The sequence below is a fragment of the Hemiscyllium ocellatum genome, chromosome 11, assembly GCF_020745735.1.
Source record: "Hemiscyllium ocellatum isolate sHemOce1 chromosome 11, sHemOce1.pat.X.cur, whole genome shotgun sequence".
Lineage (NCBI taxonomy): Eukaryota > Metazoa > Chordata > Chondrichthyes > Orectolobiformes > Hemiscylliidae > Hemiscyllium > Hemiscyllium ocellatum.
In genome coordinates this window covers 42725656-42869834 of record NC_083411.1, presented here as the reverse complement: position 1 = coordinate 42869834, position 144179 = coordinate 42725656, and the positions used below count along the sequence as shown (strand labels likewise).

General features: G+C 42.9%; 1 protein-coding gene across 1 annotated transcript; it reads left to right on the top strand.

Moving 5' to 3' along the window:
- The first annotated feature begins 52734 nt into the window (after positions 1-52734).
- On the top strand, positions 52735-108684 carry glra4a (glycine receptor, alpha 4a). Its single transcript, XM_060832339.1, has 12 exons — positions 52735-52847; positions 62861-62960; positions 63181-63328; positions 70005-70023; positions 73020-73147; positions 84231-84298; positions 91937-92160; positions 99302-99384; positions 99793-99930; positions 101896-102110; positions 103781-103930; positions 108400-108684. The coding sequence occupies exons 1-12, from the start codon at positions 52735-52737 to the stop codon at positions 108682-108684; spliced, it is 1671 nt and encodes a 556-aa protein (XP_060688322.1).
- The last annotated feature ends 35495 nt before the right edge of the window (positions 108685-144179 follow it).

The window sequence follows — 144179 nt, the reverse complement described above, 5'->3', positions numbered from 1 at the left end:
CATTTATATAAATTATTTGGATGTGAACATGGGAATTATAGTTAGTAAGTTTGCAGATGACATTAAAATTGGAGGTGTAGTGAACACCAAAGAAGGTTACCTCAGAGTGCAACAAGATCTTGATCAGATGGGTCAATGGGCTGAGGAGTGGCAGATGGAGTTTAATTTAGATAAATGTGAAATGCTGCATTTTAGAAAGGCAAATCAGAGTAGGAATTACACACTTAATGTTCAGGTCCTGGGGAGTGTTGCTGAGCAAAGAGACCTTGGAGTGTAGGTTCATAGCTCCTTGAAAGTGGAGTTGCAGGTAGATAGGATAGTGAAGTAGGCATTTGGTATGCTTTCCTTTATTGGTCAGATAATTGAGTACAGGAGTTGGGAGGTCATGTTGCAGCTGTATAGGACATTGGTTAGGCCACGTTTGGAATATTGCGTGCAATTCTGGTCTCCCTGCTATAGGAAAAATGTTATGAAACATGAAAGCTTTCAGAAAAGAATTACCAGGATGTTGCCAGTGTTGGAGGATTTGAGCTACAGGAAGAGGTTGAATATGGGCTGTTTCCCCTGTAGCATCAGAGGCTGAGGCTACAGTGGTTGATAAAATCATGAGAGGCATGTATAGGGTAAATAGACAAAATTTTTTCCCTGGGTTGGGAAGTGCAGAACTAGGGGACATAGATTTAGGGTGAGAGGGGAAAGATATAAAAGGGACCTAAGGGGCACCTTTATTACACAGAAGGGGTACGTGAATGGAATGAGCTGCCAGAGGAAGTAGTTGAGCCTGGTACAATTACAATATTTAAAAAGCATCTGAATGGTTATGTGAATAGGAAGGGCTTAGAAGGATATGGGCCAGGTGCTGGAAAAGCATGGTCGGCATGAATGAAGGGTCTGTTCCCAGGTTGTATATCTCTATGACTCTAATCTCCTACATGAAAGTCATCTGCAATCTTCTCTGAACCAGTTCAAGTGCAAGTCCATCCTTCCTTAAGTTAAGAGACCAACGCTTTGTACAGTTGGAGTAAGTCTTCCTTACTTTGCTACTCTCTTCCTCCAACAATAAAGGCTAACATTCGATTTGTCTTTCAAGAAAGTTGCTGAACATGTAATGTGCAACACAACCTTTCATGAGTTGTGTGTAAGAACATTCCACTCCCTCTCTGTTGCTGCATTCTGCAGTCTCTCTCCACTTAAAGCTCCAGCAGCAAGTCGTGGTGATGAGGGAGGGTACTTGACCAGGTTTTCTGGGGACCTGAATAACAGTGAGGGAAGGCAACTGGATCATTGAATTAGAGTCATAGAGTCTTAGAGATGTACAGCATGGAAACAGACCCTTCAGTCCAACCCGTCCATGCCGACCAAATATCCCAACCCAATGTAGTCCCACCTGCCAGCACCCGGCCCATATCCCTCCAACCCCTTCCTATCCACATACCCATCCAAATGCCTCTTAAATGTTGCAATTGTCCAGGCTCCACCACATCCTCTGGCAGCTCATTCCATACATGAACCACCCTCTGCATGAAAAACGTTGCTCCTTAGGTCTCTTTTATATCTTTCCCTTCTTACCTTAAACCTATGCCCTCTTGTTCTGGACTCCCCGACCCCAGGGAAAAGACTTTGTCTATTTATCTTATCCATGCCCCTCAATTTTGCAAACCTCTATAAGGTCACCCCTCAGCCTCCAATGCTCCAGGGAAAACAGCCCCAGCCTGTTCAGACTCTCCCTATAGCTCAAATCCTCCAATCCTGGCAACATCCTTGGAAATCTTTTCTGAACCCTTTCAAGTTTCACAACATCTTTCCGATAGGAAGGAGACCAGAATTGCATGCAATATTTCAACAGTGGCATAACCAATGTCCTGTACAGCCGCAACATGACTTCCCAACTCCTGTACTCAATACTTTGACCAATAAAGGAAAGCATACCAAATGCCTTGTTCACTATCCTATCTATCTGCGACTCCACTTTCAAGGAGCTATGAACCTGCACTCCAAGGTGTCTTTGTTCAGCTACACTCCCTAGGATCTTACCATTAAGTGTATAAGTCCTGCTAAGATTTGCTTTCCCAAAATGCAGCACTTCACATTTATCTAAATTAAACTCCATCTGCCACTTCTCAGTCCATTGGATCTGGTCCAGATCCTGTTATAATCTGAGGTAACCCTCTTCGCTGTCCACTACACCTCCAATTTTGATGTCATCTGCAAACTTACTAACTGTACCTCTTATGCTTGCATCCAAATCATTTATGTAAATACAAAAATGTAGAGGGCCCAGCTCCGATCCTTGTGGCACTCCACTGGTCACAGGCCTCCAGTCTGAAAAACAACCCTCCACCACCACCCTCGTCTTCTACCTTTGAGCCAGTTCTGTATCCAAATGGCTAGTTCTCCCTGTATTTCATGAGATCTAATCTTACTAATCAGTCTCCCATGGGGAACCTTGTCAAACGCCTTACTGAAGTCCATATAGTTCACATCTATTGCTCTGCCCTCATCAATCTTCTTTGTTACATCTTCAAAAAACTCAATCACGTTTGTGAGACATGATTTCCCATGCACAAAGCTATGTTGACTATCCCGAATCAGTCCTTGCCTTTCCAAATGCATGTACATCCTGTCCCTCAGGATTCCCTCCAACAACTTGCCCACCACTGACGTCAGACTCACTGGTCTATAGTTCCCTGGCTTGTCCATACCACCCTTCTTAAGCAGTGGCACAACTTTTGCCAACCTCCAGTCTTCCAGCACCTCACCTGTGACTATCGATGATAGAAATATCTCAGCAAGGGACCCAGTAATCACTTCTCTAGCTTCCCACAGAGTTCTAGGGTACACCTGATCAGGTCCTGGGGATTTATCCACCTTTAACCATTTCAAGACATCCAGCACTTCCTCCTCTGTAATCTGGACATTTTGCAAGATGTCACCATCTATTCCCCTACAGTCTATATTTTCCATGTCCTTTTCCACAGTAAATACTGATGCAAAATATTCATTTAATATCTCCCCCATTTTCTGTGGCTCCACCCAAAGGCAGCCTTGCTGATCTTTGAGGGGCCCTATTCTCTCCCTCGTTACCCTTTTGTCCTTAATATATTTGTAACAACTCTTTGGATTCTCCTTAATTCTATTTGCCAAAGCTATCACATGTCCTCTTTTTGCCCTCCTGATTTCCCTCTTAAGCATACTCCTACTTTCTTTATATTCTTCTAAGGATTCACTCGATCTATCCTGTTAGTACCTGACATATGCTTCTTTCTTTTTCTTTACCAAACCCTCAATTACTTTAGTCATCCAGCATTCCCTATACCTACCAGCCTTCCCTTTCACGCTGACAGGAATATAATTTCTCTGGATTCTTGTTATCTTATTTCTGAAGGCTTCCCATTTTCCAGCCATCCCTTTACCTGTGAACATCTGCCTTCAATCAGCTTTCGAAAGTTCTTGCCTAATACCGTCAAAATTGGCCTTTCTCCAATTTAGAACTTCAACTTTTAGATCTGGTCTATCCTTTTCCATCACTATTTTAAAACAAATAGAATTATGGTCGCTGGCCCCAAAGCGCCCCCCCACTGACCCCTCAGTCACCTGCCCTGCTTTATTTCCCAAGAGTAGGTCAAGTTTTGCACCTTCTCTAGTAGGTACTCCACATACTGAATCAGAAAATTGTCTTGTACACACTTAAGAAATTCCTCTCCATCTAAACCTTTAACACTATGGCAGTCCCAGTCGATGTTTGGAAATTTAAAATCCCTTATTATACTACCCTAATATTCTTACAGATAGCTGAGAGGTCCTTACAAGTTTGTTTCTCAATTTCCCTCTGACTATTGGGGGGTCTATAATACAATCCCAATATGGTGATCATCCCTTTCTTATTTCTCAGTTCCACACAAATAACTTGCCTGGATGTATTTCTGGGAATATCCTCCCTCAGCACAGCTGTAATGCTATCCATTATCAAAAATGCCACTCCCCCTCCTCTCTTGCCTCCCTTTCTATCCTTCCTGTAGCATTTGTATCCTGGAACATTAAGCTGCCAGTCCTGCCCATCCCTGAGCCATGTTTCCATAATTGCTATGATATCCCAGTCCCATGTACCTAACCAGGCCCTGAGTTCATCTGCCTTCCCTGTTAGGCCCCTTGCATTGAAATAAATGCAGTTTAATTTATTAGTCCGATCTTGTCCCTGTCTGCCCTGACTGTTTGACTCACTTCTGTTCTCAGCTGTACCCGTCTCAGATCGATCTCTTTCCTCACTATCTCCCTGGGTCCCCCCACCACTCCTCCCCCACCCCCCCCTCCCACCTTACTAGTTTAAATCCTCCTAAGCAGCTCTAGCAAATTTCCCTGCCAGTATATTAGTCCCCTTCCAATTTAGGTGCAATCCGTCCTCCTTGTACAGGTCACTTCTACCCCAAAAGAGATTCCAATGATCCAAAAATGTGAATCCTTCTCCCATACACCATCTCCTCAGCCATGCACTCATCTGCTCTATCCTCCTATTCCTGCCCTCACTAGCTCGTAGCACTGGGAGTAATCCAGATTTTACTACCCTTGAGGACCTCCTTTTTAAATTTCTGCCTAACTCTCTGTAATCTCCCTCCAGAGTCTCAACCTTTTCCCTTCCAATGTTGTTGGTTCCAATGTGGACAAAATCTTCCTGCTGGCCCCTCTCCTCCGTGAGAACATTCTGCACCCTCTCTGAGACATCCTTGATCTTGGCACCAAGGAAACAACATACCATTCTGCTTTCTCTCTGCTGGCTACAGAAACGTCTGTCTGTACCTCTGACTACAGAATTCCCTAACACAATTGATCTCTTGGAAGCCAACGTACCCCTCATTGCATTAGAGCCAGTCTCAACAGCAGAAACTTGGCTGTTCGTGCTATGTTCCCCTGAGAATCTATCACCTCCAACATTTTCCAAAACAGAATACCTGTTTGAAATGGGTATATCCGCAAAAGAATCCTGCCTAGGTGCCTACCTCTCTTACCCTTCCTGGAGTTAACTGTATCTGAGACTTTCCCCCCTTCCTATAACTGCCATTCATCACATACTGTTGCTGTTGCAAATTCCTCATCGCTTCTATCTGTCTCTCCAACCGATCCACTCGATCTGTTAAGATTCGCATCCAACAGCATTTATGGCAGAAATAATCCTCAGTAACTCTTAAACTCTCTTTACACTCTCACATCTGACAAGAAGTACGTATCATTGCAAATGCCATTTTTGCTCCTTCACAATCTATAGACCCAGAAAATAACACCATCTTATTCCTCTATAAACACTGCCACAGGTTAAATTAATAGCTTTGGCTTATATTTTAAGTTTAATTAAGCAAGACTTATCTCCAAAAACATATAATCAAGAAAGAATCCACTATACTCACTACTGCAGCCTCTCTCTTGGACAGACTTAAAACAACAATTAACTTATCTGATTTTGTGCTGTGAACTTCGCCCAACAGTTCCTCCAGCATTAGTTGTGAATTTCACTGTTTGTTTATTTTCCCAGATGCACTCTGATGTCCAGTGATACACGAATTCAAACAGCAAAAGCGGTAACTGTGCAGGTTCTCTCTCTCTCTCTCTCTCCTGCACTGATCTCACCATGAGCTTCCTTTGTCTGCTCTTCTCCCTTTTAAACTGCTGTTGATTTGACTTCTTTTTTTCAAAGTTCCAAAACAATGCAACTGCATATAAAACAATAATTGCTGCTCCTGGAATTCGAGGAAATCACCTCCAGCACCTAAAATACCTCAAAAAAAGGAGCAGCTCTTACAGTCAGACATTTTTCCCGTCCTCCATCTTGGATTACCCAGAATCTTGACCATCTCTGGGGAAAAAAAGGATCTCCTTGGGTGAAGGAGACCTCCTGGGAACAAGCAATAGAGAAAATGGTTCCTCAACACAATCTAAACCACAGGCTTCATTCTTTAATGTTTTTTAACCTTAATTTTGAATCCTGTCTGTGATCACCTGATGCCAATGGAATAAAGAATCCTTGCTTCATGACCTTTGGACTGGCTCTGTGTTTAAGTTTGTTACATCTCTCTGTGCCATCAGCAAATATTGCTGCAGTGCAGTCAGTGCCTTCAAATGACTTTGGTGTAGGAAAGAGGACTTTAATTTCATTTATGGCATTAGATATTGGGACAAGAGAAACTATAATGCTGAAGCGAGGTCCACCCAAATTGATTTGGAAGAAGTGTTCCCTTGGAAACGATAACTAGGGAAGTCACAAGGTTTTTAACAATGGTACTGAGAAGAGGGATTAAGGTAAAATAGATAACATTAATAGCCATTAAAAAATAAAGAGAAGCAAGTAGCATATATAGAGCACTTTAAGCACTATAACTAAAGGGAAAACCAAAAGATAGCTGGTGATTAAACCAGAAGAGAATTTAAGAAGCATGTGAGTAAAACATTAGAGCTGAATGGATGGTTATATGTTGTGCATTCATTGTAAACATACAGAATGTGAAGATCAAAGTGATGTTATAAATTCAACTCGGAGAGCCAGGTATGGTTGCCATTTCAGAGACTTGACTGCAAGACGGTCAGGAGACAATATAAAATATTTAAAATTACAATTTGATCTACCCTTTCACAGCTTTTGCTCCAGCATTATTCCAATAAATTTTGGAAAACAGCCCTGGATCAGTAACTTTAGTGATTAAGAATGAAATCACTTCAAAGATATGCGAGGATATAAGAAAAGTTACACAGGCAGTGGAGGCTTTATGGTTAGAAATAAGAAACTGGAAATGATTTAACATTGTAATGTGAGTTGAGTAATAAGCTGCTTGTAGCACCGTGATATTGAAGACTACATTTTGCAGAGATTATATAACAATATAACAAGGATAGGGTGGATTTAAAGTGGATTTTAATGTGCGTGCAGATTGGGAGAAGGAGCATATCAGAAAGGTAATGAATTTCTTGAGTCTGCTGGGGTTGGTTTTCTGCAACAATATATTCCAGAAGCAGCTAGGGATGCACCACATTATATATCGTAATGAGCAATTATCCAAATATAGTTTACAACCTAATGGTTTGTGAGCATTTATGTAATAACGATCCTAGTATGATTGAGTTCAGCATGATGTTTGAAACAGAGAAACACAATATGTGATATTCATAGAATCACTACAGTTCAGGAAAAATCCATTTGGTCATTGAGTCTGCACTGACCCTTCCAAGAGCATCGCACCCTGCATCCCCACGTGGGGATTCCATGGCTATTCCACACATCGCCGGGCAAATTTTAACATGGTCAATCAAGAAACTGCACAGCTTTGGAAAGAATTCAGAGCAAACTCACACAGACACAGGGAGAACATGAAAATTCCACACAAACAGTTACCGAAGGCTGGAATCAAACCCAGGATCCCAGCACTGTGAAACAGCAGCACGAACCATTGAGAGTCAAGATTTAGGTAAGGCTGACTTAAATGGAAGGTAATAGCGATCGTATTCAGGAAACTAGGGGAAATTTCGAGGGTGCCAGAATGCCATTGGGGAATGTTCAAACAAGAACGTAATGTGACCCAGAACCATAGAATCCCTATAGTGTGGAAACAGGCCATTACGACCAACAAGTCCACACCAATCCTTCGAAGACCAACCCACCCAGACCCATTCCCCTACCCTATTACTTAACATCACCCTGACTAATGTACCTAACTTACAGATTCCTGAAGACCATTTACAATTTAGCATGGACAATCCACGTAACCTACACATCTTCGGACTGTGGTTGGAAACCAGAGTAAACCCAACCAGACATGAGAGTGTGCAAACTCCACACAGACACGGGGAGAGTGTGCAAACTCCACACAGATACGGGGAGAGTGTGCAAACCCTACACAGACACGGGGAGAGTGTGCAAACTCCACACAGACAGTTGCCCGAGGCTAGAATCGAACCCGGTCCCCTGGCGCTGTGAGAACCACTGAGCCACAGTGCCACCCATTTTATACTTCTCAGGGGCAAGAACACTGTTTGGCAGAAGAAGTTTAAGGTGGCTAATGATGAGATAAGAGAAAACACAAAACTAAAACGAAACATTTGCTAAAATGTTTTAAAAAACACAGAAATATGACAAATGGGAAAAATAAAAATGACAAAGCAGATTGTAAAGCTTAGAAACAGATATCAAATTTTCATTTGAAAAAAAAATGAGTGTTTAAGAAGGGCAGTGAGCATCTCTTGAGAACTGATGACAGCAGAAATGGCCAGTGCATGAACAATGGATATATTTGATGTGGAGGAGCCAGTGTTGGATGGGGTGAAAAGTTAAAAATCACACAACACTAGGTTGTAGTCCAACAGGTTTATTTGAAAGTACTTCCAAATAAACCTGTTGGACTATAACCTGCTGCTGTGTGAATTTTAACAGTGGGCATATTGCTCTCCACATTACCATGTTGCTGCACTAACAGGAGAGACTCACTACAGTGGTGGAACAAATGCTCTGGGATTACTGCATATGGGCCTGGACTGGGTCAGATACAGTGGCCCCCGTCCTCCCTACACTTCCCTCAACATCAATCACAAGCCCATGTAATCTCAATGGCTGCCTCGCTGCAGTTATGTCTGAAAGGGGGCAGGGTTGGTATTGGAGGGCGTGTTAGTTGTTTAAGGGGAGACTCATGCCCCGATCTATGGACAAAGCCCAACGTTAGAGATTTGCCCGAAAATAAGGTGGACAGGAGCTCCTATAGTTCCAGCAGACAGGATTAGTCACTGCTGCTGAGACTACAGGCAATCACCGATGGAGGTTGCCTCTGGAGTTACATGGTGAGGGAGGTTGGAGAGATCTTCATGATGACAGAATGACCAGCCATGATCAAGTGGTTGAGGGAGTTTGAGAGGTGTTGAGAGGCTGGGGACAGGTCTGTAAAGGGGGTCAGAGTGGGCGGGTTGACCTTGGAAGAAGTAACTTCAATGGGCACTGGAACTCAAAAAGAAACTACCACCACCGCCACTTGCTCCCCTCCCCCCACCACCACCCCAACTCCCTACCCACCCACCCCTTACCCAGCAGCAAACGTTGCTAGGCTTTCTGACTGATGTGGCATTTTCCTGCTGTAGATAAAAGCTTATTCCTGATGAAGGGCTTATGCTCGAAACGTCGAATTCTCTATTCCTGAGATGCTGCCTAACCTGCTGTGCTTTGACCAGCAACACATTTGCAGCTGTAGATAAAATACGGACAGATTCTAAAATTACCATTGATGAGCTACTTAAAAGCCTTATAGGCCCAAGCACAGAATAGCTGTTCATATAACGTCAGGTAAGTCAGAGCAGGTAGGTACATGTTAGAAGACCATTCACTGGTATTACAATGCTACTTCCTACCAATAAAACCTGCCAAGGGATTGAGTAAGATCTGGTCCATCAACTCCAAAAACTTAAGAAGTCACATAAGAATGGTAAGTGGGGGCATGGAATGCGCTGCCTGTGGGAGTGGCAGAGTCAGAATCATTGGTGACCTTTAAGTGGCAATTGGATAGATATATGGATAGGTGCTTCATCTAGGACAAATGTTTGGCACAACATCGTGGGCCGTAGGGCCTGTTCTGTGTTGTATTGTTCTATGTTCTATGTTCTACGAAATATAGCCAAATCTACTGCTTCCTAACAGCATCCTCATTGGCTAATGAATCAGTGCTCCTCCATGTCAAAAAACTTGAGGAGTAAGCAGTGGGGGTGGCAAGAACACATAATGTATTTCAATGTCCATCACCAAAGATGGCTTGACAGCAGCATTATTGATCAAGCCAGTGGATTCCTCAAGGACACAGCTACTAGTCTAGGTCTGAGAAACATGGTGAGAGAACCAACAAGAAGGAAACACCTACCTGTTTATCCTCGCCAACCTCTTACTAATGGATCTGTCCATAACAGTATTGATTAGAGTGACCACTGCACAGTCCTTGTGGAGACAAAATACAATTCTTGCACTGAAGGTATCCTCTTGTGGAACAACCAACATAGCAAAAAAGTGTGGATATAGCTAGACAGGATATTTTTTTAAAAATTACAGTGCACAATGAAAGATTCATAGTAGGATGAGCATACAGAGATGTGGGCCATTGGCAACTGTAGAGTTATTAGATTAGACTTACAGTGTGGAAACAGGCCCTTCGGCCCAACAAGTCCACACCGACCCGCCGAAGCGAAACCCACCCATACCCCTACATTACCCCTTACCTAACACTATGGGCAAATTTAGCATGGCCAATTCACCTGACCCGCACATCTTTGGACTGTGGGAGGAAACCGGAGCACCCGGAGGAAACCCACGCAGACACGGGGAGAACGTGCAAACTCCACACAGTCAGTCGCCTGAGTCGGGAATTGAACCCGGGTCTTCAGGCGCTGTGAGGCAGCAGTGCTAACCACTGTGCCACCGTGCCGCCATCTGTAAACTTGCACTGCCCATACAAGTTCCCCTTCATACCATTTACTTTCCTGAGTAGGAAACATGTCAATTTTCCTTCAGTGTCATTGAGTCAAAACCTTGGAAAGTCATTTCAAAAGCATTGTGTGTGTGCCTATAATGATGGCAGCAGTTCAAGAAGCTGACTCACCACCACTGTCTCAAGGACAACTCGGGGGACACAGCTCCATGCACATCCACTGAATGAATTTGACAAAGTCCTCACTGATGCAACCATCTGGGGACATCAATCAAAAACATAACATTCAGTTCCACATCTATGTTTACAGCGGTCTTGGCACATCTCTCAAACCCTCCATCACATCTCATGGATTACTCTGTAACTCCAATACTGGATAACTAAACACAGGGCAGACAATGTGTCTTCAGCAATCCACCACCAACACCATTCATCTCCCTGACAATGATCCGGTGTGGAATTCCGAACCTTGATGTCAAAGCCTCTCCTGAGCTTCTCAAACATACCCACTTCAATTACAGAATTGTTTCAGCACAGACAAAGGCCATTTAGCCTATTATGGCTAGCAATCTAAGGAGCAAAAATTAATTATCTTGGCTGACTAAATACACCACTCATTCCAGTCCTGCCTCAGTTTATCTGCTGCTGAAGCCCTCCCCCATGTCCTTGTAACATCTAGACTTGGCAACTGCATTGTTCATCTGGTCAGACTCCTAGTTTCCACCTGACATGAGCTTGAGCTTGTACAAATTCTGCTCCCTTTTTTCTAACTCACACCAACACCCAATCTCTCACCTCCTCTGTATTCACTGGTCTACGATGCTACCAGGTTTGACAGAGTCTCAATGTACACTCTTGTTTTCAAATATTTGCATGGCCTTACTGTCTCTGTTATCGTCTCCAGATCTACAAATCTCCAAGGTATCTTTACTCACTAAGTAATGGTATCTGGAACATTCATAATTTGATTTAGAGTCATAGAGTTTGAAGTTAAACAGCACATATATAGACCCTTCTGTTCAGCTCGTCCATGCCGAACATATATTAGATTAGATTACTTACAGTGTGGAAACAGGCCCTTCGGCCCAACAAGTCCACACCGACCCGCCGAAGCGCAACCCACCTATACCCCTAACCCTACATATACCCCTTACCTAATACTATGGGCAATTTAGCATGGCCAATTCACCTGACCCGCACATCTTTGGACTGTGGGAGGAAACCGGAGCACCCGGAGGAAACCCACGCAGACACGGGGAGAACGTGCAAACTCCACACAGTCAGTCGCCTGAGGTGGGAATTGAACCCAGGGCCCTGGCGCTGTGAGGCAGCAGTGCTAACCACTGTGCCACCGTGCCGCCCTATCCTAAATTAATCTAGTCCCATTTGCCAGCATTTGGCCATTATCCCTCTAATGGTATACCCATACACCCATCCAGATGCCTTTTAAATATGGCAATTTTACCTGCTTCCACCATGCTGCACTGTGCCTTCAGCCAGTTAGCCACAATCCTTTGAAGACAATCCCCAAGCAACATACCTGCCCCCAAGCTTCTTCACCCTTCAAGACCATTAGAAACCCTACTGTGCAGAAAGAAGCCATTTAGTCCATGAAGTCTGCACTGACCCTCCACCCTCACCCCACATCATCCCTGTAACCCTGCATTTCCCATGGCTAGCCCCAGGTCAATCCACCTAACCTGCACATCTTTGGTTAGTGGGAGGAAACAGAAGTACCTGGCGGAAACCCATGCAGACATGGGGAGAATATGTAAACTCCACACAGACAGTAACCCAAGGCTGGAATCAAACCTGTTATGGACCCCTCAGAACATTTTAAAGCAGGTAGCCCAGACAGTAACTTTGCTATTTGTTTCGCGAGGTGTATAGTGAATATTCCTGATGTAAATTAGATGGGACGACTGCCATGTTTTAAACAAGCAAAATTTATTTACAAAATTATGGAATGAAACAGAACAGAAAACAGAATACTGGATAGTTTATCCTATCCAAACCCAGCGTAATTATGCTGTTCCGAAAATACTTGCAACAGTCACAATACATACATCCCTAAGCACAAACAGTAAACAACGGCACAGGCAGCTGACAGTTCAAAATCAGAAGGGGAGAAGGACAGAGAGAAGGATTCCAGTTTCCCTCATGACTCTTACTCTGCTCCGACCCGAACTGAACTGCACTGAACAGCTAGAGAGCTGGCCATGTCCCCATACTCTCCTCCCTCCTGAACTAAACTGCATAGAACAGCTAGAGAGTTGGCCATGCCCTCCTGACTATAAAAGCTTTTCCAGACACTCTTCAAGCTTTTGGTCTGGAGCACTATCTGTGAGGGGAAACAACAAGGCCCCAGTGAACCATTCAAACTTCAGACATGATGGAGCCTGGCCAATTACCCCTTCTCTGAAAGAAACTCAAGAGCAAAAGGAACCTTGCCCCAGACCAACACTGTGACCAACCCAAGGCTCTGGCTAACCACTGTGCCACCATACCACCCACTCTCAAACAACCAGTTTGACCAATCTTTTGGGCATCTTTCCATCTTTCCTGATTCTTCAGTCACATGCTGTCAAACTATGCTGAATCATGTTTTATGAAGCACTTTGGAATGATTCTGCACATTTAAGATGTATGAAAGATTTTGTTGTTGTTGTTGTTGTCTGAAATGATCCATGTCTTTTTCCATAGAATCCCTACAGTGTAGAAACAGGCCTCACCCCATTAAGTCCATATTGACCTTCTGAAGAGCATCCCACCCAAAACTATCCCCTTATCCGACCCTATCCCTATAACCCTGCATTTCCCATGGCTAACACATACCTGAACACTCTGGGCAATTTAGCATAGCCAATTCACTTGTACATCCTCTGTAGAGACATCAGAAACAGAGTCCCTTGTGTATTAACTCCCCTGTGATGACATCATGGTTATTCTACAAACAAACCCAACATTGGAATTTTGTCTCAGATGGAGTCATAGAGTTCTATAGGTGTGCAGCGCAAAAAAAATGCCTTTCTGCACCAGTCAGACCCAACGAGTGCTCCAAAATCTAGTGCTTCCAAATAAACCTCTTGGACTATTACCTAGTGTTGTGTGATTTTTAACTTTGCACACCCCAGTTGAACACTAGCATCTCCAAATCTTAGCTTGGCTTCAAATGTTACATCCAAATACTTTTTTTTTTAATATCTCTTAATGGCTTTAGTTAACAAAAATCTATTAATCCCTGTTCTAAGTTCATCAATTGATTTATCTTCAATTGTCATTTGCAAAGAGCGTTTCGAACATTTGCCGCCCTTTCCAACAGATACAATTTCTAATTTCATTTCTGAAAGGTCAACCCCTAATTTTTAGACTATGAACATCCTATGTTCCTCTATCAGAAAAATACCTTCTCTTTATCTATATTCTTTGGTTCCCTTTACATTGAAAACTTCAATCATGTCATGATTCTAAATTTCAGGGTTGACAACTCTGATTTGTTGAATCTCTCCTCATATCTTAAACTTATAATCCAAGTATCACTCTGGTGAATCAACACTGCACCCCTTTTAAGGACAGTATCTCCTTCCTGAGATAAGGTGCCAGAATTGTTGACAGTGATTTCAGGTATGGATTAAGCAGGGGTTTTGAATAATCAAAGCATGAGTTCTATCCACTAATTCCTTTTGTTTTGTAGATATTTATTGAAGGTTTTACAATCTGGTATTACACTTGTTAGTTTACACAGATTTTGCACTTTCCCCCTTTTTTTATCAATTTATTGGTCATCCTCATAATCTTCATTTCAATCATTTTAATCTTCATAATCCTCAAAATTCCATATTTTTTCACAACTCTACAAGTCTCTTCAAATATAATATTCCCTTTGACTTAATTAATTGACCATAATTTGACCACTTTTTACATGGCATTTTCATTCCCAAGGAATTTGTGTTATTGGAACCGTAAATTATTTATCTGAAGACGTGCCAACACTTAACCAGTCTCACATGCTTTAATCTCATTTACCAATCCACCTAATCCAACTCTGACCTCCTGCTGCTGTAATTGGTCTTGTTTACATCAAAACTCCTAGTTTCATACTTAACAGCAATGTACTGAAATCAATATTTAATCCCATATTATGATTAGTTTTCCAAGAGAATCCTTTGCAATAAGGCACTGTACAATAGGTAATGAATAATGCAGTAAGTAATGTGGCTTTGTTATAAAACACTATAATAGCTTGTTCCTATTTGTTCTTTCAACAAATTTCTCTCAAAAATGGTCCAGAGGGATTCCACAACCGTGTTCTTTAAACTATATCATCCATTTGAATTTCAGACTGGGTGAGGGGGAGGTCAGACTGGGTTAGAGGAAGTCACTCTGGGTGAAGGGAGGTCAGGATGGGTGAGGGAGAGGTCGGACTTTGTGAGGGAGTGGTCAGACTGGATGAGGGGAAGTTGATGAGGAGGTGATGGCCCCGTGGCATTATCACTACACTATTAATCCAGAGACCCAGGTAATGTTCCAGGATCCAGGTTTGAATCCTGCTATGGCAGATGGTGGAATTTGAATTCAATAAAAATCAGGAATTTAGAGTCTAATGTTGATCATGAATCCTTTGTTGATTGTCGAGAAAAACCCATTTGGTTCACTAATTTCATTAGGGAAAAAAATTTCCATCCCTACTTCATCTGGTCGCCATATGACTCATGATCTACAGTAAGATGGTTGGCTCTGAACTGCTCTTTGGACAATTAGGGATGGGCAATAAGTGCTGGCCTAACCACATTCTGACTAAAATTTTGAAAAATCCGACTGGAGGAGGGGGAGGTTGGACTCGAGGTAGAAGATATTTTTGATAGAAATTTCCATAGAATGCCCAAAAAGTGGGAACAGGCCATTCAGCCGAACAAGTCCACACTGACCCTCTGAACAACATCTCACACAGACCCATCCCCTACCCTATAGTTCCCATGACTAATACATCAAACCTATCCATCGCTGGGCATTGCAGAGCAATTTAGCATGACCAATACACCTAACCATCTCTGGACTGTGGGAGGAAACCTGAGCACCTGGAGTAAACACATGTAGACACGAGGAGAAGGTGCAAACTCCACACAGACAGTCACCCGAAGGGTGTACTGAGTGAGGAGGAAGGTGGACTGCAGAAGGGGAATGTTGGAGAGGAGGAGGAGGAGGAGGAGATTGACTTAGTGAAGGGGAGGTTGGGCTGGCGAAGCAGGATAGTGCTGGGTGAAGGGCTGGTCAGACTGGAGGAGGGTGGAATGGGTGAGAGGGAATTCACATTGGAAGAGGGGGGTCATTCTGGCTGAGGGAGAGTTTGGACTGGGCGTTTCACAGGATCTGAGATAAAAACTGCACAGTGCTAACCGTCGTTCCCTGCATTTAGTTTTGTTTTGTCTCCTGATTGTTTGACTCATCCTGAAAGTATAGAAGTGATTTGAAATGCTGGAGAATGCAGAGACACATTTAATGTGATCATCATCTGTTGGTGCTGGGTCAAATGCAATGGAGCCTGACAGCCTGTACAGTTTGTTATAGAACTGAGCAATTGGATAACAGTGAGAAAGGGTGAAGAAATCTATGCCTGTTTTTGGAAGGACTTCTTTTTCTAAAGGTGCATTGGTAGGGTAGATATCTCAACATACTTCACAGTAACTGGACTTTTGTAAATTCCAGGAGTGGGCAGCAGCTTACATTTACAGCACAACAAGATGTGAAGTCCCTCGACATGACTGACTCTGAGACCAGCATTTATAATGAAAGAACACAGAAGCCTCAAAGTAAAATAAATTAAAAGTGCGAATCACAAAAGGACCACAGAGTTTCAACTATAAATTATTAAATTCAGAAAGGAAAGTGCCAAGAATTGTAGATCATTATTCTGGAGAAGAAACCATTTATTGAATTCAGCATCAATTATTTCCAAACTTAGTCTCGGGCATAGGTGTTGCTGGAAAGGCCAACATTTATTGCCCATTCCAAGCTGATTTGAGTAGGTGGTAAGCAGTTTATCCATCAACAACTATAGACAATGGTCTGTTACAACCACCCATGGACTGTGAGACCATTCCAGAGGCAACAAAAGATATCCTCATTGGTCTGGGACTGTTGTTATTCATAAGCATCAAGGAAGCCAAGGTTGCCTTCCTCAAACAATTGCAACTTTACACCATTAGAATAAAATCAAAGTCACCTTTGCTGATTCCACATTGTTAAAAAAAGTACAATTCATAATTGCCTGTAGTAAGAATGGACCTCATGTAATGCTGGATTATAAATTCAGACATCTGGTTTATACATCCAAACACATAACCTCTGCCGTTTGCTCCACTGAAAAAGTATAACCGTGCTGTAATACAAACACGGCAGTAAATACTGTGTGTCTGGCTAAACATTCTCCATGTAGCTTGAACACTTCTACATCATCCCATTCCTGTAGCTTCTACCTGAGATATTTGCTAACTTGGAAATTTTCTTTATAAATAGGATAATTTGCAGTGAAATAGCTCATTTTAGTTCAGTAAAGACAAGATGGTGATAAGGAGGAAATGAAAAATGCCATATTGGGAGAACTATTCAATGGCTTGGTTGAGGGTGATTTGTGATCCTGGGTGCTTTCATGTATAGTTGCAATGTTAAGAGTTAATTGGAACAATCCAGTCTCCCAAGTGTACAATACAGGACAAGAACATGGTCTGTTTCTCAACAGGCTGAACCCTCAACAGTACTGATGTACAAAGTGATCTTGGGGGTCAAGTCCAAATCTCCATTGAAGATGGCCATGCAAGTAGAAAGGGTGGTAAAGAATGTGTATGGCACACTTGCCTTTATTGGTCAGGGAATTGAGTTCAAGAGTCAGGATGTCATATTGCAGCTTTATAAGACATTGGTTATGCCACGCTTTGAGTATTGTGTTCAATTCTGCTCACCAAATTACAGGAAGGATGTGGAGACTTTGGGGGAGATGGTGTACAAAAAGTTACAAGGATGCTGCCAGACTCAGAGGCTCTGCCTCCACTTGGCTGGAAAAATTCAGGTGTTTTCTCTGGAGTAGCAGAAATTGAGGGGAGACTTGATAAAAGTCTATAAAATCTTGGGATGCATAGACAGGGCTGACAGTCAGAATCTTCATCCCAGAGTTGAAATGTCTAATACTAGGGGGCATGCATTTAAGGAGAGAGGGGGGAAGTTCAAAGGAGATGTGAAAGGCAAGTTTATTTACACAGAGAGTGGTAGGGGTCTGGAAGGTGCAGCTAGGGGTGGTGGTACAGGCAGATATGTTAGGGGCATTTAAGGGATAAGCACATAAATATGCAAGGAATGGAAGAAAATGGACCAAGATCAGGCAGAAGCAGTGAGTTTAATTTGGCGTCATGTGCGGCACAACATCATGGGCCGAGGGGTCTGTTCTTGTGCTGTACTGTCCTAGGTTCTATGTTCTAATTCTTTAACTCAAGATTAGCTTCAATCCACTTCCAGAACTTTCTTACTTGTCAAGTGTTTCTCGTGTCATTGTTATATCATCAATATATGTTTCTGATGCACACCGTGAGGCTCCGGAACTGAAATCAAACAAAGTAGACAAAACTATAATCAAGAGTGTGGTGCTGGAAAAGCACAGCAGGTCAGGCAGCATCCGAGGAGCAGGAGAGTTGATGTTTTGGGCGTAAGTCCTTCATCAGGAATCAGATTCCTGATGAAGGGCTTATGCCCGAAATGTCAATTCTCCTGCTCCTCGGATGCTGCCTGACCTGCTGTGCTTTTCCAGCACCACATTTTCAATTCTGATCTACAGCATCTGCAGTCCTCACTTTCTCCTAGACAAGACTATACCCAATGCTTTCCCTGTCCTGGAGTGTTTAGTGGGGACAATGTGGAGGATGATTTACACTGTATCACACTATGTGCTGTACCTGTCCTTAGAGTGTTTGATGGGACAGTGTAGAGAGAATTATATTCAGTGTCTCACTGCATGCTGGATCTGTCCTGGAGTGTTTGATGGTGACAATGTCGAGAGAGTTTTACTTTTAGTTTATAGAATAGGGAAAGCTTTATCTGCATAAAATCCTGGGTGTGTTTGATGGGACAGTGTAGAGAGAGCTTTACTCTGTTTCGAACTCCCCATTGTTCCTATCCTGGGAGTGTTTGAGGGAGACAGTTTGATGAGGGATTTCTTCTATAACCAGTCCAGGGTGGTACTGTCCTGGGAGTGTGGTTGTTCTTCTTTTAACAGACATTATTATCCACACCACTTGGAATGAGAAATGTAAAGTCAACATACCTGACCTCAGCTTTCTGCCCAGTTCCACAGAGACTGGAGACAACGCATATCAATGCTCCATCTCAGTTGCTCAGCATGTTATGTAAAGGTGAATCAATGATTGCTGCAGGATTGAGACAGCAATGCAACAGTGGGGATTCCTTCAAATGATTGTGGGGGTGGAGACTGTGTGGAGGGGGTGGTTGAGTGAGCCAGTTTCCACTTATACCTTGCAGCTGTGTGTTGTTCCTAGCAACCAACCAACCTACTATCATTACCATAACAACCAGTTTCCATTTGCTCCTGAGCTCTCTGTTTCTAAATTGCAGGACTATGAGGAGAGTGTGAATGAGATTATGGAGGGCCATAGAAGGAAACAGTGGCATTCGGTTATATACTCATCATGGAGTAGGGACAGTCCTTTAACTCATCCATATTGGTTGTCTGTAAAGCAATCTTATCAATTCCACCCCTCCACCCCCACCGCTACTCTATCCCTGTAACTCTACAAGTTTATTTTCCTCTTCTAATTTCCTTTTGAAATCATTGTTTGCACAAAACAGTCTCACAGACAATGATTTTAATCATTACCATTCATCATATTCACTTTTTTCTGTTCCTTATACATCCTTGTCACTTCTATCGAATGTCCCTTCAAACTCCATTGCTTCAAGGAGAACAACTCCAGCCTCTCTAAGCTAAACTTGTAACTAAATACACCCTATCCTTGCAATCATTCTGATAAATCTCTGCTGAATGCTCTCAAGAAGCCTCACACTCCCCCTAAAGTATGAAGGCCAGAATTGGATGTAATATTTTAGCTGTGGCCTAACCAGCATTTTATAAAATTTCAGCATAAGACTCTTACTTTTACATGCAATGCCTCTTACACGATGCCTAAGATCATAAAATTTATTTATTATTCCCTCAAAATGTCCTGCTGCTTTCAAAAGTCTATGAATATGGGTGACACGGTGGTGCACTTGTTAACACTAGGACCTCAAGGTTTTAGGAACACATGTTTGATTCCACCCTCGGATGACTGTCTGTTTGGAGTTTGAACATTCTCCCCGTGTCTGCGTGAGTTTCCTTTGGGGGCTCCAGTTTCCTCCCACTGTTTAAAGATGTGCAGGTTAGGTGGATTGGCTATGCTAACTTGTCCAGAGATATGCAGGCAAGGTGGATTAGTGAAGGGAAATACTGGGTAATGAGGATAGTACAGGGCTGGGATAGTATGGGCTCTTCAGAAGATTAATGTGGATTCAGTGGATTCAATGATTATGAACCGTGGGTCTCTCTGTTCCTCCACAACTTTAGAATTGGATCCTTTTTGTCCACCCCTTTCCCTGTATCTTCTGCCAAAATGTATCACAATTCATTATATTAAACATCATCTACCACATGTATGTCCATTGTGCCTATCTCACCAATTGACTGGTGTCATGTTAGTGTTATTATATTTTATTGCAAGAGAGAATTGAATGCAAGAGTAGAGAGGTAATGCTTCAATTGTGCAGGGCATTAGTAAGACCACATTTGGAGTATTGTGTACAGGATTGGTCACTGTACTTACAGAAGTGGGTTAACCTGCTGGAAGCAGTTCAGAGAAGCTTTACTAGACTACTCCCTGGAATGAACGGATTGGATTATGAGGAAAGGCTGGATCTGTTTCTTCTGGACTTTAGAAGAATCAGCGGTGATTTAATTGAAACATATAAGAGGATTGCCAGGTGGATGTGAAAAGGATGATTCCTCTTGTGGGAGAATCTAGAACTAGCAGTCCAATTTAAAAATGATGGGGTCACCCATTTAAAACAGAAATGAGGAAATATTTTTCTTCTCTGAGAGGCTGGAATTCTTTTCTTCAGAGTCTTGAAATTTAAAGCAGAGATACGTTTTTGATTACCGAGGGGACGAACGATTATCGGGATATGCAGGAATGGAGAGTTGAGGTTAAAATGAGATCAGCCATCATCTTATTGAAAGGCAGGGCGGGCCTGAGGGTTTGAGGGGGCTACTCTAGTTCCTCAGTTGTGTGATCATCCTCACTGCATGTCGTGTCTCAATTTTAATCACAATTGCATTTTAAAAATGTTTTACTTTGTATTCCCATGTCAGAAATATCATTTGTAAGGAAGTATCCTGGCACTGATGTTTGGCAGTGTTGCCTGCAATCCTCCAGTCAAAAGAACACTACTTACTCAATGTTCACTGCATCTTGTACATTGTTATTATCCAAAACATCATTTTTATATCACTGGAGACAGTCTTTTATCCATTCAGGGAATGTGGTCTCACTGGATAAGTTACCATTTATTGTCTGTCTTTAGTTGCTCTAGAGTAGATTGTAGTGAGCTGCCTTCTTGAACTCCTGAAGTACATATGCTGTAGATAGAGTTGAATAGTGTGGTGCTGGAAAAGCATAGCAGGTCAGGCAGCATCCAAGGAACAGGAGAATCGATGTTTTTGGCATAAGCTTAGCCTGAAACATTAACTCTCCTGCACCTCGAATGTTGCCTGACCTGCTGTGCCTTTCCAGCACCACATGTTTTGACTCTGATCTCCGGCATCTGCTGCCCTCACTTTCTCCGATGTCGTGTGGGTAGACCCAAAGTGCTGTTAGCGAGGGAATTCCAGGATTTTGACCCAGTGACAGTGCAAGAATAACAAGATGTTTCCAACTCAGGATGGTCAGTGGCTTAGAGGGAATTTTGCAGGGGTGATGTTTCCATGTATCTCCTGCCCTTGTTCTTCTAGACGAAAGTGATCATGGGTTTGGAAGGTGCTGCCTAAGGATATTTGGTGAATTTCTCCAGTGCATCTTGTAGATGGTACGCACTGCTGTTACTGAGTGTTAGTGGTGGAAGGAGTAGATGTTGTAGATGTAGTGTCAATCGAGTGGGCTGCTTTGTCTTGGATGGTGTCGAGCTTCTCCAGGCAAACACGGAGTATTCCATCACACTCTGGCTTGTGTCTTGCAGATAGTGGACAGACTTTGGGAAGTCAGGCAATGAGTTACTTGCTGCAGTATTCCTAGCCTCCAACCTGCTCTTGTAGCCACAATATGTTTATGACTAGTCCAGCCACTTTCAGGTCAAGGGTATGCCACAGGGTGCTGTACTGAGGGTTTCAACTAAGGAAATGCCATTAAATGTCAAGGGGCAATGGTTAGATTCTGTCTGGCACTTGTGTGTTCAATATCTAAGGATGCTGAACATTATGCAATTATCAGCGACAATCCCCACTTCTGACCTTATGATGGAGGGAAGGTCATTGATGAAGCAGCTAAAGATGGTTGGGCACAGAACACTATCCTGAGAACTCGTTCAGAGATGTCCTGGAGTTGAGATGACTGACCTTCAACAAATACAATCATTTTCCGATATGCCAGCTATAACAACAACCAGCGGAGAGTTCTCCCCATTATTCACATTGACTCCAGTTATGCGAGGGCTCCTTGATACCACGCTCAGTCAAGTGTAACCTTGATATCAAGAACATAGGAGCAAAAACATTAAGAGCAGGAGTACATTATTCAGTCCTTTGAGCCCGCTCCGACATTCATCTCAATGGCATGTTCCTGCTTTCTCACTCTATGCTTTGACCCATTTAACATCGAAAGGTTTATCTATCTCGGGACCATAGAACATAGAACATTACAGTGCAGTACAGGCCCTTTGGCCCTTTATGTTGCACTGGCAAGTGAAACCAATCTGAAGTTCATCTAACCTACACTATTCCATTTTCTTCCACATGACTATCCAATGATCATTTAAATGCCCTTAGTGTTGGTGAATCTACCACTGTTGCAGGCGGTGTATTCCACGTTCCTGCTACTCTCTGAGTAAAGAAACTACCTCTGACATCTGTCCAAGATAAGCACATGGATGATTTTGGGGTAGTGCAGGGGGACGATCTGAGAATAGTTCACAGGTCGGTGCAACATTAAGGACTGAAGGGCCTGTTGTGCGCTGTATTGTTCTATGTTCTATGCTCTATGTCTATTATCCTCAGTTTAAAGCTATGTCGCCTTGTGCTAGCCATCACCATCCGAGGAAAATGGCTCTCACTATCCACCCTATCTAACCCTCTGATTATCTTACATGTCTCAATTAAGTCACCTGTCAACCTTTTTCTCTGTAATGAAAAAAGCCTCAAGTCTGTCACCCTTTCCTCGTAAGACCATTCCTCCATACCAGGCAACATCCAAGTAAATGTCCTCTGCACCCCTTCCAAAGCTTTCACATCCTTCCTATAATGTGGCGACCAGAACTGCCGCACCAGAATTTTGTACAGCTGAAACATGGCAGATGGAGCTTAATCTGGACAGATGTGAGGTAATGCATTTTGGAAAGTCAAGTACAGATGAAAATTATGCAATGAATGGCAGAGCCATTTAGAGTATTGATATGCAAAGGGATCTGGATGTGCAGGGTCAAAGATCACTGAAGGTGGAAGCGCAGTTAGATAACATAGTAAAAATGGCCTAAGGCATGCTTGCATTCATTGAAAGGGGCATTGAGTACAAGGATAGGCAAGTGATGCTGCAGCTTTATAGAACTATGGTTAGGCCACACTTGGAATATTGCCTACAGTTTGGTCACCACACTACCCAGGATATGAATGCTTTGGAGAGGATAGAGAAAGGGTTCAGCAAAATGTTGTCTGGTATGAGAAATTTTAGCTATGAAGAAAGGTTGGATAGACTGGGCTTGTTTTTATTGAAATGCAAGAGGTGAGGGGCGACCGCATCCAGGTTTATAAGATTGTGAACAGCCATGGATAGAGTGGAAAGTATAAGGCTGCTTCCTACGGTGGAGGGGTCAATTACTAGGGGGTACAGGTTCATCATGCCAGGGGCATGTTTAAAAAAGAGGTACAAGGCACATTTTCACACAAAGGGGGTGAGTGCCTGGAACGTACTGCCAGAGAAGGTGGTGGAAGCAGACAGAACAGCAGCATTCAAGAAGCACCTGGATGAATACATAAATAGGAAGGGAATAGAGGGATACAGATCCTGAAAGTGAAGGAAGCTTTAATATGGAAGGGAAAAAGTGTTAGTGGAGGCTTGGAGAGCCGAAGGGCCTGCACATGTGCTGTATGGTTCTTTGTTCTTTGTTCTATCCCTCTCTTGAATATATTCAGTGACTTGGCCTCCACAGCCTTCTGTGGCAGAGAATTCCACAGGCTCACTACCTGAGTGAATAAATATTTCCATATCTCAGTCTTAAATGGTCTACCTTTCATTGTAAAAGACTATGTTCTCAGGTCTTCAAGTAGTTTGCCCAGTCCTGTTGGAATTTTCTATCTTTCAATCAGACCTCTTCTCATTCTACCAAACATTAGTGAATACAGCCCCAATCAAACCAAACTCTCCTCATAGCACCATCCCACCATCCTTGGTAACAGCCTTGTGAACCTCCACTCAGTATGTCTCACCAAGACTCTGTTTAACTGAATAAAATATCCCTACTTCTGATCTCAACTCGTCTTGTAATAAAGGCCAACACACTGTTTTTTTCTGAATTGTTTGCTGAAGCTGCCTGTCTGTTTTCATTGATTGACACAAAAAGACACCAAGATCTATTTGTACAGCCACACTTCCTAATGTATCATCATTAACTTTTCCTTTCTGTTTTCACACTGAAGTATATATCTTCACATTTATATCAGTTGTACTGCATCAACCATGTATTCAGTCATTCCCTCAACGTGTGTAAATCACCTTGATAATTCCTTGCACCTTCCTCACAACTTAGAATCCCACCTAGCTTTTATGTCATCAGCAAATGTTGAAATGGGCATTTGATTCCTTCATGTCATTCATATTTATTGCAAATAAATGGGCCCAAGCACAAATCCTTGTGGTACCCCTCTAGTTACTTTGTGTCATCTGAAACAAGACCCATTTATTCCCATTCTCCTTTTCCTGTCTCAACTCGATCCATGCCAATATAATTTCCCCACCCCATTTTCATTAAGATTGCCCACTGACCTCTTAAAGTGGACCTCATCTAAAGCCTTCTGCAAATCTAAATACACCACCTCTACGAGTTCTTCTTTATCTATTCTAACTTTTACATGCTCAGAAAACTCTGGTACAATCAAGGACTCAAGTAATTTATCTTGCATAAATCCATGCTGACTTTTTTCAATCTCATTAATGCTTTCCAAATGTTCTGATGGCACAGGTTAGTGAATTGGCATGCTAAATTGCCCATTGTGTTCAGGGATGTTTAGGTTAGATGCATTAGTTAGGGGAAATGTAGAGGAGTACGGTAGGGAAATGGGTCGAGGTGTGATATTCTTTGGAGGGTTGGTGTGGACTTGATGAACCAAATGGCCTGTTTCCACACCGTGGGGATTGTATGAAGTTTTTATGAAATTTCTATATCTTTTATAATAGACTTCCCCATGACTAATGGTAGGCTAACTAGTCAAAAACCCTGTGTTTTTGTTTCCTCCTTTTTTAAGTAGTCAAGTTACATTCCAAGACAGTCATACTCACTCGTTAATCATTCCTTTCCATGTTTTGTTTTGTAAAATTCCTAAAATCCATCTGGACAATTATTTTCTTTTCATCAACAATTTCTGTTCCTTCAGGAAAAATTCACATAGATAAGTCAAACATAATTTACAGTTTTAAAGTGCATCTTGGTTCTCATGAATTGACTCAGATCTCTCCCAGTGCCATTTTACTTTTCCAGAATTATTATCTCTCAAGCATTCACCACCTTGAACTCAACAGCATGTCCTACTGGGACTGTTCTTAATTTTTTTTTGTTAGGGAGCTACATTTTCCACTTTCCATTTTTATGGCAATTCCCCTCCATCTTCTTTTGGCTATCTCCAATCTCACTTCTTTTCTTGACCTATGAAGAACATTTTCCATTTTCCAACATCCATTCTAAGATAAAACAGAGAACTGCAGATGTTGGAGATCTGATACATGCAACAACAGATATTGCTGTAGAAACTCAGCAGGTCTGGTAGCATCTGTGCAGAGAAAGTAAATTTATAGTCCAGTTTGAGTCCAGAAACATTAGTGCTGTTTTTTTTTCTCCAGATATACTGTCAAACCTGCTGAGCTTCTCCAGCAATTTCTGGTTTTTTGTGAGTAGCTTCTCTTCATATACAGTTGTCAGGTTACTAGGGCATCCTTTTTATCAACATTTACACCATCCATGACCTCTGCTATGCTTGCTTCCATCAATATTTTGTAAGCATTCCCTTCATTAGTAAATATAAACACAAAATACTGATTATATATTGCAGTCTTGCCCTGCACCTCTAATTTTCCCAAGTGATTCCCATAAATCACTGGACACTATCCAAAGGAAATGCTGAGTTGTTGTCCTGGGGTGTCAATAATTGGTCGCCAATTCCTTTGTACCAGGTATGACAGCAACCAGTCAAGAGTTTGCCCTCGGCCCTCATTGACTCTCGCGTTTACACAGACTCTTTCATGTCATAAATATTCCCCACTGTCAAAGATAATCAACTGGAGATCTACAGTAAGAATGGAGAATTTGTTAACACCAATCATTTTCTGTGACAGCAGCTCTGTGTTACAGTTGTTTGAGGGAAGTACAGAAATAGTAGTAATGACAGGGAGAGAGAAAGCTCCTGAGACAGTTTTGTGTAGGAGTAGAGAATAAAGAGTTTATTATGTGAGAGAATGCAAGGATAAGTGTTCCTTCACAATGAATCAATCAAAAACCCTGAAACAAAGAACAAGTTTTTTCCAGCATCTGGGGAAGGTTCAGATAGTGTGTGCTGTGTGTTACCATAGTCTTACTGGACTATTGAGCTGCTCTCTTATTAAAGAGAAGCAACTGGTGGCGATTTAACTTGAGGGCCACCAGACCTCAGCCAGGGAATAGATTGAGAAGGGAAGTCCTTCATGGTAACCTCAAACCAGTGATGGAATGGAAACCACTGTTGGCATCAGACTGCTCTGCTAAACCAATTTCCAGTTCAGACAGTGGGGATTACACAGTCTAGATTCATAGACTCCTGGAGTTATGGAGTATGGAAACAAATGCTTCAGCCCATAGTGTCCATGCTGGACAAATATCCTAAATTAATCTAGTCCCATTTGTCAGCATTTGGTCCATATCCCTCTATACCCTTCCTATTCATATACCCATCCAGATGCCTTTTAAACATTGTAATTGTAACAGTCTCCACCACTTCCTGTGGCAACTCATTCCATCCATTCACTATCTTCTGTGTGAAAAATATTGCCCCTTAGGACCCTTTTAAATCTTTTCACTCTCACCTGAAAAATGTGCCGTCTAGTTTTGGACTCCCTTATCCTGGAAAAAAGATCTTGGCTTTTCACCCGATCCATGGCTCTCATGATTTTATAAACCTCAGACTCTGACGCTCCAAGGAAAATAGCCCCAATCTGTTCAGCGTCTCCCTATAATTCAAACATCCTTGGAAATCTTTTCTGAACTCTTTCTGAACTCATTCTTACTGTGGATCTACAGTTGGGAATATTTGACAGTGGGGAATATTTATGACATGAAGGAGTCTGAGTAAACGTGAGAGTCAATGAGGATCGAGGGCAAACTCTTGACTGGTTGCTGTCATACCTGGTACAAAGGAATTGGCAACCAATCATTGACATCCCAGGACAACAACTCAGCATTTCCTTTGGTTACTGTCCAGTGATTTATGGGAATCACTTGGGAAAATTCTTTCCTACAGCAGGGAGAACAGAATTGAATGCAGTATTCCAAAAATGGCCTAACCAATGTCCTTTACAGCTGCAACATGACATCCTAATTCCTATGCTCAATGCACTGACCAATAAAGGCCCTCTTTACTTTCCTGGCTATCTGTGACTCCACTTTCAGCGAAATATGAACCTGCTTGTTCAGCCCCATTAAAAGCATATAAGTCTTGCCCTGATTTGCCTTCTCAAAATACCTCACATTTATCTGTGTTAAACTCCACCTGCCACTCCTCGGTCTATCGACCTACCTGATGAAGATCCTATTGTACTTGGAGATAATCTTGTTCCCTCTCCACTACATCACCAAGTTTGGTGTCATATGCAATCCTACTAACCATTCCTCTGATATTCAAGTCCAAATCATTTATCTAAATGACTAAAAGCAGTGGACCCAGCACCAATTCTTGTGGCACACAGCTGGTCATAGACTCCAGTCGACAAAACAACCCTCCACCACCCTTTATTTCCTACCTTCAAGCCAATTTTTTAACTAAAAAACTCACTCTGTCTGGATTCCATGTGATCTAATCTTGCTAACCATGTGGAAGTTTATTGAATGCCTTATTGATGTTATAATTGTATTCCTTGGAATTCAGAAGGTTAAACAATAGTTTGATCAAATTTCGAAAGATATGAGGAACAGTTAAGGGAGGGATAGAAAGAAGCTCTACCCCCCCCCCCACCCCCACCTCTTCCCACCTCAGTCAGAGAATCTAAGAATCAAAATTAGAAACAGACTTCTTAAGATTGAAATGAGGCGGCATGTTTGTAGATCAAAGTTTCAAACTTGCTTTCACAAATGGCAGCAGGCGCTGAGTGAATTGTTAATTCTAAATCTAAGACCGATAGTTTGTTGTCCAAATATATGAAGGTATTTGGAGTCTGTTCATAGATCTCATACGCTAACATTCATGAGTTGAATTAGGCAGAGAAGACTTTCAGCAATTATTAAGGGTTCTATTATAAATCAATAGTTAAGTACAAATGTCAGTTTTTATCTTTCCTGTCTGGATTCTTTCCCTGTCTAGAAACCATCCACACATTGAGGAACAATTCAGTTCCTTTTCCTTTTCTTTAAAATAAAGCCAAGCACTAATTCACCCAGTTAACAACTGAATAAACATCACACACCATGGGCAATGTGGCAAAACACAGAATTCAAAACAAAACACAAAACACAAGATGAGAAACACAGGATGGGATTAAATCAAAGTGATGCTGGAGTGGAAGATAGTGCAGTCCAGTGCCCGGGGCACTGAACTATCCCTAAAAGATTCAAGGATTCCTGTGGGCACCTCTCCAAGGTGATGACTAGCTTAAGCAGTCCCATGAGGACACCCCCTGACTTGCCACCCCTCTCCTCCAACTGGACATCAGGAACATGGGCTGAAGTACAACCAAATGAGAAACAGAACTCAGCTTTTGATTAATTTGCAAAGAAACCCACTGCCAAATTAACAAGTAGCCCAATTAATGAATCAAAAGCACTGACCACCAGGGGCAGAGTGGCACTAATATTTTTTTAAGAAGTCAACAGGGCAGGAGCTCAATCCAAATGATCTTGATGGTGAAATTAATGCAGGCCAACCCCTGCAGTGCCCACCTGTCTCTCATGGCTTTGTGGATACGAGGGGGCATCACAAGTGGGTTTCCTCCGGGTGCTCCGGTTTCCTCCCACAGTCCAAAGATGTGCGTGTCAGGTGAATTGGCCATGCTAAATTGCCCGTAGTGTTAGGTAAGGGGTAAATGTAGGGGTATGGGTGGGTTGCGCTTCGGCGGGTCAGTGTGGACTTGTTGGGCCGAAGGGCCTGTTTCCACACTGTAAGTAATCTAATCCAAAAAGTCTCTCTCCAAAGACCCTCTCTAAAGACCCTCCAGCACAATCATAGCCATGGAGGAGGGGAATTCATGGGGATGTTCTCCAATTAGCCCACTTCTTCCGCATGAGATGCCCAATGGTTAGGACCATGGGCTGGACAACAAGCAAAGGAACAGCAACAAGTTTTAAAAGTAGGGTGCAATCTCCCACAGCCAAAATATCCATGATGCATGGATTGCACAGAACTGCAGGATGAAGGCTGGCAGTCCATAAAGCACCTTAACACATGTTTGAACAAGACGGCTGTGTGACATCCTCTACCCCTGGCCCTTAACGGAAAGCAGGAGGACTCCGGAATAAAGAGTCCTCTGCCATTCGATGGTACAAAACCATGCCAAGATATAGCCAGACAGTGCATAAAAGATTACAGCAGCCCGACCAGTAAACTCTTCCACACCAGACAGGAGGACACATAAGCCTTTCCCATGAGGCAACTTATTTTGTGGGGCACGGGATTCTGAAGGAGGTGCAGGAACTCAGGGCCAACATGAAATTCTATCTGAGCAGGGGATACACACTGACAGGTTCCAACACACACCCGAGGATCCTCTAATTGCTACAGTTCCAAACACTGCATTTTCAGGCAACAAATGCACCCAACACCTAGCTCAGGGTCTGCCACCCAGCATCTAACCCAAGCTCTGTCATCCAGCACCCAGCCCAGGTGCTACACCCAGTACTCAACGCAGACTCTGCCACCCATGTCCCAGCACAGGCCTCCCCCACCCAGCATCCAACGCAGGGACTACCATTCAGCACCCAGCACAGGCCTCCCCCACCCAGTACCCACCACCGATCTCCACCACTAAATGCAGGGTTTACTATCCAGTGCCCAGCATAGGCCTCCCCCACCAAGCACCCAGCACAGGCCTCCATCACCCAAATCCCAGCCCAGGCCTCTGCCACACAGTACCCAGCACTGGCCCCAAGCACCCAGCACCCAATGCATGGTCTACCATTCCCCACCCAGTACAGGCCTCCACCGCCCTATTCCCAGCCCAGGCCTCTGCCAAACAACACCCAGCACTGGCTCCAACCACCCAGAACCAAATGCTTGGTCTACCATTCAGTGCCCAGCCCAGGTCTCCCCCACCCAGCACCTAGCACAGGCCTCCAAAATCCAGTACCCAGCACTGGCCCCAACCATCTACCACCCAGCAGGGAGAAAGTGAGGACTGCAGATGCTGGAGGTCAGAGTTGGGAGTGTGGTGCTGGAAAAGCACAGCAGGTCAGGTAGCATCCGAGGAGCAGGAGAATCAATGTTTTGAGTATAAGTACTTCATAGGAATGGTTCATCATGCCCGAAATGTTGATTCTCTTGCTCCTCAGATGCTGCCTGACCTGCTGTGCTTTTCTAGCACTACACTCTTGACTCTACCACCCAGCACCCAGCATAGGCCTCCGCCATCCAATAATCAGTACAGGACTCTGCCATCCAGCAGCCAGCCCCTGCTTCCATTACTTAGCACCCACCTAATACCCAGGACCCAATCTATGTTGACCTTTCCTGGTTACATTGAATATTTCTCAATGCATAGCTACAATCACTTTAAATGATTAATCCCCCTGGACTAACAGCAAGCTGAGTGGTCTTTAGTTTCCTGTTTTCTGCCTTCCTCACTTGCTGAATTGAGGGTTCTTTTTGTGACTTTCCAGTCTGATGGAACCTCTGCTGATAATGGCAAAGTTTGGAAAATTAACATTATTTTTCTTTAGTTAACATGGAGGTTAATTATTCTATATATTAACAACACACTGCCAAAATATATTTCTCAAACAACCAAAGTAATTTATTGCTCAAATATTTCCCCACAGCTCTGTTTTTCATACTTTGTTCACAATGACATCTGAGCAGCTCAGTAATTCTCCTCAGCCCTAACTGCTTGGGGACTGCTAATAACAACACCTCTGCTGTTGTACCCCTTCACTGTACATAGACTTTATTCTGTCTCTACCCCAATTTCCCTTTCATGGTTGTAAAAACTCAAGTCAGTAAATAGCAATTAATTAATATGTTTTTAATGAATGAGCAATTGTCTCCCAGGTGTCTTCAGCTGAAATCTTGCAAATGTTGTTTTGAAATCAACTTTTAAACTGACTTTCTAATCTTTTGGGAAAAAAATATGTGCGACCTTCACTGAATCCAAAACTAACATTCACTTTAGAAACAAATTCTCAAATAACAACTTTATTATGAGTCTTCATCACACCAGCTTCCTCTTGGCCTGTTCAGGCTGCACAGGACATTGGTGAGGCCACTTTTGGAATACTGCAATCAATTCTGGTCCCCCCTGCTACAGAAAGGATGTTAACAAGAACAAAAAAGATTACAGCACAGGAACAGGCCCTTCGGCCCTCCAAGCCTGCGCTGATCCAGATCCTCTATCTAAACCTGTTGTCTATTTTCTAAGAATCTGTATCCCTCTGCTCCCTGCCCATTCATGTGTCTGAGAGATACATCTTAACTGATGCTAGCATGCCCACCTCTACCACCCCAACTGGCAACGCGTTCCAGGCACCCACCACCCTCTGCATAAAGAACTTTCCACTCAAATCTCCTTTAACTTTTCCCCTCTCACTTTGAACTCATGACCCCTAGTAATTGAGCCCCCCACTCTGGGAAAAAGCTTCCTGCTAACCACCCCGTCAATACCTCTCATGATTTTGTAGACTTCAATCAGGTCCCCCCTCAACTTCCATTTTCCTAATGAAAATAATCCTAATCTACTCAACCTCTCTTCAGAGATAGCACCCTCCACACCAGGCAACATCCTGATGAACCTCCGCTGCACCCTCTCCAAAGCATTCACACCGTTTTGATAATGTGGCAACCAGAACATAGAACATAGAACATAGAACATAGAACAATACAGCACAGAACAGACCCTTCGGCCCATGATGTTGTGCCGAACATTTGTCCTAGCTTAAGCACCTATCCATGTACCTATCCAATTGCCGCTTAAAGGTCATCAATGATTCTGACTCTGCCACTCCCACAAGCAGCGCATTCCATGCCCCCACCACTCTCTGGGTAAAGAACCTACCCCTGACATCTCCCCTATACCTTCCACCCTTTACCTTAAATTTATGCCCCCTTGTAACACTCTGTTGTACCCGGGGAAAAAGTCTCTGACTGTCTACTCTATCTATTCCCCTGATCATCTTATAAACCGCCATCAAGTCATCCCTCATCCTTCGCCGTTCCAATGAGAAAAGGCCTAGCACTCTCAACCTATCCTCGTATGACCTATTCTCCATTCCAGGCAACAGCCTGGTAAATCTCCTCTGCACCCTCTCCAAAGCTTCCACATCTTTCCTAAAGTGAGGCGACCAGGACTACACAGTACTCCAAATGTGGCCTTACCAAGGTCCTGTAAAGCTGCAACATCACCTCATGACTTGAATTCAATCCCTCTGCTAATGAAGGCTAATACACCAAAGGCCTTCTTACAAGCTCTATCCAACTGAGTGGCAACTTTCAAAGAGCTATGAACATAGACCCCAAGATCCCTCTGCTCCTCCACCTTACTAAGAACCCTACCATTAACCCTGTATTCCGCATTCTTATTTGTCCTTCCAAAATGGACAACCTCCCAGTGGACAGGGTTGAATTCCATCTGCCACTCCTCAGCCCAGCTCTGCATCATATCTAAGTCCCTTTGCAGCTGACAACAGCCTTCCTCACTATCCACAACTCCACCTATCTTCGTATCATCTGCAACTTTACTGACCCACCCTTCGACTCCCTCGTCCAAGTCATTAATAAAAATTACGAACAGCAGAGGACCCAGAACTGATCACTGCGGAACTCCACTTGTAACTGGGCTCCAGGCTGAATATTTACCATCTACCACCACTCTCTGACTTTGACCGGTTAGCCAGTTCTCTATCCAACTGGCCAAATTTCCCACTATCCCATGCCTCCTGACTTTCTGCATAACTCTACCATGGGGAACCTTATCAAATGCCTTACTAAAATCCATGTACACTACATCCACTGCTCTACCCTCATCCACATGCTTGGTCACCTCCTCAAAGAATTCAGTAAGACTTGTAAGGCAAGACCTACCCCTCACAAATCCGTGCTGGCTGTCCCTAATCAAGCAGTGTCTTTCCAGATACTCATAAATCCTATCCCTCAGTACCCTTTCCATTACTTTGCTTACCACCGAAGTAAGACTAACTGGCCTGTAATTCCCGGGTTATCTCTATTCCCTGTTTTGAACAGGGGCACAACATTCGCCACTCTCTGTCCCCTGGTACCACCCCCGTTGACAGTGAAGACGAAAAGGCGATTGCCAACGGCTCTGCAATTTCCTCTCTTGGTTCCCACATAATCCTAGGATATATCCTGTCAGGCCCGGGGGACTTGTCTATCCTCAAGTTTTTCAAAATGCCCAACATATCTTCCTTCCTAACTAGTATCTCCTCTAGCTTATCAGTCCGTTTCATACTCTCCTCTTCAACAATACGGTCCCTCTCATTTGTGAATACTGAAGAAAAGTACTCATTCAAGACCTCTTCTATCTCTTCCAACTCCCACTACACAGTCTCCCACTATTGTCCTTGATCGGACCTACCCTCGTAGGTGTGGCCAATGTGGCCAAACCAAAGCCCTATACAACTGTAACGTGACCTGCCGATGAAAATCTGGAACCCTGGCAGGGTCTCTTGGTTCCACGATTGGTCAATAAACACTCACAATCGGTCTGGCTTTTAAGACTTCGCTCTTTATTTTTCATTTGGCCGGGCACAGAAACATGGAGGTTATTATACACTTCAGTGTTCCTTGGAGGAGCTGAGCACATGGCTTAAAATAAAGACATTTTTATACTTTTCTTAAAGAAGGGTACGGGCCAAGATCACATAGTACATTCAGACAATTACTAATCAATACACAACACTGCTTTATTTGACAGTTATTTGGACAGTTACCTTTCTGGGAACTGACTTTGTTTGCCACACTCAGGCCACCCTTATCTCACTAACCAAGCTTTGCACCTGCATCTGAAGGTCAGTTAGGATGGTCAGTAATGTCTTATCTAGTCTAGTTATTTCTATGCTTTAAGGGGAATATTGTCTGCTAATTTCTATTGAAGCAGACTGTGGTTAGTCAATTATGTAGTTGTAGCAGAATTAGCAGCTAGTAACTTAAAAGCCACTTTATGCAGCATAGCAGAATTGTCAATTTGTAGCCTAAAAGCCATTTTGTTATGTCATTTGCATCGGGAAGCCATTTTTTTGCCACCTAAGTTATTAAGAGCATCTGTATTCAGGTTTCAGATCCTCATCTTGCCGCTTTGGTCATTCCATGACCATATCATAGGATAGGAGGGCATAGATTAGATCAGCCCAATCGAATGGACGCTAGAGAATGCCATACATTCTCCGCCAAGGAGGAGGAAGCAGAGGTAGACAACCGCTCCTCCTCATCTTCATTCGGACGGAGAAGAAGCATTTTCTGAGGAAAATCGATATTGTCAACAGAAGTTATTAGCTTGGTGATAATACATTTAACAATAGCAATGCCAACAAAGAGACAAATTAAAATAATGCCAATATACATGGCCAGATTTATCAACCAGTTGTACCATGAGCCAAAACCCCAATCTCCCCATCTTGCCCTTCTGTCATTTGACTGACGAAGGTGCGGATGCTATCTACATACTTAGTAATGCTTTAGATGAAGTCAGTACCCCCATCATACACTTGCCCTTTGCTATGGTGCAAACTCCACCCTCTTTGGTAAGTAGGTAATCGAGGGCGGACTGGTTTTGCTGGAAAAATAGACGTAATTCTGAGAGCATGTCCTTAACTCCTGCTAAGGCCAAGGCCGTCGCATTGCCCAAGTGGGTGAGACGACAAATAAAATAGTTTTGGTTTTGATGGCTAATAATTCCTGCAGATCCTCGTAAGGAAAAGGCACTAAGAAATGGGTACCGCTCCCCCCCCCCCAAGCAACTCAGCTTTAGTGCGGCCCAAAGCCTTAGCACCCCTCTGATGCACGCAGAATTCAGGTGAAACTGAAACTGAACATTTGCTAGGGAAAGCCCAATCCCAGTCCCAAGTAGCAGGACAGGAAATAGTAGTCGGGAAACGTGTCCCTACAGGTACAGCATTGGGAGTGCCTATTTCCTCAAGAACAAGGATGTTGATTGTTTTGCATTGTCTGAAAAAATAGTAACTGGGTTTAATTTAGCATGGCCAATTCACCTGACCTGCACATCTTTGGATAGTTGGAGGAAACCAGAGCACCCGGAAGAAACCCATGCGGACATGGGGTGAATGTGCAAACTCCACATAAACAGTCCCACCTCAGGTGACTGTGTGGAGTTAGCACATTCTCCCCGTGTTTGCATGGGTTTCCTCCGGGTACTCTGGTTTCCTCCCACAATCCAAAGATGTGTAGGTCAGGTGAATTGGTCATGCTACATTGCCCATACTGATAGGTGCATTAGTCAGGGGTAAATATACAGCAGTGAAATGAGTCTGGGTGGGTTACTCTTCGGTGGGACTTGTTGGGCTTAAGGTCCTGTTTCCATACTGTAGGGAATCTAATCTAATCTAGTATAGATAATGGAGGCAGCTTCCCAATAAGAAGCAGGCCTGTCTTTGTGCCTACCCCAAATGTACAGGTAGTCCATGGCTACAAGGTAAGGTTGTCCAGAGCACTTGGGGTGAAAGCTGTTCAATAAAAAGAGGTGGGTCTTTAGGTAACAGATGCGGTTAGTGTCCCAGACCGGTTCCTTCCATCCCATAATTGGAAAGATGGAGGTGCTGTTAGGGGTCTCATAGTGAAGGTGGGTGTTGCCATTACCCATATCAAAAGAGCCTGAACATCAGTAATAAGAGGGACACACTCCCATAGGCATACGCACGAAATGCGAGCCTCACAGCTGAGCTGCAGTGGTTGGTACATTTGATCAAGGCGCATGGAATAGTCTTAGTCACATTCACTTAAGTACACCCCCATCCCGCACTAGTTGCAACAATTGTGAGAGACTTCCCCTGACTTATTAGAGCAAGTCCACGAGCAACTAACAGGTGGGGATAAGTCATAAACAAAAGAAACATTATGTCCAGTAAATGCCTTAGAAATATTCCATACTCCGTCATTGGGATCCGGGAGGGGGAAAGGGATCGAAGAGTCTTTTGCTGATGTGAGGGCATAACAGACCACTTCATCCTGGCTGAATATTTTTTACTTGGAAGAAACAGATTCTTCGTGAAAGATGACATTTCCCCCTTTTCTCTTGTGCTGTGTGCAGATTTAGACCTCTTTGAATAGGGACAAGTATTACCAGGGCCACCCATTACACAACTGAAATCAAACTGGCACATAACACCCTGACAGGGTAAAGACCATTAAGAGTTGTTCTGTAAACGAACTGTCCAATCTTCTTGATGCAGTTGGCCATTGCGGCAACCTTCCTTGCGGCAATATTCCATGCATCGAAGGAATCAGTCTCTCGGCGCACAAGGACATCTTTTCGGCATAAATGGTACACAATCTCTAGTTGCTCAGGATCACACGGGTAACCAGCTGCTTCTTGAGCACCAATGCCCAAGATGAGTCCATATAGCAGGGTAAGTTCGATCTTCATCATAATGGTCGTTTCTGGGTCAAGGATTAGGATACCCAAAACAGAAGAAGAATTACTATTCATAACATACCTTCGTCATATCTTCGTCATCTCGTTTGATTCCAGTTACTCTCTCAGTTCCCCATCGTCTCCACCTCCATTATCTACCCCCTTGAAAGGGGCTCGTGTGCTGACCTTGCAATGATGTAGGTGAGCCCAGGTGGAGCACCCGGCAATCTTATTGGCAATTGGAGTGGTGAGAAGGACCTGGAAGAATCCTTCCCATTGAGGTTGGAGGCCGCGGCATGTCCAATTCTTGATGAGAACGAAGGAGCCTGGTTCAACTGTTGGAACACTGTCGATTGAGGGGAGCAGCTCATGAGCAGCACAGACTTGGGAGTGAAGTCCTCACAAAGTTTTAGTCAAGGAGAGGACAAAGGAGGACCTGTCCTCAGTCATTTGGTGGAAGTGAATAGAGGAGAAGGCATCATTCCTAGGTGTGCGGAAAGCTCGAGCATAGACAATTTCGGCTGGGGACAAGCGAGTTTTACCCACAAGAGTGCAGGTTAGGTGGAACAATACCAGAGGCAATAACCTAACCCAGGAAAGACCCTTCTCAGAAGTCAATTTGGCGAGTTTAGTTTTCAGAGTCTAGTTACAACGCCCCATGAGCCTTGCAGCCTGTGGGTGTTAAGCACAATGAAATTGGCAGCGGATGCCAAAACGAGAGCATAATTCCTCATTAACATTACCAATAAATGGGAGCCATTGTTAGAAGATAGGCAAAAGGAATACCAAAGTGGGGAATAATCCCCTTGAATAAAATATTTACAACGGTTTTGGCAGTAGTGATGGAAGTGGGATAAGCTTCAACCCTTCTTGAAAAAGCATCAGCAATGACCAAAATGTATTTATAGTGCTGACACCTTCGCAACTCAATGAAGTCAAGCTGAAGGGTTTGAAAGTGCCCTTCAGGGAGGGGTGCTATCCCCGCAGGATAAGGCACACTCCTGTCCCTTGCATTCTTAGCAGGTGAGGCATCAAGCACTGACACTCTGGGCCATCTGCTGGAGGCAAGGGTGCCATCAGGTGGTCAAGAGGAGGTCAGATGTCGAGGGTGTAACACAATGAATAATATTGTACAGATAGTCAATGATCCATAAGGCAACAGCATCAGACATACAAATTTAACCAGCTGGAGTGGTCCAGAGTTTAGTAACAGGATTACAATAACAGCCAGCCTTGGACCACAACAGCTTTTCAGAGTCAGAGGCATCCCCCTGTAAGGGCAAAGTTCAAAGATACGAGTAAGGTCAATAGGTTTTGCCAGTATGACAGACACAGCGGCAAGGATATCATCCTGTCACTGCTGATCCTGAGCCATGGCGATCGTGAGGGCAGCAAAATCATTATAACCAATGCATTCAGTGAAACGGGCATATTCAGTGCGGGTAAGGATCTGTTGAATAAGGGCCCAAAGGGCTTGGGCAGTGTCATCATACACTTTAATCGTGGCATTTATGAAATCAACAAACTGTTGGGAAGCCTTGTAGTGGTCCAGAGCATTACTGTGGTTAGTCAATTATGCAGCTCTAGTAAAATTAGCAGTTAGAAAAGTAAAAGCTATTTTATGCAGCTTTAGCTGAATTGTCAATTTGCAGCCTAGAAGCCATTTTGTCATGTTATTTGCATTGGGAAGCCATTTTCTTGCCACCTAAGTTATTAAGAGTATCTGTATTCAAGTTTCAGATCCTCATCAACTTTTGTACTCAATACCCCGTCCGATGAAGGAAAGCATGCCTTTTTGATCACTCTATTGACCTGCATCGTTACCCTCAGGACACAATGGACCTGAACACCCAGATCTCTCTGTACATCAATTTTCCCCAGGATTTTTCCATTTACTGTATAGTTTACTTTTGAATTGAATCTTCCAAAATGCATCATCTTGCATTTGCCCAGATTGAACTCCATCTGCCCATCTCTCCAATCTATCTATATTCTGCTCCATTCCCTGACAGTCCCCTTCATTATCTGCTACTCCACCTATTGTCATCTGCAAACTTGCTAATCAGACCACCTTCATCCAGATCATTTATGTATATCACAAACAACAGTGGTCCCAACACAGATCCCTGTGGAACACTACTGGTCACAGTTCTCTATTTTGAGAAACTCACTTCCACTACTACTCTCTGTCTCCTGTTGCCCAGCCAGTTCTCTATCCATCTAGTTAGTACACCCTGGGCCCCATACAACTTCACTTTCTCCATCAGCCTACCATGGGGAAACTTATCAAGCACCTTACTAAAGCCCATGTATATGACATCTACAGCCTTTCCCGCATCAATCAACTTTGTCACTTCCTCAAAAAATTTTATTAAGTTGGTAAGACATGACCTTCTGTGCACAAAACCATGCTGCATATCACTGATAAGCCTATTTTCTTCAAATGAGAATAGATCCTATCCCTCAGTATCTTCTCTAGCAACTTCCCACCACTGACGTCAGGCTCACCGGTAAATAATTACCTGGATTATCCCTGCTACCCTTCTTAAACACAGGACATCATTAGCAATCCTCTAGTCCTCCAGGAACTCACCCATGTTCAAGGATGCTGCAAAGGTATCTGTTAAGGCCCCGGCTATTTCCTCTCTCGCTTCACTCACTAACCTGGGGTAGATCCCATCAGACCTGGAGACTTGTCAACTTTAATGCCTTTTAGAATACCCAACGCTTCTTTCCTCCTTATGCCGACTTGACCTAGAGTAATCGAAGACCTATCTCTAACCTCAACATCCATGATACGTCTCCTCGGCGAACACCAATGTAAAGTACTCCTTAAGAATCTCACCCATTTTCTCCGACTCCATGCATAACTATCCTCCTTTGTCCTTGAGTGGGCCAACCCTTTCCTTCGTTACCTTCTTGCTCCTCATGTATGAATAAAAGGCTTTGGGATTTTCCTTAACCCTGATTGCTAAAGATATTGCATGACCCCCATTAGCTCTCTTAATTCCTCGTTTCAGGTTTGTCCTACATTCCCAAAATTCTTCCAAAGCTTTGTCTGTTTTCAGTCATCTAGACCTTATGTATGCTTCCTTTTTCCTCTTTGCTAGTCTCACAATTTCACCTGTCACCCATGGTCCCCTAACCTTGCCAATTCTATCCCTCATTTTCACAGGGACATATCTCTAATTAATCTCTCTTTAAAAGCCTCCCATTTATCAAAAATGGATTTACCCTCAAACAGCTGCTCCCAATCTACATTCCCCAGATCCTGCCGAATTTTGCTACAGTTGGCCTTCCCCCAACTTTGCACTCTGCCTTTACGATCACTCATTGAGTATTCTAAAACTTACAGAATTGTGATCACTATTCCCAAAGTAATCACCTACTGAAGCTTCAACTGCTGTGATATCCTCTCTGACCATTAATGCAACTCCTCCATCCCTTTTACTTCCCTCTCTATCCTGCCTGGAGTATCTATATCCTGGGATATTTACTTGCCAATCATGCCCTTCCTTCAACCAAGTCTCAGTAATAGCAATAACATCATAATCCCAGGTACTAATCCAAGTCCTAAATTCAGAAAACCTGTCCCTTTGTGTTCATCATTTGCTCCCCACCTACTCATCCCCTTAGTCACGCTGACTTCATTATCGCGCTCCTTAAAGGCTTTAGTTATTACCTCCTTACTGTTCGCTAACATCCTCACTTGGTTCCCATCCCCCTGCCACATTAGTTGAAACCCTCCCCAACAGCATTAGCAAAAGCACCCCCAAGGACATGGGTTCCAGTCCTGTCCAAGTGTAGACTGTCCAATTGTAGGAGTCTCACCACCCCCAGAACCTATCCCAATTTCCCAAAAATCTGAACCCCCTCCCTCTTGCATCATCTCTCAAGCCATGCATTCATCCTGCCTATTCTTTCATTTCTACTCTGACTAGCATGTGCCACTGGTAGCAATCCTGAGATTACTACCTTTGAGGTCCTACTTTTTAAATTGGCTCCTAATTCCCTAAATTCTGCTTGCAGGACCTCATCCCATTCTTTTTAACCTACATCACAAGTGCCTTTATGGACCACGAAAACTGGCTGTGCACCCTCCCCCTTCAGAATGTTTTGCAGCTGATCTGAAACATCCTTGATCCATGCACCTGGGAAGCAACATACCATTTGGGAGTCTCGTTTTTGACCACAGGACCACCTATCTACTCCTCTTATAATTGAATCCCCTGTGACTATAGTCCCTCCACTCTTTTTCCTGTCCTCTGTACAGCAGAGCCAGCCACAGAGCCATGAACCTGGCTACTGCTGTACAGAGGGTCTACCTGTTTTGGAGGGAAATGATCACAGGGGACACCTGCACTGCCTTCCTGCTCTTTCTCTGCCTTTTGGTCACACATTCCATTTCTCCCACAGCAATCCTAATCTGCGATGTCACCAAATCTGCCCCTGCCCAAATATATCGGTTCACCCGCCTTCCCAGAATGCAATTCGACTGCTCCCACTCAGCTCCTTGCTCTCACCATTCCTGCTGCTGCTGCAGATGAAGAGTTAATGTTGTTAAACTTGGAAGACTTGAGAAAATATCTCAAGGGATGTTGTCAGGATTGAAGGGCTTGATCTAAAGCAAGAGGCTGAATAGTCTGGGATTTTCTTTCCGGAACTGCTGAGGCTGAGGGACCATTATAGAGGTTTATAAAATCATGAGGGGCATAGCGATGTGGACCGAATGCTGACAAATGGGACTAGGCCAGATTGGGTTGTCTAGACAGGACAGATGAGTTGGACTAAATGGTTCGCTTCCGTGCTGTACAACTCAATGACTCTCTACTCTTATTTCCCTCCCGATTAATCTTTGAGTCAGCCTCTGCCATTCATTATGAAGAGCGGTTGTGAATAGGATTGTGATGTCTAAGTCTTTTGTTTTAAATGAGAAAGGAGGTAAATGGAAAATGCCATGAGTTTTGAGGTGCATGTGTTTCAGTGCTCAGAACATGGTTAGCAAAGTGGTTAAATTGCAGGCACAGTCGCCATATGGGACTGTTGTGGTAATGCTGGAAACCTGGCTCAAAGAACAGGAGCATTAAAATCGTAATATTTCTGCTTACTGGGTATTCAGGAAATATTGAGAAGGACAAACAGCAGTATTGACGAGAGAAGCTATTATAGCCCTGGGAAAGGGGAATTGAATTGAAGGGTGAATGAAAAGCTCTTCATTGCACAGAATTAAGGAAAAATTGAGGCCCTATTACACTGTTAGATGTAAATTCAAGATCCCCAGCAGTGGAAAGGAGATAGAGAAGCAAATCTATGGGGAAAATGCAGAAAGAGGCAAGAACTACAAAGTACTAATAATGGGAGCCTTGACTTTGCTGAATGTAGGTTAGATAGCTAACAGTACAAAGGTCAAAAAGGGGTAAGAATTCCTGAAATGTGTACAGAACTATCTTAATTTGTGCTTTCCAAGATACATGAGATGAAGTAGTGCTGGACGCAGTTCTGGGAATGAAGTCTTTTAATAAAGATATTGAATGCAAAATAATAGTCAAAGAGCAAGGCTAATGAGAGTAAAGTAATCTTCTTATTGAGGCAGAGGGGACAGTTAAAGAGAGTAAATGAAGCCCAAATGGTCTGTTTCCATACTGTAGGGATCCTATGATTCTGTTCTATGAATATCTTGCATTTGTCTTCACTGGGAAAGAGAATGTTGCTGATATCATATTACAATATTTTAAGACAGTGAGTTACAGTAATGTTAGATAAATTAAAAATAACAGGAGGGCAATTTAAAACTTGGCTGTCAAAGAAGCAAAATCACTCAGTCCAGTTGGAACGTGACCTGAGTTCCTGAGGGAAGAAAGATAGACATTGCAGAGGCACTGACCATAACATCAATGGTCAGTAAACATCTGTGGACAATAATCCAGGACAAAATCATTGTTAGAAAACTCTGGATTTTCTTTTAAATAAACATAATTGTAGACTTGTTAAAGTTAATTATGTTTGATTAATCTGAGTGAGATCTTTGGTAAGGTAATAGAAAGGGTGATTGAGGAGAGTGCAGTTGATATTGTATATGAATTTTCAAAGGGTATTTTATAAATCACTACAAAATAGATTTATTAACAAAATTAAAGCCTGTGGGATTAAAAGGTCAATAGCAGCACAGATGAGTAATTAATTCAGGGACAGAAAGCAGAGTGTAATGATTAAGGGATAAAAGTGCACAATGGTTTGCCTCAGGTACTCAATATTCGAATCACTGCCTGTTTCGTCATGCATTCATTATTTGGACTGAGGGATATGAGGCATAATTTCAAAGTTTTCGTATAATTTGCTGACAATGAGGAGCATGTCAACAGCCCTCTGACTGGTAAAAATGAACAGACAAACATAAAATACAAACAAAATCAGAAAATGCTGGAAAACCTGAGCTCATCTGGTAGCATCTGGGGAGAGAAATCAGAATTAACGTTTCAGATCCAGTGACCCTTCCTCAGAACTGATGGGAGCTAGGAAAATTTTATATTTTATAAGATGCTGGGGTAGTGAGAGGGAATAAGGAGTAAATGATAGGTAGAGGTCGAACCCAAACAGAGAGAGGAACAGTTGGACAGATAAAAGAGTGGACAATGATCAGCCTGGGATATTGAATAGCCACTAATGGAGACAAATAGTGGTTAACGATGGGTTGTGTCTAATAGCAGACTGTGCTAACAAGGTCTGGTGTATAGGGGTTGGGGTAAGGACATGGGAGAAAGTACCTCAAGCCCTAAAATTGTTGAACTCAATATTGAATCCAGAAGGCTGTGGAGATCCCCAGTGGAAAATGAAGTGCTGATCTTCCAGCTTGTGAGAAGGTGTACAGAGTATGAGCAGGCAGGGAAAGAGTTAAGTTCGGAGTTTTGTGAAACAAGAGGTTCAGCTGAGCATGCCACAGATCAGGTAAGAACCTACAGTTAACAGTGGGGTGCTGCAGGCAAGGGTAATGGGTTAACAAGGTGGAAAAACAGTCTTCATGTAGAGTCATTTACCAACCTTGGAAGCATTCAGTTATGCAAGGTCAGCTAACAAGGGGAAAAATATCCATTGTTTGAATCCACTTAACAAGGTTAAGAACATTCATTGTATAACAGCAAAGGGTTTGGTCTCTGCGATTGATACTTGTTGATTGTAATGGTCACCCAATTAATATGCATGTTGCTTTACCTGGATGCTCCTTCCCGTAAAATGACTATATATTTAATTGAGAAACTGCTCTTTCAGAGAAGACTGTGAACTCATGTCTCTGTGCACATGGGCAATCATTCTCTCCCCCTCTAGGGTCCAGAATAAAGATGAAGGAGGTAAAACTACAATGTGTCTCTGAGCGTTTTGCTTCGACTGAGGGGAAAACGGGATGACAATATTGGCATAGTCGGCAGGATCCAAACGAATAGTTACGATTGGATGGTATCTGAGGCCACCTGGAATGTTGGTGTCTTGAGGTAGATGGGCCCACAAATTAAGACTTTAAAGCTTGGTCCCTCTCCTGTGCGTCGGAGACAGTCCCCTCACTCAATTGCTCCCTATTCTATGGATTCCTCAAATGATTATTAGGTCAGTCAAGAGACACAGTTTCACAAGCGCACTGACAGGCAGTGGTTCAAGTCCTCAGTGCTGCATTGGGGAGAGGGGGATATGATTGAGGTTTGAGTCTTCTGCGCTGTACTGGGGTTCGAGTTCCCTGGGGTGGGTGTGATTGAGGTTTGACTCTTCTGTGCAGTACTGAGGTTCGCATCCCCTAGGGTGGCTGTGATTGAGGTTCGAGTCCTCTGCACTGTACTGGGGTTCGAGTCCCCTGGGGTGGGTTTGAGTTGAGGTTTGAATCCTCTATGCGGTAGTGGGGTTCGAGTCCCTTGGGATGCGTGTGATTGAGACTCGAGTCCTCTGCATTGTACTGGGGTTCAAGTCCCCTGGGATGGGTGTGATTGAGGCTCAAGTCCTTTGCATTGTACTGGAGTACAAGTCCCCTGGGATGGTTGTGATTGAGGCTCGAGTCCTCTGCATTGTACTGGGGTTAGAGTCCCCTGGGATGCATGTGATTGAGGCTCGAGTCCTCTGCATTGTACTGGGGTTAGAGTCCCCTGGGATGCATGTGATTGAGGCTCGAGTCCTCTGCATTGTACTGGGGTTAGAGTCCCCTGGGATGCATGTGATTGAGGCTCGAGTCCTCTGCATTGTACTGGGGTTAGAGTCCCCTGGGATGCCTGTGATTGAGACTCGAGTCCTCTGCATTGTACTGGGGTTCAAGTCCCCTGGGATGGTTGTGATTGAGGCTCGAGTCCTCTGCATTGTACTGGGGTTAGAGTCCCCTGGGATGGGTGTGATTGAAGTTCAAGTCTTCTGTGCGGTACTGGGGCTTGAGTTTACTGGGTGGGTTGATTTGAGGTTCAAGTGCACTGTGCTGAGGTCTGAGCTTTCTGTGTTTAAGTGACCTTCAAACTCTCTGTGTTGAGGTTCGAGCTTTCTGTATTTAAATGAGTTTTGAGCTCTCTATGTTTAATTGAGATTTGAGTTTTCTGTGTTTAATTGGGATTCGAGCTTTCTGTGTTTAAGTGGTGTTCGGCCTCTCTGTTTTTTAAAAATATTTTTATTGAAAAAATGTTTCTTTACAAAATTATAAAATTGCAAAAATATGAAAATATAACATTATTACAACAAAAACAACAACAATAAACAATAAACCAACTACTCTACTAAAGAACTCACAACTACACTCATTACACATCAATAAATAAATAAGTAAATAAATAATGCCGTTCAGTGTAACAAGACCTCGGCACTCAACCTTCAACAGCATCAATTATTAAACTCACGTTTGCTCAAAACTCTTCCTCTCAGGACATTAGGCTTATTAACCAAACCACCATGGCTCAACAAAATCCCTAATTAAAATGGCCGATAGATCTACTTCCAAATATTTCAAAAAGGGCTGCCATGTCTTACAAAAATTGTCCATTTTCTGGTGCACCATATTTGGAAGAATGTCCAAAGGAATGTGTTCCATAATTAACTTATGTCACCCCGACAGACCCGAGGGATTCCACACACCCAGCACATCAGAATGTTCTTCCTCACACAAAATGAGAGGTTGCTTAAAAAAACTTTCTCCCATGTACATCCAAGGGTGACAAATTTAGCAAATCCAGGAAAAGAGAAACCGGGTCCACCATTACTTCAGTCTCCAAGGCCTTCTCTATTACTCCTGCCACAGCACCCCAGTATGGATGGAGCCTGTGGCAGGACCACAGACAATGAGTGAGGGTACCTGTGTTTATTTTACACTTGGGGCAAAATGAAGACACTCCCTGCTTAAATTTTGCAAGACGATCTGGGGTCAAATGAGCCCTATGAAGAATCTTTAACTGCAAAGCATGGGTCCTATTACATTTTGAAATCCTCTTCGCATTCTCACAAATGTCCCCCCAAGTTTCCAGAGCGATCGTCACCCCTAAATCTCTCTCCCAGACCTCCTGTAATCGCTTGATGTCACCCGAGAAACCTCACCCCAATAAATGATAGAGAGTACTCGCTGAAAGAGTGCTCATAGCCTATAGCACCCTCTTTTCCATATCAGACCTGTAACACTCAGTCAGAATGTAGTCTCGTCTCAGATTAAATCTCTGGTCTGAAAAACACAGAAGAGGTCCCTGCTCGATAATCCATACTTATGAGTTATTTGATCAAATGACATTAACATTTCATCTTCAAACAGGTCACCCAAATAAGAGACTCCCCATCCGCCCAGGGGCGGACTTAAACCCAGGATCCATTGTCCCTGGCTGGAAACCTGGCATAGCAACTATGAGAGTCTGGAAAGATATTTTAGACATATTACCCTCCATCTGTCTCATTGCCCTCCACGCTTTGACAGTGTTAATAATTGCAGTTGATTGCAGCAATATTCCGCAACTATCCTCATTTTGTCCAGAAAAAACAGGTTAATAACAGGACACTTTGCCTGGGAGGCCTCAACGTCCAATCATATCGACGCCAAGTCCTCACAGTCCCAATCACACACAAAGGATAAAAGGGAGCTCAATTGATATCTTCTGACATCTAGGAGAGCCACTCCTCACAACCCTTGGGGCATTTGCAATTTTGTAACCTTGATAAAATGCTGCTTATGGTGCCAAATAAAAGAATTAAACCAACTATTTAATTTCCGAAACGATTGTCCAGGAAAAACAAAGGGAAGCATCCACAGAGGGTATAATAAGCAAGGAAGAACATTCATTTTAATAACAGCAACTTGACGTAGCCATGATATTGGAAGGGTCTCCCCATCTTTGAAGGTCTTGTTTAATCTTGTCAAACAAATGAACAAAATTAGCCTTGAATAACTGATCAAAACTAGGGGTAACTGAGAGGCCCAAAAAAGGAAAGCCTCTCTGTGCCCACTTAAAGGGGAACCCACCTTCAAGGTCCAGTATTCTCCTAAGACCCCCCATAAGCGTAGCTTCCGATTTTGAAAAAAATGATCGTGTAACCTGAGAAAAAGCCAAATGAATTAAGCCAACGGTTCAATCACCAATGTGAAGAGCAAAGATGAGGGGGACAGCCTTGCCGACTGCCCTTACCAAAGTTCGAATTGTCAGACCGTATACCATTGATGAGGACCACTACCAGAGAATCACTGGAAAGGACCCTTACTTATCTAGTAACCACTTCACCAATGCCAAACCGCTCCAGGGTATAAAAAAGATATGGCCATTCCACCCGGTCAAATGCCTTCTCCATGTCCATGGAAACCACCAACCCTTGAACCGTGTTAAGTAGTCTCTTAACATTATTAGAAGATCTGTAACCCTTTATAAAACCCGTCTGATCCTCCTTAACAATAGAGAGCAACACCCTTTCCAACCTCAATGCCAGAGTCTTTGATAAAATTTTAAAATGAGTGCTTAAAAGCAAGATGGGTCGGTAAGAAGCACAATCCTCTGGGGCCTTCTGTTTCATGAGGATAAGACAGATATTAGCCTCTCTCAAGGATGGTAGGAGGCAATCTCGACTGTATGAATAGTTATACGTGTGTAGCATCAGCCCTGACAGTATGTTTACAAATCCTTTATAAAACCCGCTGGACAAGCAAGCTATCAGGGCCGGGCGCCTTTCCACTTTGAAGTTGCCTCACTGCCTCCTGTGTCTCTTGGACTGTTAAAGGAGCACTAAGGAGAGATGCCTGTTCAGCAGACACACCAAGAAGATCCAAATTCCTAAAAAACAAAGACTCCATCTTATCCCATTTGTCCTCATAGCATTCAAATTGGTAAAGTTCAGAATAAAACCTCCAAAACGCCTCATTGATCTTTTTAGCATCGTAAGTCAGAGTCCCATTCCCTTCCCTAACAGGAGCAATTGACTGGGAGGCATTCTTCTTCCTGACCAAATCTGCCAAGTATTTACCCGGCCTACACCATGCTCAAACAGCCTCTACTTCGCAAAGGAAAGTTCCTTCCTTGCTGTGTGTGTTAGCATGGAGTTTAAGGTGGATCAGAGAGCTGTGACCCATTGCAGCTTAGTCACTGACTGGCTACTATAATATGTCATCTCAGCTGCCCTCAGTTGTGCCTTAAGCAGACATTGCTGCTCTCCCTTCTGTCGCTGCTGGCTGGCAGAGTATGAGATAATTATCCCTCTAGCATAGGCCTTAGTAGTTTCCCAACGAATGGACGGATTTCCAGCTGTACCTGAGTTGGTGGCCAAAAGAGCTTCAAATTCCCTAGAGACGTATTCTACAAACCTGCTGTCCTTGACAATGAAGGGATCCATTTGACAGTACCGTGAGCCCATTGCATCACCCTTAATCTTGACCGCTGCATGGTCAGAGATGGCCATGTTCCCAATCGAACATGATACCAAATCTAAAAAAGCCACGGGAGTTAGGAAATAATCTATCCTTGTGTGGCATTTAGGAGGATTGGAAAAAAATGCAAAATCTCTGCCTGTACGGTATAAACGTCTCCAAATGTATACCAACCCCAGTTCCACACATAGATCACCCAACTGCTTAGATTGTGAAGAAAGTTTTGGGGGGCCTTTGGGCATTCTATTCAGCACAGGATCCATAAGGCAATTAAAGGTCCCCCCCACTATAATAATATGCTGCAACATCATTGGTGGGTGGCACGGTGGCACAGTGGTTAGCACTGCTGCCTCACAGCACCTGAGACCCGGGTTCAATTCCCGACTCAGGCGACTGACTGTGTGGAGTTTGCACGTTCTCCCCGTGTCTGCGTGGGTTTCCTCCGGGTGCTCCGGTTTCCTCCCACAGTCACAAAGATGTGCGGGTCAGGTGAATTGGCCATGCTAAATTGCCTGTAGTGTTAGGTAAGGGGTAAATGTAGGGGTATGGGTGGGTTGCGCTTCGGCGGGTCAGTGTGGACTTGTTGGGCCGAAGGGCCTGTTTCCACACTGTAAGTAATCTAATCTAAAGTAATCTAATCTAATCAAGGCCATCAGCTTAGATAGTACATCAGTCAGAAATGTAAGAGGGTGGGCCAGAGTACAGTAGACATTCAAAATACTATATTCCTCACCATGTATAAGAGCTTTAAGAATAAACTGACCATACTCCTCCTTAACACAATCTATTAAATTAAATGGGAGACCCTTCCAGACGAGTATTGCCACTCCTCTGCTCCTAGTACGAAAAGATGAGAAAAACACCCGAGCAAATCCACCCTGCTGTAAGTGTTCCTTGTCATTAAGATGAGTCTTCTGCAACAGGGCAACATCCACCCTCTCCTTTCTAAGGCTTGACAATTCCTTTTCTCTTTTAACTGGCGAATGAATCCCTCTGATTTTCCAGGTGCATTTTAAGAATGCTGCTAACCATGATCCTTTACAATGACCTGCCAAGAGGAAGAATTCATCTTACAATATGCTGAGCATACCGAAAGGAAACTCATAGAGTCTATTTACAAAAGAAAACCCCAAATAAACTTCAAAACACAAAAGGCACTTACTGGGACTCTACCCCCTGTCCAAAGAGTGCGCTTACATTTCCCACGCACATCTCCAATCCCCCTTCCAGTTCGAGCCACACCCCAAACCCAAGCGATGGAAGAAACCAATCAAAGGACATGGCAAACACAAAGGTATAACAAAAACAGTGAGCACTCTGCCCACTCCCCACAAAATATTAATACTACTCCAGCTGGGAGAGAAAGAAAACCCACCAACAACAGCTGCTTTGGAAATGAGTGGAAGGACAAGAAATAAAAGAAAGCCAAAAAATAACACTAGATGCTATTGTTCATGTCCATAAATACATCTGCATTATTTTAAAGTGTCCAAGAAGTTTTTGACTTGCTCCAAGGAGTGAAATGACTGCACAGTCTCCTTGTAAGTAATACGAAGCACTGCTGGGTATCTGATTGAATATTGAATACCAAGATCCTTTAACCTTCTCTTAACCTCATCAAACACTTTACTCTTATGGATCACTGCCACAGAAAAGTCCTGGAAAGCATTATCTTAGTTCCCTGATAGGTCAGGGCCTACGGATCTCTCCCCAGCCTTCTAGAAGTTTCCATGATTTTCTGCTTGTCCCTATAGTATTGAAATCGTATCAGAACCAGATAGGGGCACTGACCCTGACTGGATCTGTGCACCGCAGCCGGGTGAGCTCTATCAACCTTCACCCAGTCCACCTTGGTATCCCAGCCAAGTAATTGTGGCAACCAGTCTTCAAAAAAACTTGTTGGTTGCCCACCTTCAACTCCTTCTGGCAGGCCAATGACCCGGATATGTTTCCTCCTAACTCTATTTTCCAGGTTATCAACTTGCTTTGTCAGGGCCCAAACCTGTTTCTCAAGGGCATGGATCCGCCCTGCTGAGGACTTGACCTCGGTCTCCGACACCGCAGTCCACTGCTCAACCTTTTCAACTCAGTTGCTGTGCCCTTCCAACTCCTTCTCATGCTTTTGCAGCATGGCTGAAATGAGCTCCAATTGATTATGAGTCTCTTCCCTCATCTGTCGGATCAGCTGTTGGATCGCTCCAAGTTCCTCCACGATATTCCACTATGCATGCATTTCTTTCACAGCTGCAGAGTGACCTGCAGTTGTTCCCCAGTTGCAGTCTTGGGCCCACCCACTGTTTTTGAGTGTCCCGAGTGTTCAGACTTGGCCATTTTGCTTGTCCTCAGTCATTCGCTCGACAAAGGATTTAAATAGTTGTTTTGCAGTTTAACAATAATGTTTTCTGGAAACAAACGAAGATAGAGAGCAAAAACAATTACAGTCCTGCGTTGGTGTGTAGAGCTCAGCTAGGCTGATCTATTCAGATCATCGCCATCTTGAATCCCCCAGGTTCTCTGTGTTTAATTAGGATTTGCGTTTTCTGTGTTTAATTGGGATTCAAGTTCTCTGTGTTTAGTGGGATTCGATCCGCCATGAGGAGTAAGGTGAGAAAGGGGTTAAAATCCCCCAGTGGCAAAACTTGAGGCTCTGTGAGTCTTTGTTCTGGGGGAAGAGAGTGGCTTGGACTGTGGCGTCACGTGGTCCGTTGCGAGGACTCTCTTTTTTTTTAAGTGTAATTTCAGTGAGAGGATGCAAAAAAAGAGAAACACTGAAATTAAGGTTGTACTAATACTTGGGTTGAAAAAGGAAAGTTTCAATGTAGATTTTGCCATGCTGAGAGTGTTTGATGTTTAAAAATTGTGGTTTGATAAAATACAGGTTCAGAAAATCTTTTTAAGTAACTGTTTTGCCTTGTTAGAATCAGGATCTCAATTCAGTATGTTTTGTGAGCTGTATAGTGAAGCAGATTTTGTTTTTACATTGAAATTGGACAACATTATGTCCATTTTAAAATTATCAAACTTGTAACCTTAAAGCAAATTGATTGAGTGCCTTGAGCCCCTGATGTGTTTGAAATTCTATGATGCCTGTTTTAAAAACAAGCAGTTGGGTCAGTGGTCATTCTTTAACAAGAGGAAAGTATTGCATTGAAATATCTTTGCTGCTGTGTTTTTAATGCAGAGTGTTCACAAAAAGGAGAGTGCATTTTTGGTTTAATGTTTTGTTCAGATTTTCTAGAGAATACTAGAACTTGAGGCTGAGCTGTTTCAATTCTGTTAATTATTGTTAAGACATCATTGGCCTCCTTCATAATGCAAATTCAAAGAATGTTGATGTCTCCCAAATTTGCCACTGTAATTCCAACTTTTTATTTGGGAAGTTTCATTTGAAGAAAATATTTTAAACTATTTGGCATTTGTTTCCCACGAATATTTGAGATTTAAATCTGAACTGAAATTGCCTCTTCAATGACTAAAGTACAGGAAACATTTTGTTGTTTTCTTGCTGTTCTAGATTCTGGATATATTTTTCTTGATAGATTTCACATTAGCCAAGTACTAATTTGTTAAAGGAAAATAATTTTTAAGTAACCTGAATAAGGATCCCCAAGGGTTTGATTTTATGACCATTGATTGTTGTTTACAAATGACTGATTTTTTTACGCAGTACAGTTTAGAAGTTTATGGATTGTATAAAACTTGACAATGTCATAAATAGTGAACAAAGCGATAGACTTCAAGAATTCAAAGCATGTTAAAATAGGTGGACACAACTTAGTGTAGTTAAATGTGTGACTGTCTTGATACTGATAACCACCTTAGCAAGGAAGGAATGAGAGAGGAAATGCAAAGATACTTCCAGCAGCTAACATCTTCTCTAGAGTTTTGCCATTCACAGATAAAGCATGCCTTTGCACCACCACCCGCCCCTCCCCAACCTGGTCCAATGGATTCGATCAGCTCCCCAGTCACAAGCACAAAAAGTGAAGAAGTTAACAATGGTGAAGAAGAGATTGGTACTCTTTTTGGTCAGTGGCCCTCCTATGGATATGAAACCATGTGAGCTTTACCTTGTCTTTCCATCATTTAAGGGATATGAAGGTTCACTGATCAAGCTAACATCACAACAGCCAGTTGGCTTTGTTACATTTAACAGCAGAGTGGGAGCAGACACAGCAAAGAATGCTGCATTCACCTAGACTGCGGCTGCAGCTTCTGCACTGCATGCTCAGCTGCACTGGTATCCTCCATCTGAAGCATCTCCTCAAGAACGGAAGTCTCGTCAGTTTTGTGAAGCATTTAGTTGCCCTTATCCAAGATATCAGATTTCTCCGAGGAGTGAAGCAAGAACAGACTGAATTTTGTTTTCAGGTTGGACTTTACTAAAGGAGATTTTGGAGAACTGGCTTATTTCCACTCAACTTGGAGGGGATGCAGTGGTCACACAGGACTGTGGATTTCAGAATTTTACTGGTGGATTTTTTTCCACATGGGAGAATTCTGCTGGTAATTTTTGTTGTTATAATCATTGTATGCTGTGTGTCAATGATTTGCTTAAATATTGGCTGCCAGAGTCCTATGAAAGCTGGTAGTGCCATCTCAGTAGTTATCATGAAATGATAACAGGCTTGCACTGAGCTGCACTGGAGCACTGCAGCAAGCCTGAGACAGAGATGTTGGCCAGGGAACACTGTGACGTGTTAAAGTGGCATGCAACAGGAAGCTCAGGGTCTCTTTTGTGGACAGAATGTAGGTGCTGTGTGACACAGTCACCCAATCTATGCTTTGTTTCCCCAGTGCAGAGGAAATCACACTGTGAGCAGTAGGCCCTTGGATACTGAGGAGGGCGGAAGTAAATGGGTAGGCGTAACATCTTCTGAGGTTGCAGGGGAGGGTATAATTGGGCTGTGGGGGCATGTTGGGAGTGAAGATGTAGTGGATCAGGGTGTCCCAGAGGGAATGGTCCTTGCAGAAGGCTGATGGAGAGGAGAGGGGAATACGTGTCTGGTGGTGGCATCTTGCTGGAGTTGACAGAAATAGTGGCTAATGATCCTCTGGAATTGAATGCTGATGGGATAGTAGGTTAGGACAAGGGGGAATGACCCCTTTGTTTGACCAACTGTTCCTCTCCTCCTTGGGCTCTATCCCCACCTATCGTTTACTCCTTAACCCCTACATCCATCCCATCTTCTGCATGAAAACCAATATTTTCCAAGCTACCATCAGCTTTGAGGAAGGGTTCACTGGATTTGAAACATTAACTCTGATTTCTCTCCACGGTTGCCTCCAGACCTGTGGAGCTTTTCCGGCAACTTCCGTTTTTGAGTCTGATTTCCAGCATCTGCAGTTCTTTCGATTTTTACTTAGACAAACATAAAATGTAATTTCATAGAAGAGTGGTGTGAGGTGATACAGTTTGGGAGGAGTAATGATGTGAAACATCTTAAATAAATAGTCAAATTTTAAAGAAAAAAACCAGACAATTCTCAGAAAAAAGATAGCAGCATATGTGAAGACAGAAACAGAGTTAGTGTTTTGATTCTAATATGATTCTTTTTGAAGTGAAGAGGAGGGAAATGTGAAGGGTTTTATGTTTTTAAGAAGGGAAAAAGGACAAGTGGACCGGAAGAGAAGGTCAGGAAAAGATAATAGGCCAAAGCAAATTAACATCAAAGATGCCAAAGCAAAAAAGGCAACGGGAGTGGTAATGGCGATAGAGAAGGACAAAACGTTGGCCTGGAATAGATGCTAACAGTATTATAAATGCCAGCTCTGACTAAATGCAAATATATGGAAATAAAATGCAGTGATTGTCGGAGGTTGGAGGAAAGTAGCAAAAATCTCAGTGAGGGCAGATATTGTTGATGAATTTCAACATTACCCCAAGTGTACCAGTATAGCCTCTAGTTGTCGAAGGAGCCAAGTGTTTGTTGACAAAGTTCTCAAACTCAGCACCATGCTTATGGTCTACAGGGCAACAGTATTCCCAGCTCTCCTTCATGCATTGTAAGCATGGGCAATGTACAGTTGGTGCCTCAAACTCCTTGAGAAATGTCAGTTATATTGCCTCTGCACAAACTCTGCAAATCCACTGGCAGGATAGGCACCCCGCTGTCATTGTACTCTCTCAAGTAGACTCCCCAGTATTGAGCATGGATTATTGTCAAACAATTATATTGAGCAGGTACATTGACTTCATTCAAAAATTATGGTGCTGGAAAAGCACAGCCAGTCAGGCAGCATCCGAGGATTTAACATTCCCGATGAAGAGTTTTACGCTCGAAACATCGACTCTCCAGCTCCTCAGATGCTGCCTGACCATCTGTGCTTTTCCAGCACCACACAGTCTGACTTTGATTTCCAGCATCTGCAGTCCTCACTTTCTCCCACATTGACTACATTGTCGCAACTAAGCCAAGGTATCATTCCCCAAGTTATCACAGCTCCAGACAGATACCCCAAATTGTAAGCTGAAGTGTGAGAAGGAATGAACTGGCTCTGCTACTTTATTCATCCAGCCCTTCCGTTGTTCATTACAGAGTTAATTTCAAAAGGATCCCTCCCATGTGGATGTCTGAAAACAAATGAAGCAATGTTTTAAAAGGAGCCAATTAATTAGGTTTTCTTGAGTTAACAAAGAGTGAATTTGCTGGTTAGTAAATAGGGGGGAAAAAATGCTAACTACACAAATCCGAAATAAGACGTGAGTCTAAAGAACATAAAATGGACCAATCTCTCTGGATCATTTATTCAGAGTAGATGTTGGAACATTGATAGATGAAGAGTCGATTTCAAGATTCTTGGATTCTGTAGGTTATCCTAAAATTATTTTGTCCTGTTTCCTTTTGTTGGTGATCATTTTGCAGGGCTCAGAGTAAGAGAATCCTTCTTGTCCTGTTACCATCTGACTGGCTTGCCAGCTAGTTGGTTTCTTGTACTCAGAGTGAAAGAAGGCACCTTTTGCCTACAACACAGGGGTGACTACTGGGTGGTTATTTGGCTGTGACTGACACCACAGACTAATGCTTGAATCCATGACAGCATATATGCTGTCATGCCAGAGTTCACCAGCACGCCTTCATCCACTACCACACCACAGGGTTTAACTTTTGTTTGGCATATTCCTGGAAGAGCAAATCACAAAAATAAAAGTCTGCAAGGTATGGCTTTCATCTGAGATGGAGTAGATAATCAGTCCCCCTCATAATCTCATCTTGTTGCCTCTCTCTCTCTGTTTGAATTTTCCCTCAACACATGCAACATTCCACACAGAACCTTGCTAGAATTCATAGTCTTGTCTTTTCTTTCCATTTGTGGCAGTCCTCCTTTGGAATGAATTGTTTTTAAAATGTTTATAGTACTTTAGGATTGAGATCAATTATCGTGACAATATGTCTAACAGAAAACTCCTGAAACAAACTCTGCCCTCCTGGTTCATGAACAAAGTTCACTAACCCAGAACCAAGTTGTCATTACTGGGAGGCTGGAGGAAATGCTTCATGAACATCCTCAAAGCCTCCCTGAAAAAAAAATCAATACCACCATAAACTGATGAGAATCTCGAGTCAAAGACCATCCAAACTGGAGAAGACGCACTTGTGAAGTTGCCAACTACCTCGAATCTCCATCAAGCACAAATGGCAAAAAGAGGATGTGAAACCCCAGCATCCCACTTCAGCAATTTGTCCTGTATTATAGCACAAATTCAAGCTGGTTTCCTCAGGATTACTTTCAACACCTCTTCTATCTATATTATCAAAGACTGTGAATATAATATTTATTTCAAATGTATTATTCTGCTGTGGTTAGTGCTTCTATTTTCTTTCCCAATTTGAACCCATTTTGAGGCTTGAAAATGGTCGTTGTCATCTCAGTGAGAACTGGAGAATGACGTGACATCATTCTGTTCAGTCATCTCAGGACACCAGACTGGAGGGAAGCCTTTCTCGGTATCAAGGGACTGTCAAAGAAAGAGGGAATGAGAATTCACATGGTCTTGGTGTACTTTTCCAAAAATTAATACCAGTAAACTTGCAAATGACCCACACTGAAATCAAAACCAAAACTCCTGGAGAAACTCAGCAGGCCTGGCAAGATCTGTCTGGAGAGAGGAACAGGATTAACATTTTGAGTCAAAATGGCTGCTCTTCAGAACACAACTTGAAACATTAACTCTGTTTCTTTGCCCACAGGTGCTGACAGACCTGGAGCTTCTCCAGCATTTTCTGCTTTTTCCTTGTTTCTAGTTTCCAGCATCTTCCGTACTTTTACCTTTAAGTGACACATACTGGTGTGATCCATCCTGTGCACTTCAAAATGGAGGCCCAGTGTGAGCAGTACATTCATTTCCAAATATTCCCATTTTCCTTTACCGTTTTTTTCTCTTCCTCTGGGTTAGCACCAGATTTTGCCACCAATAATCAGGAGTTTCCTGCTCTTCCAACTATTGGACATTGTATTGTATTTTTAAAACTAACAGGCTGGTGCATCAGCATTGGGAGTATTATTATAAATTCCAGACCCAGGTTCTCAACATAAATTGGCAATGGCTGTCACCCCTGATTTAGAAGGCTATCGGTATTTGGAATGTGGTTCAATATTAGGGTTTAATATTGCCACTCAGGTTAACATACACGCTCCCAGGGGACTATTCAAAGATGTCTCCCTCATATCTGAGCAAATAGATATCTCCAGAGCAGAATATATAAGCTTTATCACATTTCTAAATGTGGGATTTTGCATAGTGGCTGCTGAGTTACCAACATTTACAATCGAGCCTAGACTTGGAGGAGAGTTCACTGGTAATAACGTGTTTTGGACCACCCAAAAACTATGAAAGACAGTTCAATTGCTTATTCGCCAAGATCCAGCTTCTGGCCTGTGGAAGAAGTTGGTTTATTGAGATCTGAAGCCCTACAGAAAATAATTGATTTTCCTTTTGTCCTGTATCATAGCACAAATTCAAGCTGGTTCCCTCAGGATTACTTTCAACACCTCTTCTATCTATATTATCAAAGACTGTGAATATAACATTTACTTCAAATGTATTATTCTGCTGTGGTTAGTGCTTCTATTTTCTTTCCCAATTTGAACCTGTTTTGAGGCTTGAAAACGGTCATTGTCATCTCAGTGAGAACTGGAGGATTTTGAGGAGCACTTCGGGAGGGGGAATGCTGATTAGAGCAAGGAAAAGGGGATGGGCTGTCAGCTGTTGCTGCTTCAAAACAGTTACCCTCCACCTTTCAGTTTGTGGTCCCACTGGGAAATGCTGCTTTCTTTCAGGTGATTAAATCTAGTTGTTGCTGAGTAGAAACACATGTGGGTTTCTCAGCCTTATCCTTTCTGCATATTTGGACAAGTTAATAACGTAGGAAGTGCATGTCAGTTTAGGGTCCAGATCTGAAGTACAAAGCACTAAAGCATGGATCGCCTCAGTTCAAGTACTACACAGCCAGGTCTGGAGTGTACTGCTGGAGCTCAGTCAGACTGTTGTGTTCTCCAAGCAGGACTGGCTGTTCTCTATCTGGGCATGTGCAGATGCATTGTCAACACAGCTGCACCAACAAGGGACATACACAAACACCCATTCTCCTGGATAGAAACTGCTGCTGCGAAAACTACTGTCCAAATCGCCAGTCTTACAATCAAGAGGAAAACAATTTCTTTAATCATTTTGTCTGTGACCTCTTTGCTTCTTACACTGAAAACATCTGAAGACAAGATGTAAAGTATTGCAAGCAAGGACAGGACTTACGCAATAATTAGTCGAATAGTAGTAATGTTGTAGATCAGAGAGACCTAGGGTTCAGCTACTTAATTCTTTGAAATTTGGTTCACAGGTAAACAGGGTAGTTAAGAAGGTATTTAGCATGCTTGCCCTCATTGCTCAGACCTTTGAGTATATGAGTCAGGATGTCATGTACAGAACATTAGTGAGGCCTCTTCTGGAGTACTATGTGCTCTGTTGTAGGATGGATATTATTAAACTGGAGAGATTCAGAAAAGATTTATCAGGATGCTGCCAGGAATGGAGGGCTTGAGTTTCAAAATTAGATTGGAAACATTGATTTTTTTCATTGGAACATAAGAGGTTGGGGGTGTCATCTTTTTAAGATTAATATAAAATCACGAGGGCATAAATAAGGTGAATGATGAGGGTTATATTTTTCCCCTAGATTGGGGGAGTTCAAAACTCAGAAGCACATTTATAAGTGAGTGGAGAAATATTTAAAAAGGACATGAGAGGCAACTTTTTTTCTGGATACAGAGGGATTCATATGTAGAATGGACTGCCAGAGGAAGTGGTGGATGCAGGTACAGTTATAACATTTAAAAGCTATTTGAATAAGAACATGAATAGGAAAGCTTTAGAGAGATATGTGTCAACCAGTCATGTGCCACAAGGATTGGTGCTGGGTCCACAGCGATTCAGAATTTACATAAATGATTTCGACATGAACACAGGATGTATAGTTAGGAAATTTGCAGATGACACCAAAATTGGCGGCGTAGTAGACAGCAAAGAAGATTGCCTCAGAGTACAATGGGATCTTGATCAGATGGGCCAATAGGCCGAGGAATGGCAGATGGAGTTTAATTGAGATAAATGTGTACTGTGGAAAGGCAAATCATGGCAGGACTAATACACTTAATGGTAAGTTCCTGGGGAGTGTTGCTGAACAAAGAAACCTTGGTGTGTAGGTTCACAGTTCTTTGAAAGTAATGTCTCAGGTAGATAGGATAGTGAATAAAGTGTTTAGTATGCTTTCCTTTATTGGTCAGAGTATTGAGTACAGGACTTGGGAGTCATGATGCAGCTGTACAGGACATTGGTTAGGCCACTTTTGGAATTTTCTGTGCAATTCTGGTTTCCTTCCTATCAGAAGCATATTGTGAAACTTGAAATGGTTCAGAAAAGATCACAAGGATGTTGCCAGGGTAGGAGGCTTTGAGCTACAGGGAAAGGCTGAATAGGCTGAGGCTGTTTTCCCTGGATCATCGTAGGCTGAGGGGTGACCTTATAGAGGTTTACACAATCATGAGAGGCATGGATAGGATAAATAGACAAGATCTTTTCCCTGAGTTGGAGGAGTCCAGAACTGGAGGGCTTGGGTTTAGGGTGAGAGGGGAAGAATGTAAAAGGAACCAAAGGGGCAACCTTTTCATGTGAGGGGTGGTGCATATATGGAATGAGATGCCAGAGGAAGTGATGGAGGCTGGTACAATTACAACATTTAAAAAGCATTGGGATGGGTCCATGAATAGGAAGGGTTTGGAGGGATATGGGCATTTAGCATATCTGGTCAGCATGGACGAGTTGGACTGAAGGGTCTGTTTCCATGCTGTATATCTCTACGAATCTGTGTGCAGGTAGGTGGGATTAGTTTAGTTTGAAACATGGTCAGTGTGTACTGGTTGGACCAGGGGGTCTGTTTTCATGCCGTATGACTCAGTGACTCTATAAGTGAAGTAAAGCATCACTCAGTAAGAACTTTCCCAACTATTAAGACTGAGGAATGTGAACCCAATTGGATAAGACAGTCTCATAATAGCCCTCTACAAATTCCCAGTGAATACAACATAGTGTTAGGTCTGAGGCTGATATGTACGGTTTTTTAGGAAGATTTTAGTTTGAAGTGATATCGAATGCAATTAATTGTCAGGTCACATTTTACTGCAATGTTGCATTTCCGTTTATGTGTGTTCAACTTTTTGAAATGGTGACATAGATCAATATTTCATGATTCTGTCAAATAATAATGACTGGCTAATTCCGAATTTTCTTTCCTCGTTTATCTTTTTTGGTTAGGGACAAAAAAAATGCTGCAGATGCTGGAATACAAGGTAGACAGGCAGGAGGCTGGAAGAACACAGCAAGTCAGGCAGCATCAGGAGAAGTCAACGTTTTGGGTGTGGCCCTTCTTCAGGACTGGGGCTGGGTGTAGGAGGAGCTGTAGATAAAGGAGGTGGTGGGGGCAGGGTGGTGAAGTGGGGAGAGGTGAAGACAGGTAGAGGGTACTACCTGGTTGGTCAATGGGAGGAATGAATCCAGTTGGTGGCTGGAAGAAGTGGAAGGGAGGGGGAGGGGCTGGGAATCGAGATGGATCCTCTAATTTTAAATAACCTCTCTTCCCTTCCCCGACTCCCTTCCCAGCCCCTCCACCTCTCTTCCACTCCTTTCAGCCACCAATTGGATTGATTCCCCCTATTAACCGACCAGGTCATACCCTCTATCTGTCCTAACCTATGGAGGCATGAGGTCTGCAGATGCTGGAGATCAGAGCTGCGAGTGTGTTGCTGGAACAGCACATCAGGTCAGGCAGCATCTGAGGAGCAGGAAAATCAACTTTGCGGGCCTGATGAATTTTGACTTAACCTCTCCCCACTTCACCACCCTGCCCCAGCCACCCCCTTTATCTGCAGTTCCCCCCACACCCACACCCCAGTCCTGAAGAAGGGTTACACCCAAAACATCGACTTCTCCACCTCCTCATGCTGCCTGGCTTGCTGTATTCTTCCAGCCTCCTGCCTGTCTATCTTTTGTGCTGGAAACTGAAAATTTTCAGGACAGAGACAATGGAGTGAAATACCTTCATGGAAATGGAAGCAATGTATTACTGTAGATTGGTTTAGAACACCTTTAAACCCCATCAAAACTGTACAATGACCTTTCTAAGGCCAAGTTAAAGAACAATTTGAAAACAAAAAAAAAACCCACTACTGAAACAAAAGGAACCAGGTCTCCAACAAGTAAATAGAAGTCTATTCACAAATCCAAAAAAGGTTCATTTTTAGCACTGTATATAACTGCTCATACTTAATATCCCTTTAATATCCCAAGGTGCCATATGTGAGTATTATCTAACAAAGTATGGCACTGAAGCAAATAAAGAGATGATAGAACAGGTGAAGAGCAGCTTGATGTGAGGGGTCGGTATTAAGGAGTGTCTTATAAAGGTGGAAAGTAAGTCAGACAGCAAGGGGTTTCAGATCTTGGTATTTAGGCAACTGAAGTGGAGGCCACATCAGCTATTCTGAGATGTGGACCTAGTTAAAAATCATACAACACCAGTTATAGTCCAACAGGTTTATTTGGAAGTACTAGCTTTCGGGGTGCTGCTCCTTCATCAACCACGTGATGAAGGAACAACGCTCCCAAAGCTAGTGCTTCCAAACAAACCTCTTGGATTATAACCTGGTGTTGTGTGATTTTTAACTTTGTTCACCCCAGCCCAACACTGGCACCTCCACATCATGGCTGAGATGTGGACTCTGTTGGCAGTTGGTGCTTTATTTAAACCCACACATTAGGTGGCGCATTGTGCACCCTCAGTGCACTTGAGCTTTGAGCTTTCAGTAAAAGTGCAGGCTTCATCAAGTTGGTGTTCCCTGTAGCGTGGGAGACTGAGGGAGTGAGCTGGTTGAGGGTATTGAAAAGGTCCACTGGAGCTTTCGAGATTGAGATGGAGCGATTTTCGCTCTTGGTGACCTGGGGAGAGGGAGAGTAGATGGGTAAATGGAACTGAAGGCTGAATTAGACCTGACTTCCTGGAATGATGGAAGATATTGTAGGGGTCTCCTCCAGTCCTTAATTAGCCGCTTAATCTTTTATATGCTCTTCTATTCTGTTTGGTTTAATTTGAAATAAGCGGAGGGTTGAAGCTGACCGTCCGACTAAGGGTGGAAAGTGGCCGGCAATGATAGGGTTAGTGCCTCTCTCTCTCTCAGTACTTCCTCCCTCTTTCTCTCCTTTACCTCTCCTATGTGGGTCCTCGCTGACTGTTTATTCCCATTCTTCCCTGGTGCCGACCGTACCATAGTGTCTCTGGATCCATCAACTGCTCGAACTTAACTACGGAGGGTTTGCAAACAGCTGTTTCTGGCACGCCATCTCCTTCTTTCCTTCTGTCTCTCTCTCACTCTCTCTCTGGGAGTACTGGACCTGATGCCTGGCAGCTTGTTCTGAGAGAGCCTGGGGTGGGTCGGGGTTGGGGTGGGGGGTCAGCTTCCGACCCTGGGATTGAGCGCCCCGGGAAATCCTCGCCTCTCCCGGACTGTTAAGGCTGTTGCAGGGACGCGGTTGGAATTGGGAAGGATAATGCAGCGGCTGGTTTGCAGGTTCCTGAGCGTCGTTTCGTTTCTGTGCCTTCTGGAAGCAAACGGTGGCATCAGGTAAGTGATTGCAAGTTCCGAGCCTAATCTCCATCACTGAAGAATCCTTCAACCATTGATTTCATGGTTTGAGTTGACGGTGATCTCAAGAGTGAAATAATCTTCACTCCCCCCCCCCCCCCCCCCACCACCACCACCACCAATCCCCTCTGGCCAAAGATTGCTATTCATTTTGATATTGAATCCAGTGAGAGTTACACTGTCTCCTGTCGCTCTGCAGGCAGCTCCGGACAGTGTCGCCTCCGCACTCAGTTCCCCGGAGCAGTCACCGGCAGGGCGGAAAGTTGTCCCGTCCCAGCGCGGAAGCCACCGGGACTCCGGAATCCGGCTCACACCCTCGATCCGGCGTCATGGTGATCCGCTTCCCAGTAAAAATGGTGTTCCTGCTTGCCAGGGATACAGTGCTATCTCACAGACAGGAATCCTGGTGATCCAAGCAGCTCTCCATAGGCAGCACTCCAGATAGTCAGCGGAATGTATGTACAACAATCCCATTTACAGCGCTATAGGGAGACAGCAATCTATACGCAAGTGCTATTTACAGCGCTATAGGGAGACAGCTGAATGGATATACAACAGTCCCATTTACAGCGCTATAGGGAGAGAGCGGAATGGATATACAACAGTCCCATTTACAGCGCTATAGGGAGACAACAGAATGTATAGTCCCATATACAGCACTCCAGGGAGAGAATGGAATGTATATACTAAAGTCCCATATATATAGCACTCCAGGAACACCATATAGTCCCCATATACAGAGCACCAGGGAGAATGCAGAATGTATATACAATAGTCCTATATGCAACTATCTTATGTACAGCATTTCAGGGAGGATGCAGAATGTATATACAACAGTCCCGTATACAGCATTTCTAGGACAATGCAGAATGTATACACAACAGTCCCATATACAGCACTCCAGGGAGAAGCAGAATGTACATACAATAGTCCTATATGCAACATTCCAAGGAGACAGTGGCATTTATGTACAATAGTCCCATATACAACCCTCCAGGGATGGTGCAGAATGTATATACAACAGTCCCATATTCAGCATGACAGAGAGAGAATGGCATGTATAAATTACAGTCCCAGATATAACACTCCTGGGGTTTCACTTTGTCACATAAGCAAAACAGAGTGAAATCATAATAAAACAAAGAACTATGGGTGCTGGAGATCTGAACCACATACAGAAGTTGCTGGCGAAACTCAGCAGCCGTGGAAGACAGCGGAGCTAATATTTCAAGTCTGGTTACTCTTCATCAATCTGTTCTGGTGAATTATGGTAAACATTGCAGAAAATAACAGAAAGCAAGTGCAAACTGTTAGGGTTTACTTTTCCATGTTCTTAGAGTCTGTATCAAATGATCACTGTGAGGTCAAAGATGATAAGTGGGCAAGATTGCCTCGCTACCAAAGGGGAAATATGATATGACCTAATGAAAGTTGCTTCCTCCAAGCGCCTCAGCCAAAAGTAAAATATTTTGTGAATTGGAGGCACATTAGTTGAATGCAGATAAGGGTGCTTACCTTTTGTCAGAGATTTTGAATCAAATTCTCCAGAAAGATGATCTGTAACTGAGTATAGGCAGACTTTAATAGTTTTCAAAAAAACATATTTAATACTTGCAATGTGCACTGGCAAACTTCAATTTGGGGACCTTGGATCAGTATAGAGTTATAGAGTTATAGAGTCAGAGAGATGTACTGCACGGAAACCGACCCTTCTGTCCAACTCGTCCATGCCAACCAGATATCCCAACCCAATGTAGTCCCACCTGCCAGCACTTGACCCATATCCCTCCAAACCTTTCCTATTTGTATATCCATCCAGATGCCTTTTAAATGTTGCAAATGTACCAGCCTCCACCACTTCCTCTGGCTGCTCATCCCATACACGTACCACCCTCTGCATGAAAACGTTGCCCGTTAGGTCTCTTTTATATCTTTCCCCTCCCACCCTAAACCTATGCCCTCTAGTTCTGGACTCCCCCACCCCAGGGAAAAGACTTTGTCTATTTACCCTAACCATGCCCCTCATAATTTTATAAACATCTATAAGGTCACCCCTCAGCCTCCGACGCTCCAGGGTAAACAGCCCCAACCTGTTCAATCTCTCCCTATATCTCAAACCCTCCAACCCTGGCAACATCCTTATAAGTCTTTTCTGAACCCTTTCAAGTTTCACAACACCCTTCCGATAGGAAGGAGACCAGAATTGCCAGTAATATTCGAAAAGTGGCCTAACCGATACTAGAAATTTTATTTCTGAATTGTGCTAAAGTGCCTCATATAGACAGGCTACTAGTTGTAACTGGAGTTCAACTGTCAAAGTGGGAGATCCAGCTGGTCATGGCGGGGGGAGTGCATGCTGCTGTCTTAAAGAATCATTTTGGGGAACTAATTATTTATATTAGCTTTTGTGCAACATTGAAGGTGTTCTGCAGTGAGATAAAGAAGAGAGAATACATTGATTACCAAATTTTGAAATGACTCTAGATACTGGTCACAGGTATTTAAAGCAAGGTAGGATTAAAGACAATTTTTGTTATTGTAGAACTGGCTATTATGGTGAAGGGTAAAATTTAAGCCACAATCAAAAGTGAATGCATCTCAGGAGTGTTCAAACAACAATTTGTAGCTTCTTTAGGGTTTTTCAACTACTATTTCACTAGGAAATTCCCAAAGACTGGATCCAAAAAATGACACATAAAGAAGGACTTTTTGACAAGAATGGAGGAAGAAATCCTAAATCCTGAAAAAAAACTTGATTGGTCTCAAGGATCTTTTAGGTAAAAACAATGACTGCAGCTGCTGGAAACCAGAGTCTAGATTAGAGTGGTGCTGGAAAAGCACAGCAGTCAAGGATCTTTTAGTCTTGTGATGAATTATTTGGTCCCAGTTGTTTAATTGTGCCTTATTGGTAATGTGTATACTTGCACAGTTTGTGGAACAGGTTGACTAAGTGTTGGAAAAGCACTGCAGTTCAGGCAGCATCCGAGGAGCAGGAAAATCGATGTTTCGGGCAAAAGCCCTTCATACTCTAATCTTGACTCTAAGCTCCAGCATCTGCAGTACCCACTTTTGCCTGACTAAAATGTTGTCTTGATTCACCAAGCAGTGAGGTTTGTTAAAGAGTATACCCATGCATTTCAGGTTTGTTGATGACAGAACATTGAGGTCACTAAACAGAGTTGCAATTCAATGTGAAATAGCTGGCATAAGCCATTTGCTTAGTACCATTGTAGCCTACAGTGAGTTTCCTGTGCTGTTGAGTCTATGAAAATTAACAAATGGAACTTGACATTGTCAGAGCTGTTCAGGTAGGGGAGCTAGTGCAGGGGCTGAAGTGTAGGAAAAGGGAAGAGATTGTGTCGATGCCTCTTAAATAGTAGGAAAGGCCATAAATTATTAGAAAGATAGTCAATATTTTATTAAGTATATAAGTGAACTTCAGAGTTGCAGGAACTTCAGATTTGCTGTTTCACTAGATTTCACACACATACACCCTTTCTCTCTCTCTCATTCATACACTCACTCACTTCCTATCTCTCACAAACATACTCTCTCTCAAGTACACTACTCATACATACTCTCTCATGCACATTCTCTCTTTGGCACACACCATCTCACACATTCTTTGTGGCACTGTCTCACACACACACACACACACTCATGCACATTTTCTCTCTCATACACATTTTCTCTAACATGCTCACATACACTCTTTCTCACACATACACTCTCTTTCAAACTCATATTCACAAAAATACTCACACACACGTTTTCTGTCACACACATAATCATTCACACATGTGCATTTTAACACATACAGGTTCATGCACAGTATCTCTTACACTCTATTTCACACTTTATATATACTCTCTCACACACACTTTCTCTCTCGTACACACTGTAACACATTCTTTCACATAGACACACACTTGCTCATACACACACTCTCTCTCCAATATTTTCTTCCACACACATTTTCTTTCTCACTTTCTCTCTCATACATACTTTGTCTAACATACATTCTCTCTAACAAATCTCTCACATGCACAGACTCACACACACACTTTCTCACATACACACATCTCACATGCACATACTTATTTACTCATTTTGGCATCACAGACACTCTCACACACACTTTCTTTTTCTCAGACACACTGAGCCCTAGAAACAAACTCTCCCCCTCAGACACACACTCTCTTACACACACCCATTCTCTCTCACAAACAACTTCTCACATATGCATAGTCCCTCACATTTTCTCCCTCACACACAAAACACACTCTCAAACTCACACGTTCTCACATAGTGTCTTAAACACATGCTATCTCATGCACACTGTCTCTCTCTCTCTCTCACACACACACAGTCTTATGCATTCACAATCTCATACACAGACTGTCTCTCTCATACATACTGTCTCTGACACACACAATATCTTTGTCACACACTGTTTCATGCATGCAGAGTTTCAAACAAATTGTCTTTCTCACACAAGCTGTCTCACACACACACCACACACTCACGCAGTCTCTCACACATATTTTCTCACTCAGCCTCTCACTCATACACTCTCTCACTCATATGCTCTCTCTCACACACACGCACATACACACACACACACAGACATATACCATCTCTCTTACGGACACATGGACTCTCACATAAACTCTCACTCACACAGTCTCTCTTTCTCTCTCTCTCTCTCTCTCTCTCTCTTTCTCTCACTTACACACACACACATACACACACACACACACACACACACACACACACAGAGTCTCTCACACATATACTGTCTCACACTCACTCACTCTCAGGCACAGACTCGCACAGAAACAAATGGACCAATCAGACTAATTGATGCTGAATCTCAAACCACACAAATGTGGCATGGTATACATGTGGTCTGCATTACATTCCCATAAAATATATAGATGAACAAAGTACTTCAGAGTTATGAAAATATGGGAACCCTGAAACAAACTGCACTGTCAGAAACAGGTGCTGTAAAAACATACACTTCCTCAATAGAGATGGAGACTGATGTTGATCTGTGATCAGAAATGGGAGTCAGGCCATCAGATGTTAGTATGTTGGAGCTGTCATTCACTTTGGAGAGCATGAAGTGTTTAGGAGTTTGCTGGGACCTGACATGTCCTCAATCCCAGGCATGTTGTTGACATATGGATCATCAGCAGAAACCAGGTGATATCACTTGCTGCAGTATAAGGTGTGCATGATGTACATGATATACCCTCAGTTGGTGGCTCCTACAGGTTACATCCCAGCATTTAACATTCTGTGACTAGTGACTGTCTCTCATTCTATCACCGGCAACACTGCTGGAGATAGTTTAATTTGTTTGCTACGGTAATGCTGCCAACATGAGTGCGTGCCAACCAGTTCCCAACTCTTCATTCATGGAATTTCAAAGCTGCAATAGAAATACAGTCCTGTACCTCCAACCTGTAAGTCTATATCTCCACTCCTTCACTCAGTGTGAACACCTTTCCAATGGGGATCAGAAATCTGACAGAGCAACGCCTTTGTATGTCATGGATAGTAGTTTCATAATTCTCTCTGCTTCGCCATTGGACGGTGGGCGGTGAGAATATGATAGGATGTGTTTAAATCTCTGATCCTGGCCGGTACTGCTCATTCTGCTGGTTATGGATGTTATCCATAACAGGAATGCTCCTTAGTCCTAATCTTGTACACATTTCTTAGAGTTCTGTCAGAATACCAAATGTAAGAGTTGAAGTAAGGCTGATTACTTCAATGTAGTTACAGGTTGTTCTACTATAACACATGTTTCATTAACATAAATTCACTGTAATGTGATTGACAAACTGGGGACACTTTCTAAAGCGCAAACTTTAAAAGTGTGTGTTGGTTGTAACATGGTTACATTAGCAACACTGTCGGCACAAACTTTCTATCATGCGGGGTTGCACAAAAAGGCAATATTGCATTACAGAAGAACTACCTGTATTTTATAGTTCCATAGTCAACAATGCAACACATTACAATCAGCTGTAGTTTTCAAACAAAATCTAGCAGCAATCTGATGTTGTAGCAATGGTTCATTATTTGGAAAACTGTGAAGATCCAGACAGATATCACCATTCCTGATGAAGGGCTCTGGCCCGAAACATCGAATTTCCTGTTCTTTGGATGCTGCCTGACCTGCTGTGCTTTAACCAGCAACACATTTTCAGCAGATATCACACTTTACCAGATAGACTCTGTTGGTATCTTGAGTCCACACAGGTTGTTGTGGACTGTCTGGATTCAAGCATCTGTACCGATGAGGGTTATTCAGTGTGTGATTGACACTAATTCCTTACACAATGCAGCTGAGTTGCTGAGTCTTTCATAACAACTCATTTTGGGCCATTAATTCATCAGAATGTAGAAGTCAGAATGGAAGTGTTCAGAAGTATCAAACTCAATTTCAGTCCAAACCTGCTGAAAGGTTACCCTCGGTTCATCAGCTGCAGAATATTGGAACTATTACTAGTGCACAGCTCTCAGCAGTTATGATCCACAATAACCTAGTTCCCACAACTCTCATATCCAATCACAGGGGTTATCTTTCAGCAGGCGTCTCCTGGTCAGTTGTGTCAAGCTTGGTCTGGATTCTGTCCCCTCATTACGCGAAAATTTTAATTTGCATTTTTGGAATCACAACAATTTTGGATTCACAATAGTTTGTGTGGAGTTTCTACCTGTGCCTGTGTGGGTTTCCAGCTGATGTTCCAATTTCCTCCCACAGTCCAAAGATGTACAGGTTAGGTGAATTGGCCATGCTAAATTATCTGTAGTGTCCAAGGATGCGTAGGCTAGGTGAGTTAGCCATGGGAAATAAGGGGAAGGGAATTGGATCTGGGTGGGAAGGGTCGGTGCTGACTCGATAGGCCAAATGGCCTCTTTCAGCGCTATAGGGATTTTATGATTGGATTTTAATATTTCTAAGTCATATTGTATATTGATTTAATGCCATTGGTACTCTTGTTGCAGGTGTAGATATTAGTTTCAGGTGAACTCAATCACTATACAGCTCTTTCTCAAACTTTGCATATTTCACCACTGGATACATATCCACTGATTTCCCATTTTACATCATTGTTTTTCTGAGTCTGGATTGCAATGTGTTGCATCATAGATTGGCTGCTTCCTTTGAGGTGACTTCTCAACCTCTCCCTTCTAAGAACTGACACATCATGACCTCTAATACAGGTCTTTGCAGCACCAATTCCAGCAAACCACACTGACTCTTGCTGTGTTAAATCTGTGAGTGGTTTCATTATATCTGAAAATGCATTTCAGATAGTGAGCCGTTTCAAGAATTTGCTGGAAATTGCTACAGTAGTCAGTGTTAGCATCTTCAAAACTGCTGTAACTTTGGCTGGATCACTAATAATTCTTCTTCCATTGCAATGTGTTGAATAATAAGTATTTCTTGCCATTTGATGTTGTCTGTGTTTAGTGAATCCATGTAATTAAGCATCCAACGTTCCGACTGTCAACAGAAAATGACCTGATAACTGATGTCCCCAATCATTGGATTTAAAGCAGATAATGAGAGTGCCATTCTTTTAATGTACCATTGAACTGATCTGTGAGGTTAATGTTATGACAAGAATGGCGTCCTATCTGATTAAGTTATCGAGGATTCTCTGCACCTTATCACTTATAGCTACAGGTCCTCAATATGGTATACATTATTTTAGGGTGATTCAGTGCTCCACACCATCACTGAATCCTTGAGGATGTTTCTTTATTAAACAGTGTTTGTAATTCTTGAGCATGTGTTGCAGCACTGGGGCTCTATCCATTTTATCATTCTCTGTGTACATAGTGATGAGCATCTAAGGCAGGCCATCCTGTCCACCAGAGTAATGCTATCAACAAGTTTATACCTAAAATCAACATCATTGACTAAGATTTGATCTTGTATTTTTAAATAAGCGGATTTGCTCAATGCACTCCAGACTATCATTGTTGCCTTATTTGCCTGTAATCTGTGAGATTTAGAATCCAGTAGTTTTCTTTTGTGTGTGTGGAGCAAATTGTGCTTCAATTTTATTTGAAACCTTTAATTGCCTGATTCCAATATTAGACACTCGAAGTTTTCTGAACCAATAATGTTAGCCGCATTGATGACAATGTTTCCTTTTGTCCTTGATGCTTCTACTATTACTCGAAGTTGTTCTTAGCGTTGATTAGAAGGGAAGCCAAGCAGGGGAGGTGGAGCAGCAATGGCAGGAGTTTCAGGGCTGTAATTCAGAAGGCACAGCACAAATTAATTCTTAGGAAGAAGAAACATATTAAGGGGAAGATGAGGCAAACTGGGCTGAAAAGGGGAGTTGAGAACAGTATAAAAACAAACACACTTTTCCATGTGGACAATTAGGAATGAGCTATGAATGTCACCCTAACATGCTGGACCCACATGCAGTGAACAGCCGAAAAGACATGCTGTTTAAAATGATCCACCAGTCTTTGGGGCGTGCAACCTATGTACCTGGCAGCAAATTTTATTCAGCACGCTAGCATGCTAGACAGAATGTCTTTTGACTTTATGGCAGCAGTCTGTTAGTGAAAGATGCCACTCATGTTGCTATGTCTGTTTTCAATAAACACTGGTCGAACTCAACCAGTTTAAAAAATGCAGAATATAAAATCTAACAACAGGTTTGATGCTTTTATTGGAGAACACTTGCAGAATAATTCTGAGTTAAGATTTACGCCAACAATGGTTTTAAGATGATCAATCAAGTTCGTAATGTGGTTCACTTATGATCGCTGGAACCGACCTGCATTCATATGTGCAGGTCGCACTTTTACACGGTTAAAGAGAATAACCAGCTATTGCATTTTTTAAAATTAAGCTGAAGCAACAATTTTCATTGGCGTCTCAACAATTCAGAGTTGACTTGCCAACAAATCTTTTCTCATGCAGTATGGTGTGGATTTGTTGGACCAAAGGGCCTGTTTCCACACTGTAGGGAATCTAATCTAATCAAAACAAAAATAGTGCTCCCATTGATGTTTGGCATTCCTGCATTTCAGCTGAATAATTGAGAATGGCATATCTCTTTTACGAAGCACTAGAGACCAATTTTTTTTAAAAAACGATCTCAGGACCTCAAATTCAAAAGAAGCAAATCAATTCAATAATTATTAACCTGAAATATATTCAAGGTCAGAAAATCAAAAGCAATCTGGTGACAAGTATCTCAAGCCAGACTAGGGGTCAGTGAATTGAGAGAGACTTGGGGTCACTGAATGAGGAGAGAAAGAGAGACTCAGGGTCAGTGAATCAAGAGAGACAGACTTGGGGTTAGTCATATCCCTTCTGTAATTGCCAGTATCTATCCCTGTGAGTGACCTCATGCTAACCTCCAGAGAGATCAAGTTTATGCTATGAGAATGAGTGTCAGCAAGGTCACCTCCCTTGGTGAATTACTGACTGGACATGACAATGGGGAAGAGTGAAACCAGTATCCACTTCAACTGTGCTACCTGTCCTATTGGATTCTGGGTGATTGTGTTGCTTTACAGCTCCCAGTCCAGCATTCTGCGCTGAGCCTGCAGCCTGTTGCATGATCTCGTGGGTCTTTACAAGAGGGTCAAGGGTATTAGGAGAAAGCAGGAACAGGCTACTGAATTAGATGATCAACCATGATCATATTGAATGATCAGCAGGCTTGAAGGGCTAAATGGCCTACTCCTGCACCTATTTTCTATATTTCTGTGCTTCTATGGGTGGAGTTTAAGGCAGCTTCAACATTAACTCTTAATGGATGATGAAGGGTTTATGCCTGAAACGTCCATTTTCCTGCTCCTCCACTCTCATCTTGACCCTGCAGGAGACTAGTCTCACTCTGTCAGGGCTGACCTTGAAGATGTAACACATTTTGAACATAACCTTTGCCTTCTTTGTCCAGTAGGAAAGCTGTGGTTTCAACAGTGAACAGTGAACAGCTTCTCCACCACATATAATTTTATCTGCCTCTTTCTATTCCTTAGACCAGTGTCTTCCAGGGAATCTGACACCAAGTCCAGCAACAGACCATCGTCATCACCCTCCGATTTCCTCGACAAACTGATGGGGAAGACCTCGGGCTACGACGCACGGATCCGGCCCAATTTTAAAGGTACGGCTTCCCTCATCCAGCTCCAAACTGCTTTGATTCTGTCCCTCACTCCCTCTGTATCAAAAGTCCCAAAGCATCCCCATTCCCCATCTCTCCTCACATGGACCAACTAATTGGATATCACAGCATGCAACGAAAGAGGCCATTCATGCCATCATTGCAGATGCTGGTCACCATGATATCTGTACATGGTGAGGCCCGAGACAGAGTTTACAAACTATGAAGAGATTTTTCAAAACAGTGCTTCGCCAGCTTGTGATTTTTCTAAGTACCAGAAAGGCTCAGGTTGAACCATCCTCCTCTGAAGCGAGGCCATATTTTCAAGGCTTCACTCCTCTGGGAACCACCTCCCCCAACCCCAGCCCACCCTGAGAGCGTAGGTTTCTAGAAACTTCCATTGTAAAATGCAGTAACTGCAACTGAGGAGCCCTCTTTCATTGAATGTGATTATAACCAAGGTGTTAACAAAGTTTAAAAGAGAGCTGAGGAGAGACTATTTCATTCAGTCAGAAAAACAGAACCAAGTGCAATTACCTTAAAGTTTAGAGCTGTAGAATCACAAAATGTTGAAGTCAGAAGGAGGACAGTTAGACCTTCACTCTATTGGCAGCTCACTGCAGTCCCACTCACTGTGCTTTGCCTGGACATTGTGAATATTTCCCCTTCAGGAAATGAATCATTTCCTTTCTGAAAGCCTCGTTTGCACCTGCCTCCAGTACAGTGTCAAAGCCTGACCACTCATAATGTGAGAAAGGCTTTCCTCATATTGTCTTTGTTCTTTTGCCAATCACATTGAATCGGTGCATTCTGTTTTTGATGCTTCAACCAATAGGAACAGGTAAGAATATGAAGAGATATGGTGTAAGGAGGGTTAATGCAGTTTGTCCAACAATTGATTATGATTTAATTGATTGTTAAAGCAATTTCAAAGAGCTGAATGAGTACCTCCTGTACACATGTATCATGTGAGAGGGCTGAATGGCCTCCTGTTCCTATTTAATAGCCTTGAAGGCATGAATGGTTTCTGCATTTTTCTATTCTGCATACACAAGGAGCTTAATGACTTTCTGTTTGAATGTGCCAGACCAGAGCAACTATTCTCTTTCCGATTTGAATTGCCATGTAGTATTCTGACCCAATTTATTGCTAATTCCAGACGTTAAATGGGACGGACCCTGCAGATAGGTCCCTGGGTCCTTTTGGGATCCATCCCAAATATTGAGGGAGGCAAGAGAACAAATGCTGGAGCATTGGCAGACATTTTTGTATCCTCTGGCCACTGTTGAGGTCCCTGAGGAGTGGGGAATAGCCAAAATTGTCCCATTGTTTAAGAAGGGTAACAGAGATAATCCAGGGAAATTATAGGCCTGTGAGCCTCACATCTGTGGTCGGGAAATTTTGCGTTTAGAAGCAAGTGCACTTATTAGCGATAGAGATCATTGTTTTGTGCAGAGGAGGTCACGCCTCATTAACATGATGACGTTTTTTGAGGAAGTGACAAAGATGATTGATGAGGGAAAAGCAGTTGAGGTTGTCTACATGGACTCCAGTAAAGCCATTGATAAGATTGGTACAAAAGGTGAAGTCATGTGGTATCAGGAGTGAGATGGCAAGATGGATACAGAACAGGCTTCGGAGACAGAGTGTAGCGGTGGAAGGATTGGTTTTCGAATGAAGGGTGGTAACCTGTGGTGTTTCACAGGGATCAATGCTGGGACCTTTGCTGTCCATTGTCTACACAAATGATTTGGAAGAAAGTGTGGCCAGTCTAACTAGTAAGTTTGCAGGTAATACAAATATTGGCGGAGTGGTGGATAGTGAAGAGGATTGTCAGAGGATACAGCAGGATATAGAATAAGTTGGAGGCATGGGCAGAAACATGCTAGGTGGAGTTTAATCCACACAAATGTAAAGTGATGCATTTTGGAAGGTCAAGTACAGGTGGAAATTATAGAGTGAATGGCAGAATCCTTTGGAGTATTGATTGCAGAGGGATCAGGGTGCACAGATCTACAGATCACTGAAGGTGGCAGTTCAGGTAGATAAGGTAGTAAAAAAGGCCTATTGCCTTCATTGGAAGGGCATTGAGTACAAGGATATAAAGTAATGCTGCAGTTTTATAGAACTTTATTGAGGCCACACTTGGAATATTGCGAAAAGTTCTGGTCACCACACTACCAGAAGGATGTGAATGTTTTGGAGAGGGTACAAAAAGGTTCACCAGAATGTTGCTTGGTATGGGGGATTTTAATTAGGAAGAAAGGTTGTATAGACTGGATTTGTTTTCACTGGAATGCTGAAGATTGATGGACGACCTGACAGAAGTTTATAAGATTGTGAATGGCAATGGATAGAGTGGCAAATGTGAGGCTCTTTCTCAGGGTGGAGGAGGGGGATGGTGGAAATTTAAAAAAGACACACAAGACAAGTTTTTCACGCAAAAGGTAGTGAATGCCTGGAATGTACAACCAGAGGTGGCGGCGGAAGCAGACACAATAGCAGCATTCAAGAAGCACTTGGATGAATATCGGAGGAAATAGAGGGATAGGGATCCTATAAGTGAATACACTTTTAGTGTTGGCACAGGCTTGGAGGGCCTGCTCCTGTGCTGTACTGTTCTTTGCTCTTTTGTTAAAGGCAGGACACTACTACTTTGAGTACTGCAGCTGAGAACAAACACACCATTTCTGCCAATTTGCCATTGATTGTTCACCAAAGCCTGTGAATAAATTCATAGCACAAACTGTTCTCTGTGGCATTGCCCACTGAATAAATACTTGCATCAGTATAGAGCCCTTCACAACCTCACCATGTCTGAAAGGGTTTTGTAATCGATGAAATTAGTTGGCAGTTGTAACATAGGAACAACAGAAAATTTACACACTGAGAGATTCCACAGACAGCCATCAGGTAGTGACCAGTAATTAGCTTAGCAATGTTGTTTACGTGATAAATATCAGTTGTTGCCTCAGGGAAGCAGGGTAAAGAATTGTTTGAATTGTTTCTTCTGGAATGGATTTAATGTATTGATCACTCATATAAAACCTGAAGGTTTCACAGTGATACATTTGTTGGGATTTGTCCCGCTCTTCTCCTGCAGAAGAAAATAAGAAGCAACTATTAGCTCCACTAATGAGGAAGAATTTCGTTCCTGTTTTGTTTGGCACCGATTCCTGCAAACTGTCCCCAAATTAGGCACAAATGAACCATTGCTCCAGTTAACTGCTGAGACTCGGCCACACAGGGTCAGCACCAGTTGAACAATGCACAGGCCCACATGTGGCTTTCAAAAATTGGGAAGCAGTTAGATCTTCGACCAGGCAGCTCAATATACCCAGTGAGCTACAAACAGAGCTGCTTGCTGAGGAATCTGGGCTGCAAATAACAAACAGTTGCTGCATTAAGAGAGAGAGAGGAGTCAACACATAATGACAGTTGAGACACTGGGTCAAAATCCTAGAATGACTCCCTCCCTCATAGAATTATGGGATTACCTACACCAAACGGGCTGCTGCAGTTTAAGACTACCTTCACTGAGATGAGCAACAATGCTGGCCAATCTCACATCCCTTAAATGAATAAAGGAAAAGAGGATGAGATAGAGTGGAAAGCAAGGAGGGGCAAGTGATGGGGGGAAAATAAAAGGGTGAAATAGCAATTTTAATAAGAAAACAGTGCGGGGAAACTCTGTAATTAGGCAGGGCAGTAAAAGGTTCACATTGTTGTGGGAGATCTCATACACAGCAATAAGGCTATGTCTTAGGTTCAAACAGGACTGTGTGCTGAACGTTCCCATTACATGATATTTGGCAGAGACTGTGTATTTAATGAGCCAGTTACAAGACCAGACGACGAAGGATGGTGAGGGTGAATCAGGGCATGAATCTGTTAGATTGGAGGTGACACTTTTCAGGACAGTCAGTCTGTCCACCCGTCATAGCTTCACACAATATCTGCATCCTTGGTTACCACGGACAATACATTCAACAGGACAGGTATGAGCACACACTCCAACATTCCAGTGAAAAAGGTCCCAGACTATCCAGGCTGTCCTTATAACTCAAACCCTCCAGTCCTGGCAACATCCTGGTGAATCTTTTATTTAGCCCAATTTAATGATATTTTTCCTATAGCAGGGTGACCAGAGCTGTACACAGTGTTCTAAAAGTGATCTCACTAATGTCCTGTCCAACTTCAAAATAATGTCCTGATTCTTTTACTCAATGGTTTGAGCAATGAAGGCAAGCATGCGAAACACCTTCTTAACAACCTTGTCTATCTATCATGCAACATTCAAAGGACTATATACGTGAACCCCTAGGTATCTCTGTTTGACAACACCGCCCAGGGCCTTGCCATTAACTGTAAAGTCCTGCCCTTGTTTGTTTTACCAAGATGTAATACCACATATTTATCCAAATTAAATTCCATCTGCCACTCCTCAGTCCATTAGCCCAATTGATCATGACCCCTTTGTAATCTTAGATAATCTTCATCACTGACAACTATACCATCAATTTTGGTGTCATCACAAACTTACTAACCATGCCTTCTAAATTCTCATTCAAACCATTGAGGTAAATGACAAACAAAAGTGGATCCAGCACCAATCCCTGCGGAACACTGCTGGACCTAAACTTCTAGTCTGAAAAACAACCCTCCACCACCACCCTCTTGTCTTCTACTGTCAAGCCAATTCTCAAAGTCATTTGAAAAGATACAATGCAGTATGCATATTGGCAAAATTCAGCCCAGAGATTAAAGATACAGGGAAAAAAATAAGAAATAGAAAGCAAAGAATGGTGATGAACTACTGTTTTTCACATTGGAAGGAAGTATATAGTGATATATTTCCGAAGTGAATATTAGAACCACTACTCTTTTCGATATTTATATGAATGATCTGAGTTTGGGAATACAGGACATCTCTTCAAAGCCCACACGTTACACAAAGGTTGAAAATATAGTAAATAATGAGGAGGAAGGTAAGAAACTTTGGGAGGATATAGCCCTCTGGTGAAATGTATAGACATATAACAGATGAAATTTAATAAAGGGAATTGTAGAGAGGCGTATTGGTCAGTAGAAGGAAGAGAAGCAATATAAAGTAAATAGTAAGATCGTAAACTGGGGATGTATGTACACAAATCTTTGCATGCGGCAGAACAAGTTGAGAAAGCTGATAAAAACAAAGTAGACAGATTCTTTGGATTTATTAATAAAGCAATGGAGATACAAAGCAAGAATGCTAAGCCTCAGCTGCATTGTTGTATTCATATTTTAGGGACAATGTCATGACAGTAAAGTGTGTATAGGATGCTGTCAGGAATGAGTGAGCTCATCTAAAGGGAGACATTTGAGAAATTGGGATTTTTGTCCAGCGCTATTGCGAGATTTAACAGAGATGTTCAAAATTTCTAATTTCCTCCGAGAATATTCTATTTCTGCTGGTGGGAGAATGAATGAGTGCCGAAGATTTTGAATAACAATGGGCTATAGACTTCTGGGTGGAAGTAGTTTCTGGCCCCCTTACTGTAGTTCTACTGTTGAAGAAAGCATCAAATTTGAATAATTAGAGATTGCAACAAAGTCAACATTGTAATTGTGTGGAGATTTAACCTTCAAGTAGATTGAGCTAATCAAATTAACAAAACATAGCCTGGAAGATGAATTCGTAGAAGGCTTTTGTGACAGTTTCCTGGAATAATTACATTTGGAACCAACTTATAATAAAGTTACCTTGTACCAAGAATTATGCAATGCGGCAACGTTAACTAGCAACCTCATAATTAAAGATTAATGGGGATAAAGTGATTGTAATACCATTGAATTCCATATTAAGCTTGAAAAATTGACTTACTTCCACCCTAACATTGAACTCTAAAATTAAGTAAAGCAAATTTGTCAGTAAGAGGAAAGAGCTGAGAAAATTTGAATGATAATAAATAAAGTGAAAATTTAAAGAACTAATTCATAATGCTCAACAAAAATACATTAAATTAGAAAAGCAAAAACTCAGTTAGAGAGGCCTGGCACTGACTTACTAAAGAAGTTGAGGATGGTATTAGATTAAAATAAGAAGCTCGTAATATTGCAAACAATAGTTAAAAAAAACTTAGGATTGGACATTTTTTGGAAACCAACAAAGAGTGATCAATTTTTTATTAAAATGGGGTAAATGTAAAAGTAGTCAGGAATATAACAAAATGAATAGTAAGAGCCTTAGCAAGTCACAACTATATTTAATACTAGGTAAAGAGACCAAGAATTGTTAACAATTGTCCAGCTTTGTTAACAAAATACAGCAGTTTGAAAATTTAAGTTATGAACAAAATGCAAGGAGGTTGCTCAGAGACTGGGAGCAGAAGAAAGTCATTCAACACTTTCTACCTGGTTCATCATTTAATGTGATCAGAGCTGATCTTCTATCTTACTGTCTCCACAGTCTTCTATGGTAGAGAATTCCACAAGTTCACGACCTTTGGAGTGAAGAAAATTATTCAGACTTTAGTTATCAATGGTCTACCCTCTATCCAAAGATTATATCCCTGGTTCTGGTCTCCATTTTCAGGGAAAATGTGATCCCTACATCACAGTCCTGTGAGAATTTTATATGTTTCAATCAGTTCCAATCTATTCTTCAAAACTCGAGAAAAGATACGCCAGTCAAAGAAATCTCTCCTCATCAGACAGTCCTGTCAGCATCTCTGTTATCAGCCTAGTGAACATCTACTGCAATCCTACAATGGCAAGTACATCCTTTCTTAATTAGAGAGACCAAAACAATACTCCAGGTGTGGTCACACTGATACCCTGTCTAACCAGAGTAAAACCTATCTACTTCTAAACTCAAATCCTCCTGCAGTGAAGGACAATTTGCCTTTCTAATTGCTTGCAGCACCTGCCTGTCTACTTTCATTGATTGGTGTAGAAAGATACCTGGATCCCTTTGTACAACCACATTTCCCAATAATATCATCATTTAAATAGTACTGTTCCTTTTGGTAAAGGAAAATTGGTATTTTTCCACCCAAAGTGTATAGCCTCACGTTTAGCCACATTGTACTGCATCTGGCATGTATTTGCCCACTAACTCAACTTGTCTAAATTACCTTGAATCCTCCTTGAATTCTCCTCACAACTCACAGGCCCACCCAGTTTTATGTCATCAGAAAATTTGTAAATGTTGCTGTTGGTTCCCTCATCCAGGTCATGTACCAAGTGTAGCTGGGACCCAAGGACTGATCCTTGCAACACCATATTAGTCATTCCCTACCACTCAGAAAGAAGACCCACTTATTCCCACTCTGGGTTTCCTGTCTGTCAACGAATTCTCGATACGTCAGTATATTATCCCCTTTCCCATATGCTTTAACTTTGCCCTCTAACTTCTTATGAGGGACCTTATCAAAAGCCTTCTGAAAATCAAATACCCAACATCCTCTCATTATCCTTCATCTACTCTTTAGTTACATCCTCAAACATCTGCATGATGATTTGTCAATCATAATTTTTCTTTCATAAACTCAGCCTGACTCTGTTCAGTCCCATTAATACTTTCCAAATATTCTGTTATCAGGTCTTTAATAATAGGCTCGGGAATCTTCTCCATTAGTGATAGAAGACTAACTGTCTACAGGCTTTTTTTTCTTTCCATCCACTTTCAAATAGTGAGGTGACAGTTTCCACTCTCCAATCTGTAGGAACTGCTCCAAACTTTATGGAAGATGATCACCAATGTATCTAACATTTTGAGACCCCTACCTTTAGTACTCCATGATGGACACTATCAAGCCTTGGGCATTTGTCAACCTTTAACCCCATTCACTTCATTAACGCCATTTTCTGATTTCAAAGCATGAGTTCAATATGGACTTGAGTGTACTCACATGAAAAACAGAAAATTAACAAACGTTTCATACAAGCAATTAGGGAAGTAAATGGAACACTGGCCTTTCTTAAAAAGGGACTAGGATACAGGAATAAGGGAGTGTTGATATGATTGTACAGGGCTTTAGTGAGACCATATCTGGAATATCTATACATTTTTGGTTTCCATATTTCAGAGAGAGTATACTTGCTTTGAAGGTAGTTCAGTGAAGGTTCTCTCAGTTGGATCTTGGGATAAGAGGATTATTCTCTGATTTAATTGGGTTGGCATTCTCTGAAGTTTAGAAGAAGTGTAATATTTCAGTGAAACATAGAGGATTCTGAAGAGACTTGACAGGCTACAAACTGAAAGATTATTTCTGCTGGTCAGGGACAGCTAAATCACAGGGCAAGGTCACATGATAAAGGATGAATAATGACAAAGAAAAATTTCTTCACTCAAAGGGTTGTGAATCTTTGGAATTTTTGATCCCAGAGGATTGTGGCTGCTTCATCATGAATATATTTAAATCTGATAAAGACAGATTTCTTTCAATCAAGCCATATGCAAAATGGGTAAAAGACTAGAATTGAGACAGGAAATCAGACATTTCAGCCCACTGCCCTCTATTGCACACTTATATGCTCATCTTCAGTTTTTTTTACCACTGCCCTTTCTTTTTCATGCCCTCTCAGGAGTAGGCAGCATGAGGAGGTGGGTGGCAAGAATGGGAGTAGGTGGCCCAGGGCATTGGGGCGTAGGGAAGGTCGAACCCTTGTTTTTTTTATTATTAGATTACCTACAGTACGGAAACAAACCTTTCAGCCCAACAAGTCCACACCGACCCTCCAAAGAGTAACCCACCCAGACCCAGTTCCCTCTGACTAATGCACCTAACACTATGGGCAATGTGAGGAGTGTGAACCCACCATGACCATGTGATTGTGGACTGTGGTGTTGAACTGTTAACTGTGTTTCTGCCTTTTAATAAGAAATTATTAATTATATTTTCCTTATTGTACCAAAGACGATGATCTAAATGGTGACTTGTAAATCTTTCATGACACTCATGTGCGCATGTGACAATAAACCTAATTCAATTCAACTCTTTAATACCATGACATATGGAGTGGTGGAGCAGACAACAGGACAGAGAACTCAACACCTGCTCCTATTTCCTCTAGCCTTATGATCAAAGGCACAAAGTTGGTCAAACAAAGCCAGCAACATGTTAAGAATTATATTTTACATAGTGGGAATGTGCTTTCTAAAGAAATCTTGGAAGGCAAAGAAGTAGCAGGGCTAGGTGGAAAGAACAGGTGAATGACCTCAAAGAGCCAGCATGCACACTACCAGTAGAATGGCCTCCTACTGTGCTGGAAGAGAGGATGAGAAGGGGAGTGAGAAACAGTGAGAGTGACCGAGAGTGCAGGATGAGGGCAAAAGGTCCTCACAGCACCAGGGTCCAAAGTTCAATTCCAGCCTTGGGCAACTCTCTGTGTGGAGTTTGCACATTCTCCCTGTGTCTGCGTGGGTTTCCTCCGGGTGGTCTGGTGTCCTCCCACAGTCCAAGGATGTGTAGGTTAGGTGAATTGGTCGTGCTAAATTGCCCATAGTGCTAGGTGTATTAGTCAGAGGGAAATGGGTGAGTTTCTCTTTAAGTGGGCGGCACAGTGGTTAGCACTGCTGCCTCACAGCACCAGAGACCTGGGTTCAATTCCCGACTCAGGCAACTGACTGTGTTGAGTTTGCACATTCTCCTGTGTCTGCATGGGTTTCCTCCGGGTGCTCCGGTTTCCTCCCACAGTTAAAAAATATGCAGGTCAGGTGAATTGGCCATGCTAAATTGCCCATAGTGTTAGGTAAAGGGGTAAATGTAGCGGAATGGGTGGGTCGCGCTTCGGTGGGTCGGTGTGGACATGTTAGGCCGAAGGGCCTGTTTCCACACTGTAAGTAATCTAATTTAAGACTCTGTGGTTCTCGAATCCCAGGGCCTGTGCCTTCCTTTTGCTGATCATAGTGCCTCAATCTCCTGCTACACCAGGCTTCAGGACTCAGAGACACTTACAGTGACTCTATTATTGTGATGAAGTTGTCCCGAACACTCCCTCTACTTTAGATCCCCAGTGAACTGGGAAATCCTATTGGTCTGATTGTGACTGGTGCTGCCTCAGCAGTAAATTGCCAGAATTGTAATATCAATCTCCTCTCCACTCTCCTCCCTTATTCATACTGCCTTCTGGATAGGTGGCACTGAATGGCTGTGTCTCTGCCCTGATGATTTACACCATGTAGGAATCCCTCATCAGGTGGACTGAAAATATAAGAAGGTTCTTATTCCCATTTAAATTGGGTGGAACATATCATTGATGTGTAAATGTAACATTTCCAGAAGCTGTATAGATTGAATGATGTCTGATCATAAACAAATATTGCAAAATGCATCCATATATGCCATACAATGAGCCACTAAGCTATTGAAAGTGAGCAGTCTGTGCCACTTCCTAACCAGTGCAGAAGAGAAGCATTTCTGTCTCTCACCTTCTCTCTGTCCATCTGCCTTAACCTCTTTACCTCTTTTTTGATGTCTTGAGCTTTTATATACTTGTCTGTGCTTCTTTTATTTCTCTCTCTCTGTCTCTCTTTTACTCTCTTTTTGTCACACCCCTAATTCTGACTGCATTTCCCTTCCTTGTTGCTCTCTCTGTCTAGCCTTTCTCCCTAACTCACCTTCTGTCACAGCTTTGGTCTTCTCCTTTCACACTCTCTGGCCCACACCTCTTTTCTCACACACTTCTTTACTCTGACCCTTTCTCTCTCATGCTCTCCCTTTTGCCCTCATCCTGCGCTCTCGCTCACTCTCACCATTTCTCACTCCCTTTCTCATCCTCTCTTTCTCTCATGCTCTCAACTTTGATCTTTTTTTTCACCTTCTCTCTCACCTCTAACCTTGCTTTCAAGCACTTGCTCACTCTCACTATTATTTTCTTGCCCTTGATCACTCTTTCCTTCTGACCTCTATCTCTTTTGCCCTTGCTTTCTTTCTTTTTCACCTAATACCCACTCCCTTAGTCCAGCTTTCTATCATTCTCCCTCTTTGCCCTGGTCTCAATGTCTCTTACCTTCATCCCCTCTCTGTTCCTGATTGTCAATCTCCTGCCTTTTCAGTGTCTCTTTCTTACTCCTCTAACTATTGTGTTCTTTGTTTTCCAGGTCCTCCAGTGAATGTCACTTGCAATATTTTCATTAACAGTTTTGGTTCAGTGACTGAAACGACCATGGTGAGCATTGGACTGGGTTATCTGTTTCAATTGTGTGAGATAGTGGCAATGATTACTTCACCGGCTCTTGCCCTGCTCTATTTTAATCACCTTCTTTGCAAGAACAGGTTTGCACTGAGTGGTTTCCCCTGAAGAGGACACTCCAAGTTCTGGGTTTGACTTGTTGTGTGCTGCCAGAAGTTGTATCTTACATACACAAAATTAAACTGAGACTTTGCCTGCTCTCTCAGATAGATATAAAAGATCACTTTGCACATTTCAAAGAAGGTAGGGGACTTTACCCCAGTGTTTTCCAATATTTATCCCTTTGGGAAAATCTAAACCATAGCAAAACAAAAGGGAGTGGGTGTAGACCATTTGACCGCTCAGATATGCACTGTATTCCATAAGATCATGGCTGATCTTGCCCAGGTCTCTTTAATGCTAACTCCTCATAGTGCTCAGCTCTTCAATACTTCAAGTCAACAACCTACTGTCTCTCTAAATACCTCAGTGACTACAACTATCCGCAGAAGTCCAGACATTCATTCCCCTCTGGGAGAAAAAGTTTTTTGCATCATGGTTTCAATTGAGACTTCCTCAACGTCCCCTAGTTCAAGCTATCCCCAACAATTGGAAACACCTTCTCAACATCAACCCTGTCAAGCTCCTTCTTGTCTGATTCAGCAAAATCACCTCATTCTTCTAAACTCTTAATGAATACAGGCCCAACTTGTTTAGCAGTTCCTATTAAGTCAACTCTTTCATCCCGGGAATCAATATTTTGAATCTTTTTAGAGCTCCCTTCAATGCCAATATGTCCTTTTTTTAAATGCAGGGACCAACGTTGTACACAGTGCTTCAGGTCAGGCCACACCAATACCCTGTAACAAGACTTTCCTATTTTTAAACTCCAACCCCTAACAATAACGGCCAAAATTTCATTTACCTTCTTCATCACTTTCTGCACCTGCTCCTAACTTGTTGTGTTTCACATACAAGAATGTCCAGGTCCCTTTGTGCTACACTTTTGTTTCGGAGTCTCTCCATTTTAATTATTATCTGCCTTTTTATTCTTCCTCTCAAAGTTCATGACCTCACACTTCCCAACATTAAACTCCATCTGCCAAGTTTTTGCTCCATCTATCTATATCCTTGCAGATGTTTTGTGCGCTCATCACAACATGTCTTCCATCAGTTCTTACATCATCAGCAAATGTGGATCACATTACACTCTGCTTTGTCCTCAAAGTCATTATCAATAGTAAATAGTGAAAAGGATAGCCTTACATTACTAGGCTGGTTAGATAGACTGTTCAGTGCAGTTTGAATTCAATCCAGATAAGTTTGAGATACTGCACTTGGGCAGGGCAAACAAGGCAAGAGAATACATGATGAATGGTCAGGCCCTGGGAAGCACCAAAGATCAGAGAGACCTTGGTGTGCATGTACATTGGTCCCTTAATGTAGCGGGACAGGTAGATTAGATTACTTACAGTGTGGAAACAGGCCCTTCAGCCCAACAAGTCCACACCGACCTGCAACCCACCCATTCCTCTACTCCTAACACTATAGGCAATTTAGCATGGCCAATTCACCTAACCAGCACATATTTGGACTGTGTGTGGGAGGAAACCCACACTGACGCAGGGAGAATGTGCAAACTCCACACAGTCAGTCACCTGAATCGGGAATTGAACCTGGGTCTCTGGTGCTGTGAGGCAGCAGTGCTAACCATTGTGCCACCATGCCACCCACAGATAAAGTGCTTAAGAAGGGATATTTGCACATCACCAAAGCATAGAATTTAAGGGCAAAGAGAGGATGCTGAAATTGTATATAATGTTCTTTATGGCACAGCTGGAATATTGTGCAGTTCTGGAATCCACATTATAAGAGAGAAGTGATAAGATTGGAGAGGGTGTTGAGGAGATTTACCAGAATGTTCCCTGATCTGAAAGTTTTAGTTATGAAGAGAGATTGGACAAATGGATTATTTCCTTGAAGAAGATACTGAGAGGGAACATGATTGAGGTACATAAAACTATGAAGGACATAGCTAGACTACACTGGAAGAAAGTTTTCCCCTTGGTGGAGGGATCAGTGACTAGGGGACAGCGATTTGAGAAAAAGGGAAGGAGGTTTACAGGGATGAGAAGGAGATGGGAATCCGGAACTCACTGCCTGTAAGGGGTAGAGACAGAAACCTTCATGATGTTTAAGAAGTATTTTGCTGTGCACTTGAGACACTAAGATTGGTGGAGTAGCAGATAGTGAAGGGGACTGTCAGAGAACACAGCAGAATATAGATAGTTTGGAGAGTTGGGCAGAGAAATGGCAGATGGAGTTCAATCCGTGCAAATGTGAGGTGATGCATTTTGGAAGATCCAGTTCAAGAGAGAACTATACAGTAAATGGAAAAGCCCTGGAGAAAATTGATGTACAGAGAGATCTGGGTGTTCAGGTTCATTGTTCCCTGAAGTTGGCAACGCAGGTTGATAGAGTGGTCAAGAAGGCACATGTTATGCTTTCCTTCATCGGATAGGATATTCAGTACAAGAGTTGGCAGGTCACTTGGTTCAGCCACATTTGAAGTACTGCATGCAGTTCTGGTTGCCGCATTACCAAAAGGATGTGGATGCTTTGGAGAGGGTGCAGAGGAGGTTCACCAGGATATTGCCTGGTATAGAGGGTGCTAACTATGACCAGAGGCTGAGTAGATTGGGATGATTTTCATTAGAAGGTTGAGGGGGAACCTGATTGGGGTCGACAAAATCATGAGCGGTGTAGACAGGGTGGATAGCAAGAAGCTTTTTCCCACTGGGGTCTCAATTACAAGGGGTTATGAGTTCAAGGTGAGAGGGAAAAGTTTAAGGGAGATATGTATGGAAAGTTCTTCACGCAGAGGTTGGTAAGTACCTGGAATGCGTCTCCAGCAGAGATGGTAGTGGAGGGCATGATAGCGCCATTTAAGATGAATCCAGACAGATACATGAATGGGCAGGGAACAAAGGGATACAGATACTTAGAAAATAGGTGACAGGTTTACATAGAGGATCTGGATTGGCACAGGCTTGGAGGGCTGAAGGGCCTGTTCCAGTGCTGTAATTTTCTTTGGAGAAAGTGAGGACTGCAGATGCTGGAGAACAGAGTCGAAGAGTGTAGTGCTGGAAAAGCACAGCCGGTCAGGCAGCATCCGAGGAGCAGGAGAGTTGACATTTCGGGCATAAGCCCTTCATCAGGAATAACTCTCCTGCTCCTCGGATGCTTCCTGACCAGCTGTGCTTTTCCAGCACCACACCCTTCAACTCTAATTTTCTTTGTTCTTTGAGATACTAAGGCATACAAGGTGATAGGGCAAGTGATGGAAAATGGAATGAGAATAGTTGGGTGATTGGTTTGGACAGGTGCAGACTTGATGGGCCGAAGGGATGTTTTTTCTGTGCTGTCAACCTCTATGATTTAATGACTGTATGATGTTGTGAATAGTTGACGCTGAGAACTGAGCCTTGTTATATTTTTCCAACCTGAAAAACACCTTATTCTTGAGCTTTTGTTGTTGGTGTGTTAACCAAGGCAGTGATGCAAACACTCTGCTCATAGCCCTCTTGATATCAGCAAGTTAATCCGACACAGGGGAAGGGTGTCACAAGCTGACCCATCCTGGGCTATAGGGAGGTCACCCACAACCACTTGAGCAATTGGTTGTGTTAAATTTGTCTTCCAAGCTGTGGCTTCTGACAAAGTCACATCAGATGCAAATGACAAATATCTGGGTTCAGTCAGACTACAAATTCCTTCCCCTGGAATTTAATGTCTTTGGACAAAGTCACAAGATGAAAACTTGGATCTTCACAGGACAGCAGTGATCGCTGCGATCACAAATTCCCTGGGATTGACACTGCCGTGTATTTCTGCTGGCTCTTCTGAGTTCAGCTTTCACAAAAATATGGCAGTGAGGAGGCACGATGGTTCAGTGGTTAGCACTGCTGCCTCCCAGCACCAGGAGACCTGGGTTCGGTTCCAGCCTCAGGCTACTGTCTGTGTGGAGTTTGCCCATTCTTCCCATGTCTGGGTGGGTTTCCTCTGGGTGCTCCAGTTTCCTCCCACAATCACAAAGATGTGCAGGTTAGGTGGGTTGGCCATGCTGAAATGTCCATTGTATTCTGGCTAGGTGGATTAATCATGGGAAAATATAGGAATATGGGTCTGGGTGGGATGCTGTTTAGAGGGTGGGTATGGACTTGCTGGACTGAATGGACTGATTCCACATTGTGAGAATTCCATCTGCACCCACCAGGGACAGAGTAAAGTCAGCAGGGGGCACCCACTTCCAGACATGGGCATGGTCATCCTAAATCTCCAATGTGCATGTGAGACTTAATGGGCAGGTGCTCAAGTGAAGAGCTATACACTACAACCTTAATTATCCAAATTTTGGATTATCTGAACAAGTTATCGAGGTCCCGTAAAAAAGATACCCATTATTCAAACAATCTGTTATCCAAACTCTCAGTTATCCGATCAACATACTCCCTGCCTGTCTTGTTCGGATAATCGAGGTTGTTCTGTATTCTGCTGTGTGCCACAAAATGGCTACCTTGCTGAGTTTCTTACCAAGTGTGTTTTCAGGGACTGGAACCCAGCATTGATGCTTTGCATTCTGCTGCATTTGTTGGTGTTGAGGGTTGGGGTGAGGTCAGCGTATCCATCGAGGTTGGAGAGGTATTTGAGCATGCGGTAATCCATCAGATCAAGATCCTCCAAATGGAGTCTTCATTGAGCATAAAGAGGCATTGCACTGCAGTCACCACACATGACTGCCTCATCAGGAATTTCTCCATGTACAGTCACCTAATGGAGGGATTTACAGGGTGGCTGTTTGGCTGTGTTATGACTCACCTTGTCTGCAGTTTTGGTCTCTTTATCTGAGGAAGCATGTCTGGCTATGGAGGGAGTGCAGCGAACGTTTACCAGACTGATTCCTGGTATGCAGTAAAGACATGTGAAGAGAGATAGGATCGGTGAGGACTATATTCACTGTATTGTAAAAGAATGAGAGGGCATCTCATAGACACCTACAAAATTCCAACAGGAAGACAGGGTAATTGCAGGAAGGGTGTTCCTGATGACCAGAGAGTCCAGGAGTCACAGTCTAAGGATATGCAGTATGCAATTTAGGACTGAGACGAAGAGATATTTCTTTAACCATAGAGTGTTGAGCCTATGGAATTCTCTACCAGAGAAAGCAGTTATGGCCAAACTATTGAATGTTTTCAAGAAGAGTTAGATTTAGTTCTCAGGGCTAAAGGGATCAATGAGTGTGCACACAAGTCAGGAAAAGGTACTATGTTGGGTGATCAGCCAGGATCCTATTGAATGGTGTAACAGGCTTGAAGGGCTGAATGGCATCCTCCTGCTCCAATTTTCCACGTTTCTAGGGCCACCAAGTCTAGAGTAAGTCTTGAACTCAGAGCTTTTAGCGCAAACATAGGAATACTACCTTCAAAACCATATGGTGGGGGGAGTCAGATCTAGACAGAATGGATAGCCAGTTTTGGAATCAGGAGGGTAGTCAAGAGGATGTGGCTAGAGGGGATATATCAGGGAATCAGCGAGGTAGGCATGTAGTCCAGGCTGGTGGGAGCAGAGGGATTGTGAAAAGCCCCATGGAACAAACAAATTACCCATTGGAGTATAAGCTGTCTGGAAAACTCACCCCCAAATCCATTATTCCAGGTAAGATTTAACACCATATTTCTGTCATCATCTTGTCATGGCTTCCAGCCAAATTCCAAAGCAAGCAAGCAAACGTCCCAGCATCCTATCTTTCCCCATTTGCACCACTCTCTTTCCGTTTCTCTCTCCCCTCTCTTGGGAGTCGAAAAAGTCTATCAGAGCAAACAAGCCCAGAATAGCAGCCAGTGGACTGAGTGGTCTCCTCCTCTGTGTCTAAGTCTGAACGCTTGACCATATCTCACCATCCCATTACTTTATGCTGTTTTTGCTTTAATTTCTCTTTCCTTCACACCATGCCACACCCCAGCCCAAGCCTGGGGTCTGTATTGACTGTGACCAACTTGGCACTCAGTGAAGGATCCTGTGATTGTCAGGTTGTGGGCTCATTTACTTTGATCTGTTGAGTAGCAAGATTGAAGTAGATCTCTGAACACACAAAAGAAATTAGACTAGAGCTGCTTGAGAAGAGTATCAGATGGTGAAGGGGTAGTTGAAAAAGGGTGGCCACCATGGGCAACAGTGACCCAGAGGCAAGGGGGAAGGTCACTGTGTCCATTTTTGTTTATGCTCATGTAGGACAAGAGAACAGGACAGGTAGAATTGACCCATAGAGGAATGGGCAGGATAGACTAAACAGGCAGGACCCATGTCTCGAGAATAGGCCAGGTTATTTGAGAGAGTTCTTTAAAATTCTAAAAGACTTCTGTAAAGTAGTTGGAGAGAAGATGTTTCAGAAACTCAGGAGAAATGTTGAAAGCAAGAGAGTGGAGATAATGTATAAAAGCAAGGAACTGCTGCTGTACCTCTCTGGGTTGTTGATCAGACCACATTTGGAATACTGTGTTTAGTTCTGGGCATCTTACTTAAAGAAGGATGTTTAAGTTCTGCAGAGACTTCAAGGAGATTATTAGAATGACACCAGGAATGAAGGATTTTAGATCTAAGGAATGATTGTAGAAATTGGGCTTATTCTTCTTGTAGCAGAGTAGACTAAGAGGTGGCATAATTGAGGTGTTCAAAACCATGAACAATCTTGACAGGGTGGAAATATTCTATTTCCACTAGTTAGTATGTCGGTATCTAGAGATCACAATTTCACTATTGTCAACAATAGAGCTAGGAGTTAAATGAGGAGGAACTTCTTTACTCAGAGAATTGTTAGGATTTGGAATGTGTTGCCTGGGAGAGTGGTGGAGGCAGATTCCAGATGAGCTTTCAAGAGAGAGCTTGATATATAGAATCATAGAGAATGGGACTTGCTGGGTCGCTCTTTCAGGAGCCAATACAGACATGATGGGTTGATTGGCCTCTTTCTGTACTGTATAGCTCTATGATTAGGGTGGCACAGTGGCTCAGTGGCTAGCACTGCTGCCTAATGGCACCAGGCACCTGGGTTTGATTCCAGCCTCGGACAACTGTCTATGTGGAGTTTGCAAATTCTCCCCGTGTCTGGGAAGGTTTCCTCTGGGTCCTCCAGTTTTCTCCCACAATCCAAAGATGTGCAGATTAGGTGAATTGGCCATGCTAAATTGCACACAGTGTTCAGGGATGTGTAGGTTAGGTGCATTAGTCAGGAGTAAATATAGGGGAATGGGTCTGGGTGGGATACTCTTCGGAGGGTCGGTGTGGAATTGTTGGGCCTAATGGCCCATTGTAGGGATTCTGTGATCTTCTATGAGTCTATAATGTGGAACACCTACAACAGGAAGTTGTTGAGGTGAACAATTATAATCCATTACAAAGGGAAGCTGGAAAAACAAACAAGGGAGAAATGGAAGAACAGGAGATTCATATGGAGCACAGGTTGTTGGCAGAATGGTCTGTTTCTCAGCTGGGAATACAAGACAATGTGATCAGTTGGCAGTTCACATAATCCTTCCGATAGAATTGGTGGATCAAACAGCCTGTTGTTTCTCTCAGGATTATAGACTCAACGTCTTCTTACGCCAAGAGTGGAATGACCCTCGGTTAGCGTACAGTGAGTACCCTGATGACTCCCTTGACCTTGATCCTTCCATGTTGGACTCCATCTGGAAGCCAGACCTGTTTTTTGCCAACGAGAAAGGGGCCAATTTCCACGCAGTGACAACAGACAACAAACTGCTGCGGATCTTCAAAAATGGCAACGTGTTGTACAGTATCAGGTAAGGGTTGATAGCTGTCCATCTAACCCTATGCTGACCCTGTCCTGGGCGTGTTTGATGAGGACAGCATGGAGAGAATTTTATTCTGTATCTAATCCTGTGCAGTCCCAGACCTGGCTGTGTTTAATGGGAACAGTGTGGAGGGAACTTTACTGTGTATCTAACCCTGTGCAGTGCTTGACCTGGTTGTGTTTGATGGGGACAGTGTGGACGGAACTTTAATCTGTTGTAGAGTCAGAGAGTCATAGTCTTCAGAAAAAGCCCATTGGCCCATTGAGCCTGCACCAACAAAACTATCACTACAGGTGGGCTAATCCCAATTTCCTGCACTTGTCCTATATCCTTGATATTTCAAGTGCTTATCCAATTACTTTTAAGGTGTAAGGTTTCTGGCCTCCACTCTTTCACTGGCAGTGCACTCCAGATTCCCACCACCCACTGAGTGAAAATGTTGTTTTTCTCAAATCCCCTCTGAATCTCCTGTCCCTTACCCTAAAACTATGCCGCCTCGTGATTGACCCCTCAACCCAGGGGAGCAGCTGCTTTCACCCTGTCCATACCCATCATAATCTTATACACATCAATCACGCACTCCAGCAACCCCATCCAGTCCTCTTTGCTCTGAAGAAAACAATCCAAGTCTATCTAGCCTCTTCTTGTAGCTCTGTTTTTCCATCCCACGCGACATCCTGGTGAGCCTCCCCTGTAGCCCCTCCAGTGCTGTCACATCCTTCATGTCATGAGGTGACCAGAACTGCACTCCAGCTGTGGCCTGACTAATGTTCTGTACAACACCAACGTACCTCCTTGTTCTTATACTCTGTGCCATGACTGATGAAAGCAAGTGTCCCGTATGCCTTCTTAATGATCCTATTTACATGCTTTGCTGATTTCAGAAATCTGTGAATAATTGCCTCAAGATCCTTCTGTTCCTCGAAGCTACCCAGTGTCCTGCCATTCATTAAATACTCCCTCATCTTGTTTCTTGTTCCAAAGGGCATCAGCTCACACTTATCAGGGTTAAATACCATCTATCACTGCCCATCAGACCAACCCATCTATAGCTTCCTGTAACCCATAACCATCTTCTTTGCTATTAACCACCCTACCAATCTTGGTGTCACCTGCAAATCTGCTTAACATTCCCCCCATGTTTTTATCTGTATCATTTAGTTGTATAACAAACAGTGTGTCCCAGGACTGAGCCTTTCAGGGGCATGTGGAGGGGGGGTGGGGGGGGGGGGGAAGTTACACCGCTGGACACTGGCCTCCAGTCACTTCAACTGACTTCCACCACTACCCCATGCATCCGATTCCTAAGCCAATTTTTGATCCATCTCAACAAGTTTCTTTCAATTTCATGTGCTTTAACCTTCTCATGTCTCCCATGTGGTACCTTGTCAAAAGCTTTGCTAAAGTCCAGATAAACTGCACTATCTTGGGATTGTTTGATCGGCACAGTTTTTTTTTGGGAGTTTTGCTTTTCGTTTACTTTCAGATTAAAAGTATAGGGGGAGCTTTATTTTTAGGTTAAAAGGACAAAAGCAACTTTCTGTTTAAAAGAGTAGAGAAAGCTCTACCCTGTATCTAAACCAATGTTGTACCTGTCCTGGGAGTGTTTGATGAGGACTGTGTAGAGGTAGCTTTCAGTTTAAAAGAATAGAGGAAGCTTGTCGCTGACCACATACTGTACCCTTTCTGGAAGTGTTTGAGGGGTTCGGTTTAAAAGGAGCTTTGCTTTCAGTTTATAAGGTAGCTTTACTTGCCATTTAAAAGAGAAAAAGAGCAGCGAGAGCTTTAGTTTGTACCTAACCCCATGTTGTATCAGTCCTGGGAGTGCTTAATGGTGAAAGTGCTACTCTGCATCTAACTCTTTACAGTAACTGTCCTGGGCACGTTTGAGGGGACAATATTTGTGGAGCTTTACTCTGTATCTAACACCTTGCAGTTACTCAACTGGGAGTGTTTGAGGCAGACAATGCCGAGGGAGCTTTACTCTGTATCTAATCCCATAGAGTAATTGTCGTAGAGACATCCAGAATCATAAAGTAATACGCATGGAAACAGGGCTTTCAGCCCAAATTGTCCATGCTGACCATGGTGCCCACTCAGCTAGTCCCAAGTGCCCGCATTTGGTCCATGTCCCTCGAAACCCTTCCTATTCATGTACCTGTGCAAATATTTTTAAATGTTGCTATTGTACTTGCCTCAAACACTTTCTTTGGCAGTCCATTACAATTACGCACCACTCTCTGAGTGAAGAAGTTGCCCTTTAGGTCCTTCTTAAATCTTTCCCCTCTCACCTTTAGCCCATCCCTGGGAAAAAGACAATGTGCATTCATCCTATCAATGCCCCTCATGATTTTGCAAACATCAATAAGGTCACCCCTCATTCTTCTCTGTTCCAAGGAGTAAAGTCCTATCCTGGCCAACCTCTCCCTATAACTCAGGCCTACTAGTCCTGGCAACATCCTCATAAATCGTCTTTGCACTCTTTCTAGTTTAACTATGTCTTTCCTCAAACAGGATGACCAAAACTGTACACAATATGCCTGGGATTGTTTGATGGGGACAGTGCTGTACCTGTCCTGGGAGTGTTTGATGGGGACAACATACAGGGAACATTACTTTGCATCTGGCCTGTGCTGTCCCTGTCATGGAAGTGTAGTGTGACCTCTACTCTATACCTCACCCCGTACTGTATCTGTCCTGGGAGTACTTTGATTGGACAGTAAGAATGAGCTTTATTCTGTATCTAACCCTGTGCAATTTCTGTTCTGGAAGTGTTTGATGGGGTCAGTACAGAGACAGCATTATTCTGTATCTAATTTGTGACATACCGGGTTGACACTGCACTGTTCAAGCTCCTGTCCTCATGGTGTGATTTTAAATTGATGCCCAATTTCTAAGTTTAAGTGAACGCTAGATATCCCATGTTGATCTGAGCGATGTGGTGCCTGAATTAGTACACTTCCCTAAGGACACTGGTCAGTTTATGAGATTGCTGTGCCACTAATTGCTCTTGTAATGATCTGACTAATGAGTGTGACTGTACCTCTGAGTAATTAATCATGTGTGAAAGATGTTGCACAATTCCCTGAAGATTCTAAAGTGTAAATGCAATTCTCACTGATTTTAATTAAGCTTTTGGCACCATGAAGCACTGGAAACATGATCCCATAAAAATCTGGATTATGATAGAGACTGACTTCTTAATATTTACATCTATGCCATTTAAATGCTATACCAGAGGTGGGGAACCTTTTCACGTTGGAAGGCCGCATTATGTTAGTTGTAATCTAATAAGGCCACATCCAAGAAACTTCAATTTAATATTCTTCAAAATTCACATTATTTTGTAAAAATCTAACTACTATGTACTAATTAACTAAAAAAAAATTAAATGTTAATTCTAAAGTTAACTAACCTTTTAATGACTTTGTTGTGACTGCTTTTTGTAGGAAAGCATTTGAATATTTGGTTGCAGCATGGAGGTCTGCAGTTTCAGCAGATCCTCTGGCTGGGTATCCATCATTTGTGACCTTAAGGGCATCTTGATTTTGGTTAAGTAGGAGAATGTAGATTCGCAGCAATAAATTGTTGAAAAGCAAGAAAGCATTTCTCGTGAATGTTGCAAAATTTGGATTCATTCAAAAGGCCTAGAAGACCGCATTTTGCCTTAAGGCCGTAGGTTCCCCACCCCTGGGCTATACTCATGAAGTCCCTGCAAAGGGAGGTTAATATCTAACAAAGCATGCATGCCTCAGAGATATAAATGTTCAGCACAAACTGTGCCAGGTGACTAGAACTTGTCACCCATTAATAACACATTGAGCCTCTGACCTGCTGTCATCAAGTACTATAGGTGCTGTGCTAACAACAGCTAACAACTTGTTTCATTTTTCCCCTATTTTTCTTTCTAAACTAGCAGCTTGTAGCTTATTGCATGATAGCAATCAGGTGCAAATGGCATGAGTAAGTTAGACATTGTTATTAAGACTGTGAGGAGACCTAAGGTCTGTCCTTTTTTTGAATTCAGGGCTGTTTTACATTCCATTCCACCACCTAATTCCTTTTGCCATCCTCAGATTGGTGGGGCTTAATGCAGCCTCTAGCATTAACCCTTCTGAAGTCATTATACAACACCTCACCCTAAGCTTTGTCCCAGAGTTAATATAATACATACATGTGTACAATTGTATTTACCACTAATCAATTTCCCAAGGTTCTGACTTGTCATATTCAAGTGCTCTGGAGGTTTCACTATTCTTCCAGAATGTGTTCTCTTCAGACTTGGAAGATCTTTTGCTTGACAACTTTCGACTTTGCTTGATCCTAGAATTGATCTGTAAAGTTGCTCTGCCTTGGAGGACAATTTATATTTTGGATGTCCTTCACCAAGGTTATCCTTCTTGATAAGGTCTCTGAATCACCTCAATTTCTCTCACAGTGGAACTGTTCCCTACTGAATCAATTAATTGCCTCATTCTATCAACTGGAAGACCTTTAATCTCATGAATTTCATGACTCTGTTGAAACAGATATTTTCTTTTTTGCAGTGTCCCAGATTTCTGGGTCAAGCAATTTTTTCTTGAACACGTTCTGAATTAGTGGGCATTGCTTGTCCCACCTCAGTGTTGGCTCCCATGGAGTCTTAATCTGCTGTTACATCTGTCATGAAGTGTGTAAGCTCTTTACTTCAACTTGTTATTTAAGGTGAATGTCTTCATGAGGCTGACCTACTTGTGAACCCAACACATTCACAGCCTTAGCCTTACTACCTGAGGATTGCTGCTGATTTAGCGCTGTCACTGTGACTGATAAGTCTTCCTTGGAAGATGTAGATCTGAAATGTTCCTCTTTGCTGGTTTATTGTATGACATCAAATTTGAATCTCCTTTTATACATTGTTCACCAGGTGCTGTGTTGGCGCTAGAACATTTCAGTTAAAGATTGATCAATGAGCTCCAGTGGATTTTACTGCTCATTGTATTTCTCATCATTTCCATCTTCTTTGCTGCTTTCTGTCACCTAGGTTTTCTTCACTAATGATAGGACTGTTTTATAGTTCTGAAAGCTGCAGATTTCACAATGAGTTAGGATGAGCCCTGACGGTGGGCCAGGGACTTAGACTGATCAACATCACTGACACTCCCTGTACAATTCTGATGGAATGCTGCACTGCTGATGGGCATGTCATAACTGATGGAACATTGCAATGTCGTAACTGCTGGTTTCTCACTGAGATATCAAACTCGAAGTATCCCAGTGTATCATTTCCAGGACCTCTTCCTGAAGGAAAACTGGAATAATTAGTAAGCTGTCTATAATTATAAAATGCTATTGATATACAAAGTCTATGGTCTCAGCCAGCTCAATGGACAGCAGGTCTGGCCATTCTTTAACAATGTCAGTAAATGGTAGCTCATTCTCAATCTGTTTTTGGCCTTGTTGACTTTGCTTGAGCCTATTTTGGCAAGTTGGCCATTGATTCTTCTCAGTCACTTGGAACATATTTCTTATGCTCTAGATTCTTTCCTCTTTTCGTGCTCTGTCATGTGTCAACCGCCTGAGGGGTATTCCTTGTCCTGAGCAAGAAGTAGTTTACTGCAAGATAGTCAGTTATTGACATTATAAATACTGATACAAAGGCTATGAGGAGATCTAGGGTAACTGTGTTTCCTCTTGAAGATACAAAAACGTTCAAGTTTTTCCCCACCTAAACTCCTATGAAACCATCAGATTGGTTGAAGCTTAATGCAATCTCCAACATTAACCCTTTCAGAAACATTTCATTATGTATCGATCAATAAAGCATTCTATTTCTCAGTTTTTGGCTGTAGTTTATTCATGCAAGGCGTTGGTGCTAATGTATTGAAGGTGCTCTGCTGCCAGTCTAAGAGACCAATTAACATGTGGCTCTTCCATCGGCTACCAGTTTGTATTAAATTAGTCTTTTTGAGGTTCAAGTATTTGAGAGGTCTTTGCAAAACAGGTTTATGCCTCCTACGCCTCACTACTATCACCTCTGGACATGGGCTTATGGCCCATGCCAGGGACTTAGACTGATCAACATCACTGACATTCCCAGTACACTGCTGATGGAATGCTGCTCTGCATGCTGGGCATGTCATGACTGATGGAGCACTGCAATGTCGTAACTGCTGGTTTCTCATTGAGATATCAAATCCAGGTCCCATTGGTCCTCTCAGGTTGATATTAAGGATCCTGTGGCAAGGGAGTTCACCCCGTCCTCCTGAGTCGATATTTGTTTATTAACCTGTATACCTAAACCAGTTTAACTGCTCATTGTTGTTTGTAGAAGTTGCCACTGTTTGAATCAAGTGCAGGGGGCAGCTTAACACATTTGGCTGGATGGTCGTTCACAAAGCAGCATGATACCAAAAAAGATGGGTTCAATTCCCATCTTCGACTGAGGTCACCATGAAGGGCTGTCCTTCTCAACCTCTCCCCTCACCTGTGGTATGATGGCCCTCAGCTTAAGTCACCACCAGTTGTTTCTCTCCAGTGAGACAGCAGTCTTATGATCTTGTATGACTATGGTGGCACAGTAACAACAATCAATTGCCATACTTCTTTCATTACAGCAGTGACTATGATACGTGTATGGAATGAGCTGCCAGAGGAAGTGGTGGAGGCTGGTACAATAACAACATTTAAAAGGCATCTGGATGGGTATATGAATAAAAAAGGTTTGGAGGGATATGGGCCGGGTGCTGGCAGGTGGGACTAGATTGGGTTGGGATATCGGGTCGGTATGGACGGGTTGGACCGAAGGGTCTGTTTCAATGCTGTACATCTCTATGTCTCTATGACTCTACGACTACATTTGAAACAATACTTTGATTATACAGTGCTTTTGGATATCCTTAGGCTATGAAAAGTGTAAGTAAAGCAACTTCTTTCTGTTTGAACATGTTCTTGTATCTTACAAGCCTTTCTACGGAGACTGAAGGCAATCCAACATTCTATCCCCTGACCTTTGACCCCCAGTACCAAAATGGTTCTGTCTCCACAACATTTGCTTTGTCCTTATTTATTAACCCGAGAACTCAGTGATGCTAACATAACAAGAACCCAAACGTTCTGATGCAGTGACATATTTTCTGTTGCCTTGCAGGCTCACATTAATCCTCTCATGCCCCATGGACTTGAAGAATTTCCCCATGGATGTCCAGACATGTGCCATGCAATTAGAAAGCTGTGAGTACTCCACATCCTGGCTGACAATCCTCAATATGGTTCAATTGTTCTCTGCTTCATAATGTGAGTTTGATAACTAATCCCTACGCTCACTCTGCTGGATCGGTTAAGCCAAGGTGTTGACTCCAACCAAAGTAAACAGGTATTATAGAACCCACGAGAAGCTGAGCTGGAATGATGCTGCAGCTATTTTAAAGAATTGTATAAAACGTGTAAATAGAAGTTTCTGCATATCTAGGAACTACTGTCATCTCTGCATGGATCTAAGCTATAAAATGTACAATTCCTCCTCTTATAGCCCCTCTGCCACTCATTTTATCATATTTTGACCAGGCAGTTGCACCTGGCATTTTATTCACTCTCTCTCTCTCTCTCTCTCACTTTCTTTTTCTGTCTTTCTGGCTCCAGTTGGTTACACAATGAATGATTTGATATTCCAGTGGCTGGGGAAGGAGTCAGTCCAGGTAGCGGAGGGTTTAACACTGCCACAGTTTATCCTGAATGATGAGAAAGACCTGGGATATTGCACCAAGTACTACAACACAGGTGAGCAGATCATGGCCCTGAAACTGATATTCACCACAGAGAGGCATTGTCTGTGGTGAATTTCATATGTAAATCGCAAAACTTCTTTTTAGAAGTTATATTCTCAAGTAAACTTTAACAATTGGTGTCATGTCGGCCCAGATAATGTATTGAGGGTGTGAGGTGCCCTGTGTGAGACTATCTGTGCCACAATGGGCAGACTGATTCTGAGCTTAAAAAACAGATTTACAGAATCTTACATGGATTCATGCAGTTTTTGAGCAAGGTAAAATGTAATTCTGCTAAACTGAGCACAGTTGAAAAGATGGTTCCCCACCTTACGTAGGGCTGATACTGGACTCAAGCAAAGAGCTTTGCTTCGTTTAGCCTGTCCCATGCAATTCCAAAACTTTGGCAGAAAGAATGTGTTCCTCTTATAATCCATGATCAGTACGCTTTCCATGACAGAGGTTCATCTTTTCTTGCCTTGGAGCAGGGATCACAATTGAATATCTTTATTAGCAGCAAGCATTTGTTTAAAACAAAAGTAGCTAATGTCTTCTCACACCTACTGAAAATTCAATTTATTATCTCATTTACCCATTTTCTCACACATATTGATACACACAAAAGTTACATACAAGTGGACAGTTATAATTTTACAGAATGTACAACAAACATTTTATTAACTGGCACGTATGAGACTAGGAGTTTACCAGGTGATCAAATATTCTGCTTGATCAAGGACTCCACATAATCAATGTAGAAACACACACTAAATAATAGAAATATAATGCATGGAGTATGCACATTACTGTTATACTTTAATTACAACATAAATCACTTAAATCATAATGCAAATTTGCCTTAAATAAAACTTATTGACAAAAAGCCATCTCACTCGTGTCCTCAACTGACTACTTGGACATTGTGCAGATCGTGATGGTAAAGTAAACATCTGGTATTTCAGGAATATCACTTTTGCTGGTTCATTGAGAGTGCCGGCTCATAAATTGCCAGTTAAAACAATGTTTGTTGTGCCATTATCTCCGTCCCTGAGTTATGATCTCCACTGTTCCGTGTGGCAGGCCTGCAATTTCTTAGATGGCTTTGGAATTTTAAAGTAAGGGTTTTACAAAGTAAAGGATTTTCAGATGACTGACATTTCTTGTACTCTCAGAAATTGGTTCTCAGGTGAACTTGAACCGGGACAGGTTGCGTACTTTAGCTGCTTGATGACTTGTGCTTGATACCATGTCTGATTCCACAGAATGATAGTTTGATGCTTAGATTAGATTACTTACAGTGTGGAAACAGGCCCTTCGGCCCAACTAGTCCACACCGACCCGCCGAAGCGTAACCCACCCATACCCCTACCTTTACCCCTTACCTAACACTAGGGGCAATTTAGCATGGCCAATTCACCTGACCCGCACATCTTTGGATTGTGGGAGGAAACCAGAGCACCCGGAGGAAACCCACGCAGACACGGGGAGAACATGCAAACTCCACACAGTCAGTCGCCTGAGGCGGGAATTGAACCCGGGTCTCTGGCGCTGTGAGGCAGCAGTGCTAACCACTGTGCCACTGTGCTGCCCATGCTTTTTATGGAACCATTGCAAACACTTAAAATGCAGACAAAATCTGGGCAATATGGCTGCGATGGTGAGGTGTTTTGAGGGGATAGTAACTTATCTCTAGTAATCATCACTGACCTACACCAGAGATTAACAATCTAGCAGGGTAGCTGTGAACTGGACCATATTAGTATTGAGGGGTGTTACCTGACACCATAAGATGGAGAAGGAGAAACAGGCCATTCAGCCCATTAAGTCAGCTTTGCCATTCACTGAGATCATGGATCATCTGATAATCCTCAATTACCTTTTCCTGATAGACCCTGATTTCTTTATTGATTAAAAATCTGTTTACCTCACCTTTGAAAATACTTCAACCCTCAATGTGTCTGTTTCTTTTGCAATATAGGCACGTTCACCTGCATTGAGGTCAAGTTCCACTTGGAGAGGCAGATGGGTTATTACCTCATCCAGATGTACATACCCAGTCTCCTCATTGTCATCCTATCCTGGGTCTCTTTCTGGATCAACATGGATGCTGCACCAGCACGGGTTGGTCTTGGGATCACCACAGTCCTCACCATGACGACACAGAGCTCAGGTTCCAGAGCTTCACTCCCAAAGGTCAGTACAGGGCCAGACACCTATAGCACACTGGTGAAATCTACCAGCTGCATTTATCATTCAGCTTCTTGGTTTGGGATTTTGCTGTTCCCCAATTTGTTCCTAAGTTTAATGTGTTACAAGAATGATTACATTTCAAAAACACTCCATTGGTTATGGGATACTTTGGAGCACCCCAAGGTCACAAAGAGTGCTGTAGAAGTGCAAGTATTCCACTTTTTTCAGCACAACCATAAACTATGTTTAATGTTGACTGTTTGAATAATCTTGGGAATGCCTTTGCCAATCTGTCTTTCAAGAAAGGGGAAGGGGAAAAAATTTCAAGGGACAATGGCAAGAGAATTGCTGCCATTTGGATTTTAGTGACTTTTCATTAATTCATGCAACATGCTCTTTACTCACTAGGCCAGGATTTTCTATCCATTCCTAGCTGTCCTTGCGAAGGTGGTGGTGAGCTGCCTTCTTGAACCGCTGCAGTCAATGTGCTACAGGTAGACCCACAATACTGTTTGGGAGGAAATTCCAGGTTTTGACTCAGCCACAGTGAAGGAACAGTTTCCCAAGTCAAAATGATGAGTGGTTTGGAGCAGAACCTTCAGGTGGTGGTGTTCTAGATGGAAATGGTTGTCTGAGGAACCTTGGTGAGTTGGTGCAGTGCAACTTGTAGATAATACACTCTGCTGCTACTGGGCATTGATTATGGAGGGAGTAAGTGTTGAAGGTGATGGATGTGGTGCCAAATCAAGCAGCTACTTAAGTGTCAGGCTTCTTGCATATAGCTCAAGCTGCACTCATTCAGGGAAGTGAGGAGTATTCCATTGCACTTCTAGGCCAAAGATGGTTTGCTTCGGTGATGATCCTGAGGAGTGTCTGCAGAGATGCCCTGAGGCTGAGTTGACTGACTTCCAAGTGTGGCTCCAAGTATAGCCGGACAGAATTTCCCTACTTTCTATCAACCTCAATTTTACCACAGCTTCTTGTGCTATATTTGGTCAAATGTGGCAATAATGTCAAGGGCTGTCACTCTCACCTCACTTTCTGAAGTTCAGCTCTTTTGTCCATTCTTGAACAAAGACTGCAGTGAGGTCAGGGGTCTGGTGGTTCTGGGGCAGCGTAAGCTGAAGATTGCTGAACTGATTATTACTAAGTAAGACTTGCTGACCCCTTCCATCATTTTATTGATGATCAAGAGTACATTGATGGGGTGGTAATTGGCCTGGTTGGATTTGTTCTCCTTTTGGAGGAATCAACCATTGCTGCCTCAGAGCTTGTAATGTGAAAGTTTCAGCTTGTGACCCCACTTGGGTTTCCCAGTCCCCACGCCTGGTAGTGGAGGGGGGGGGGGTGGGGGGGGCGGATAAATGGCATAGTTAATGATGAATTACATTGTCTGAGCACACATCTACAGAATGGCCATTCCAACCGAATGGTTTGACGTTCCACATAATGAGATTGTCTCCTGGGGAGAGTTGATTCTTTCATTCAGGAAAATATTCATGAATACAAACAAAATGAAGTGTGTTCAGTACACATCCTGGTGAATAACTACATCAGAAATCTTCCGAACATGTTTGCTGACCCTGTTGCACTCAGCACTGGTTTAGCTGTTCAGTGCTTTCTCTTCAGAAGCAGTTGTTGGCTGTGAGTAATCCCAGTCTTTATTCTGACAGGTCTCCTATGTTAAAGCCATCGATATTTGGATGGCTGTCTGCCTCCTATATGTCTTTGCCGCACTACTTGAATATGCAGCGGTCAATTTTGTATCCCGACAGCACAAGGAATTCATGCGGCTTCGGAAAAAGCAGAGGCGAAGACAGATTGTAAGTCAAAAGTCAGTCTGCTACAATCATAAAATCCATGGTGGGTTAGTGGAGCAGAGTGGTCAAGATACTCAAATCATTAACTAGATGAGCAGGCCATTCAAGCCCTTCAGATTGAATTAAATCAAAACTGTTATATTTCAGCACCAGTATCCCCAAGTCCTTTGATGATTCTGATCTGTAGAATTTTATCAAGCTCAATGACTGACCTTCCAGAGTAAAAGTGACTCAGGTTAGCAAGACCATCAAAACATCAAGTCAGGCTATTCATGGTTAAAAGGAATAAAATTCAAAAATAGAGATTTAAACCTTGGTTAGACCACACTTCTTAGTCTGGGAGGTGACCTAACCAAGGTTTTGAAAAGGGATTTTTTTTGTGTAGCATAGCGGTAGAGAAAGTGGTTTCTGTTGTGACAGTCCAAGTGAATGGTTGTAAGCATGAAACAGTCAGCACCTAACTCGAATAAGAAGGCCAGGAGATCCCTGTTCACCTTGGAGTGCAGGTTCATAGCTCCTTGAAAGTAGAGCCGCAGGTAGATAGGATAATGAAGGAGGTGTTTGGTATGCTTTCCTTTACTGGTCAGAGTATTGAGTATAGGAGTTGGGAGGACATGTTGCAGCTATGTATTGGTTAGGCCACTTTTGGAATATTGCATGCAATTCTGGTCTCCTTCCTATCAAAAGGATGTTGTGAAACTTGAAATGGTTCAGAAAAGATTTATAAGGATGTTGTCAGGTTTGGAGGATTTGAGTGAAAGGGAGAGGTTGAATTGGCTGGGCCTGGTTTCCCTGGAGCATCGGAGGCTGAGGGGAGACCTCACCGAGGTTTATAAAGTCATGAGGGGCATGTTTAGGACAAATAGCCATTTCCCTGGGGTGGGGGAGTCCAGAACTAGAGCACGTAGGTTTAGGGTGAGAGGGAGAAGATATAAAAGGGACCTAAAGGACAACTATTTCACACAGAGGGTGGTACGTGTATGGAATGAGCTGTCAGAGGAAGTGTTGGAGGCTGATACAGCTGCAAAAATCTAAAAGGCATCTGGATGGGTAAATGAATAGGAAGAGTTTGGAGGGATATGGGCCGGGTGCTGGCAGGTGGGACGAGATTGGACTGGGATATCTGGAATATTAGGTTGGACCGAAGGGTCTGTTTCCCTGCTGTACATCTCTGTGACTCTATGACCAGAGTGGCTAAAATGTGGAATTTTTCATCACATTGAGACATCGGGGAAATAGCTTTGATGCTTTTCAGGAATCACAGAATCACAAAGTGTTACCGTGCAGAGTGAGGCCATTTGGCCCATCATATAAAAGCCGAAAGGATGGGATGGATATTTCGGTTGGGTGTAATGAAATGGAGTGGGTGGAAGCTCTTGTGCGGCATAAATACCAGCACAGACCAATTGAGTGCAAGGTGCACTGCTGGAAATATTACGTAATTCTACACAAAACGAAGAGTAACATGGCAGGAATTCATAAGTTCCTATGCTTCCCACTCCAGTACACTCCTTTTGTAGCTTCCCTTCGAAAGTTGGTTTTCTTGCTCCTGAGTTTCAGAATCTCCTGATGTCCTCTATCTTTCTCCAATTTTTTGACTGTTCCTCAGGCCCTCTCCTTAGCCTGTCTTATTGGGTGGCTTGCAACAGCTCTGTGAAAATATAGGGTATTGCTTTCCTTTAAAATTCTCATCGTACTTTCCAATCCCTCTATCTCCTCTAGCCCCATAGCCCTCTGAGAAATTTGTAGTCTTCCATATTTAGTCTCTCAGGCATTCCTGATTTTAACTGTCGTTTCAGTTTTCTGGGTCCTAAGCTCTGGAACGGAAACCTCTTAATCTGTCTACTTTCACTCTCCTACTTTAAGAAGGTCCTTAAAATCTAGTTTTTGGTCACCTCACTTACCATTGTGTTATTTGGCCTGGTGTTAAACTTTGTTTGGTTAGGTTGTGAAAGACTGGGACATGCTTAAGGTGTTCTAATCATAAGTCATTGTTATTAGTGGTAACATTTTAATTTTAGAAGTCTGTACTACTGAATTAACCCATAATCCATCAGTGCTGCCCGTAAGATAGTATTCAGTCCAACTAAATGATCCTTATTTGGACCCATCAGTCATGGTGCTAAATACAACTTGCTGCAAACAGGACAATTTACTCATCACAATATCTGTCAATGATCCTTTGTGACGATGTTGCACTGTAATTGGAGCTGAATTTATAATATAAGAACATAGGAACCTGGAGCAGGATTAAGCAATTCAGCCCCTCGAGCCTGTTCCACCATTTAATATGATCACGGCTGATTTCATCTCAGCCTCAACTTCACTTTTCTGCCAATTCCTTTAACCCATTACTAAGTAAGAATCTATCTTCTCCTTAAATGTGTCCCAGTGTCTCAGCTTCCACTGTACTCTGGTGGAATAAAGCAGGTTAAAAGATGGAGAATTGTGATTCCGCCATTATAGCTTTTCACTTTCAACCAGTTAAAAATACTTGTTCTGTTAGTTACTAGATTTATCTTTCTAAGGCACAATTAGTTCATATGTAATGTAAAAAAGCTGTAATTTCTTGAAAATCACTATGAAGTGCAACACAAGATAGTTTCTTTTTTAATCTGACGGTAATGCCAGAGCAGTGCAAAGCAGCTGCAATTTGGCCAATGTTGACATCATTAATAGCTTGTCTCTTTCAAACGCCATAATATTTTCAGCAGAATCTGGCTGTTATTGATGAAATTCTGCACAATGCCGGGCCATGAACTTCTTCTTGTGTGGTGTCTGAAAGTGACCAAAGGATTCAGTAGCAGTTCACCAAGATATACTCTACTCAAATTGTATGCTCCCATGTAGCCTGGACTCAGCAAGTTGAACACATAAAAGAATCAAACAAGATACATGCAAATGTCTCTCTTTTAGTGTTTCAGATTAAGGGGCAGTTCACTTAACGGTGTTCAATGAGCTGTGCTTCATTGAAATCCACACCTTGTTTGGGTGGAAATGTACAGCCTAATTTGCATTGTCCCATTTGGTTCTTTTCATTGCCACTTTCTCTGCTTTTGTTTCCGCTGGGCTGCGTCTACGGCAGGGACTGGTTCACCGAACCGAAAGTGGTGATTCGCTGGGGCCTGAGTATGGTCTGAGGAGCAGGGAGCCAACCTTTGGGACTCTGACTCAGTTCTGCAACCTAGGCTTCAGGGTAAACTCATGGTGTTGCGTCTGTGACATGCGTCTGTGAACCATGACTTTCGGGAGGACCTCCTGGATCATATTTTGCATGTTGTGCATGCTATGAAATTGAAAGCATACCATCTTAGGAAATAGCCCAACTCACTGTATTGAACAGGCTAGGGAAGGATTTGAACTAGGCATTATTAGTTCTAAAAGTGAACATAAAAAAAACGCTAGAAATCATAGCAAGCCAGGCAGCATCCATGGAGAGAGAGCAAGCTAACATTTTGAGTTGAGATAACTCTCCTACATTATTCGTTCTATGCCTGCAAATAATGGCAGACTTGCTGTAACATTGTCATATTTCCTTAGTTTCAGTTAACAACTTCAAGAGCAATTCTTGCACCATGAACATTTGGGGATGGGGTGAAAGAAAGCCAAAACAAGACATTGTGAGCTCATCAGAGATAGAGGACAAGAACAGGATGGTATGACCAGTTTAAAGAGAGAGGGAGAGGATAAGGTCAGGCTGAGCCATGAGCCCAGAGAGGGAGAGGACAAAGTCAAGACTGAGTGATGAGCCCAGAGAGAGAGAGAGAGAGAGGACAAAGTCAGGATTGAGTGATGAGTTCATAGAGAGAGAGGACAAAGTCAGGACTGAGTGATGAGTTCAGAGAGAGAGAGTGGACAAAGTCAGGACTGAGTGATGAGCTCAGAGAAAGAGAGTAGACAAAGTCAGGACTGAGTGATGAGCCCAGAGAGAGAGAGAGGACAAAGTCAGGACTGAGTGATGAGTTCATAGAGAGAGAGAGAGAGAGAGAGAGGACAAACTCAGGACTGAGTGATGAGCCCAGAGAGAGCGAGAGGACAAAGTCAGGACTGATTCATAGACCGAAAGAACGAGAGAGAAGATAATGCCAGCACTGAATGACCAGCATAGAGAGAGAGGGTGTGAGAACAAAATCAGAATGGAACAATCATATTAGAGAGAGACAGAGACAGGACAAAGTCAGGATCAAGTGAACAGAGAGAGGGAGAGAGAGACAAAGAGAGAGAGGTTAAATTCAGAGTGAGAAACCCACCCAAGATAGAGAGAAGACAAAACTGGGATTGTGTCCATTCTAAAGAGAGATGGATAACCAGTATAGAAAGAAAAAGACATGACTAACATAGGACTGAATGTCCATTCCAGTGAAAGAGCATATAACTGGAACTAAGTTCCTACTCTTTGTTTGATACAGAGCAATGACAAATGAATCACAGTCAGTCTCCTGATGCAGGTTTCTTGCTTTGTTTCCAAATAGCAGGAAGAGGACCAGCAGAGGGACAGCCGTTTCTACTTCCGTGGCTATGGCCTGGGGCATTGTGTGCCAATGAAGGACAATGTGGAGCTGGACGGGACCAGCCCATTCAACTCTCAACCTCCCCCACCCAGAGACACAGAGTCCATCCGACAGAGGTTTTTGGACAGAGCAAAACAGATTGACAGGATATCCCGTGCCATCTTTCCACTCACATTTCTTGTATTTAATATTTTTTACTGGCTCACATATAGAATCATCCGTCATCGGGATATCCATGAGGTTTAAATCAATGCCAGTGAATTTATTGCTGAAGCAATTTGCTACACAAATACATACAGTCAGACAGGGTGAAGACACACATGGAGACATACATACATGCATGCATGCACATGCAGTGATACACACAAATTACACAGACACAACACACAAGTACACTGTTTTATACGCGCACACACACACACACACACACACCAAGTAACAAGAATGGTCTGTCTCTTTTCCTGTTGGTCCATCATACTGAATCCAACTATGCTGTGTCTAAAGAGAAAGTCAGATACATTGATCATATTGTGTCCCTGGCCTCCAGTGTACCCAGTTATTCTTATGAAAATCCATCAGCGACATTCCTGTTTCGGGATTGATTCCAGCAAAGTGAGAGGCTCTACAACCCATCAAGTCCTTGTCAGCCCTCCGCAGGAGCAATTTAACTAGACCCATTTCCCTGTTTTTCCTGTACTCTATTTTAGATTTTAGATTAGATTATCTACAGTATGGAAACTGTACTCTTGCACGCTATTTCCCTTCTGGTGCTTACCCCAGGTTAAACTATCAAATCACCCTGTCAAGATATTGATACAATCTATCCAGCCTTCAGCACAACTGATCCCTGTGTTCCAGGAAGCGTAAGCTGTCGCTCTTGCACCATCTCTTCAGCCATTCCTCTGCATTGACCTCCTAGCCTAAGGTGTGACACCAAGGATAAACTGAAAAGCATTACTTCCATAGGCCTGACTATTTCTTCTATAGATTCTCATTTTTCTTTCGAGGTGATGTCATTGGTACCAAAGGTACCAAGCGCCTCATTTTCCCATCTCCAAGTGCTCTGCAGCCATTCAACTCACCATTCTGGAATTACATCTGTGACCACAAAAACACTTGTACGTTCCCTAACAAATTATGAAAGGTTTATGGCGCAGGAAGACACCTTTCAGCCAATCATGCCCACACTAGCTCATTAAATGAGCATGATTAGCTCGTGGCAATTTCCTGCTTTTTCTTCATGCCCTTGGACATTATTTTGATGAAGATAACCATCCAGTGTCCTCTTGAATGCTTCAATTGAACCAATCGCCACCATATTTCTCAGCAGTGCATTTCATATCCTAACTAGTCGCTAAGTGGGAATGTTTTTTTTCCTCACATCACCCCTGCTTGATTTGCACACCTTTGCCCTCTCATTCTTGATCATTTTATGAGTGGGAACAGATTATCCCTATCTATGCTGTCCAGCCAAGGACGATTTTGAAAACATCAAATTATATCTCCTCTCAGCATTCCCTTCAAAGAGAACAGTCCAAATTTCTTCAATGTACCCTCATCACTGAAGTTTCTTTTTCAGGGATGCATTTTTGTAAATTGCTTCTGCACTCTTTCCAATGTATTTATATCTTCACCATGAAACACAAAAGTTCAGGTGAAGTTTAACAAATGTCATGATTATTATTAAGCATGAAATACACCTGAGGACCTCTTCACTACTTTTCAGATCCTCCCTGAGTGGAAATCATCAAATCCTCCCTGTCTGAATTACCTTAAGCTATGAAGAGACCACTCTCTGAATTGTGCAATCCATGTGATTTTACACTGTCTTCCTGTATAACACTACAGAGTTCACAGGGGCTATGAATTATGTAATCAGTACATGCCTACAAAAAGTTTCTTTCAAAAATCCCTTCATGGGACATCACTGCTTCATCACCCAAAGGGCAGTTAAGGGTCAACCATATTGCTGTTGGTCTGGAGTCACATATATGCCAGACCAAGACCACAGATTTCCTTCCTGAAAGCAGAAATAGTGAACCAGATGGGAGCTTAACAACAAGCAACAGTGGTTACACAGTCACTATTTAAGGTAGCTTTTTATTGAATTTGAATTTCAATAGCAGGATTCAAACTTATGTCCCCAATAATTAACCTTAGGTTATGTATTACTGTATTACATAGATATTACCACAATGCCACACCATTTCCTCTTCCAAACAGCTTGGAGAGTTCTTTGGAGACAGTAAGGACTGCAGATGCTGGAAGTCAGCATTGGTAAAATGTGAGCTGGAAAGGCACAGCAGGTCAGGCAGCGTCCAAGAAGCAGGTAAGTCAACATTTCAGACCGAAACCCTTCGTCAAACCCTTGGCCCAAAATGTTGACTGTCCAGCTCCTCCAATGCTTCCTGACTTGCTGTGCTCTCCCTTCACATCTATTGACTTGGAAATTTCTTTATTTGTTGATAGAACTGCTCCCTGTTACAGCCGAAGTAGGCCAGAGTTTATTCCTTAGCACTATAAGTGTTTTCCAAAACCAGCAAGAGATGATTTTTGACAAATATCTTTTAAAATATGATACCTGCTGTAGACCTGTAGCTATTTATTCATTTGTGTTCCTGAACACAGGAAATCAAATCCAAATGTAATCTCCTGTTAAATTGAGGTTAGGGAGTTAGAATGCACCAAATAAGGGTCACCAATGACTGTTAGTAGTGGCCCTTGCAGAACTCAGACTGGACATCTGTAAGTAGGATGTTGCTAAACATGTGTTGCTTGATAGCATTGTTGACGATACCTTCTATCACCTTACTCATGATCGAGGGTGGTAACTGATGGAGCGGTAACTGGATGTTTGGATTTGTCCTGCTTTTTTGCGTACAGGACATACCTAGGCAATTTCTTACATTGTCGGGTACATGCCAGTGTTGTAACTGTACTGGAACAGCTTGGCGAGAAATGCAGCAATTTCTGGAATACAGGTCTTCAGGAATTTTGTCAGAACGTTGTCAGGTCCTATAGTCTTTGCAGTATCAAGTATCTTCAGCTATTTTTGATAGCATGTGGAGTGAATCGAATTGGCTGAATGTGTAATGTTGGGGGCCTCAGTGAGGCATCATCCACTGAGCACTACTGGCTAAAGATTGCTGCTAATGCTTCGGCATTTTCTGAGAAAATGCTGGAACTCCCTTCCAGAAGCAGGTCAGGTGATGAATCCTGATGAATGGCTTATGCCCGAAATATCGATTCTCTTGCTCTTTGGATGCTGCCTGACCTGCTGTGCTTTTCCAGCACCACACTCTCGACTCTGATCTCCAGCATCTGCAGTCTTCACTTTCTCTCAGGTATCTCTACTGCAGAGATTTCCAGAATGCAGCTTGCCACCACCTTCTCTGGGGCAATTCACCATGGGCAAAAAATGATGCCTAGCCAAGGTCATTTACATCCAAAAATAAATACCTTCCAGTCAGTGGTGTGGCTACAATGCCTCCATGTGCAAGAAAATCTAATGACACTGTGACTTTTACATAAGAGCTTTCCATTCTAAATGTCAACAGGAAAATTCTCAATGGAAAATGTGTTCAGTAAGTCTACACTGGCAAAAGATTCTTAGGATGGAATCCTTAGATGTGGATGGAAAGAGATGGAATATATCTCTACCGAATGTGCATATTTGAACTTTGACCCTGTTTCCCCTCTATTAAAGAGACTGAACTAACTAATCATAGAAGTCATAAAATCTCTGAGAGGAGGAAAAGAAGATCTTTAACCCATTGGTCCTTTTTTCCATTCTTTCACACTGTGCTTGTTCTGTACTTTACCTCCATTTTCCTGATACCATCAGCCAGCAAGAAGCTAACAGTCTCAGTCTTGAAGACTTCAGTCGATTCTTGACCATCCAGATTTTGGTGACCGGGTTCCAGATTGTAAACAAAAAGTTGCTTTCCGACCTTGTCCCTGAATAACCCATCTCTAATTTTAAAATTGTGAGATGTGCTCTGTGTAAAACAGAGGGCACAAACTTCTTCTCCCAGTCTCACTTTCTTTTCTCAAAGCTGTATTAGCGGATCGGTAAACTGGCTAGGTTTAATATCAAAAACTTTTTGCATACTGCCGCAGCTCCTTACCTCTCTGTCCCACTTCATGAGCCTCCTGAGAAAATTAACCTCATGCCCTATCTTCAGTGCTCTTTTCCAATTTTAGTTTCTAGAATAAGTTACTGAAATAGTATTCAGGTTTATTTTGAAAATGGTTTTGGCAGCATTTCACTAAGAAAAAAATTCTGTTTAAAAAAATGAAATAGATGGGCCATCAGTAAGTGACTGGAAGAGCTTAGGATGTCACGTCTTATTGGAAGATCCTGGCATCACGAACCAATAACGTAATGTTTATAACTGATGGCTTGATCTCAAATTGAGATTTATGTCTGCATCACCATCTTGACCATGCAGGAATCTGATTTCAAATACTGATGTAGTCAGAACACAGACAGGCACTGTATTTACAGCTAGCATAGGTTAGATACAGATTAATCTCCCACTGGAGCTACACCAGGTGATTGGGAAATGCATCATCCTGTTTTTCCCAATTCTTGATTTTGGCAAATGACACTGTCTGTAATTATGTGCATTTGTATGTGCATGCAACTGTGTATACGTGTGCACAATTGTACATGCATGTCTATGTACATATGTGTGCATATGTACAAGATCATGCATTGGTGCATTTCCACAAGTGTGTAGGTGTGTGTGGATGTGTCTGGACAAATGGGTGTGCGTATGAACTATAGTGAAAGCAGTGGACAGGAAACACCACCATCTTGGAATGAAGTTGAAACCTCAGTATTGCCAGAGGCCCACCTTCTATTCCCCCAGTCAGACTGTAATCTTAAAATTGCACTGTTTGTTTAGCACATACTACTAGATATTCACTGAGTAACAGAACTTGATTCCCCTGCCAGCACCGACTATTTGTGTCTGTATTATTCACACTGGCTTCAGCCTTTTTGTCCATGAAGCTATTTCTGACCTTTTCTGTGCCATGTTTTCTTGTATATTCAATTTCCAGATTAAACATCTCTGCCATAAATGTGCTTGTGCCTCTGATTAAGATGATCTAGCTCACAGTAATCCTGCAGCAGGAGGGTATTTAGTTTTAAAATGGATCATTTATTTTGATTATATCGTTAATTTTTTTTCTCTCTCTCTCTGAATCAAGAGGTCATGGAGTGGGTTATTCCTCAGCTCTCATCTGTTCCCTTCAGGAAATGGGGATGTTGGGTCAGTTTCGGTATCTCACAGTGCCTGACACATGAACTGTTTCACCACTGTCCCAATTTCTAGGGTTTCTCCAGTTTGAGGTTTGTAACTGCTAGTTTAGACTTCATATCCTGCCAAATTTGGCATGGATCTCACATCAGGGGCTTGCTGCAGTTGCAATTGTTGCAATCCCCCTGGTGGGGGCAGTGCTTGTTAATTGCTAATTATTTCATTTCTTAATTGAATGCTTTTTGTACTAAGTATAAATAAGAATAAAAGGGTACCTTCTATGGTGCAGTGGTAAAGTCCACACCTCATGCCCAGGTTCAAGCCCCTCCTGTTCCAAATGTATATAATAACATCTCTGAACAGTTTGATTAGAAAAATAGGTTAATAAAGAATAAAAGCTGGGCTGTTACTTTGGGACAGGCAATTTAGGTTTGAGTCCCGAGCTCCCCGGACATGTCATAATATATTTGAACAGATTGATTAAAAGCAGAGAGCTGGGTTTTCACACTGCTCATGGTGTCTGAATTAATAAAGTGCTGGGTTCTTATTAGACTTGTCGATGTGATTGAGTTGTTGAAATGATCAATGTGAAATTGATTTGTGTTTCTGAATGCCAGTTCAAGTGTTGTCGATGCACTTTGAATTGTTACATTGTTCAGGAGATTAAATGGATGATTTGATGGAGGATCTTTAAAAATAAAAGAGCTAGGTTCTTTCCCAGTGCAAGATTGGCTTCGGACAGAAAAAGGTGGAAACTAATGTTTGAGCAAAAGTATGGATTTACAGTCAAACCTTGGTAAATCTTTGCAAATCTTCTGCTGCCTACTTTCACGGGTAGATATCAGTATTTGAAACAAGGATGACTCTGGATATTGTATGAGTAAATCTTACAAAGTTGTGCATATAAAATATGTTTGACAATTTTCTCATCCCTTTTGCTCATAGTGAGTGGAAAGAATATGGAACCCGCTTTCATAGCATGGAAGGAAGGTAAGCAGCCCCTTGAGTGCTGGACTGTAGAGGTAGAGACTCCATGACCCGAAGCACCCGGAGTGGCTGACTAACTGGGACTGATCCCCTGGACTGGAATCAGACACAGTACCTTCACTCACTGTGCCGGGAGCCCCTTTCTGAAATGTGCTCCCCCAGACTTGACTGAGGTCTATTCTCCCTCAGACTTTGAAACATGGCTACTTGTTTGAAATACATGCAATGTGTTTGGCAGATAGCTGGCATAGACACAAGACTGATGTAGCACAGTGACAAACAGCACCATGTCCACCAGTTGGTTGATCACAGAATCACAAAGAAAGGAAACTCAGCCCATCAATAGCCTGCACTAGTTCTAGTGTCTAGTCCAATTCCTGTTTTTGCACCATATCCTTGCACACTGTTTCTATCTAAATAATCATCTAATCCCCTCTTGAATGCCTCCATTGAACCTGCCTCCATCACATTTCCAGGCAGTGCATTCCATACATCAACTACTCACTGTGTGAAAAATGTTTTCTCAATCACTCTTCTTCATTTGTGTATCATTTTAAATCCATGACTTCTCATTCCTTTCTCTTTTATAAGCTTCTCCATGGCTACTCTGTCCAGCCCACTCACCATTTTGAAATTATCTTTCAAATCTCCTCTCAGTTTCCCCTTTAAGGAGAACAGTCCCATATATTTCAGTCTATCCCCATAACTGAAGTTTTTTTCTCCTGGAACTATTCTTGTAAATCACTTCTGCACTCTCTCCAATGGATTCACATCTTTTCTATAATGTGGTGCACACAACTGTACACAGTACTCCAGCTGAGATCTAACATGTGACTTGCACAAGTTAAACATCACTACTTGCTCATGTACTCTAATGTACTCTACTGTAATAATAAAGACATGGACACTGTTCTTTATTTACTGCTCTGTCCATTTATGCCATCACCTTCAATGATCTGAGCACATATAACCGAGGTCCCGCCACTCCTGCTCCCCTTTAGAATTGGACCTCTAAATTTAATGCCTTACGATGTTCTTCTGAACAACATTTCCCTGCATTGAACCTCATCTCTCACCTATCCAACCACTCCACCAATGTGTCAATATCCTTTTGGAGTTCCACACTATCATCCTCACAATTTACAATGTGATATAATACAAGTTTTGTGTCATCTGCAGATTTTGAAATTGCCCACTTCACACCAAGATCCAGATCATTAATATATATCAGGAAAAGAAAGGGTCCTTGTACTGGCCCCTGGGGAATTCCACAATAGACCTTCCTACAGCCTTGAACATATTCATTGACCACAACTCTGTTTCCTGTCATTCAGCCAATTTTGTATTCCTGTTGCTATTGTCCCTATTTTACCATGACTAGTAACTTTCTTTACATTTTCCAAAAATCCTTGTAAAGCCTATCATCAATGTTATCCTCATTGAGTCTTTCTGTTACCTCTTCAAAAAAAAACTTCAGCAAGTTGGATAAACATAATTTCCCCTTAAGAAATCCATGCTGACATTTCCCAAGCGATCCACCTTTTTCCATATGATTACTAATTCTATCCTGAATAATTGTTTCTAGAAGTTTCCCCACCACTGAAGTTAAACTGACTGGTCTGTAATTGCTAGAGTTTCCTTGTAATCTTTCTTGAATGAGGTAGTAATAATGCTTACGATTCTCTAGTTTTCTGGCACCTCAGTCCAGGAAAGACTATAAACAGTGCCTTGCAATTTATACCCCCACTTCCTTGAATCTCAATGCATCTCATCCAGTCCCAGTGTCTCATTAACTTTAAGCACTAATACTCTATCCAACTCTTTTTCCTTATTAATTTTAAATTCTTCTAGTAACAGAATTTCTTTCTCTATCACTATGACCTAGACAGCATCCTCCTCTTTTGAAAAGGCAGATACAAAATATTCATTTAATACCTTAGCAGTGTCCCCTGCCTTCATCTATAAATTCTACTTTTGGTCCCTGATGGGATTTACCTCTTCTTTAATCACTCTCTTGCTGGTTTTAAGCTTATAGGCGTCTTTGGGATTTCTCTACTTGTTTGATGCCAGTCTCTTCTCATAATTTCTCTTTGCTCTCTTATTTGTTTTATCCATTTTCCCTTAAAACTTTAGTATTCCTGCTAATTCTCTGTTGCATTTTCCACCTTACGCATCTTGCAAGCACACCGTTTCTTTCTAATGTTACTTTCTACTTCCTTTGTTTATCCTCCTTTTCCATTTGAGAGAATATACCTAAATGATACCCGAGCCATCTGGCATTTGAAGGTAGCCCATGGCTCAGTTGATATTTTCCCACCAACTTTTCATTCCAGGTCTGCTCATGCCCCATTGAAGTCAGCTCTCCACCAAATTCTTCTCACTCTGGATTGATGCTTGTCATTCTCCACCACCATTCTGAACCTTACAATACAGTGCTCACTGTCTCCAAAATGATCGCCCACTGTCACTTGATCCATTTAGCCCACCTCATTTCGAAGAACCTAGATCCAGCAATCCTTTCTTGTCAAACGGGACAATATGGCTATAGGAAACTCTCCCTAACATGATCCAGGAGCACTTGCCCTTGATGTCTCTTAGGAGAAAGTGAGGACAACAGATGTCTCTTACATCCCAGTCTACATTTGTGTAATTAAAGTCCCCATTATAACTGCTGTGAAATGCTCTGTAATTTTCTATGTAATTTCCCTGCAGATTTGTACCTCTACATCCCTTTTCACATGTTGGTGACCTATTGACTACAGCAAGCAATTAATTGCAACCATATTATTCTAAAACATTAATCAAATTGATTCCATCCTTGAACCCTCTCAAATATCTTGCTTCTCCAGCACTATAATGTTCTCCTTAACCAAACTCCTCCTCCTTTCCTTCATTTTCTATCTTTCCCAAACAACTTGTACCAGGAATGTTTAACACAGTCTTGGCCTCATTACCGCTACCACATCATAATTACATATTGCAATCTGCTTCTGTAACTCCCCAAACTTATTTAGTATAGTCCGTAAAATCAGAATTTTGGAATTGTACAGCATGAAAACAGGCCCTTCAATCCAACTTATCCATGCTGACCAGATACCCTAAATTAAAATCATTCCATTTGCCAGCATTTGGCCCATATCCCTCTAAACCCTTCCTATCCATATACCCATCCAGATGCCTTCTAAATGCTGTAATTGTACTAGACTCCACCACTTCCTCAGGCAGCTCATTCCAGACATCATCACTCTCTGTGTGAAAAAGTCACCCCTTAGTCCTTTTTATATCTTTCCCCTCTCACCCTCAACCTATGACCTCTAGTTTTGGGCTCCCCTACACTGGGAAAAAGATCTTGTCTCTCACCTAGGTGAAAGTGAGGACTGCAGATGCTGGAGATCAGAGTCAAGATTAATGGTGCTGGAAAAGTACAGCAGCTCAGGCAGCACCCGAGGAGCTGGAGATTCGACACTTCGGACAGGAGCCTTTCATCAGGAATAAGGCTGGGAGCCTCCGGGGTGGAGAGATAAATGGGAAGGGGGGAAGAAGGTTGCTGAGAGTGCAATAGGTGAATGGAGATGGGGATAAAGGTGACTGGTCAGAGAGGAGGCTGGAGCAGATAGGTGGGACGGAAGATTGGCAGATAGGACAGGTCATGAGGATGGTGCTGAGCTGGAAGGTTGGAGCTGGGGTAAGGTGGGGGAAGGGGAAATGAGGAAACTTGTGAAGTCCACATTGATGCCCTGTGGTTGAAGGGTTCTGAAGCAGAAGATAAGGCATTCTTCCTCCAGGCATCGGGGAGTGAGGGAATGGTGGTGGAGGAGGCCCAGGACCTGCATGTCCTGGGCAGAGTGGGAGGAAGAGTTGAAATGTTGGGCCACAGGGCAGTGAGGTTGATTGGTGCGGGTATCCTGGACGTGTTCCCTAAAGTGCTCTGCAAGGAGGTGTCCAGTCTCCCCCATGTAGAGGATACCACATCAGGAGTAACGGATGCAATAAATGACATTGGTGGATGTGCAGGTAAAACTTTGATGGATGTGGAAGGGCCTTGGATGGAGGTAAGGGAGGAGGTGTGGGCGCAATCATTGTGGTGGCAGGGGAAGGTGCCGGAATGGGAGAGTGGTTTGTTGAGGGGTATGGACCTGATCAGGTAGTCACGGAGGGAACAGTCTTTGCAGAAAGCGGATAGGGGTGGGGAGGGAAATATATCTCTAGTGGTGGGGTCCATTTGTAGGTGGCTGAAATGTCGGCAGATGATGCAGTTTATGTGGAGGTTGGTAGGGTGGAAGGTGAGGACCGTGGGGGGTTCTATCCTTGGTGCAGTTTGAGGGACGTAAAGACCGTAATTTTCCCTTCCAGCTGGTTGAAGATGCCCTCCAACACATCTCATCCATGTCCTGCACCTCCACTCCCAAACCCCACCCCTGCAAGCTGCCACTCCCATGCAGTGTGCCCTGAGATGTTGATATCTTTGGGTGTCCAAGTTGGCAGTCTAGAGGAGAAGGCAGTGAGCTGGGATTTTGATGTCAGGAATTATAGCTGTCTACTTTCTATTTGGTGGGTGGAAGAATGGGGAACTGTATATCAATGAGGCAAGATTAACTAATAATGAGACATTAATGTGTGCTAATATCTCCACACTCACAAACAAGGGTCCCATCTATTAACGTTGTCATATCATTTGAGCAAACATCATTCATTCTGTGCATGTGCAGTCAGTGGTGTCAGCAAGCAGAACCCGTCCTGTGATATTTCTAGGGGAAAATGTTTTGTCCTGGCTCATTCACTGCCTGACAGTCAGAGAGCGAGGATACCCCATTCTGAGAATTACCTGATCCTTTCCTGATGTTAGTCGGCTGGGCAAGGTGGGGCTGTGACTGCTTTAAATATTCCTTGAGTGTGTGTATAACTTTGCATAAAAACAAAGGCCTACATTGACATAGCACCACCCACACCCTTAGGTTGTCTTAAAACATTCTGCAAACAATGAATTTATTTTAATTGTTGTCACTGTTATAATGTTGAGATATGGCAGCCACTTTGCACAAAGCAAGTCCCACAATTCAGCACCCATGGAAATGATTTCAACATCTCGTTGTGGGAACAGGAAAAACCAGGAATTAAAGCAGAAAATGCCAGAAATACTCAGTAACTCAGACAGCATCTGTGGACATAAACATCATTGGACCTAGGACATTAACTCTGTTTCTCTCTCTGCAGATGCTGCCAGACCTGCTGAGTTTTTCACCACTTTCCAGGTTTGTTCCAGATTTCCAGCATCTGTAGCAATTTTTTTCAAAGCGGGTCAAGAAGATGGGGTCGGGTGAGGCAGGAACCAAAGAGATGGGAGAGAGACAGAGAGGTGATAGGATTGGAGATCAGGCGGAAATTAAAAAGAAGCAGACTGAGGGATAACCTCTGATCTACATGAAATAGGATAAATATTGAATCTGGGAAGAGTTTAAATGCCTTACTTTCTCCCTGAGGTATCAATTATTAAGGACAAAGAGAATTGTCTGTACTCACTAAAGTTCAGCAGTCGCTTTCCAATTAAATTGGAATCAATGTCCATTACTTTAACATGGTTAATATTCCGATAGTTACACAGAGTCTGTATGGAGCAGCTTCAGCTGTTTAAAAAAAACAAATAAAAGCATGTGTAATTATGAGATGATCAATCTTCCTCCACTCTGATTAAAATAGAGCCAGTGAGCTGATTAAGTCAATGGCGAACAGAACGGAAGCAAACAAGTGTCCTTGCCATCTCCTACCAGGGTGGTAGTTCTAATTGATATGGATATAATGTTGGGTAAGTGTCAAACATGGGAACAAAATGTGCAAGAATCTTAATGAATGGGGTCATGAGGAGTCAGTTTCTGATGGATTGCAGTATGTACACCATCTGATGTTCTTTAAATTGTGCTTCTGCAGACACTTACTGCTCATTAAGTTTCTTTAATGAAAATCCCTGGCTTACTGCTTCAGAGATTAGATTTACCAAAGTTTGTCTGTTTCAAGCTGTTTTGTCTGTCAATCACACTGTCATGTGTGTCTACACTCCCTCCTGAATTGGCCTGTTGGCCTAATATGCACAGCACAGTGAAGCTTATTAGAATAAACTGGAACCAACCATAAGCCTTCATCATGGTGCCCTATTCACTCACACAGGAGAGAAGAACATGAAGAGGAGTTACACAAGTGAGTGCCTCTTCACCTTTCCTTGGCCCCTTCCAATTCTCAGTAATTGCAGCTCACAGCTCAGCATGAAGCTCATCAGATTGACCTGTACTGAGTGAAATTCCACCCTCTTATCCCCAGTATCAACATCTGAAATCATAAACCAGATCTCAACATCGCCCCACCCTCAAGACAGTACCAAGCAAAGTCCCAAGAGATACCTCACAATCAATTTGGCCCCACGTTTACCCAAATTCCTCACCCCAACGGCTACCCAAAGAGCCAAGAACAACCCAAATTCCATTCCGCATTCACATGGCTCCTCAAAATCCAATGTGCCACGGTGGCTCAGTGGTTAGCACTGCTGCCTCACAGTACCAGGGGCCCAGGTTCGATTCCAGCCTCGGGTGATTGTCTGTGTGAAGTTTGCACATTCTCCCTGTGTCTGCGCAGGTTTCCTCTGGGTGCTCCAGTTTCCTCCCACAATCCAAAGATATACAGGTCATGTGAATTGACCATGCTAAATTGCCCATAGTGTTCACAGATGTGTAATCAGGGGACATGTAGAGTAATAGGGTAGGGAAATAGGTCTGGGTGGGTTACTCTTCAGATGGTCTGTGTTGTCTTGTTGGGCCAAATGGCCTGTTTCCACGCTGTAGGGATTCTATAACTCCTCCATCGTGAATAATCGCTTACAATACAGGCCAACCACACACTCAGACTGTACAAAGTCTTTCTGTACTGCAACATTTTGCAGTTTCTCTAGCCCACATCAGATTTTCCTACTTTACACTCTATCTGCCAGTCTTTTACCTCCTTAATCTATCAGTACCCCTTGCAGACTCTATGTATCCTCTTCACAATTTGCTTCCTGATCTATTTTTGAATCAGTCTCGACCCAACCTTTCTTCAAAGGACAACCAACTCACCTCAAGAATCAGTTGATTGAATAATTTTTGTACTCAGATATTCATATCCATACTTTATCTCTAGTGATTATAACTGTTTTAAGATTCACCATCTCCTTTGTTCCTTGATCTTCTCCTGTTCACCAGATGTTATTGGTGTCTAATGCTCATAGAATCATAACAGTATAGAAACAAGCCATTTGGCCCATCAAGCCCTCCAAAGAGCATCTCACCAGATCCAGCACCCTCCATATCCCTGCAACTCTGCATTTCCCATGGCCAATTCACCTCACCTGAGCCCAGAGGAAACCGATGCAGACAAAGCAAGAACATGCAAACTCCGCACCTACATTCACCTGAGACTGGAATTGAAGCCTGGTACTGTGAGGAAGCAGTGCTGACCACCGAGCCACTATGCCACCCTGTAGAAACAGAGTCAGAAGATTGATTTAAAGATTTTGACGAAAACATTTACCTCACCCCTTACATTCACTTTTACCTTTCGCCATACACTCCGGATCATGTTGTTGTAGTTCTTCTGACAGCCATGGCAGGTGTAAACTCATTCTCTATTTCCAACCAGAACCAACAGAGCAGGTTATCATTGACAGCAGACAACAAAACACTGTATGATTTCAAGAAGGAGTTCAATGTTGCACTTGGCTAAACGGATCAAAGGACAGGGGAGAAAAGCGAGAATAGTCTATTGAGTTGGATGATCAGCCATTGTCATTATGAAAGATGGAGCAGGCTCAAAGGGTTGAATGGGCTACTCCTGCTCTTATTTTCTGTATTTCTTTGTTTCTAGTTTACTTGTGCCTGCACTTGCATATCAGGTTCTCTTCATGAAGCCATTCTTCTGTCTTACCCTATAAGGAACTAATGCTTACTTTAGCTACTCTCTTCCTTTTTATTCACCTGAAGAGGAATTAATGAGTATTTTTATATTCCTTGCTTGTTTCTGTCCTACTCCAATTACTGGAGCAATCTGGAGTGGCTGACAACCAGAGTAAAGTGGGCTGGAGGCTTGGAGCGGCGTGGCTGAGAGTCAGAGCAGAGCAGGCTGGAGGCATGGAGAGGTGTGGCTGAGAGTCAGAGCAGAGTGGGCTGGAGGCATGGAGGGGTGTGGCTGAGAGTCAGAGCAGAGCAGGTTGGAGACATGGAGGGGTGTGGCTGAGACTCAGAGCAGAGTGGGCTGGAGGCATGGAGGGGTGTGGCTGAGAGTCAGAGTGGAATGGGCTGGTGGCATGGAGGGGTGTGGTTGAGAGTCAGAGCAGAACGGGTTGGAGACATGTAGGGGTGTGGCTGAGAGTCAGAGCAGAGTGGGGCTGGAGACATGGAGGGGTGTGGCTGAGTGCCAGAGCAGAGTGGGCTGGAGGCATGGAGGGGTGTGGCTGAGAGCCAGAGCAGAGTGGGCTGGAGGAATGGAGGGGTGTGGCTGAGAGTCAGAGCGGAGTGGGCTGGAGACATGGAGGGGTATGGCTGAGAGCCAGAGCAGAGTGGGCTGGAGGCATGGAGGGGTGTGGCTGAGAGTCAGAGCAGAGTGGGCTGGAGGCATGGAGGGGTTTGGCTGAGAGTCAGAGCAGAGTGGGTTGGAGGCATGGAGCTGAGCAGGGACTGTTGTTGGAGTACGGTCTCGCTTGGGCAGTCAGCAGTAAGTGAGACTGGTTAGATCACCTGTGGAAGCCCCTACACTGATCTACTGCAATGTAATATTTATCTGCAATCTGTTTGTCTGACTGTAACATTTATCCTCTTAACCCATGTCATATTTCTAACTTATACTATGAATCACTATGAGGTAATGCAACTTTTCTCCTTCTTTATTCCTCTTTTGTATCAAAGATTTGTACCTGGGTACTTTGTACCTAAGATGATGTCATGAGAGGTGCCAATGTAAACTTTTCATTGTATTTCTGTACTTCTGTAAAATGTAGCAATATAGAAAAAGATTTAATTTAGTTATTCTCTGCTAGTTTCCAAAATTTTCCATTTCCTCAGGAATAATCTTTTCAGCATTGTACATCTTCATGTTGACACTAACTTCCACAGTTAGCCATCATTCTTATAGCATCTTTTTTATTCTCAACTGAACATCGTTGAGGGCTGTGACATGTCTACCTGTACTTCTCTACTGTCCTATCTTTCAACCTATTTTCTAAGTCCACTTTAGCCAAATCTGACTTCATTAATCTTTTTCATCATGTTTATGTAAGTTTAAAACACAAGTTTCAGACCCAAATTTCTCATCCTTAGACTGATTATGAAAGCCTATCGTGTTATGGCGACTTTTACCTTGAGGATGCTTTGCACTATGGTCATTAATTAGTCATGCCTCCTTAAATATTAGCTGACCTAAACTAGCCTGATTCCCCCATAGTTGGCTCCAGAATGCACATATATGTATTTCAAATGTCTGATAAATGCAATTGGTAAGCTCCAAAAATGAATAGCTTTATGAGCATATGGTCTAGCAAGACTAATAACAATGTGACTTAAATATAATGAGGACTATGAACTTGATACTCAAAGGCACAACTGATGCAAAATATATTGGGAAGGAAGAAAGGCAGGTAAGTGATGGTTTAATTGGAGAAAACATTTTACTATCAGAAAGAGAGAATGTATTTACAAACCCGAAGATAGAATCTACATGGTTAAAGATGGGAAGCGAACAGAGTGATCTTACAATTGGGAATATAGTACAGCCTTCTCAATTGTGATAGAGGAGCTAGTTTAGACTAAAAGGACAAAGATGTGTAAGCTTTCTAATGTAGTGATGCTGGGAAACATTAATTCCCAAAGTACCGATTGCAATTGTGCAATTAATTGGTAAGGAGGGAGGAATTTCTTAAATGTATTGAGCAGAAGTTCCTTAATCAGCATTATTTTGCTGCATCTAAGAAAGAGTCTTAATTGAGCTGACAAGTGAGGTGAACCAATTGAACAAGTGCTTTTGGGGAAACACTGGCTAAGTGTTCAATAAGATTTTGATTAATAATAGAAAACATCAAGGAACAATCTAAAGTAGAGTTTGCAAATATGAAAAAGGGATGGTTTTAATGGAATGAAAAGAGATCAAGCTGTAGGATAAAAAGATTCACAGGAAAGTAGTAGTGGAACAATGTGTTGTCTTTATGGAAGAGATATTTCAGGGGTGGATTATCACCATAAAAAAAATGGAGTGGACCAGCTATTTGATGTATTATATAATACTTTATAGCCATAGGTGCAACAGCCGATTAGTGACTGATAAGTCAGTACTGGACAGCTCATTTCCTGACTCCCCAAAATTTGTTCACCATCTACAAGACACAAGTCAGGACTGCAACAGAATATCCATCATTTGTCTGGATGGATGCAGCTCGAACAAGAAGCTTTACATGACAATTTCATTTCCCCCACACATAGTGGCAGCAGTGTGTACGCCATCTACAAGATGTGCTGCAGCAATTCACCCAGGGCCATTTAAAAAGCACCTTTATAACTTGTGATCTCTACCATTTAGAAGGACAATGGCATTGAAATACCATTGTCTGCAAGGTCTTCTCCAATTCACTCATCGTCGTGACTTGGGAATGCCATTCCCTCACTGTCACTTAGTCAAAATCTGAACTCCTTTGCTTATAGCACCATAGGTCCAGCTACAGCTTGAGGATTACAGAAATTGTCCAGCCTAATTCAGGATGGACAATAAATGCTGGTCCAATGATTTCACATCCCAAGAGCTAATAAAAAACACTCATCTCCTATTTTGCATTTATGTAAATTTTCACATATTAGAGTTTGGACCTTATCTACAATTCAAAATCTGAGGAAATATAACTTCTACAGAAAGAATTTACAAGGCATGCTGTATTTCAAGAAATGTTTTTGTGGAGGAGATGGATTTTTGACTGTATTAGGATGATCTGGACCAAGTACTCATAGTTTCTCAAGGATGCGGGTAAAGCAGTTGATGTGGTGTATATGGATTTCAGTAAAGCATTTGATAAGGTTCCCCATCGTAGGCTATTACACAAAATATGGAGGCTTGGGATTGAGGGTGATTTAGCAGTTTGGATCAGAAATTGGCTAGCTGAAAGAAGACAGAGGGTGGTGGTTGGTGGAAAATGTTTATCCTGGAATTCTGTTACTAGTGGTGTACCACAAGGATCTTGGGGCCACTGCTGTTTTTCATTTTTATAAATGAATTGGATAATGGTGAAGAAGGATGGGTTAGTAAATTTGCGGATGACACGAAGGTCAGTGGAGTTGTGGATAGTGTTGAAGGATTTTGTAGGTTACAGAGGGCGATAGATAAGCTGCAGAGCTGGGCTGAGAGGTGGCAAATGGAGTTTAATGGGGTAAAGTGTGAGGTGATTCACTTTGGAAGGAGCAACAGAAATAAAGAATACTGGGCTAATGATCAGATTCTTGGTAGTGTAGAAGAGCAGAGAGATCTCGGTGTCCATGTACATAGATCCCTTAAAGTTGCCACCTAGATTGATAGGGTTGTTAACAAGGCATGTAATGTGTTAGCTTTTATTGGTAGAGGGATTGAGTTTCAGAGCCATGAGGTTATGTTGCAACTGTATAAAATTCTGATGCGGCTGCACTTGGAGTATGACTGTTCTGGTCACCGCATTATAAGAAGGATGTGAAAATTTTGGAAAGGGCTTTGAGGAGATTTACTAAAATGTTGCCTGGTATGGAGGGAAAGTCTTATGAGAAAAGGCTGAAGGACTTACGAGGGGACATAGCTTTAAGTTGAGGGGTGATAGATATAGGACAGATGTCAGAGGCATTTTCTTATCAGAGAGAAGTAGGGGTGTGAAACGCACTGCCTGCAACAGTAGTACACTCGCCAACTTTAAGGGCATTGGATAAACATATGGATGAAAATGGAATAATGTAGGTTAGATGGGTTTCAGATTGGTTTCACAGAGCGGCGCAACATCGAGGGCTGAAGGATCTGTACTGCGCCGTAATGTTCTATGTTCCATGAAAAGTGCTCAGTGACAGAACTGATTAAAATACACAGTTCTTTTTAAGTACATGAAGAATTCAAACAATGGAAATAGATGAAAATGTGTTGCTGGTTAAAGCACAGCAGGTTAGGCAGCATCCAAGGAACAGGAAATTCGACGTTTCGGGCCAGAGCCCTTCCTGATGAAGGGCTCTGGCCCGAAACGTCACATTTCCTGTTCCTTGGATGCTGCCTAACCTGCTGTGCTTTAACCAGCAACACATTTTCAGCTCTGATCTCCAGCATCTGCAGACCTCACTTAAACAATGGAAATACTCCATTACTGCTGATGATACACGTTAGAATTAAACGGTTGTGATCTCATGTTGAAATTTTACACTGAACGGCACCTGAAGAATTTTAAACAATGTATTTCTTTCATATTCCTTTTCGACAGGAGACTGCCCCTTTGTACTTGTGCGTGTTTGATGTTGGGTCTTTGTTATTTTACTTGGCATGAACAGATGTTGCCAATAAAATTGTCATTTCTTTTATTCAAGAAAATCTCATAATTTTTCCTGATTGATATAAGAGACATTGGGTGACTACTTTTTTATTCAATGGAGGTATAGCCTCAGGCTAGGAAATAATTTTTAAAATCTCTTGTCATCAACCAAAGTGGTTGAAATGAGGAAAAACAATTCATTACCCTTTACCTGGTTATAACATCTTTACTGCATTGGGAGAGAGAGATCACTGACACTTTGTACATCATTGCCAATGTGCTTACACAGACAGAAACTTTTGTGCCACTTTGAATCTTGTTTGCTTACCCACTGCTACAGAAATTCAACTTGACTGATTACCCTGTGAGTCAGTCTTCACTGAAGAAACACCAACCTGAGGACCACAAGGAGATGTTGCAGCATTTTCATTTTGCATTGAGGAAAGGCCAGAAAAAGCAGGGAAAAGGATGCTGCCTGACCTGCTGTACCTTTCCAGCACCACTCTAATCTAAACTGATTTCCAGCATCTGTCGTCCTCACTTTTGCCCAGAAGAAGCAGGGGCAGAGTGCATCATGAATGAAGGTAATCAGTTGCAAGAGAATAATCTCGAACTTAATTTCTTCTTTCAGAAATGAGTGAAAGACAATGATGCTGCCACAGAGGCTGATGATTTATCTGATGTGGAAGTCCTGCCTCTTGCTATGCTGTCTGACAGAATGGCGTTAAAGTCTCTGTTGTCACTTTTAGGAGATTATCCTCTCATAGTAAAACCCGAGAAAACAATGGATTAATCTGCTTTATTGCACTGTCCAGTAAAACAACCTTAGCAAGTAGCTAATGCCAGAGAAAAGATGGAGTAAAACTCCAAACTGGAAGAAGCCAATGGTCATAAGTTATTAATCTGCAAAAATGTCCACTGACATCTGCAATTGAATCACATCAGCAAGCCATAGCAATACTCAAACTGTACTTCAGTAAGAAGAGGACGCTTAAATTACAGAACTACCTTACAAAAGCTTAACAGTGAGTATCAAATGGATCTTGACCACATCAAAATTAATCAAGAGTCAGGGAATTCTAATTATCTAATAGAGACTAATGCACTAAAAGCTCAAGTATTGTTGGTCACACAGTATCTGTACAATCAAACTGCAGAACAAATATCTGAAGAAATACCTACATTAAACTGTTCTTCCAATCAGCAATGAACCTTTTGTTGAGAAATTACCTGATGTTGAGGATAAATCTTCCAGAAACTCCAGCCTGAGTTTGTTGTGTTTTTTTCTTACCATCACTTGTATACACTTATGTTCAACAATGCCGATTAATGTTCACTCACCAAAAGGTAAACCGATTTCACTACAAAATGTGTATGTCGCCTGGTTCAAATGGCTTCCAATCCAGGGGGATTGCTTAATGAAATAAGGATGGAAATAGTGGGAGGCTTGACATAATCTTTCAATCTTCACTTGATTTTAAGGGAATACATATTGACAAATGATTAACAAATATTCAAGAAAGGATATAAGAATATTTCAGATAACTCCATCCAGTATAACATCAGAAGTCTGTAAAATTTTAGACAAAATAATGAAGAGAAAAAAATCAACTTGCATTTTAAGAAATTTGAGACAGTGCCTCAGTGGTTGCATTGTCGCCTCATAGCACCAGTGATCCAAATTCAATTCCAGCCTCTGGCAGCTGTCTGTGTGGAGTTTGTACATTCTCCCAGTGTTTGCATGGATTTCTTCCAGGTGCTCTGATTTCCCCCCACAGCCCAAAGATGTGCAGGTTTCAGTAGATTGGCCATGCTCAGTTGACTATAGTGTTCAGGGATGTGCGAGCTAGGTGGGTTAGCTATGGGAAATGGGAAATGCAGGGTGACAGGGATAGGGTAGAACATAGAACATAGAACAGTACAGCACAGAACAGGGCCCTTCAGCCTACGATGTTGTGCTGACCACTGATCCTCATGTATGCACCCTCAAATTTGTGTGACCATAGGCATGTCCAGTAGTCTCTTAAATGTCCCCAGTGACCTTGCTTCCACAACTGCTGCTGGCAACGCGCTCCAGCTCTCACAACTCTCTGTGTAAAGAACCCGCCTCTGACATCCCCTCTATATTTTCCTCCAATCAGCTTAAAACTATGGCCCCTCGTGTTCGTCATTTCTGCCCTGGAAAATAGTCAATAGAGGCTATTGACTCTATCTATGCCTCTCATTATCTTGTATACCTCAATTAGGTCCCCTCTCCTCCTCCTTTTCTCCAGTGAAAAAAGTCTGAGCTCAGTCAACCTCTCTTCATAAAATAAGTCCAGGCAGCATTCTGGTAAACCTCCTCTGAACTCTCTCCAAAGCATCCACATCTTTCCTATAATAGGGCGACCAGAACTGAATGCAGTATTCCAAGTGCGGTCTAACCAAAGTTTTATAGAACTGCCACAAGATCTCACGACTCTTAAACTCAATCCCCCTGTTAATGAAAGCAAAAACACCATATGCTTTCTTAATAACCCTGTCCACTTGGGTGGCCATTTTAAGGGATCTATGTACCTGCACTCCAAGTTACCTCTGTTCCTCCGTATTGCCAAGGATCCTATCCTTAATCCTGTACTCAGCTTTCAAATTCAACCTTCCAAAATGCATCATCTTGCATTTATCCAGGTTGAACTCCATCGGCCACCTCTCAGCCCATCTCTGCATCCTGTCAATGTCCCGCTGCAGCCTACAACAGCCCTCTATACTGTCAACGACACCTCCAACCTTTGTGTCATCTGAAAACTTGTTGACCCATCCTTCAATCCCCTCATCCAAGTCATTAATAAAAATTATGAACAGTCGAGGCCCAAGGACAGAGCCCTGTGGAACACCATTCACCACAGACTTCCAGGCAAAATATTTTCCTTCTACTACCACTCGCTGTCTTCTGCTGGCCAGCCAATTCTGTATCCAGACAGCTAAGTTCCCCTGTATCCCATTCCTCCTGACCTTTTGAATGAGCCTACCCTGGGGAACCTTATCAAATGCCTTGATGAAGTCCATATACACCACATCCACAGCTCGACCCTCATCAACTTTTCTAGTCACATCCTCAAAGGTGGGGGGTGGGTCTGGGTGGGATGCTCTTTGGAGGGGTTAGGTGAGTATACAGTGGGCCGAATGGCTTGTTTCCACACTGTAAGGATTTGATGATTCTATGAAAGAGAGCCAGCATCGGTGTGGAAAAGGTAGATGGTGCTTGACTAATATAACTGAGTGGTGGAGAAGCTGTCCTTAGTGTGCTGGCCAACAGTTATCCAGTAACTAAAGCATTAAAGTTGATTATGTGGTTGTTTATCATATTGTTGTTCATGGAAGCTTGCTATGAATAACATATCAAAATTACTTCAACAGTTATGAAGTGCTTTAGCACACCCTGAGGTCATGAAAGCTGCAATTTTTTTTTCTGCCTTGCTTTCTCAGGGCAGAGTAATTGTGATCCTGCTCATAACTCCCCAACCTCACTGGAAACAATTCAACATCCACAAGGAACGCCATTCCCTCCTACATCCTACTGCAGCTCTTGCAGTGAATACATTAAACAATAATATCTGAGAATTTTATGTCTTTTAAAGAACAAAACCATCAGTACAAACTATCCATTATAGGAGGACATCTAGAAGACTGAAAAAAGGATGATCTTCCTGGTAAAAGATAAATTATTTCACTTCTGTACAGTACTGCAAACAATATTTAACTCTTACGCTGCTTGCTGAATGAATGCTATTTCAGGTTCATTGTGTCAATCACTTTTCTTTTAGTGACACTGAAGCAAACTCTAATATTACAGAAATCAATCTCAAAGTCTAAACAAACAATAATATTGCAGTCATAAAGCTATGCAACCCCAGGAGATCAATTTAATACTAGTCATTAAATCAAACCAGCTGTAATATTATAGTAATAAATCTATGCAAACATTGGGGATAGATGCATTCGTGCGTATTAACAATAACATTGCAATTACAATCTACTCAAATAGCAAAGATCAGTTTCTTATTCATTTGCAACTGTGAATTATTGAAATGCAAATTAAAAGTTTTTTTTAAAAATTGTAATCAGCTATTAAACTATTTTAAATTGATTGACATTAATTGGTGTCGAAATGTATGGCGCTGGAAAAGCACAGCCAATCAGGCAGCATCCGAGGAGCAGGAGAGTCAATGTTTCGGGCATAATCCCTTCATCAGGAATTCCTAATGAAAAGCTTATGCCCGAAATGTTGATTTTCCTGCTCCATGGATGCTGCCTGGTTTGCTGTGCTTTTCCAGCACCAAACTTTTCGACTCTGATCTCCAGCATCTGCAGTCCTCAGATTCTTCTGGCACTAATTGGTAACATATGGGTGGCACAGTGCTGAGTGGTTAGCTGCCTCACAGTGCCAGAGATCTGGTTTTGATTCCAGCCTTGGCTGACTGTCCATGTGGAGTTTGCACATTTGCCCCGTGTCTGCATGGATTTCCTCTGTGCGCCCTGGTTTCCTCCCACAGTCCAACAATATGCAGGTTAGGTGGATTGGCTATGCTAATACAGCCCGGTAGTGCCCTGAGATGTGCAGGGTTACAGGGTAGTGTGAATATGGGTGAGATACTCTTTGGAGGGCTGGTGCAGACTTGATGGACTGAATGGCCTCTTTCAGCACTGTAGGGATTTTATGATTTGCTTACACTGTTCAATCCTCTTCCTATCCTCATTCAAAATTTAATCATAGAATTGCTGAAACTTGCGGTAGAGAAAGGCCATTCAGCCTATGATATGTATGTTGACAAACAAAGATCAATCTATCCTGAACCCAGTTTCCGGTTCTTGATGTATAGTTTTTAGGTTACAGTATTCTATGTATCATTCCAAGTAGTTTAATTTGATTGGTTTTAATTCTATTTTTGTTAGTGTGCATTTTAAAGAGAGTCAATCGAACCAATCTCAGAACTGGAAGGCAAAATAAATACAACCTCCTCTAATTTGCTAACCTCAGAATTTGTGGATAAGGGATGGAATAACTGTGTGGAGTTTGCACATTCTCCTCGTGTCTGCGTGGGTTTCCTCCGGGTTGCTCCGGTTTCCTCCCACAGTCCAAAAATGTGCAGGTTAGGTGAATTGGCCATGCTAAATTGGCCGTAGTGTTAGGTGAAGGGGTAAATGTAGGGGAATGGATCTGGGTGGGTTGCTCTTCGGAGGGTCGATGTGGACTTGTTGGGCCGAAGGGCCTGTTTCCACACTGTAAGTAATCTAATCTAATCTAATCTAATCTAAACAGGAGAACTCTCTCCTACTTGTGCTAATGGCTTTCAAATATATGTATTTGAAAATCTGGGAAAGAAATGATTAAAATGGGAAACAATGAAATGAGTCATGATTTCAAGGCAAACAGAGGGTGGTATATGTGAAGTGGAACATTTGGATTTTCAGAAGATCAAGAGCAGAAATTCTGAAGGAGCTGAACCAAAGCTTTATCAGTCTAACAGCAATGGTAAACAAATACCTCATTGTCAGTCAATTAAGCAATCACTATCAATAACAAAATTAGTCCTCACTTGGAGAAGCAGAAAGATAATAAATGGGCATACTGCACTTTGATGAAATGAAATTAAATCTGACTGCCTTAACTCAACTCTTTCATAAAGCAATGCACAAAGTTTCTGAAGGGAATGTAGCAGATGACGTGGATATGGATGTTCAAATGCCGTTTCATAATAGATTGAATAACAGGTTTATTCAGAAAAGAGAAACGTATAGCATTAAAGAGATTTTAGTAATTTGAATGGCAGGGTGGCATGGCTGCCTCACAGTGCAAGGGACCCAGCATCAAGGCTCAATTCCATCCTTAGGTGACTGTGTGCAGACAATGCACATTCTCCCCATGTCTGCGTGGGTGTCCTCCCACAGTCTAAAAGACATCCAGATTAGATCAACTGGTCATGCTAAATTGCCTAGGGGTATGCAGGCTAGATAGATTTGCCATGGTAAATGCAGGGTTACAGGGATAGTGTGGATCTGGGTGGGATGCTCTTCGGAGGGTCAATACAGACCTGATGGGCCAAAGGGCCTCTTCCTGCATTGGACGGATTCTAGGAAATCCATGCTGACTTCTATGATTGCGGAATTGGTCAAACAACAGGGACTTATGGTGATTATATCTTTCTCACTAGATAAATAAAATTCAGTGGGTTCTATAGGGATTACAAGGATATAGACAGAGTGGTGAAATGGATGGGATACATGGCAGCTGCAAGTTATGCTGTTAAATCTGTTCTTCACCATTCTGTGTTCACTGACCTTCTGTCTTTTGATCCAGCACTGCCTCACCTTTAAAACAAACAAAAACAAATTGCTGGAGAAACTCAGCAGGTCTGGCAGAATCTGTGGAGAGAAAAAAAATCAATGTCTTAAATCCAATGATCTTCCTCAAAACTCTTCACTGGATTGAAATGGTAACTCTGCTTTCTCTCCACAGGTGCTACCAGACCTGCTGAGTTTCTCCAGCAATTTGTTTTTGTTTGTTTCAGATTTCCAGTTTCTGCACATTGTTGCTTTATCTCAACTTCAAAATCTTTTTCAAATCCCTGCCTGACTCCCACTTTATGTTGGAATAGTTAACCCAGATTATGTTGGGATAGTTATAATTATCTTCTAAGTATCTGAACTGTATACAGCTCTCTCCTTCAATCTCCTCATTCTTGGCTGGCCTGCAGCAAACATTGAAAATTATACCACTGTCTTAATTCCATTCTTATGAATTTGGCCTGAAGATATCCCTGTGAAGTCTTTATATCACAGTCACTGGGTCATTCACCAGAACGGACCATCCAGAAAATATTAAAAGCAGGAGGAATGATCCTGAATTTCCTGGAGAGTTGCTCCTGTTGTAAGAGTCTATCTTTGGTGCAGTTTTAAGTAACAAATGCAGGTACTGAAATTAACAATTGATTTGCAGAGCAATTTTCACCACTCTGCTGGCTTCATTGATAAATTATCATAACTCGGTTCCTTTCACAATCAATAGTAATAAGAAATTTCCTGAATCAGTACTGATTATATCGCTCTGTAAAATATAAATTGGAAAACAATGGCACTGCTAACCCCTTGTGACCTCATGGAGGTCTGATTTATGAATTGAAAGCATCCAAAAGCAGTTTGGCTTCTAATTTATGAATATAAAACCCTGTATAGAGATACCTGCTGGCAGTTTTGAAGGAATTTCATTGCTTGTTGAATTGAGCACTTTTTTTTAGGGTATGATAATTTAACAAACACATTTCAATCAGTGGCTGCAGCATTTCAAATTGTCCAGGAATTTGTGCATGTGGATTGGAAAGGATCAGCGAAAGATGTATCAGTCTTTGTTTATGGCCACCTGACCAAAGACTCCAACAGCTGCAAAACTGTGTGAGGAAGCAGGTTACATGTATAAGACCTATCCACAATGGGGCTCGGGTGGAAGTGTTGTATATGTTCAGATGGCCAGGAGTGGCAAACGCAAACCATGGACCCCCAAAGGACAGTAAGGTGTCACTCTCCAGCAAGAAAACTGAAACGGGGACACCCAGAAGAGGAAAAGGTAGCCAGCACGGGGGCATAGCAACTGACTCAACCTCCACCTGAACAGGTGGAGTCAATGAAGAAAGCGGAGGAAACAAAGGAGGCAGGGGAGTGGATACCAGAGAGTAACAATTGGAAAAAGAAATCACATTCAGGGCCCTACAGGCCTACAGCAAAACAGAAAGAGGCAGCTGCATAATGATGCACCAGCAGCCCGAGTGGCAATGATGAATTGTGCAGATGAATTGCCATCAACAAAACAAGAGGCAAGGATCACAAGGGAGAGAAGCACACCCCAACACAGAGGCACCAGCCATCGCGAGGAGCCTAAGTTAAATCCAACCTCCAGCCATCGAGAACCAAAGAGTACCTAAGACATCACAGCTCTGAGGAACTGGGAACAGGATGCTCTGAATAAGGATTAGAGCACAACGGCCCCTCGGTCAGACTCCGAACTGGAACTTCCTGACTTCATTCTCACGCCGACGACATAGGATTGAGACAACTGCCCCAGGGAAGAAAAGGACAGCTACTTCTGTGCTGAGAGTGTCCAACAGTTCATCTACACCATGGGAACGCAGGGACTCCCCAGTGACAACACTGTATGTGAATGTACATTGCATCTATGGGTCATTCTAAAATTGCCAGTATTAATGTCCATAGCTTTAAATCTACGATGTGTTTCCACATTGGTTTACTTGGCCAAAGCAGGCCTCCAGTTTCTGCAAGAGTGTGGGATCCACACCTCAGCAGCTATAGAGAATGGTCGAGCGATGGGCCCACAGCCATTGGTGTGATCAGGGGGGAGCGACTGCCGTTTTTCCAGCCTCAGAGTAGTGCTGTGAGGAGGCAACTTCACCGTTTCCAAAGTTAAGGAGGCGGTGGGCCAGCACCACCTTGTAGCAGACATCCCCTGAGACTAATTAATGTGGATGCTCCGGTGATAAAGAGCAAGTGGGATAGCCATCCTACAGCAGCTTCCACTCCTGCTGGCTAAGTCCAGGCCGATCATTCTGGCTGGAGACCTCAGCTGCATCATCGATGCAGATGGATGATCCAAAGGGGCAGCACATCCAGATTCCTGATGTTACACGGAAATGGTTAAACATACCAAGCTGCATGATATCTTCAGCTGCATGATATCTGCAGGTGGAGTGGAGCATAGATTTACCTGGTCACGGCCAGTCAGGTCTATCTGCTCAAGGACAGATTTTCTGTTTGCATCCCACATTTTCTCAGCTAGATCCACCAATGTCAAACTGGTTGTTCTTCTCTGACCACAGCCTCCTGCTGACCGACAAGTGACTGCACAATGATCAACAGGCAGGCAAGGTGGAATGTGGATGCTGCAAATGAAACTGTTAACTCCAGAAAGTGTTGAGAAGCTCAAAAGGGATGACACAGGTAAGAGAACTGTGAAGCCTCTCTTTGAGTCTCCAATGGATTTCTGGGAAACAGTCAAGTGAGACATCAAGAGGTTCTTTATCCTCAAAGGCGTTCAGAAGACAGGAGAAAGACAGGGCAGCATGGTGACTCAGATGTTCTCCGGGTGCCCCAGTTTCCTCCCACAGTCCAAAGGTGTGCAGGTCAGGCGGATTGGCCAAGCTAAATTGCCCATAGTGTCCAGAGATATGCAGGCTAGATGGATTAACCATGGGATGCAGGGATAAGGTAGGGAGGTGGGACTGGGTAGAATGCTCTTCGGAGGGTCAGTGTGGACTTGGGCTGAATGGCCTGCTCCCACACTGTAGGAATTCTATGGATTCTTTGAAAACTGTCCAAACTCCAAAAAGGAATACGGAACTTACTCCTGCTGCAGACAATGGGGCTCGATGTTGTGGAGGACCTCCAGGAGGTGAAGAGTCAGCAAGCCTTGCTCTTTGCCTCAGAACCCTCCAAGATAATCTTCAGGGCCAGGGTCTGCACCGTGTAGCAAGAGGAGACATGCTTGGGATTCTTCTTCCAGAAGGTGCTCAGCAGATGAAGACAGCTTGGTAACATCATCTCAGTCTGACATCCTGAGGATCAGCAAATCTTTTTCTACCGGACTGTATGACATGAAACCTGTAGATAGCGTGGCTTCACAATAGTTCCTGTCATCTATCATAGAGGTCTTGGATTACTGTATACAGGAGAGGCAGGAGCAGCCGTTACTTCTGGATGAGTTGTCCAAGCCCCTTGAGCCCTTAGAAAAGAATAAAATTCCCAGAAGTGATGGCTTACCGGTCAAGTTGTATTCAGCTCTGTGGGACTTGATTGGCCTGGACCTGCTGGAAGTGTATGATAGTATGCTTCTAGCAGGTAGCATGTGCTAATCCATGAGGAATGGTATCATCACTTCTCTCCCATTCTGCGGGTAAAAACCTGGTCTTGAGTTGTGAGGTACTCTGTTGTTGTACATGTTGCAGGTCTGGTCCATTCCCAGAACCTGCAACATTGCAGTCACCTGACCCATCTTCTACTTCATCTGGAGATCTGAGCTGGACCGTGTCCACAGGACCATGCACAAAACTCTGGATAAGGTGGGGATGAACATTCCCAACCTTGCTCTCGCCCTGATGGCCACCTTTGCATGTAGCCACATCAAGCTGTGCATAGACCCTCAACACCAAGTGCCACTACATACTGAGGCTCTACCTGTCCCTGGTGTTGTGAAGGATCAGACTGGCTTCATTGCTGTGGAATGCTCCAAGTCATGGGACCATTCCTTATCATCTGTACATTACAGAGAAATTTGCAAAGCAATTTGCAAAGACTTTAATCCCAAGTCCATCAGGAGGTGGTTAGCGCTAAGCGTCCTCAGGACCCTGTGGCACAAGGTGAGGGCAGATCCAGTCATGTTGTTCCCTGACAGACTGTCAAAGTTATTTGGCAGAATTCCTTATCACCAGGACTTTCTAACAGGCACAATGTCATTGCTTGGCTGGTGGTGAGAAGGGCACAAGCTGTGAGATTATTCTTGTATATCTATGCTGCATCACACGCTGACCTAGAAGTGGCTGCAGAAGTGGGTTAGAGACTGTCACACACCTTCTGGAATGTGCCTTGCAAAGAAAGTCTGGAAAGAGATGAAATGGTTTTCACCAAGGTGCTTCTGGAGTAGCTCTGTGACGCAGGATTCTGTGCTCCACAGGCTGTTCCCTGGTGCATGCACCAAAACAAGCATTGACTGCGCCTGGAGGACCATCAATTTGGTGAAAAGCACTCTTTGTCTGCCTGAAACTTCTAGAGCAAGGAGCTGACCTTGACTGAGTGTTGCAGAGTTAAGTATTCCAAGGTCCCAGGACAACGTACTGAGGGACGCATTGAAGCTTGGGGCAGCTGCTGCCAAGGCGTAGTGGGGAAAGGCCATCAACTAAGGTCTTTCTGTCAAAGTGCAGTGGAGGTCTACTCAGTTATTGGAACCTCCTCAGTTATATCTACATCAAATATATGTAAATAGTGCATTGCATAAGTAAGAAATGTCTTTGGGTTGTTGGAACTGTCAGGGAGTCAAACTCCAATGCTTGTTGGCTCTTAATATGCAAACACTGCACAAAACTGAACTGCCCTCGTAACTATGTATGTATAGAAAGATATTTTTATGTAATAAGTATATTTTTTAAATTAAAAAAATGAATATCCCACAGCTATGGCTCGAAAAGAATTGATTCTGAACAAAATGTGGATGCAATATTGCACTAGGCAATCAGAAGCCAGGACAAATATTCTAGAGCAACGTGAGTTAAAATCTCACCAATGACTCCTTAAGATTCTGAATCCCGTTTCAAAAACCTGGAATCACAAAAGAAGCTTTTGTTCTGTTGTCAAATTCCGAAGTAATTCCTTTGAGTATGGAAATCCGATGCCTTTATTCAAACTGGCCTCCTTTGGTACCAATCAACACTTTCTGATGGTTCAGTTGAATGAAGAAGATCAGTTTCAGAAGCTAAGGACGGGCAATGTGAACTTTCAGGTGCTGTGATTGATTTTAATAATCAACGAGGAAACAGTCTCGCTCAAGTGTCCAGCTGATCAGAAACATAAGTTTACTCACCTTTAGAAGCTCCAGCGCAGTCTGCAGTCTAACAATGAAAAATATCTTAATCAGTCAAGGAGGCGTTGGTGCTCTGTATAAGGACATAAGTCAAAAAATCATTCCAACAGCCCAGCCACATTGGGGTACCACACACGTCATCCATCCTGCCAACTGTGTCTTGGCTTCTGATCCAAGTTCTGAGATGATGAGACAGTTAAGGGCAGTTAGTACAGGGTATCAATATTCATTCTTCACCAAACATTGATCAATTAACTGCCTATTGTAGAGAATTTACACAGAAGCCACCAATAAAAGGCAGGTAAGCAGTACCGCAGTTAGCCAGATGTATAGGGGTAAGAAGAGAAAGAAAATTAGAATTTAGAATTTCCTCTGTTTAAAGATAAAAAGCAAAAAAAGGCAGATAATCCTTTCTTCGTGGTGGTGGAATATAAATAAAGATTTACACACTTGTTGTTCTTCACTGTATCTCACACCTGCACACACACGGCATGGGTGATGGGGAAAATATAGGCACGACCACTATTAGGCAGTGATTTGGTGGAAATAGGGCGAAAAATAAAGGACAGGTAATACATGAATAATTGACAGCATTCTCAGAGGACACAATATGGGCATGTGATAAGAATGGTTTTTATGCAGCGAACTCTTATTTATTTTTTCCTTAAGTTAGAATTACACCAGGATGGAGGGTTTAACTGTTATGGAAAGATGAAGAAGCTGATTTGTTCTCCTTTGAGCAGATAAGCTGAAAAAGAGATTTTCAAGATTAATGAAGGGTTTTGGTGCACTAGATAAACCTGTCGGGATTCTAACCTACACATGGGTGAAACTGACTTGACCCCATCCCCACTTGTCACAGATGTAACTGTCCATTACAGTAGTGGGAAGAGTGACCACCGCAGAGTCCTTTGTGGAGACAATGACCCATATTCATAATTAGTGCACCTCCCTCCTTTGTGTTGTATCCTGCTACATCCATCCCAAATAGGATAGAGATAAAGCAACTCAGACAATGGAGACTGTGCATCCTAGAGATGCTGTGGGCCATCAGCAGCAGAGGCATTGTACTCCAGCACAACCTGCATCATGATCCCCTGGCATGTCCCCCTCTCAGCCGTTACCCACAAGCCAGGGCATTGATCCTGGTTCATCAATGCTGCAGGAGTGTATGCCAGGAGAGCACGCCAGGAGTACAGAAGCATTCCTAAAAATATGGTGAAACCCTGACGAAGCTACCAAACAGGACTACTTGTGTGCCAAGCAACATAATCTGCAAAGGATAGGCAGAGCTAACCAAGCCCATAAATAACAGATCAGATCCATGTTCTATTGTCTTGCTGGACCACTAATGATGGAAGACAACTCACTGGAGAAGGAGCTCCACAAAAATTTCCATCCTCTAGATTCCACAAAACATCAGTGCAAAAGATAAGGCTGAAGCATTTCAGTCAGGTGTTCTAAGTGGATAATCCATTTCAGCCATCTCCAGTGGTCTCCAGCATCACAGATGTCAATGTTTATGAAATTCGATTCACAATTCGATTCACCAATATAAAATCGGGAAATCGTTAAAGTGCAGTAGGTAGTGAAGTAGGGAGATGGTACTCTAGCCTTCAAGTACAGGGCAAGGACATGTTACTGCAATTGTATAGGTCCTTGTGAGACCACACCAGGGGTATCGTGTGCAGTTTGGTTTCCTCACCTGAGGAAGGATGTTCTGGCAATGGGGCAAGTGCAACGAAAGTTTACCAGCCTGATTTCTGGGATGCCAAGACTGATGTGTAAAGAGAGACTATGTAGGTCAGTATTACATTTACTGGAGTTTAGAATAATGAGGTGGGGAGGTGGCGCTGGGGGGGGGGGAGGTGGGGGTGTGGCGGGGGGATCTTATTGGAAAGTATAATATTCTAACAGGCATGGTGGCACAGTGATTAGCACTGCTGCCTCACAGCACCAGAGACCCGGGTTCAATTCCCACCTCGGTCAACTGTCTGTGTGGAATTTGCACATTCTCCCCGTGTCTTCTATGGGCACCCTCCAGGTGCTCCGGTTTCCTCCCACAGTCCAAAGATGTGCAGGTTGGGTGAATTGGCCATGCTCAATTTCCCATAGTATTAGGTGAAGGGGTAAATGTAACAGAATGGGTCTGGGTGGGTTGCTCTTCGGAGGGTCGGTGTGAACTTGTTGGGCCAAAATGCAGGAAGGATGTTCTCAATGACCGGGGAATCCAGAACCAGAGGGTCACAGTCCAGAGCTAGTTATGGGGTAGGTATGGCCTACCCTATATCTGTGTTTAGGGATTGGTGATGAACAGAAATTTCTTCTCCCAAAGAGCAGTGAGCCACAGAAAACAGTTGAGGTCAAAACATTGAATGGTTTTATAAAGGAAATGGATATAGTACTTAGGGCAACAGGGATCAAAATGTACACAGAGAAAACGTGAACGGGTTAAATACTGAGTTAGGTGGTCAGCCATGATGATGTTGAAAGGTGGAACAGGCTCGAAGGGCTGAAGAGCCTACTTCTGCTTCTGGTTTCTATCTTTCTATGTTTCTCTGGCAGTGGACACTGCAAAGGATTTGCATCTTGACAATGTGCCAGCCATAGCACTGAAATCGTACACCAAAAGATGTTTGTATCCCCAGCCAAACAGTTCCAGCTGCAACACTGGCATCTACCCTAAAGCGAGATACCATAGATTCTGCAGACCTGAAATGATAACAGAAGTTTCTGGAAATGCTTTGCAAGGCTTGGCACCATTTGCACAGAGAGAAGCAGAGTTAATGGGCTGGTTATTACATCCCCAGCTGGTTTTCGCCACTAGGGTGGGGAGGAGGGGGTGTAATGTAAAATAGGGTGTGGGCCCATTCTACCACCTTCCCACCCACTCCTGAGCTCACCCCAGGAATCTGAAGGTTGGGTGACTGAGGTGTCAATATAGGAATATGTAAATACACCATTAGGTGTCAACCGAGCTATCCAAAGCTCAGTGGCCCCAATATCATACTGCCCAGACCAGAGAGTAGTGGCAAGGTCAGTCTGGCATGAGTGGACATCCCTTTTATTTGAATGTTTTTGAAACGGGAGAGGAAGCCAATTACTGTTTTTGAAAAGTGCCCTTTGGGAGCACGCTCTCCTAAGAATAAAGGAGCCCTCTTCCATCCTACCCACCTGCAATTCCAATCCCAAACCCCATACTCCTCATACTGCAGGTGGACCAAACCTTCCTAACTCAGATCCTCCCAAATCTCTTTGTTGGATCCAGGATCCATAAGAGCCATTGCATCAGCCTTTCCTGTAGTACTAGCAGTCGGGAAAGGCAGTGCACTTGTCAATGTAACACCCTATTTGGGAACTTCACCTTCCACAGTCATCCCCGGAGGGGCCAGCGCAGAAGCAGAACAGCATCGGTTACAGAACTACAAATGTCTGCTCAGTGTAGAGCGATCCCACTTGTCACATCTTGAATCAAGGATGCTGTGAGAATTACAGCAGGATGTCTTAGGAATTGTTGTGTGAATGGGGAAACCATCAGAGTCATTCCTAAAACGGCCATGGTTTATTTCTCTGGGATAACTCCAGGAGCAAATCGTTGGTTAGGGTGATTCATCCCTCCATTATAACGTCAAAACTGGAAATATTCATTAATCATTGCACAGTATTCAGCACTCTGCTCAAATGGACACACATGGCACTGAGAGGGCTATATTACAACAGTGTGGAATTCATTAACAGGAGTTCTGTGATCATTGTTACCAATTCCAGGAGGGGTGTGTGCCCATTACCCTGGCAGCTGCAGAGAATCCTACATCCTAAAGCACTGCCCTGAATGCTTCTGAGGTCCAGGTGCCTTACAAGGCTGGCATTAAGGATAGGCACTATCCACATGTAACCACAACTCATGCCAACACTGTGCAACCCCGACAGTGGACAGAGATGTAATGGTACCCATGCTTCAAACAGGACTATGGTGGAGCAGATGGTGGGGTTGCTGAAGATATTGTTCTTCTGCATGGACTTGCCTGGTGGGGGAAGACTGGGGTGGGGCAGGTGGTTGGATCCTCTATATAGATGGGCAGAGTGTACTGCATCATCCTGGTATGCTGTGCAGGCAACAAGGCAAGTTTGCTGGATACAGTGGTGCTGGGGAATGGGAGTCGAGAGTGTGTAGCTGAAAAAGCACAGCAGGTCAGGCAGCATCCAAGGAGCAGGAGAATTAACATTTCGGCATAAGCCCTTCATCAGGAATGAGGCTTGTGGGCTGGGGGCTGAGATATAAATCGGAGGGGAGTGGGGCTGGGGGGAAGGTCGCTGGGAAAGCGATAGGTGGATGAAGGTGAGGGAGAAGGTGATAGGTCAGAAGAGGGAGTGATGGACAGGTCGGGAGGGTGGTGCCAAGTTGGAGGCTTGGGTCCGGGATAATGTGGCGGGAGGGGAAATGAAGAGGCTGTTGAAATCCACATTTGTCCTGTGTGGTTGCAGGGTCCCATTGCAGAATATGAGGCGTTCCTCCTCCAGGTGTTGGGGGTTAATGGTTTGACAGAGGAAGAGGCCTAGAGCCTGCATGTACTTGATGGAGTGGGAGGGGGAGTTGAAGTCTTCAGCTACAGGGCGGTGGGGTTGATGTGTGCGGGTGTCCCAGAAATGTTCTCTGAAATGATCTGCAAGAAGGCGTCCTGTCTCCCCGATGTAGAGAAGACCACATCAAGTGCAATGGATGCAGTAGATGACATTGGTCGAGGTACAGGTAAATGTCTGATGGATGAGGAAGGATCCCTTGGCGCCTTGGATGGAAGTGAGGGGAGTGGTGTGGGTGCAGGTGGCAGGGAAAGGTGCCAAGAATGGGGTGTGGGCTGGTGGAGGGTGGGAGGGAGTGTGTGGACCTGATGAGGGAGTCATGGAGGGAATGGTCTCTTCTGAATGCTGATAGGTGTAAAGAGGGAACTATATCTTTAGTGGTGGTGTCCTTTTGGAGGTAGCAGAAGTAGCGGAGGATGATGCGATGTATGCGGACTTTGGTGGGGTGGAAGGTGAGGACCGGGGTGGGGTGGGGGGGTGGGGGGGTTCTGTTCTTGTTGTGTTGGGAGGAGAGGGGTTCAAGGGCGATGGTTCATGAAGTGGAGGAGATACGCTGGAGGGCATTGTCAACCATGTGGGAAGAGAAGTTGCAATCATGGAAGAAGGAAGCGTTCTGGGACTTTCTGAGGTGGAATTGGTCATCCTGAGAACAGATTCGGTGGAGGCGGAGGAATTGGGATTAAGGGATGGCATTTTTACACGAGGTAGGGTGGGAGGAGATGTAGTCCAGGTAGCTGTGGGAGTCAGAACTCATCTC

What these genes read in the sequence shown, in the direction of transcription:
- glra4a (XM_060832339.1), top strand. Translation starts at nt 52,735, where the DNA reads ATGGATTCGATCAGCTCCCCAGTCACAAGCACAAAAAGTGAAGAAGTT. An exon ending in GAAGCAAACGGTGGCATCAG is followed by an intron (nt 62,961 to 63,180) that starts GTAAGTGATTGC and finishes GTCGCTCTGCAG; the next exon opens with GCAGCTCCGGACAGTGTCGC. An exon ending in AGCAGAGGCGAAGACAGATT is followed by an intron (nt 103,931 to 108,399) that starts GTAAGTCAAAAG and finishes GTTTCCAAATAG; the next exon opens with CAGGAAGAGGACCAGCAGAG.